Source organism: Phalacrocorax aristotelis, chromosome 6 (genome assembly GCF_949628215.1).
Source record: "Phalacrocorax aristotelis chromosome 6, bGulAri2.1, whole genome shotgun sequence".
Classification (NCBI taxonomy): Eukaryota; Metazoa; Chordata; class Aves; order Suliformes; family Phalacrocoracidae; genus Phalacrocorax; species Phalacrocorax aristotelis.
In genome coordinates, this window is record NC_134281.1 from 46,865,403 (window position 1) to 46,986,760 (window position 121,358).

Genomic DNA, 121,358 nt, shown 5'->3' on the forward strand with positions numbered 1-121,358 from the left:
TTATAAGTATATCTCACTGCAGCCTGGAAAGAATATCAGCATCTTGTGCATAAGAGAAATATTTTAACCAGCAGTCATGGAGAAGGGGAATGCCACAGCTGTGGTTGCAGAGTAGGCAGGGAACAAAGCTGGAAAAAGAATCCCAGTTCCTTGTGTCTCAATTATGAGAGGCCAATTGAAGCCAGTGGCTGATTTACACCAACTGGTGCTTTAGGGGGTAAATAAGGGCCCTGCACATCTGTGCCTTTTAAACATGTACCTACACATGTAGGAAACAATTACAGTATTACCAACTACAGTTGGGCAGCTACTTCTGGGTGAGAACTCTGAGTTGGCGACTAATTTACAGCACATGGTGGTCCCTGTGAAGCCTGGACATTGAAAGTAAGGATCTACCTAAAACTACAGTGTTTTGTAGACAAAGTTCCAATAACCAGATTGTGGTTCTGTTGTACAAAGGTGGTTTCTCACAGTCAATGTATATGGGAAAAAAGTACACTATGAAACTCTAAAAGCTTTGTTGATATAATATTGCCACTGGCTGATGTCTGCTGATGCCCTGAGATCTCTGCCAAAGGACTGGTTCAGTATGAACTAAGTATCTCCTGTATGAGTATGAACTGAACTCCTACCTCGCAAGTTCTCACTGATCCTACATCTGATCTTGATTCATTTGTGATGGGTCTGAATAAAAGTTCTACAAGTACGCGACATGATAGCTCCTTTCTGTTGCAGTAGATACTCCTGCCTGAAAGGCTGTTGTTATAACATTGAAAAGAACTGAAGCTCAGGTGATGCAAAGAACTTTGATGCATATGTAGGGCAAAGCTTACAAGGTCAGTCACTCTTCTGCTGATATGCATGGGGCAATGAGGCTGTGGGGCAGGACCCATCTGAGATCAGCGTGAAGGTATGCTGAATATATGCTGCATATGCTTAAGCACTATGGCGAAGACAGTGTATATGCTTTTGTTTATTTTGCTCTTCATTGCAATTTATACAGACTAGAAGAGACAGAGATAGTGGAGGTTAAATATTCAGGGTGGGAATTTAGCTGCGTTGATCCTATTAAGGTTAATGGAAGTTGTACCACTAAGTCCTTTCACGTCACTCAGTGAATAGTCAGTAACCCTTGTACTGTATGCCTTAACAAGAGTTTAGCCATAAACAGCAACAGCACTAGAAATAAAACTAATCTCATGAGCTAAATTAAATGATTATTTTAAGGACAGCAAGTTCTGTTGTAGTTGCTAATATGTTCAGAAGCTGAGACGAAGAGTTAAGGAAGAGATTAAGGTTTTGTAAGAAGTAACTTCTATTTTCCTATCTGAGATCCTTTTATAAGACTTATGATGCATCTGTTTTCAGTGTGACATGAAGATGTCATCAAATTCTCATCCTGCCCTGTTCCACATATCTCCTGAGAAATTTGAGCCACCTTATCTACACTGAGAGCTAAGCGTGTTGAGCTGTTGGCACAAACTGGGCTGTAGTCAAAGTGCAGCCAAGACACGGCATTAACCTTGGATGAGGTCCTAGACGTGAGATGCTGTTTCTGTAACATCTGGGTGCGAGGTATTCTGACACGTGTAGCATTGCTAGATTTCTTTCTGGTGCATCAGAATAGAAAACAGGAGGGCAGGGGAAACCTGTCTTTTATGCAATAAATCAAATCTCACTGGGATGTCATGACGTTGCAGACACCCTTGACTGGGCAGATTTGAATCGTCCAACACTGGAGCACCTGTAATTCTCCTGAAAATGCTTGACGTTATAAAAACCTTGCCACTTCAAAAGTGGCTTTTCAAGTCACTTTTTCCAGCAACTCTGTTCACCTGTGACAAGAAAAGGGTTAAAATGCCTTTCTACCCCTAGGAGAAAACAGTAGATTATTAGCCTTATCCTCGTCAGAAACATCCAGGATAGAGGTCAGCTGAACCTTTATGTGAGTCAGGACTCATTTTCTTTAATATAATCATTGTTTGGTGATGGATTCAAAGAAAATTGCCCAGTACTTGCAGGGTTAAATCACTAATAATGATGTTAGTAGTGATCTGTCTGGCAAAGTATAATTCCCCCGAGATCGCTTTCTCCAAGAAATGCAGCAGTGTGCTGTGGTGGTTTTTGAGCGGAAGGCGTTATACCCCAGTTTCCATGTGGATTAGGTGACCGCTTTCACATCTAACCATTTTTTGAGCTTATCAGTGAGGGGATAAAAGGGTGACATTCACTGTTGTCTGACCATCTTTTGTCTTTATTTGTCTTCATTACCAGTTTTTGGTAACCTTGGAGAAACAAGTTACAGCAACTATCAGCCCAGATGACAAATTTGCAAGCAGGCTAGGGTGAGAGCTGAAGGATCTGATCTGAGGTGAGTCCCTGTTCCTCTTGAGAAACGCACCTTCTCAGACTTCACTTTTTGGGATGATTTGGAGTAGAAAAAAGGTGTGAAACAGGGAAATCCAGAACCAGGTAATTCAGCTCACGTTTAAAAGGAGGTTTTGCTTGTTGATTAGGTAATCCTTCTTTAGGAAATGCACGGCACCAACTGCTTTTCATGCTAGATTAGTGCTCCTGTGGTCAATTTGCTTTTACTAATGTCAGGGCCCCACGGAGCAGGTTCATCTGTCGCATAGCAACTGCTTCAGCAGCAGTGGAGGTAGCCATGCATAAAAGATTACACATGATGGCAGGGCACAAGTGTGAAGATTTTCAAAATTAGATACAATCTCAGCATGAATATGAACTGCAGAATTGACATGGAAGGATTTTTTCAAGTCATCAAGTTTCCATATTTATCAGAAAAAAGTGGTTTAACTGCAGTGCATGTAAAATGAAGAAAATACAGAGGGCAGTAATTTAGAAAAAGCAGCAAATAAGCCAGTGTCTGTATACAAATAAATGTAAACAGAAAGCCCCACACAGTTTCTGCCAACTGTGAGGCTGCCTTCAGTTTCACGCTACAGATGCCCTCGGGAGAGGAGATGATCTACAGTATTTTATATACATTTCAAAAGGTCACACTCTAAAACATCCCACAATCACTAGTAAGAGCAGGTGAGATACCTTATGTGACTTCATTTACGGTGGACCTCTGAGCAACCTGTAAAGCTCCCCCACCCTGCTCTGGGACTCTGCCTCCCTTGCTGCCTTGTTCAGGGGAGCACGGACATTTTCAGCTTTCACAGTTTGCTTTAGATCTGGCTTCTGCTTTGTCACACAGTTATTGGACATTTCTTTTCAAACTACATTCAATCTTTTCTCTTAAAAGATGGACATCGGGAGAGAGAGACTGATCGATTAGTTATTTTAAAAGTGGTGTGGCAAGGACTGTTTTGTTGCTAAAGGAGGTTTTTCTTCTCTGTCTCTAAACCAGAGCAAAAGTGAGAATTTGAAGATCCTTGTATTTGAAGTGCCCTGCTAATTTGACAGAATACTTTTGCAGGGAAGGTTGGTTTTTGTTTTGTACTCTTCTGTATTCCCTTTTACTGGTAGGACAAAAGACTCAGCTCACTCTGCAGAGTACTGTGTCTGATCCTTTTGTACGCAAGACTAGCAGACTTGCCTGAAACAGGAACCTTGGAGGTAAATCAGGCTAATGAAGCAGCTCAGAGAGGCGATGTGCATTATTTTGTATCCCACAATGATTTTAATGTCAACACACATACAGTACCAAGTATTTTGTAGCCTAACATACCTGTAGGAGATCCAAGAGAAAGCTGTTAATCTAGTCTCCTCAGTGCTTTCGTTTAACTGATAAAAATTAACTCTCTTTTCATAGTGAGGAATGTAGGAACCATTTCACTCTCTGGATAAATTTTATCTAGGCAAGAAATTATATTATGACAGTTGCTATCCATGATGCTAAAATGCTTTTATTAGGACAATTACAGCTCTTTTTACTCTAGGCTGAAGGAGAAAGTGAAGAGCTAGCTTTGCTAGAGAGGAAGCAATTTGTTAGCAATGGCCTTTTGCTGCAAAGAGATCAGGGTCTTCTGGATTAATCTTTGGATTATATAGATTTTCCAAGGATAAGACAGCTAAGTCATCCTCCGTCTCTGAGGAAGACAGCATTGTAGCTTCTTTGGCTAATCTAAGACAACAGCTTTTCCCTTGGAGGGTGTCAGTAATCCAAAAGATTGGTAGATAAAATAATAGAAGTTCTCAGGGGTTAAGTTTAGAGACTGCAGCCATTTTTGCAAAAGCAGCAGCTTATTAAACTGACAAAGCCACACTTCAGTACCCACTGGCCCTCCCCCAGCTGCCATCACAGTATTATTTCCTCGGCACGTGTTTGGGGCATTCTGAGCAGAAGGGAAGGGAGGAGTAAAAGGTTAGGGCCTTGCAACAGCCAAAATTCTTCCTTGACACATGGAATGTTGATAATACTGTACAGTTCAGCTGTGCTTACCTACTTGAGATACCAAAGCATGCTCCAGGCTGTAATGATGAGGGTTATCCTACTCTACACAATAGGAATGCTTTACTATCCTTGTTTGTAAGTGGGAAACTGAGGCACAGACTGTTTAGCTGGCATGCCTCCCATTGTGCCATATATTAATGTCATAGGAGGGCGAAGAATCCCAAAACCTCATATCCCATATTATATTTTAACCAGCCACGGCAGGTTCTCTTGGACCCAATGCAGGACCTCTAAGTCCAGTAGCTGGTATCACATCATAGGAAAGGTGATGTCATAGATATGAATAGCTAAGTGTAATCTTGTGCTTGTAGCCTGACACACAACATAAAGCACACTCAGGCCATGGACACAAGGCACGTCCATCCCTCCCTGCATCACAGTCTTTGCAAACGAGCATGCACAACCTTGTAAGCCATAGCAGCGTTTCATGGGATGTCTCTGGTTCTTGGCCCTCCCCTTGCATGCTTCTCCAGAAGGCAAGGAGCAATTGGGCTGGGGAATAGAACACTATTACTAAATCAACACTTTATTCAGATTTGGTCCTGTGAAAGATGAAAGAGACACTCTCCCAGGGGCCACCCAACCATGAGCCTTTTTGTGTTTGAAGAGCCCCATCTTTAGTCTCCACTGTTTGCATATATCTAACATTCAGACAACATTTCTGAGAAAACATATAAAATAATTTTCAGCCTCTCCTTACATGATGTTGTCAAGGGCTCATTTTCTATCTTGCACTTGGACTGCCAGCTCTATAAGACCAACCCTCGTTTACTTAAAGCACATTTGGCAAACCCTCTTTTTTCAAGCAGTCAAGTCCTTCCCTGTAAAAGAGGGAGCAGAAACATGCTACCATTTTTTTGGAACTATTAATAGGAGACAGATCATCATCCTTCTTCTCTGATAGGTAGGCAAAAGTAAGGTTCAAGTCGTGTCTTTCTGTCTAGACGTATTCAAGTTCATAATAATTATGTTTCCACAGCAAAAATCCAGTGTTTCTTAAATGTATATACATTGTACAAACATACACATATGTGCAATTTTAGTACAGTATGGATGGATTTTTTCATTCTTCCTTAAATTGTCCTTTATTCTCTTCTAAAAACACACACACAAAGGAGAAGAATAGTAACTGTCCAGTTTGACTAATATATGGGTTTATGTTGTCCAATCCTACCTCTAACAGCAATCTGTGCCAGTTCCTGCAGGCGAAGGTGCAGTTATCCTGGAGCTATGGAATAACAGTGGCCAGTCATCCTTTCCTACCAGGTCTGCTAGGAGAAAGTTGGTGCAGGCTCCGAAGCAAGGAACTTCAAAATCATTTAAAAAAAATACTGCTGTCACCTTGTATATACTGTCTATTTACTGCAGTGCATCTTCAGAGCCTTGGTTAGTTAGCAGAACCAGAGAAAGCAAAATTATCAAGTTAACGTTTTTGAGTTTGCAACCGTTCAGTCTCATTGTGTCTGCGTTGTACTTGTGGAAGGACAAACATAACAGCAAAGAACTGAGTAGGGCTGTTAAGTTGCTTTTTTGACTTTTATCATAACCTCTCTTCATCTTCTTTTAATGTAAATAGTCCCAATGTCTGCAATTTCTCTTCACATTCAATTTACGTTTCCACCCAATAAAATCAAACCATTTTATGTTCCCTTAAAAAAAAAATCAATAGGTTGGGTATGGCGTAGACACTAATGTTAATGTTTTTTCTAGTATTTGTGGCTACTCCTGTTTATCTGTGATTTTATGCTTCAGCAGAACTGCATTCAGCTTCCAAACTCTTCAGCTGCAATCTGGTGGGCTCTGATGGAATTAATTTTGATTTTATCATCTTTATCTGTTCTTAAATATTTACTAGTACACCATAATCTCTTTTCTGTCAAATACTTTATTCAAGGCATTTTTAAAATTTGTTCTAGGTTCTTTAAAAGTCTGACTGTAATAAGAGTGCTATATGATACTACTACTTTTCCTTACAAATATTTCAGATCTAATGATATGATCACTGAATTCTAATTGTGCAGCAACTTGTATTTTATTAATCAGCCTGGTTAATTTTTATGAAACAAAGTCCAAGAGAATTATGTTCCTCTTGCATATCATACGGGTGGTATAAAAATCAATAGGTTCTGAAGGAGTGTCAGTTCATCAGAAAGTATGTTTTTACTCTTAATATTTTCCAATTAATGCCAAAGTAGTTTTAAAAGTATAAAACTTGATCATCCTGTTTGATACATTTTTTTTTTGTTATCTGCAGATCTATTTACATATTTATCTTCTGTTCTGGGCGTCTAGTTATACATATAGCTCTCTTTCTAGTTCTTTCCTGCCATGTTCCCCTTCCCCTTGTCCATCCTGTTTATGTCTCTGCTGTGGAATCCATCACTTTTCTACATTTTTTTCCCCCTTTACTGGGTTTCCATGATTTACTCAAGTCTATATTATTTTGAAAAATTAATATTGTTCATTTTTAGGCTTCTTAATGCAAAAAATATAATTCAAGCAGTATACATACTGTATAAAATTTGTTTTGGTACAGAAAAAATAAGCTCCACTTAATTGTTTTATTGATAATAACACTTCCTCGCTGGAAGGAACAATCAGCCTTTCCATTTTATCTTACTTTGTTTTCCTTATTATACCTTTTCAGATTAATAGTATTTTGCTATCACATACTTTCACCTGAGATTCAATGTTTCCATTCCACTGTATATCCAGTCCTACAATTAGCATTTGCTAATTAAAAACATCATATTTCACTGTTAATAGCCACTGTATCCTCTTCCTTTCTTTGTTCAGGTACAGTTTATTTTTCTCAGTCTGATTGTTTAAGCACCATGTCAGGACTGTCTCAATGCAGATTCAGAGACTTCATTCATCAGTGACAAACTGAACTGTTTGTTCATCAAGAATTTTTTCTTAACCCCCAGATTCCTGAATGACTGTTAGTGAGCTTGAACTCTACCTTTCTTCTCTCTTGCTTTACCCTGGGGGCTTAAGTCTTGTCCTCACTGCCATTTAAAATCTGGCCCCCACTTCTCTGTAGTTCCTGTTTTTCTTCTGTATGTTCATTGATTCTAGTATTAATTTCATAATTCAGAGGCATCATGGTAATGGTTGCCAAAAACGTACCTAGCACTGCAATTCAAGCCTAGTTAGATATGAGGCTGCTAGTAGAGACAATGGAAAGGGAAAGGCACCTCCAGAGAGCAATTAACTTTCTGTATCTTAGGTACATGCCTTAGGATGGACATGAGCCACTGCACTGGCAGTATCATAGAATCATAGATGTCCTGAACTGGAAGGGACCCACAGGGATCATCAAGTCCAACTCTTGTCCCTGCACAACACAACCCCAAATTCACACCATGTCTCTGGGGGTATCGTCCAAGGGCTTCTTGAATAGCGTCAGGCTTGGTGCTGTGACTGCCTCCCCAGGGAGCCTGTTCCAGTGCTCCACCAGCCTCTGGGTGAAGAACCTTCTCCTAATATCCAGCCTAAACCTCCCCTGGCACATCTTCCTGCCATTCCCTTGGGTCCTGTCATTGGTCACCAGAAAGAAAAGATCAGCACCTGCCCCTCCTCCTCCCCTCATGAGGAAGCTGCAGACCACAATGAGGTCTGCCCTCAGTCGCCTCTTCTCTAGGCTGAACAAACCAAGTGACTTGAGCTGCTCCTCGTATGGTTTCTATCTCTTCCTCTTCTCTCCACTATCTCTTCCTCTTTCCAGTGACTTGCAGTGGAAGTGAAGTGACTAGATTGATATTGGTGCCCTGCCTTGCCTTAGATGGCTAAAGCTAGGTGAGATGAATCCCACCCTCAGGTTCAGAGCATGACATCCAAAGATGATGCTGAAAATGTTAACTCATAAATCAGTCCTGTTGGCAGGGAACTTGCTGGGCCTTTTGGGAGCCAGTCATTTAGCCACTATGAAGGTATGAAAAGAAGCAGGCAGCCCCATCTCTGAGTGGATATGATCTGGGTAGAGCAGTCTCTACTCACCTAGACGACTTCTGCTACCGATGGAGTTTTCTGCTGATGCCGTAGATGATCAAGCCTTCAGCTCCCACCAGTTATGTCAGGTTATTCAAAGACTCTGTATACCTATGCGTTGTAGCACAAAGACTGTATTGCAGTTTCCAAATGCAGGCATCTCATGCAGCTAACTTGTGTACCACAGTGACCTGTGAGAATAGTGTATTTAATCCTGTAGCCCTTATTTCTGCTCTGTCAAGAAACTTCAAATTGATCTTCAAGCTTAATTTTATAATAACCCATAGGTAGTTTAAATATTTCAGTCAGTTCACCTCCTAATCACCTTTCCTTGAGGCTAAGTAATTCCCATTTCATCATTCTCTCAGGTACTGTGTTAGCCTTCTCCAGTACATTAATCATTTTGGTTGCCCTCTGCTGTACTTTCTCCATTTTATCTACATCTGTCTTCCACTCTTATGACCAAAATTGGACATTATATTCCAAATTTGGTCTACCACCACAGGGTCTTATAAAGTAAAAATGTAATTTTATTGGCTTTGTTACAGATATACCTCTTTCTTAATGTATACTAGCATCTCACTAACCTTCTTCACTGCTGCTCCCTCTTGAGCTGAAAGTGCATGAACTGGAGCAGTCAAATACACCCAGGGCTTCTTCCTCTCTCCTGTTAACTACTTCATTACCAAGTCATCTGTTTTTAGTTTTAGCGCATCTCTTTTTTAATATCATCATTATTTACTGTGTGCATACTTGTTCTCTGTGAAGAGGAAAGAAGAAGAGGACATTGCAATATGCAGTGAAGATACTGGCATTAATTGGTGAAATTTTTCTTGAAAACCTGGATGATTTCATTGGAATTTGTGTTTTTAGCTTCTGTTTTATATTTCATATTTCCTTTATGCCCTTCACGTTTCCATTAGTGCTACCAAAACTACTCTATATAACACCTATATCCTTCAGAGTTTCAATGATTGGCCCTATTTTAGTGTCATTTGTATTATTTAATAAATAGAGAGAAAAATCTTAAAAGGGAGAGTGGGATAATAGCACAGTAGGGATATAGTGAATGTTAAAAATCCTGACTAAATTGCTGCTCTGATATTCTCAGAGATCCAAACTCATCTTTTTCTTAAAAAACCCAAAAGAAGATACTCCCATACAGCCAAGCCTCCCCAAACCACCAAACCATGAGTAATCTGAAAGAAAATTCTGTTCAGGAAAATATGGATGATCCTATTTTCTGGACAAAGCTAAGAATTTTTTCCCCTCAAATATTTTGTCATATAATCTTCCTAGGATTTAATGCAACCTTATATTTGGCAGATTTAGAATTATGAACCTTATAATAAATCAAGGCACTTTGGATCAGTGTCTTGCACATTTTTAATAACAGAATAAAGAAACAGAATTAAATACCACACTAGATAAATACAGGGGAGGATGGGTATAGCATACAATTTTCTTCTAAATTTCTTATTGTTTTAGTGACAGATGATTCTAGTAGTTAGGGTGTCAGGTTGGGACTTAGGAAATTTGAGTTCAGTTTGAGTTCAATTGAGTTCAGTTCCAGGGCAAGTAATGTAATTTATCTTTTCCTCAGTTTCTCATTGATGACAGCTTCTCTGTAAATGCTGGACACACTGTTCACGGTCATAGAGACCATATATATGACCACGGTCATATATATCATATGACAAAATAAAGGTCTCAAATGACAAACCCATCTTAATCCCATTTTACCAGAAGCAAGAGCAACTCTTCTATGCAGGAACTAAACTTAAGATGCTAATCACTAAATCCTGGAATTTGGTCATTAACCCTAACTGGTTTTAAATATGCTGGAGGAAAGGACAGAGGTGGTCTCTGGAGCAGCCACACACCATTAAGATAGTTTACCTTTTGCAGTTATCAGCAAGACAAATGTGACATCCAGATTTCTCAGCCATCCTTGGAAATGAGTGCAGCCAGAATGGTACAAAGAGGATTTACAAGGGCTAAAAATGTGGGCCAGAATTCTAAGAAGACATATATTTTAGCTCGACACTGTATCCTGAAAAATATCCTGTCTTGTGAGAACAAAACTACTACTAAGATTTTTGAGAAAAAAATTACCTTTTGCCTTGAAATGTTCCAGGTTGTTTGGATAATTTGGTCATGTAGAAAAGCCAGAAAGATACATGTGTAAAGTTTTGTACTGTCCACCTAAGGTCTTCCCCTACTCCTTTATGCTGTTCAGACTGCACATACTGCTTTTGTTTCAACCTGGGTACCAACGTGGTGTAACTGAGAGCTATTTTTAATGCATATTTAATAGTTATAGATACTTAATAGTTGTGGACCAACTGATGCAATATGATGCTTAACCACATTCAGGTTAGAAAATACCTGAGAAGTCCTGAAATTCTCTCTCTGCCTAAAATATTAGCCAATGTTTCAATAGATGTAAACCCAAAAACCAGACGCAACTTACTATACATCTGAACAAACAACGTCCATTTACCCCAGATGAGGACTTGACTCCAGTGTTTAGACTGAATACATATGATGGTATTTATTTTTGCCCAGAAAGCAATCAGAGATAGGATTTCCAAAGACAAATTGTACTGGCGTAATCCATTTAGCTAGGATTTAAGGATTAAAAAAAGTGTAAGAGAATGACTTGGATGCCCATGATGTAAATAAGATTAGATAATGAATCATTTCCTAATGCGTTGAGAAAATAAGATTAGACTGTTGTTGGTCATGTGAACAGTTTTTCACTGACGACCAAATCCAAGCCTCTGAAAATAATCCTTCGCTTGTCCTCATCTCTTACATTGTATGAGGAACGTGTCTTTAATGATGATAATTTAAGCATCAAGTGTGAATGCTGCAGTTTTGTGTGACTCCAGGGTATAAGATGACAGAGGACTGGTGGTCCACAGTTTGCAGCAATTTCTGTTACTCAATTTTTGTCATTAAAGTTAGTTTATGAAGGTTAGAGGCAAGCTGAGACCATAGAAAATATTGGAGCTCTGCCACCAGTTTCGATGCGGCCAGAGTTTACATAGGAGTTTTCATGTAGTGGCTGTCCATCATGTGAGGAGCTGGACTTGAACAATTTGTTATGTGATAACAACTAATAGTCCCAGAAAACAGCACTCATGTTAGCCATCAGCTAAACCTGGAGAGCAGAAGCAGCAAATGCTTTATTCATTGAGCCTCCATCTTTTATACTTTTCAGGTTTCAGCTGTCATTAAACCTTTCTTTACCAGAGTAGTTTTAAATTACCACATTAATTTCAAAATCAAGCTAAGTTCTTTAGTAAGTGAACCATTTTCATCAGTATCTGAAAGAATTCATTATAAAGTTGATTCACTAAGAGCTCTCAACTTACTACATCAAAAGAACACCACAATTTTCACAATTCGTTATGTTCTTACAGTGGAGGTTCAAAATATTTATAGAGCTGCTGCTATTGGGGATTCATGTGAGACATTAGAAAAGTGTTGCTGAATTTTTTTGGTAGTATTTTTTCTTCCCAAATGTACATGGGGGGCCAGCATGCCATGGGAGATGCATATCCAGCTGTTGTAAATGAGTACAGCTCTATTGACCTCCTCCAAGCTATTGTAACTCATAGAGATCTGACCTATTAAAAATCTTTATTTCTGCTTTTGCATGTTTATATCCTAGTCAATCTTCAGTGATGGGAAAGATTGAGATGAAGGAGCAGATCAATGTGAGACCACTTGTTAAAATTTTAACTGTGTTCATTGGTAGAAATAATGCTGTGTTACTGCAAGGTTTATATAACACATAACACAGTGGGGTCCGTTTATGAGATGAGCTTTCATGTACTATCACAACACAAATAAAATACTTGTTTTTCTCATCTAGCAGTGGCAGAGAATAAAGGTGAAAGAATAGCTGTACACAGTAGAAGGGAAATAGAGAGTTTGGACAATTGTTTACCCAAACCCTGTGGGCTGGGGTGATGCGTTTACATCAGCCCTCTTTTGTTGATTACTTTGTATTATTCTTATTTGTAAGGGAGTTTTGATGCTGTTTGAATCTGTATTTGGCAAAACCAAAAGGATATTCTACTGACTAAATGGGGAAAATCTTAATATAGTCTTGGGTAATTTAAATGAAGCAATTCCCTTCAAGATGGTTGGTGTTTCCTACTGCATTGAGCCTCTTGTTAAAATAAACTAGAAGTTAGAAAATTGTGCTCAGATCTAGTGAGCAGTTTTCAGGGAAATCTGATTTTATGTTTGACATGACAAAGTGACTTCACCAAAATAACAAAATCACTACTGCCTGTCTCACCTGCACTCTAATAGAGCTTTGCTATCAGAGAGCAAATGGGAGATACCGGTCCCAGAGACAGCCTAGAGGCTCCAGGCTATAAAGATATTGTTTTAGACCTCTGAATATCCCTTTTCATAGGGTTTTATAGTGAGGAACTATTGCTTGTTCCAGTCTTTATTGGTAGCATGTTCCATATGAATCATTCCTTTGCTTCTGAAAAGCATAGCTTAGGGGAAGTTTCTCAGAGAAGTGTTTTGGAGCTTTTCATTCCTGCAGAAATTCCTCTCCTGGACTTTTTCATGGAAAGAGATGTTTGCTTCCAACAACACCAAAAGCAGATCAATATCTACAAAAGCAATAAAACACCTCAGCAGAAGAACAGCAATTGCAATTCAAGAGCAATTTGCCCCTGCCAGGGCAAATTGGTGAGAAGCAGTGGATCACAGTGGCACAGTATCACACACCCAACACTGACAGACCACAAAGGACCAGAGAAAAGGATGCAGTACAGAGTGAAAGGCCTGATTTGCAAAGAGGAGCCAGGTCTAGAGCTATAAATACCCGGCCAAGAGAGGTGTTAAAACAAGAGTTAATGAATCACATAAACTGTATGTTTTCTTCAGGGTACTTGTTGGTGATATACTCAAGAGCAGCATTGTATGCTGGCAAAGGGAAGGCCTGGAAGTCAAGTGCCCATGGAGACAGCAGACGTTACTTTACCTAGCCGGCCCATGGATCACCAGCATAACTACGAATTTATTTTACCTTCTAGAAGAACTGGTGGGCCTAACTGACCCAATTGTACAATATTGCAATGCTGTACAACAAAAACTCCTCAGAGTTAACCAGTTCTTCCTGACATCAGTGGTGTACAGGAGTCTGAATGTTGTCATCTTTTTTTCAGTAATGTAATAATGCACTTTCAGCTATGATATCTATATACAGGCAATGTATCAATGTGTTAATAATTTCTCTAAGACAAGACTTTGGGGTTTGTTTAACTACTTGATGTGTCTGGGTGCATCACGTATCAGTTGGGTACGTTGTGTTCTGGCAGTAGGATATAAACTTATGAAAACTTTCAGCTGTGAGGGCGGCTTTGGCTACTTTGCCTCTGTGATTAGCTGAAAGGAAACATGCAAAGGATGCTATGAGCAGGGGTGTCAGAGCCTGTTTTCAGAGAAATTATCGAAGACCGTTTGGGTTGTTCAGGCTACAGAGATGAGCTGTTCTGTCACAGCACTTTCTGTGTCGAAGTCACATTGTGCAGCAGGTACATTGCAATGGTAACAATATATATTTGCGATTATCCAGAGTTAGATTAGTATGGCTGATTTAGGGATTCGTTAAAATGAGCTTGTACCTTTCATAAAGGTTAACTTTGACTTGTACAAAATGCATTAAAGATGAACAGTCTTCAGTACTCTGCTCTTCAGAATTTTACAGTGAATGAGCTACATGTCATTGATTATTTACGGAGCACTCCACACCATAGTAATTCCAAAGTAATATCAAGATATATGTATCCTGAAGCTTGTTGGAATGGAAAAAATGTTACCAGTGATATTTTACAAAATAAGTACAGTATAAAGGTCATTGTGGGGAGGTATAAAATTACAGGATATCTTGGCCATGAAATTCAGTTGAAATAAGTTCAGAAATTATTAATCTGTCCTTAGAGTGAAATGATGCATTGGTAAATCTGCAGTGAACCGAATTTCACTTAGGTTTTTGTTTTAAGTGGAAAACTGAAGGGAAGAGAAACCCCAGCTGCACAAAGATTTTCGATTTCACCATGTTCCCACAGAAGAACTGCAGTTTTGACAGGGCTTCAGCTTCAACTGGCAGCACGTCCCATAAGAGATTTTTTCCTTTCCTTTCTTATACAAAGACAGTGTTTAGTGTTGTATCTCTGTGTGTTTGCCTGGAGCAATGTAAGGTACTATGGCTTTTCTAATAGCAATTCACATTTGATTTTCATATTATGGCTGTTCAAGGTTTCCAGTAGTGTTTTAGTTTTAATTTGACAGAAATTAATAAGTATAAGGAGAAAGATATCATACATCAGCACTGTACAGTGGTATTGTCACACTTCCTAATTCGTTAGACAATAAGAATAATCTACCACTTCCAATTTAAACTCAGTAAAATAAACACATGTATATTAATGATTTTAATATATTTCTGTTCAGTCAAGCATGTCTTCTTTATGCAGAATAGCATCAGATCAATAATTAGTTGCCATGCATTTTAATAACAAGAGTTTTTGCTTAAGATTGTTTCTCATAATTTTGCATTTATGTTTGACAAGTTCAGGAACTTGTCTTATTTGAAAGAAAAAATATTAATGCAGAAATTACTTCTCATTGTATTATTGCTTGCCAAATCTAATATGCAAATACCCAGTAGAGCTCCTGCTTATGTTAATGGGGAAAGGATCATAGAAATCTTGTAGACAGAGTCTATTTGTCCCACTTTGTTCCACACATTAGTATTCTCTATGGTACTTAATTATTCAGTGTTTTAATTTTAAATTAAAAGTAAATACTGTACATGAATGATAATTTGAGTGAAATGATAGGAAAACATTGTCACAATGAAATGCAAGATAAGTTCCTTTATGGTGTTCTGGCCAGAAAAAGTATCTTGAAGAACTACGCCTTATATAGTCCAAATTTAACTCCCTGCATCATTCTGGTTCTAAAGAATACGTATCAGGGACTTGTTATAATATGGAAAAGAAAGCCAGCAGAAATAGTTGTATAGCCAAAGGCATAGTGAACTTATTATTTAATACTGGATTTATTACTTCTGTGCACATTTGGTGGAGTATGAGGATCGTTACCTTTAGTTACAAAATTCATGCCTGGTATAAGAAGTAGTTTTTATATATGGATTTTCTTTTGTCCTAAAGGCTTTTCTCAAAATAATTCATTAACCACAATCTTATACATGACAATTTTGCCAAGATTTGGCTGACCTAGAAGGTTGCTTTGACTGTAGTCATTGGGCGTCATGGTGGACTGTAATACCAGTCTGAAACAAGAGGAAACTTTTATCTCCTGCATTGAAATGGCTGCAGAAGTGACCTTCCTCTAGAAAATGGCTTTTCCGTTTACACTAAACACAGTGGTTGACAACAGAAATAATTCTCTAGGGAAAACAAAATGCTATGGATATGTGAAAGACCTGAAAACTGACTGACTGCTTTCATTTGATACCAGGAGGGAGATGAAGCTTGATCGCAGGAATAAGGAGCCGGAAGCACCTGCTTTCTAATGCGCTTTTGACTTTTTGGCATGATCGACAGTGATAACTGATGCTGATCACTACCATGAGGTTGTTGCACCAATACAACCCTACTAATTATTCTGCTATTGCAATTACAATGGCCGAACTACAACATGATCTCGGTGACAAACTTTCTCATTTTCCATACCTATACAATGAGAGCAGCAGTGCCTGTTCCGTCTCTGTTTTGAACATCGTGTTTAGGTAGTTGTAGCCTTCCATGTCACACTGAAAAGAATATTGAGCTGGGTCACCTTTTGCTTAGAAACAGTATTTTTAAAGCTATTAATAAATTATTATTTAATATAATAAGTATGCTATAAGTGGAAATGTAGATAAATGCAACTAGGTGTTAAATTGTATCAAAATATCTTTAATTACTTGCTACTAGGTTTAAGAACATTTTAAAAGAATCTTGTCATAAAAGTAAGGCTAAAACTAGGAGGGTCACTCTCAGGGTTTCAGAATATTCAGCTGTAAATTTAGAAGACAAACACAGGTGCAGATTCCTTTTCAGAGTAACCACACGCTTATTCTACAAAGCCACACTTGTGTTTTGGTGACAGTACTGACACCCAAGACACATAGCCACCACACAGAGCTACAAATAATGATTTATATGTTAAACCTCTTGCTTCCATCCTCCCTCAGACTGCAAACCTACACTCATTTGCAGAAGCAAGCCTTATTTCACAGTTCCCTTACGTCACTTTCTCCCTCTCAGGTACCTGTCTTCACTAGTGGGCTCCACCTGCAAACAGGTGTTTTGTGACCAGGGACCTCCCTCTATCTCCTCCCCGGTTCTGTGACAGCTACATTGGAAGGCCCTCTGTCTTAATTCTGTACTATGTGTGAAGACAGTTTTCTTTGGTCTCTTTAAATTAGGAGCCACATCTGCATTTTGCTTTGCTGTGGTTGACACCTTTGCTTTCCCAGACAAGCCTGGACCTGCTGTAGCTTATACCTAGACTGAGCCGTGGTTCAATCACTTTCTACCTCATTCCTCTTTAACACATTCCACTTCAACCACATTTTGAAACTCACCAGCTTGTTAGCTGCTGTTGTACTCATTACATTTACTCCGGGGACTTTGGAAGAGGCCCTCAGCTCTAGCAATACACAAACCATGTAAAATTACACATTGTTATTGATAATATAGTTCAAGTAAAAGTCTGATTGTTGGTTGTTAATTCACAATAGAAACAAGCAGGAAGTCCAATCCCCTGTTGTTACTGGTGCTCAAGTCATACAATCCTGTACATTTATATTAAGCTCCATCTTAGAGGCGGTTGGATCTTTTTTTCTGCACTACTCTTACTGGAGGTCTGTTCTAGAACATCTTTGCTCTTATGGTTAGAAACCTTCTAATTTCTAGCCTAAATTTATCCTATTTATAGTTTTTACTTTAGTGCCAGCAATCACCTGTAGCACAGAAATTTTTTTTTTGTCTCTAAGGTGTTTCCCATGTTAAACTGTTCATTGACTGCAGTAATTTTCCCTCTTCAGTCTTGCTTTCGCCCCTCATCCCTCCTGTCTCTGTTGTCTTTCCTTGCACCTGTTTGAGGTTTTTGTTCTTGGATCTGAGGAGCAGAATTATTCAGACTATTTCAGAGGATGTGATGCAAGTTCCTTGTGCAGTGGTGTAAGTTCTTTGCATTTGCAAATACCTTCCTGGATACGTTCTAAAGCTGCATTTGTCTTTTTGACGAGTGCGTTACCCTGACACCTCACGGTATCCGCAGTCATGGGGGAGCATGGGCTGGTAAATTCAGCAGCTACTCTGAGTAGTGGGCAGATGCTGGCTACATGTGAAGGGTAGGGATGTGAATATTTTTTGTAATAAATCAAGACTTAACTCTTCGCTTTGAAAAAGTGTCTGTCAGTTCTAATTGGTAAATTTTAATAGTTCGCAGGCTATAATTTAATAATGAAGGGCTGGGAATTCTAAATGAAACAGAAGACAAGAATCAAAGCAAAACTCATGGTAGAAAAAAGTCACATTATCCAAGCATTATTTTGTATTTTAAAAATATTATCCATTTATTATATGCGACCTTGTGGTTATCTGAATAAAGATTCTTCTTTCTGTGCCAATGAACAAAACGGAAAGGTTTACTTGAAATGTCAAAACATGAGATAGTGTATTATTTTTTGCCATCTTGTTGATGGAAACAAGATAATTCTCAGTATAGGAGACTCACATTTCTTCACCTAGAGGACAATTCAATAGAGAAAGGAACAGAAATAAGTAACTTACCTTAATAACATATTCCAGTTAACTGAGGCAGCAAATCAATACCAGAGGAACAGGGATACAGGACATTAATAATATTTTCTAGATATTAAGACAAAAATAGCCTTTTCGGTGGTACCAAACCTGGGATATAGCTGTGTACTAATGGAAAGATACTTAAAATTAAGATTGGAGCTATGTTTAATAATGTAATTAATTCTTGTTGCACAGAGAAATTATCATCTGAATTACCAAGCAAGGTAGTACTTCAGTTAGTTTTAACATGAGTAACAGAAATATATCATTTTGGCCAGCAGGAGCAGGGTAGTGATCGTGCCCCTGTGCTCAGCACTGGTGAGGCTGCATCTTGAATGCTGTGTTCAGTTTTGGGCCCCTCAGTACAAGAGGGACATTTTGCTGCTGGATTGTGTCCAGAGAAGGGCAATAGAACTGGTGCAGGGTCTGGAGAACAAGTCTGATAAGGAGCGGCTGAGGGAGCTGGGGTTGTTCAGCCTGGAGAAGAGGAGGCTGAGGTTTCCCTTCTGCAGTTTCAATTAAAAGGCCTGATCATCAAATTAACTCACACTTTGGTCTTTGCAGTGGGTCTTGAATTGTCATTCACTTGCTAATTATGCAGTCTGTGGTGCTGGTGATTAGGGAGGAGGAAATAAAGGCAGAGTTTGACTGCAGATCTGAAAGTGAGCTTTCAGAGGTGACTATTAGAGAAACCTTCTTTTGACTTGCAAACTTGATAAAGAGTCAGAGTAAGATTAAATCCAGATCTAGGAGCTTTGTTTTGACTGAGGGGCATTTCCAGCTGCAGCCACACTTTGCATGGTTACAGTTTAGGCCAGTCAATATGCATAGAGGGTGGGCCATACAGAACCCGCAATATCAACTGCTTACAGGGTTTGAAGTTTGCTTTCTGATCAGACATGCATGTTAGGCTTCAGTAAATCCGCTGTACTAAACCTGTGAATCAATGCTTTTCAAATATAAGACACAGTGAAGTCAATAAATATAAGGAAATTGTATTATACCGTATAAAGGGTAACAACAAATTTTCTTCTTCTTCTGATATTGTTCCACTGTGGGTATTTTTGCTGAGAGGAAATTCTGAAATTTCAAAATGGTAAAGTCTTCCAGGAATGGAAACAGAGTGATGAAAGGAAAGCCTAAGGTCCAAAAGCATGGACATAAAATGAGAGTTCAAACCAACTTAGAACTTGCAAAAGAAGTTAAAACAAACAGTAGGGTTTTTTAGCCATCAAAATCAGATGACAGCAAGGAAAATAACAGTGAGGTTGGCTTGAGGGAGGATGGGTTTAAAGTTAGTATAGATGCTTTCTGAAAATGAGGTGATTTTGTGCTTCAGTGTTCAGTTTGGACAATGGCTCTGAACTTGGATGGGAGAAAAGTGGCTTTGTGTGAGGGAATTTGGAAGGATGGAAATGATGGCTTTTGAGGTAGAAATAAAATTAAAGGAGCACTGTTTCAGGGGATCTGTGTCACAGTAGTCTGAAGGAATTGGCATTTGAAACTACATTTCTACTTGAAGGCTATTTAGGAATATGTTAAAACAGGAGTGGTATGAGAAATTTCAGACGTGATTCCTGGATTTTAGATAGAAAACCCCACTGTGATCTAGTTATAATAGCATGACATCAGTAGTATGCAAGGCATTAGAGAGCTTTTGGAAAGAAGAGTAATAGAGAGCATAGCAAATGGAAGAAGTAGGATAACACACAGAATAGGTTTACCGAAAGCAGATTTACTAGATTAACTTGATAATCTTTCTTTAGATTATCCTAATCTTTTTAGACAAAGAAAATGGCAATAGATGTGATGTATATAGACTATGAGAGAAGCATCTGACACAGAGCTACATGGAGAATTGTTTGACTGGCAAAGATGAAGATTAAACCTAGAATCGTAAAATGAGTAGAAACTGGCTAAAGCAGATAATAACAGATGATGCTGAAAGAAGAAATACCAGGTTAGAGGGATCTAACAGTGGAGTTTCTGAAGGCACAGTCTGGGGACTAAAATCGCTTAATATTTTCATAATCAACTAGACACAAAAAGAATAAGAACCTGCTAGAGAAATGTGCTGATGGCTGAAGGTGGAAGGGATTGTCAATAGCAAGGAGGCTCGCAGCATACAGAAAAAACAGAATATGCTCAGGGACTGGGGAAATATAAATGGGATTACACTCAACAGTTTGAGTGGCAAGGTCAGGTAGCTGGGAACTAATGACAATTTCTAATATAAGGTAAGGCTTGTCAGCTGGACTGATACAGAATAATTGGGCATATATTTGGCACTATACTAAAAGAAGGAATTCCAGTCAAGATAGGAAAAATTAATGCCCTTTAGAAGGCTTTAGTGAGACTTTTTCAGGAATGTGGTGACGTATAGCAGGAGCAGAGAAAGATGAATAGTTTGATGGGGGAATAAGGGTTGTACCTTAGCATATGAAAGGCTGCAAAGAATCATCCATAAATATGATAGGAGTGAAGAGGATCTTTTCAAGCTTTGGCCATATTGTTAAATAAACAGATAACTGTAAACTAGTCATCAATAAGTTACCCTGTATTTTAGAACAGTGTTTCTAGTGAATGAGTTTCTGGAAAAGCCTTCCACAGCAGCAGTGGGGAGAACCACTGTAACTAATTCTGTGATGGAAATAGGTACGTGTCTGAGGGATTCAGCAGCACACCTGCATCTCCATGAACTGTGGACTCTGTCCCATCATCTTCTTATTCATCCTGGTCCCACATTCATATAAATCCATTTCATCTTTTAACCCTGAAGTCCCCTCAGGTGAGCCCCCAGCACCCCATATCCAGTGCAGGATTATGACACTTTGGCAGCTTTGGCAGACAGGGGTGCCAAGGAGGTTCTCCAGCCTTAGGAACCTGGGGGGGGGGGGGGGGAAGGGGGGGGGAGAGAAATGTTTTGCCTATACTCACACCTTAGGCACTGAGAAATGGCTGGGTGGAAGGGTGGGGGTGAGGGGAAGCAGTCCACTTTACTGCATAAAGATCTGAAATGGAACTGCTCATAAATAAGAGGTGGGTTTCCCCAGTTATTCTTTTGCTTAGTCAGACCATCATTATTTTAATCCAAAATGTTCAGCTGAAAGTATTGGCTTCTCATTGACAAAATGAATACTGTCCTCTCCTGCAGCCATTTGGGTTTCTGGGTTTCTGCTAATATCTTTCCATTTTTCATATTTAATTTGCCTAGCAGAATGAAATAAAAACATGCTGACATTTTCAAGGAAATCAAACACTTCCCATGAAAGTTTTGATGGAAAATTTTCAAAGAGCCCTGAGGCTCAGGAGCTGGTTGCATCAGGGTGTGGCCAGATAAATCTGCTGCCTGAATCAGTGGGGGCAATGCCTGAGCATCTCTCAAACCCTCTGGACTTCCAGGTGGTTACTTCTAAAAGGAAAACATCTTTTATAGCAAGCCACGTGCTCTGGGTGGCACTGACTTTGCTCTCGCAGCAGTTCTGGCTGACCTTGATGCGAGTGGTGCAGAACGCCGAGCCGCGCTGCCTCCACCCTCCCCTTCCTCCCCCTCGCACTGCAGAGGCACATGAAAACTGACCACAGCGTAGTCCTAAATGTTTTATTTTTAACTTTTGCCAGACAACACGTGTATCTAAGGCCAAACAAAAAGAGCGAGAGAATGGGGTGTAAGTCCTTGTCAATGTCAGACCCAATCATTGTCAAATAGGGGCTGGATTCTGCAGCTATGCTGCATGCAGAGCTCCTGTTTCCTTCAGTGGTGCTCTGAAGCCACAGTGATGAATGCCTAGAGAGATGGATAAAGGCAGACAGACATAGATACAGACTGACAGAATCAAACCTCAGATGGAAGTTGCTTGAATTTACCAGAAATTAAGATGCTGTACTGCTTAAGAAAGATGTCCATGATCTCATTAACTCTCTTTTATGCCTTGCTTTTTATTTTATCCTCCACCCTCCTACAAAAAAATACTTCATGTTTTTTGCAGATCGAATTAGAGGAAAATTATCTATGGACTAAATAAATTGTTTGCATTCTTTTCTACTAGCAAAGTCCTTCATTGAAGGCTTGTGTTTTTTAAAGGAGAAGAAAATGCAGTAGGACATAAAAATGCCATATATTCTAACTCACTCTTGCAAATCAGGACTTCTTAATATTTTCCTTTTAAATAAAAATGCCATTTATCATTATCAAATGAAGTATTAATGGAATCAACTCAAACACAAACTCATGCGCGTATATATATAAAAATATAATATATACAGAAAGAAATCCTTACTGCAGAGAATGATCAAGCACCTTGTCAGCAATCCATATTATATTCGTTAATTTGATTCCTGCCAAAAAATCACTTAAGTGAGACCTTCTGATTTCTTTCTTGAACGCTTGAGGCTCCTTTCATCTAAGCAGTGTTTATTAACCTATTTCTGAAAATCAGCATAAGCACAAGCTATACTTAATCTGTTCTTTTCATGTGCTTTGGGTGTTTTTAAGTGCTTTGTTTTGGTTTTAATTCCAATGTAAGAATTAGAAATTGAACATTGGTCAGCATTAAAAAAATCCCACAGGTTCAGATAGTGACAACTCAAATGATAAAGCCTAAGGTTTATTATATCCATTTATTTTCTTTAGGGGGAGACTGATTCTAGTTTAATTCCAGGACTAATGGTAATGACAGGAAGAAAAGTATATTCACCTGAAGAATAGTACTGTCACCTGATGACTGAGGTTTGGGGTACAGCTTCAAAACTGTGCTCTACCCCTAGTCTTACAAATGTTCCCTTCTGCTATCTTGAATAGCAAATCTCTTGCCTGCATGCGTCTGGGTCCCCATCAGAAAGGTGGATGCAAGCATACTGGACTCCTTAGTTCATTTAAAATCTGCAGATTAGAAGTGCTATATGACTAGATAGTCTTGTTAATACTTTCACACCAAAGATTGACTTAACACCCCAGCTGCTCATACTCTGTAGCTCCCAGAAACCAGATCCAGTTTTCAGACAAACAATTGGCCTAATTTTTACAGAGCTGGCAGATACGCCTAGAGCTAAGTGGAAGACATCCTGATCCCGTTCATATGAAAGGAGTTTTGCCACTGAGATGAATGTGTCCAGGATTTCACTCATACTTTTCAATACCCAGGCTAGAATAAGGCACACTGGAACAAGACACACTTGCTATTGCGTTCAGTGTAAAAGCAAGGTAGTGCAGGACTGCCTACGTGAATTGCTTTGTGCGTTCAGTCGCAGCGTGGAGATACCCTCATTCACCAAATGATCCACCTTTGACAATATCAGAGCTGAATTTTATCTGCTCCAAGGAGTTTTGACTAATGGATTATGTGGTGACAGGTTTTGTCCTTCTCCTAGCTCTACAGCCCAGGATGAAACACTTGCCAAAACTAAACTATATCTTGTAGAATTTGATGAGGCTCCTTTTACCTGAGGTAGGGTTGTGGCTACAGACTTATAGAGGAAGGAGCCTTCCTGGCTGGACACCTCCAGAATTCCTACCAGGAAGGGTGGAACTTATTTTCCAAGCTGCTGTAAGAAGATGATAATGGTAGTGAGGTAGTCCTTATGAAAATTATTGTAATCTGAGAGTTGAAGCAAAAAGAGACCAAAAAGGAGCAGGTAAGAAAAAGTTATGTTGCTTTTTTACCCTGTTTATTTAGAGAAGTGGGTGGCTTCATTCAGGAGATGACTTTGGGTCCCTTAGAGGAAGTCCTTTGCCTTCTCCATCAGACAGGCAGCGAAAGCAATGGGATAACTTGTTGAAAGTTAGAGACTGAATCAACCTCAAATTCTCTGAGAACCCAAAATAAGTAGGGTTTGCTCGAGCCACTCAGTTCAAACACATTCCTGAAAGATGTCTTACCTCACAAGTATCGCTTGCATTTGTATAAATTGGGAAATAGAGTGGGTAATACATTTTCATACTATTTATTGCTCTGCCAATATGTACCTTAGCAATATTGAAATATGTGCATGCATGCTTATGAATTTTATTTCTCTTCAAAGGAGCCAGCTCCTTGTACTAACAACCACAGCTATGACTTGATAGACTCCTCTTTACCTGGCATGCCTATAGAAATCTCTAGAGAATTAGAATTCTCATTAAGTGCACTGGAAAGCAGAATTTAATCAAACGTATGCCAAAGCTCACTGTTAAAAATATGCAACTATAAATTGCATTTCTGTAGAAGTTGTTGCAGTCCTACAGTGACCACTGAAGTCTTTTTTATTTATTGTACCATGAATACAGAATAGATAAAATTAAATCCTCTGTAATCAATGTCTCCAATTTACATGCGTTACTTGTCAAAGTGACTTTCTCTGGTCCCCACAAAATGCTATATAATGTGACATCTCACAAGTCTTCAGGAACGTCCAAAGATGAATCTGAAAGATAAATATTGCAGTTGTGAGTCTTTCCATCATGACTCAAATAATTTTAAAATTGCAGAGATCTATTCCTCTAACAATGTTAAAATTGTTCTAATGCAGGACAAAATGGTAGTTTTAGTCTCTGTAATTTTTACAGTAGCTTGTAATTTCCATGCACTTATTACAATTCTCAGATCAGGAAATATTACAGAAGAAAACGTTTTCACTGGAAAATCCTCTCTGCTCCTCATCTTCCCTGTGAAGAATATACCCAATATTTAGAATCTAGGAAGGTTTTTATGAGTTGTTTGCTGCTGTAAGTGTCAAAATTAGACCATCTGATCTGGATTAGTGTCATTTCTGGAGCCTGTTAAAGGGATAAGTATGAGCCCACCTCCTGATTTCTCCCCCAAACGTAATTTTATGAACATTGATGCACTCATTTTTATCTTTTCTGTTTGGGGCCACTCACCAGCAGGCTTGGAGATTTTTGAGAAACAGGAAATGTCAGGGGGAAAATTTGTGTCCTTTGGTTCTGCTTTGAATTGGTTTAAAGTCCCCAAATTAGAAGAGCTACGATTACCACAGAAGAGGTTTTGGAAGACGCACCTGAACAGTAAAAATCCTCAAAATACAGGTACCTTAAGTGTACTGAGGTCTGGCAGAGTGCTGTTGACATGTGATTATCATTAAAAACACCACACTGGAACTTTGGTCTTGTTTGTTGATATGTACCACAGTGATCCTTTCAGGCTGTCTTTGGGTTAGAGTGCTGTTGTGGCTTGCAGCTGTGGTGACATGACGGGGGAAGAGCAGATATTTTCTAGATAAACTGATAAAGGACAAGAAACAGGACCATCTGTTGGGCTCATGCACAGGTTGGAAAAGGAGGACAAAGTAGTTTACAGAGACAGGGGGTATATCAACACCACGTTTATACTTTGACTGAGCTGCCAAGGATACATTTTTGGAGAGGTACCAGGGAGCCCAGAGGAACTCCTGAACAGGGTTAGATACAGCATTTTAGCATATATGAAGGATTGTACAGTAATATTACTCCAGGAAAGAGTTTGGGCAGGTCAGGAAAGAAAGGTCCATCTGGAGACATGCCAACATGCAGGGGAAGATTTTGGCTTTATATCCAAAGGGACAAACAGGCAAGCCAGCTGCTTCACATGGGACTGGGCCGGCAGCCCTGTACCTCTCTCAGTACTTCTGGGAATAGCCTGTATTTCCTAGATGATGAAGGGGAAGTTATGCCTCATGTCAGTGGTTGGTAGAGAATTGCCTGCACACCCCTCCCCCCATCTTATGTATCACCATAACAGTTGGGAAAATAACACTGCGCTTAGAGAGGACAAGAAAGTTGTCCACAAAGCAAAGAAAGCAGACTCTAGAGGGTAGAATAAGGAATGAAAATGGCACATCCTCTCCTGCATCCTTCAGGCTCGAATTAAGGGGAAATGCAATATCACTGCCTGTATCTGGCTGGAGGGAACTGGAACTGGGAAGTGAGGATCTTTTTCTCATTGGTTAGGGGATGAATAATTAACACTAATTACTTACATTTGACATTGAGAAGTGTTTTGTAACTGTGAAGCAGATTTTGAGAGGCTTTTTTCTGAGGGATGGTAGAGAACACCCTGTGTGCTAAACCCTGTTCTGGTGTCTAAGCGAGGATGGTGGGAGATGGGATTAAGACCAGACTCTCCCTACAGTCTTTGGCCCTTTCTCATTCTCTGGCTGCCAGGACTGACTTTGAGACATAAGGAGGGCCCTAAATCACAAGCCTAGGGAGGAACAAATCTGGCCTAAAGCTGCCTGTGCCTTTGTACCCTTGACCCTGTTTGAAGCAGAGCCCAGATAAACACCTTAATTTTTTAAAGGCAAACTGCTGGAGCACCAGTGCTGTAGCACCCCAGATGCTAGCTGGACTGAGTGCTCAGTGCTAAACCCAGTCTTTCTGTATGAGATCACATCTTTTTAACTCATTCTCCTCATTCTTAATATCTGAAATTCTATAATTAAAAATTAAGACAAGTGGAGAACACAGACTTCTGAGCTAGAAACTGATAAGTCTCCCTCCACTCTTAAAATTGACGTATGTATTTTGTTCTCATAAAGAGCCGTTGGATACGCCATCACCTCAATTATAATGAAACAGCGAAGAAATTCCACATTGGGAAAGGTTTTCTGAGGGTATATTCTCAGTTAGTGCTGAAGATTAAAAATAACCTTCTCAAGCAATAAATTGGTTGAGACAGTAACAGGACCAAAATCATAGTGAAATCTAGTAATGAAATATTAATGCTACCATGTTAAGCTGGGAAAATCATAAAAATTCATTTTGCAGAGCTGCGTAGATCGTATTACTGGTGTCCTGAGCTAGCTAGCTAGATTTTAATGTGCAGTGCTTTCTACTTGTGTCCTGTTCCTATATACAATTCCTATTAGCAGAAAAGATGACCAAACTCTGAAGTAATGTAACTGCTTCAGGAAAGCAAAGAAACCCTGTTGGAGTACGTGGCAGTAGCTCTCTAGAATTAGAAGGCATGTTGCGAGTGACACAAAGAGAGCTGTCAAATACCTGGCGCTTTGCTTTACTGCTTCACTAAATGGCCATTGTAGAGCTGCAGCAGACATATGGGGAAATTTTATTTCTAGGGCAACATTATTTTGCGTGAAACTGAAATTAGATAAAAACTAAGTGTAAAGGTATTTTTGAATTTCAGTTAGTGCTTGATCTTTGTATGCCAAAAGGACCTCCCTTGGATACTCAGTCTAGCTGCAGGCTTTCTTTCAGGTTCTGGAACCTGCAGCTTTTAAAAGTCAGGCCTATTTAAATTGTGTAGATTTTGCTGCTTTACATAACCTATTTGAATTTGGTAGGTTTAAAAACCTGCAAGGTAAATAGGTACATTCTGCATACGCCTGTCCTACTGGCTTAGGTGGTAGCTTTAATGTCACACAATTAAACAAAGTGGTGAGAGGAAGCCTAGCAAGGTCTAGCCACGTGGCATTAACTGTGCGCAGTGCTTTCCAGAGCAGAAGGGGTGGCTGATTTGCTGTCCAACCATAGTAACTCCATTTTATCAGTGTCCCTCATCCTCCAGCTTGTGTCAGCTAGAGTACCTTTCTAACATACCACAGAGCAGCTCTGTGGCAATCGTTAGAAGCGGCCACAGCTCCTCTGGAGTTGCTTGCATTAAGCTCATAGATGTAACAAGGACTGTATATGTTATATTTTGTACAGCAGGTTGGAAGGAGGGTTATGACCCTTGCAGTCAGACTGGTGTCCTATGACCAAGAAAAATCACTCCCAGAGACACACTTGGGCACTCAACAGAAGGGCACATGTAGCCTCCCTTGGAAAGACATGGGCACCTCCGGGGGTGAAACGGCAGTCATAGGATTGGAGCAAAGGCAGCTGGCGCAGCAGGCCTCACCACAGTGTCCACACCTGGCGTAGCTGGTAGACAGACAGAGGCATGGTGCCTTCAGAAAGACAATGCTGGAAGCAAGGTTCTGAGCCTGAGGTGGGATCTTCAAAGTGGCAACCAAACCCACAGGGGCTGGCCTCACGCCCAAGGCAGACATGAAGGCCTGTAACAAAGCTGCTCTAAGGGAAAGGTATGTAAATACCAAAGGTTTATTCCAATGGCCTTCAGAAGTCCTGCTCCTTGCCCCAGCCCAGGGTCTTTCCTGATGCCAGGCAGCCACTGAGTTTCAAGGCTGAATTAACTTGAGGACATCACTACTATGCACTTTTTTATTGTCTTTAGAGCCTGAATACTGTAGGGGTTTTCTCCCCTTGAGGTCTTAGAGTAAGGCTCAGTCAAATCAAATATAGAACTGCTTTGCTGCCTGCATGCCAAGGATAAGAAAGCTGGGGGGGGAAAAAAATCACAGCAGCTTCCTGGACTAGCCTGCCTGTAAGCATCACCTCACAGCCGGGTCCCTCGGAGCACAGACCTCAGTGGCCTGAATTTTGCCTGGCCCTTTGCTGTACACATGAGCCTTGCAGACCTGCCGAGGGGACACTCCAGAGTGCCCTCGCAGCGTGCTGGGGGTGTGTGCCCTGGGGCAGTGCCTAGGCAGGCCCATCCCATAGGCTAAGTACCGAAATGGAGCAGAGAGCATAATCTGTTTTAATGGGTCCTTCTGCTGCTGCTGAATAACTCCCTAGTTTGGATTACTTTTGCTGCAGGCACGATTAGTCGGCAATTGACAGGGCAGGGGGTCTCAGTGGGGAGTCTGTAGTTAGCTAAGAATATGAGCCAAACAAACATTATTTTCCAGCTTATTGGGAGAAAAACCTGCAGAGAGCAGAAAGTTTGTCCCTCGCTGTTTTACTGGGTAGGGGTGCGGTCTTGAAGGGGATGAGACAAACACTTGAAGATGGCTGATAGCACTGGAGTGCAGAATAAACAAGAAAATGATACTGGATCCCAAGGCATAGGAAAAAAAAAAGAGACCTGCTAAAGACAGCTCAATATCAGAAAGAAGAAAAGCTTCCTGAAACCATGTGAAGTCACTAAAACAAGTGTCTGAAGCAATACACAAATGATTCTCACCTCATTCCACCTGAAAAAATTGGGCATGTTCACAAAATGCTTCTTCAGTGTTTGCCTTGGAATGATGAAGCAAAATATAATGGTCAGTAAAGTTAAGCCATTAAGAGTAAATCAGTAGTATTTCCATCAGAAAGCAGCCTGGATTACCTTGTAACACTGAAGCCATCTGCAGTTCCCACATTGATTTTCTTCTCCATGGCACTGAACATACAAAATCAGCAGGCGCCTTTGAGTGCTCTCTCAGCCACACGGAGAAAATAGATAAAAGCCCTCTGGGCCTCCTGTATGTCTATGTGCAACCTCACCTGTGTGACACCTGGCTGTGCCCAGCACAGAAATAAGCACAAGCAAGCTTGGCAGCCTGCTGAATCGGCATATTTGCTGTGGAGGAGAAAATACTGCCAGGAAGCAGTGACCTGCCTCTTTTCTGCAATGCACCGGTGTGCAGCATCCCAACAGGAGTAGCTTTGTTTTGTGCCAAGCACCTTTGAGACAGAGAAGACTGTGCCCAATTTGGCAGAAATAAAAAGCAAACTCCTCTTTTTGTTATTTGCTTTTCTTGTGAAAACTCTGCTTCCCCTGATCCACTGCAAAATACTGTTTTTGCTTTTCAGGCAGCTACAGTTTAGCCTTTTCAAGAGAAAATATCTGTTTAAGTGCCTCTGAAGGCATGGCAGCTTTTTCACTGTGCCTGATGTTTCATTGCACCTGACCCCGTCTTGACCAGGCAATGGCACAGTGCTGGCTCCATCCAAGGCCGTCCATGGCAGTTTTGGTGGCTGGAAAACCCACTGGCTCCATTTTCTCAGTCAAGAGAAGTGGCTGAGCAGCACATGGCAGTTCTTGTGTCCCTTCTTTAATTAGACACTCTAAAACGTGAGAACAGCATCAAATAAGGTGAGGTCCCACTATTAATAACTAGCAAGTGACTGCATATTTAGGTACTTAAAGCCAAATAAAAATCTGTGAGCTTAATATCAGAGGCAAAACGGGCCTTTTATATTTCTGAGGTCATCTGAACTCTCAAGTCAGGGATGAGTCTGCTTTGCAAGACCTCAGAGTCATGCCAAAGCTGTCTCTAGCTTTTGCATTCAGCATTGCTGCAACTGGTCACAGCATAAGCAGCAGAGACCTAGACAGTCATGATATGCCTGCCCCACAGTGCAATAATGTCCCATAGGAAAGCCAGGACTTTTGTCAGGCATAAAGGACATGGCAGTGAACCTGTGTGAGCACACCTTGCCTACAAAGCAGCCTGCAGAAGAGCAGGTGCCCCCTTCTTTCACAGAGCGTTTGCTGTGTTGGTTGGTGTGGGAAGAAAGGCAGCGCGGCTGCTGCCACAGAGCCCCTGAGACTGCCCAAGAGCTGCAGCCCCAGTGTCCTGCAGAAAGCCACAAATGTCAGCGGAAGACGATGAAGTATGAGTTCAAAGGTTAGTCTTTTTTTTCCCCCTAAGCTTTAAAGGAGGGCATCACTACCTTCTAAGATGAATAGTATCATTATCAGACACTAAGGGTTCAGTCCCTTGTACGGTGTCAAATCACCTGGACTTTTATCTTCCCAACCCTGCGGAGAAGACAAATCCAGGCCTGCTCGTGCTTGGGAAGGAGGTGGGGGTTGGGTTGCGGTGGGTGGGGAAGAAGTTATTAGGAGGAAATTTTTTGAAGCTTAAACAAAATTTTAGCAAAAGATTGTTCCTGCCATGACATCATTTTGAATGAGAAAATCAGCCACGAAGAACATTATTTGTTGTGGCTTTAGCAAAATGATGCTTCTGTTCTAACGGTTGAAGTAAAAAATTTACAGGAGAAGGAGAGGGTTCCTTTAAAAATTCCAGATATTTTAATTAATGCCAATAGCATTAAAATATTATGGCTTGAGATGCTTATGAAAAGTCTCTTTTATTCATTAAATTTCCCAGACCCAACATAATTAGAATTCTTAACATTCGTGATCTCTCAGCATTGGCTTCCAAAATTAATGGTCTGAGTAATTTCTTACAGCAGATGAACTGAGTTTCAAAATAAATGTATTGCAGTAGTAAACATCAGCTTTCTGTAAAGGCAGGATGCACCATTCAGAGACAACTTTCGAGAAGGAAAACACCCTCCATTTTCTCTCTCCTGATTTCTGTATTCAAAGGGCATAATGAAGGATTGTAAATTCCCATACTCAAAATCTGGAGAACCCCTGAACAGAAGCTGCCTGTACCACTTGTGCAGGCAAAAGATGCTGCAGTTTTAGTGTCACATGTTCTTTCTGCCACACTCGGTATAGGAGAGGCTGGCGCTCAGGCTGATTTAAGACAGGTTAGTAAGGGGTGCTGTTTTCTCCAGGTCCCTTCTTCATTCACTGTGGAAGTTGAGAGGGCTGTGATGAATGCAGCTGGGCATGGGACGCTGTCCTGGTTCAGCCATCTGAATGGTGCCCTGCAGATCTGGGTTCTGCCAAAAGCCTGCTCAGTGAGCCTGGGAAGGTCGTTTAACTCAGATGTTTTGCACAGGGTTGCTAAATATGTGCTGTTCATTTTGGCATCTGATTTCAAGAGTGCAGAGCACTTCCAGCTGCAACTCCTGCTGGTGGGCTGTGAACCCAGGAAGAGCCATGCCGAGCTAGGAGCTGTAAAACCTGCCATTTCCAACTGGGCATGGTGGGATCTCACAGCTCTTTCTGGCAGCCCTCTGATGGTGAGACTCAGTATCCTGGATCACATTCCCAGTCCTGGAAAGCCAGCAGCTCTGGTGGGTGCAAATCATTCTGCCCATTCCCCTGCATCTCATCCTTGTTCCAGCTCTGTCTATTCTTACCCCAACTCTTTGCCTGGCTGGTCCCAGTCCCCTCTGCGTTCATTTCCTGAGGTTCAGTCCCCTTCTTTGTTCAGCACCAGGCTTCCCACACCTGCAGTGCTGCTCACTCTCACTGTCTTGGCCCAGCCCATCAGCCTTGTCTAAATGTCCCTTCCTTTCCTTGTGGCTGCAGTTCCTCCAGAATCCTGGCCCAAGCCTCCTTTCTTCTGTGCCAGCATGGTTGAATTTGTTCCCCTTGTGATCTCAATGCCAGAACACAGGTGATGTTTCCACCCACAGTGTAGTGATTAGGAGCTGGGACTACAGGTGGTATCTTCCTCTGAAGCTGTAGTCAGGTGTTAACACGTATCCTATAACTTGTGGTGGCGAGTGTGTGAGCCTGCGCTGTGCTGAGTGCTGTAAAGGGAAGTAGCTGATCCGTGCTGATGGGTTGGTGGGATGGGGCTGCCCTGTTCTGGACAAGCTGAAGGGTAAGATGAGCCTAGCAGGACACAATCCTCAGAGTTTTTAGGATTTCCACTGGAAAAAAGCCTTTGCTAAGGAAGTTGGAATAGATGTTTTTTTCAAATGCTTTTACTTGGCCACACTTGCATAGATTTTCATGGCAGGAGTGAAACAACACATCCTAAATACAAAGGCCACAAGTCAACTAAATTTCTACTCCCCTATCCAAACTGTGAGGAGCCGTGGTGCATCTTAAAGAAGAGGATGTCAGTTCTTTTTCTCTTTTACCATTACAAAACAGCTCATTGTTCCCTGGCCTTGCCCTTGGGAATAGCTATATTGTTTTGGCTGAAGCTTTCCAAAAAAATTCAGCCTGAGGCAGACGCCCAGGATGGAAAATGACAAGTTACTGGTCAAAATATGACAGTTATAAGCAGTTGAAAGTAGAGTTTTGTAATTGGAAATGTCAGACAGTCTTGACAGTAGGCAGTGCTACCAGCCCACAACCTCAGGAAGTTTGCTCAGGATTTTATGTGTAGGTAGAGGCAGTGTGTGCACCTCCTAGTAGTCTCAGTAATTTTATACATGACACAAAAAGGAGTAGCAAAGTTTACTGGGTGTTAAAGCATGGCATGGACTGCACTTCTGCTGCTGGTAGCTCTGTCATCTATTTGGACACAAGCTGGAGAACTGCCATGCAGGCTTAGCACAACCCTGCCGCTGCCTCCCACCTCTGAGGCCAGGGGAAAAGCTCTGGGAACAGAGCAAGGACTGAACGTCCATCCACACCTGAGATTCCCTCTAGTTTGCTTTCAGGGTGAAGCTGGATTCCTCAGCACTTGAGCTGCTAAACTGAAGACTTCTGGGGTGATTTTGCAGGGAGGGATGGCAGGTCTTTGCCTCCCAGCCCCTGCGAGCACTGCTCATGCCCTCAGTGTCTGTCGTGTGGAGGTGTGGTAGGGGCGTGGGAAGTGCTCTGCATTTCTGTTTGTTTCTGGGTCTGATACATGAGCAGCGACTGGGTTTGATTCTTACAGATTTTGACTTTAGCCAGCCATTTGACTTTAGCTGAGAAAAACTTCAGAAGGCTCCAGCCACTGCTTGCACTTGAACCAGCCGGTCACTACCTGCCTTTCAGACACCTTCCCGGGAGAGAAATTCACCTTTCCCTGGTGCAGGGGCAACCATCCAACCCTGTAGTCAGTCACTGCAGTTTCATTAAGTTTTATATTTAACTTTTCCTCAGCACCTGGGACCAGAAGGAGCGTGTTAGTGTCTCAGAGCTGGAACACTACATTGAATTACCTTGTTGGTTTATCTGGTCATAATAGCAAGAGAGATCCCAGTGCTATAGTTAAGAGTCTGTCAGCATTTCCATTATAAACCTCTTATTCTCAAGAGGTTTTAACTTAGTTGTAAAAATCTGTTCCATTGCACAAACTTAGTTTATAACATGGCATAGAACAATATTTTATCTTTTAATATTGAAAATACACACAGAGTCAGTTCGTATTGAAATAGGTATGTGTGTAGCCAAAGATATACCGGTTTTAAGCAGTGAACAACCTGTTCAGCATCTTCTTTTCAATTTAGCTGACATAGTATTATTGCTCTGGCTATTTTAATAGATAAGATACTGTGGTTTGACAATCTCTTCCATTACTGGCGCAGGAACTCCTCTAATGTATGTTAATATGATCATTCACAAGTGCAGCAGAGTCACACTGTGGAGGAAACATAAGAGACTCAGAAAAAAAGGCTGCTTGCCCTCCTTTTCCTTTTATTCTAGACACTCATTCAAGGACACTTTGCTCACGTTCTGAAAAAGCAAAGCAAAAGCTTTGACCAGCTGCCTGGCAGGAAAGATTTGGCAAAAGTGTCATCATGGTTCTGTCTATTATGGTTTGCTGGGCAAGAAGGTACGAGCAACTGAGTAACAGTCTCCTCCAGGGACCCCTCTCCTGCCTGGACTGGTCCCCTAAGGCCTTTCCTCCCCACTGTAGCCCCAGTCTGCTGGGCAGTGTGGGCAGGTGGTAGAAAGGTGGTGGAGAAGGCAGCAGCTACAGGCTCTCAACAGGGCTTCCTCTTTTTTGTTTTTATTTGGGTTTTTTGTTGTTGTTGTTTGGTTGGTTGGTTTTGGTTTGTTTGTTTAACCAAACATTTCTTGATTTCCTAGCAGAAGCAACTGGGTCCATGTCCTTCAGAGGAGCAGTGGCTGTTTATCTCACCTAAAGATGCAACCAAAGGATAACATCTTCGGATGAGAGGATTTGAAGTCAATGACAAAAAGCACCATTCCCACGTGGCACACATGGCCAGAGAGCAGGGCTGCTGCAGAGGGGCCCTGCAGAGCACAGTGAGCTGTTTCTGAGGTTTTTCTTTTCTCCAGACACAGGCTGACATGGGAAGGAAGCTCTTTCTCCCAAATTCTCCCACCTGCCTGTGAAGAGGTGAGGCCTGCAGGACACTCAGCAGGATGAGCCGTGCAGAGAGCCTCCACAGTGAGTGTCAAATAAAACATCCCCTAGAAATTTATCTTTTTTTTTTTTTTTTTGGACAAATTGCTCTTTATATGTTAAAGCAAAGCATTTTCTTTCCAGCCAGTTCAGTGCTCCCATTTTCCTGGTATAGCTGCGCTGGTGCTACAGTGACTTTGCGAATGCAGTTTTCTGTCGGATAGACTGCCTGACTGCTTTTGCTTTCCATCCCCACACATACCACATGCTCCTAATTTTTTCCTGCTCTTTCCTTGGTGACGCTGCTGAATTTCAGACACGGTTTGCTCAAGTTGGGATCCACCTTCAGCTGCTCCTCAGTGTGGCCAGGCAGCCTGGGGCCTCTGGCTGTGTTTGTTGGAGGTGGCTTCCAAGTGGATTCAGGATTTTCTTGCTCACAGCTTACCTGTCCCTTCTTCTAAGATCCTCTTCACTTTTGACACTTACCTTTGGACTCCCTTCTCATACACAGACTTCACCCTTTGACAAGGCTCATTTTTCAGGACAGAGATTCTATTTCTCACAAAAATGCTGGCAAAGATAAGGGCCATATAGGTATGTGAACCAGCTGATAGAAATCCCATGCTGTCAGTTTCCTGGCAATAGCCAAGGCTATGCAGGCACGGCTGCAAGACCATGATTCAGCAACTTTAACTGATTAATCAAGTCACTTGATTTTTTATGCATGCAAGTGTGCCCAAGGCAGCTGTGTTAAGTCAGCTTCTAGTTAGAGTGTTAGCAGTGCTGAAGATGTCAAAGGGTTTTGTGATGTTGATATAAATATATATATATGCGTAGTTTTCTGATTAGGTTATGGTTTTAAATAGTCTTTAGCAGCAGTCGTTCAGCTGATAGAATCCTTTCTGCAAATTTACATGCACGTGGTACCTCTGATGCTGCATTTCTTAATTATGGATACACTTTATCTGAGTTAAACATGTAACAGGCCCCTTAGCATAAATTACATTCGGGGTGTGTGTACTGAGAGTACTTCCCAGGTGTGTGAGGGGATAAGTACACGTTAAAAAAGCGCATGCATCTCTGAAAAGGTTTAGGAAATCTTTTCACTTTCTAAAAAAACCCCTGCTAAAATCTGTAAGAACACCAACCCAGAGCAATTTTTGGCTGTGGCAGAGGAATGCCATATCTTGTATTTCCTATATACCCTCATGGTTTCGGGGACGTGCGTGTAGAATTCCAGATGCTGATGGGCTTCGTAGCATCTTAGGTGTGTGCTTTGAGACAGCAAGTTTATAGCTCTCTTACTGATAAAATGAAGTAGTAACCAGAGAAAAATGTCAGTGTGTTTTTCTGGCACCCTATTTAAAAGAAAAGAGAAGGGCATCTGTAGTTCAGGGATCACTGGGATGACTTCAGTCATCCTAATGTTGCAAAAGACAACTTTTTTGAGGTATACAGCTGGTGAGAGTGTGAGGAGCAGGTCCCAGGCTCATTTACAGCCCGTGGCTGTCAGCGAGCGCTCGGCAGTCTCGGCTGTCCTGGGGGTTAATGTGAAGCACTGAAAATGCAGGGGATACAACTGTACAAAGAGCTTTGCTTTCAGTCTGCTCCAGCCTTCTCATATGTAACCATGCATTTTACTGGCATGTATTAAGTCAAGAGACTTCATTGCCTTTCTTGGCTATCAAGAGTCATAGCTATCTCGTCAGTACATGAGATCAGGAGACAGCACTTAGTAACATGTGATTCTACTAGGTGTAAAATTAAGAGCACATTTCAAATGTTATTAAAAAATGAGGCAAAATTAGAAAATGAATGCTTGGCTTCAGGGGAGTCAAAGGGGTACAGATATTTGTGTTTGTTATTTTTCATGGCAGCAGTAGTTGTTGATGTTTATTTTTCCTCACTTCAGTAGAACAGTGTTTGTTAATAATTCTAATAATAAAACATCCACAACAATTGCCAGATTTGCCAATTTTTTTCCAAAACTGTGGCTAAATTTAATATTTATAAAAAAGAATTTTGTGTATTTTTTTTGTCCCCCCCCCGACATGGATGATCTGGTGCAACATGACAGAGCCCATTGGGAGCAACTCCATGAGTGACTTTGCTCTGGCCAGGAGAAGAGCTCAAATATACTTTACACAGTTTGCATTGCGAGCTGCAACAATTATTGCAAATACACCAATATAAAAAAACAAAACCGAAGCCTGCTAGAACTGACTCACAGATGGACAAATTTGTTATTGTTTTCATGATCTTTTGCAATGTGTTTGCAGGTTTCCACAGCCTTGTTTAAATTCAAGCAAGGACCTTTTTGCACCAACTTTGCAGGATTTCATTTGTGAGTTGTACATTTAATTCTCCACAGCAGATGGTGATGTGTGGGTGTACTGCTGTATATTTGCAACAGATTCCTTATCCTACAAAATTAATTAAGTGTCTCATGTGCTGATTTAAAATCAGAATTGTATTGTTCGTAAAAAGCTAATTCTTGCACATCATTTTGTTGGGACCTGGGCAATTTGAACAAAATGTAAGGGAAGAAAAGTCTAAGCGCTGCTTTAAAGCAAATGGATTGTGGCAGCTCTAGTCAGTCATGATGCGCAGACTGAAGAGCTAATGATCATGTGTGTTTAAAAGTCACTTAAATGAAATTAAGTATTTTTGGGCCTCAGAGTCACGTTCCCCAGATGTTGCTATGAAGAAGGTTGCTGGGCAGTTCAGCTGTGCTCAGTTGTACACAGCACAGACAAAGCTGCCGAATTAAGCCCCTTTTCCTTTCGTGAGTTTCATTCCTTAGTGGGGATTCGTTTTTAAACAATTGCTCTTTCAATGGCATTGCTTATGCTCTTTTCCGAACTTCAGGGGATTTTTATTTTTGTTTCCTCCTAATTTGATAAAGTCTTATGTCTTTATGAAAGCTGTCACTGGTGGCTTGTACCCATCCCTCAGCCATGTGGACATCGCAGGCTGCATGTCTGGGTCTCAGAGGAGAAAGAAAACGTGAGCCTGAGTGGAGAATTTCAGCGGCAGTCAGGCACTTCCAGACTCACCAGCCCCACATCACTGACCGCTCCGGCAGCCTCGTGTGGCACAGAAAAATGGGGCTTCATCTAGGATGGGGCCCACATCAGTGTCTGTGGAGGGGGGGGAACCCAGAGCCTTAATGGTTGTGGTCTTAAGTGGGTGGTCAGGACGGGTAAAACAAGGCCAAAGATGGTCATTTGCCTGCTCCTCCTGCCTGAGTGATGGCTACTGGGCCACTGTGAAACTGGCTGGTTAATCAGAAATAAAACTTAAGAAATTTGGTTCCATCAATTCAATGGGGTGCCGTGCACCACATGGGCCAGGTAAGACAATGGCCTGGACGGAGGGTCCCCAGTGTGCTGTCCCTGTGCCACTGGGGGTATTAACAAAGACCTAAATAAAAACTGTCCTCTTCCCCTTCAGACTCTGGAGCTAGGCTGGGTGAGCGGGAGCACCCCACGGCACCCAGCACTGGCCAGGGGCTGTCCGTGTAGCTGCTATGGCGAGCGTCGTGCCAGACGAGAGGCTGGGTGCGGGGGCTGCCACCTGCGGTGGGGGTGCATGGTAGTATGAGGGAACTTGAGGTGGTGGCCGATGTGTTTGGGGACAAGGCACTTGTTTTGGTGACAAAGGTCTCACGTCCACCCCAAAACAATCTGCGATATTAGGGGCTTCTGGACTTGACGGCGTACCAATGCTCCCTTTTGCTTTTTATCTGGGGGGAAGGGAACATGAACCAGCCTTGGGTTGTGTTTGCCTGTGAGTAAGTAGCCGTAGTTGGATCATGATTCCCGGCAGCTCCAAACCCCACTGATTTAAGACTGGAGGTTTATTTTGGAATGGATAGGAAAGAGGTTTGAGGATTTTATTTTTTTGCTACTGTGTGAGAAATAATTTGCAGATCCATAACATTTGAAATCCAAATTAAATAAAAGACTAAATATTTCAAGTCCTTTCAAATATGCTAGTCTGGTGTTCAAAAAGATCAGTAATACCTTAGGGGTGTGGTAGACAAAGCTTCAAACCGTGTGTGAAAAGCAGCTTTTAAAATTTCTTTTTGTGTGTATCCATGTCCCCGTCTTCCCAGTTATTTCTACTGAAAGAGTATTTCAGAAAATTGCTAATCTGATGGTCAGAAAGAAGCAGTCCGATTTCTCGTCTTCAACTGTGGGTGAGGTAAATTAATTTGCCTTTGTATGACCCGTCCTTTTGGTCACTTGCCTTCCTATAGCCCTTTCTAATGCTTATCCCTGGTAGATTTGCAGGGAACAGGCTTTTTTGAAAGACAGGTTTTGGTTCGTGAGAACAGAAGCGATTTAAGTTCAGCATCTCTTTGCAGAGAAAGTTTCCATTCTCCTGACCGTGCCGGTAGCCTTACTGCACTCAGCCCCATTTGAATTTCTTGAGCATGAGAGCAGCATACCGTGTTTCTGGGAAAGGCCTCAGAAGTGCCTGTCGCACCAGCGTATGTGCTCTCCTGGTTGTTGAAGGCACTACCCCAATGCAGCTGGGGTGAAAGCGATTTTCGTAGCAGGGGGCCAGGAGGCTGCGCGGCAGCAATGCCCAGGAGGAGCTCCCCACAGGGCGTGTATGCGTGCGGTTGCTGGGTTTTGCCTCCATCCTGCAGAAGTCCCTGTTTACTGAAGCTCAGCTGGATGGGTTCCATCACAGCTTCTGGGTTTAAGTAGTCAGTTATTTTTAGAAGAGAGACACCGGATTATTCTCAGATGTCAGAGCTTTCATAAAGTTATGCTGGATTTGATCTCCTTTCGTTTTGCCCTGTATGCACCATGAATTACTTCTGTGCAGTAAGCTCAGTCTGTAAGACCTCCAGGGCAGGGACCAAACCTCTCCTGTCATCACATGCAGACCTGGCTTTACCTCATCTATCTGTGGTCACCTAAACGAGGTTTGCCTGGCTTCTGCTACAGGTGATGGAGAAAGGGGTTCCCCGGGGCACCTTCTGGGTGTACCTCTCCCCATTAACTACCCTGAGGCTGATTCAGGTAGGGAGGCAGCAGCCTCTACTAGGTGTGATGCACCCAGGCACCCCTCCCCAACCATCCCAATGGAAACCATTAACAGCACCAGAGTATTTGTCTGCATCTGGATGCTACAAATTCCATGTCACTAGGTAGGCTGACTTCCCACAGCAAAAATGTGTGAGAGTAGCTCACTGTTATCTTGAATGTGCCAGCCATCACTTTCAACACACACTCCTCATTCAAAGCCCATTACTGTGCCCAAGGTAGTCTGAAGTGGAATATAAAGTGAACACACTTGAAACACCCTCCCCCAGGTGATTTTCCATTTATGCAGCAGGATTGCTAATTACAGAAAGAGTGATTACCCTTTCAGGAAAAAAAATATAAAACTTGATTACTTTGAATGAGTGTTAGAGAAATTTGGTTCTGATCCCAGCCGGGCAGAAATTGCATTTCAGTAAGGCACTGCAAAAACACTCGCATCGGGTCAGTGTAGGGAACCAAGGGCCCGTCTGTGACTGCTTTTATCCAGCGTACATTTGTTATACTCTCCAAAGGGGGACTGAACTTTACATACCAGATCCATAAAACTGGCAGAGACCTTCTTCTTGTGTTACATGTGTATGCGAGCCTTCCTACAGCTCACATCAGCTCACTAATGCGAGCTGTAGGGGATGGAGAAATGGGTACCTTACGTGAACAAGGTGTGGAAGATCAGTAGCCAACCTTTAAGTGGAAGTGGGGAAATAATCTGGATCAAAACTGGCCAAGTCAACAGCAAAATGCCCATGTATACAGCCACATTTCTGTCTTAAGAGCATCTAGAGTGTATGGTGATTTTCAACTCACTACTCTTCTGCCAGAAGAGAAAGGACAGGATAAAAGTAGGTGGTGAACCTAACAAATGCTACAGCGTAACAGGTGTTATTTTATAACAAACACTATTTACTAGGGTTCTTAAATGGAAAGTGCAGGTGGTTTTTTTTTAATGGGCTGGTGCATGTTACACTATGTTGTAAAGTGTATGCATATATGTATATCATCAAAAGTGTGTGCATATACATATATATAGGTAGATGGAAGGATGACATTTTTCAGAGCCAAGTCTTTAAACAGAGCAAACTTCTGTATTTTACTATGGAATGGTAAGGTTGATTTAAGGATGAATTAATTAAGAACAAACTCATTCTGTGGCCTGAAATTAATTATTATCACCAACATGGTAACTTAATCTCACAAAAACACGAGTTTATTAATAGGTGAAGGAGCTGAAGAACCACACAGTCCATCCAGCCCCTCTGATATAGTTTTCCTAATCTCAGTTACGAAATTCAATGCTGCAGTTTTACAAGGTACATATTCTCAATTAGTGAATGTTACAGAACATAAACATGAAGTGAATATTTGTATTAATGGGATTCAAACAAGTCAACTGAAAGAAGTATCAACTCTGGTTATAACACATGGTGAAAAGAATCAAGTTTGGAATGTGATCATATATACTGTTGTACAGCAGATAATATGTACACTGTTTCATACTGCATGACATTCAAAGCATATTCATAGAAAAGTCGAACTAAATGATGGCTTAAAAACGGTATTAACGCTGAAATTTGCTTGCTACTTTTGTTAAGTGTTGATATTGACTGAGTTAATATTTTCATTGTGTAAAAATACTGTATATAGTAAAAATCCTTCAGTATCTTCCACATTCAAATAAAGTTACAGTTACAGTTTGGTATTTGGTGTTCAACATCTGAAATGGCTGATCCTTTCTAACCTTCAGAAAGAAAAACAAATAATGAATATGCTCGATCTGGTTTGACTAGTACATTTCTCTCTTGAAGACCTTGCTTCTGAAATCCGACTCTAACATCGACCTCATCTGAGGTGCAGCTGGGACCACTAAAACATCTGAACACAGTTAAAAAGGTGGAAAGTCCATAGCCATTCTACACACTTTCATTTATTGTCTGGACAATTAAAGTACAAATAATTCAAACACAACAAGGTTATGAAAAAAACATTTACAATACTTTCCCTCAGAAATGATCTAAACTAGCAAGGTTAACATGAAGTCATTCATTATAACTAAAGTATACAACTGCCTGGTCCTAAGAAAGATTTTTTAAATTATTATTATTATTCAGATAGTAAAACACATCGTAGAGAAAAGATTCTGACATGCCTTCCCCACTAATGCTTAGCAAATGCATCAAAACTTTCCCAGCAAACTGCGCTCATTCATAGCAGATGATGTATAAAGGTTTCCCTGAACATTGAATGAGTGTTCCTTTAAACTAAAATCTAACATTGTTAAAGTAAAAAACTGATAAAATTATGATGCAGCCTTTGCTTTAGTTATTTGTCTACTACAAAAGTTTGCCTCTTCAGTGTGAAAAAACAATACTTAGTCTACATGCAGTTAGTGGGTATAGCATGGAAAAAATGCACAAAATAAGCACAAGTTATAAATAACCATAACGTTTTATTACCATTAAGACTAAACTTGTATTGAAAAGATTTTATATAACAAGACAAGAAAAGCAATAGCAAATTTAACTATCAACTAGATTATGCATAGCGAGTAACTGTTTCTAGTACTCAGGGAAGAGCATGACCCTTTTTTGTTTTAAATATATAACCGTACAAAGCACAAACATACTAAAATGATCAGTGCACTGGACATGGGAGAGCACCCCCTCAGTCATTTTGTTCCCTTAGCTCTGTTTTCCCCAATCTGAATTACATTAAAATAAAGACCCAGTTGTTTTCTTTTCTACTGTGCAGTAAGAAAAAATATTCACAACAAACATGACAATATATCAAACAATATTTCTACACAAGTTACCTTGATACCTCTGTCACTTAAGTATCATAAGAAAACATTTTAAGACATATACAAACAAAACTAGCAAAGTGTTACAACTTATAATAAATTAACCAAAAGAAAAAATAACTTTATATATATATATATTTATATTATATATACACATACACACACAACAAAATGACACAATAATATGCTTCTTCCCATAGTTTAAGTAAACAAATAAGTAGACTAGCCAAACTAGCTATATTTGATTTTGGCCATATGCATCACATCGGCAATTAAATAAATAAGTGTTTCAAGCAACATAAACAGTGTTCCAAATGTGCCAACACAGCCCAATTATATTAGCTTGGGCTATAAAGTGAATTTGAAAATTCTTAACAAATTTAAAGCAAATGTATTTTTTCTAAACACATTACATTTAACTATGATACTAAGATATGTAAATAATTTTGTAGCACCTACTGCTCAAACCAAGGAAGTTTTTGATCAAAAAAATTAATTTTTTTAACTTTTGTTCTGCTGATATCCCATACTGATGACTTAAAGAAAAACCGTCTTGCAACTCATCTCCTTGCTTTTGGGTTTTGACTGTGGGTAACTGCGTGCCTGGGAAGAACACTCTCCCGTACTGTATTTAATATTTTTATTACATGCTATGAAAAGATACGAAGATCATCTGTTTGTAGCCCATCCTTCAAAAAACAATCTACTAATCCAGTTTAAAACACACATCTTGATCTCTAAAAAGTTACCAGTGCAGTATGAACATGACAAAGTTGTCAATTTCCCCTAAATTAGCCAGTCAAAATATTTTTTTCTCAAATCCAGATTCTCTTGTAAAAATTCTTTATATTTTATAAAAATAGATTTTTCTTGAAACCCATTTTCAGCAAAGAGACCACCTCTTTGGCAACATTGTTAATGTTATTTAAATTGTTATGTCATCAGGTATCCCCCTTTACCCCATTCCCTAACAGAAGACTGTTTAGTTCACATGATACAAAAGAAAAAAGGAAAAATAAAAAAAGTTGCAAAATTATGTTCTTCTTTTTGCAATTTTTATTGTTCCTCTTTAATTTATGTGGGGGGTTTACCAATCTGATTCAATCGATGTTTTGAAAAAAAGAAAAGAAAACAAAAATCTTTTTTCTCGCCTTTAATCCCATTAGTTTGTAAAAATTGTTTTTGTTTTATTATTTTTTTCAAATGAGTGAATGGTCATCTTAAAAAGACCCACCTTCAAGGAAGGTAGTAAAACTAGCTGGCCGGGTAAAAATCCCTGCACATTGTTATCTATGTATATTATATTCAACAACGACAGCTATGAAAGAACATTCAATGCATCAAAGGTTTTTTTTTTTTCTCTAAGCATTATAAAATCCTTTCCTGTTCCTCACAGGATATCCAATGTTTTAATACTTAGGCAACACTGGCTTATAAAGTCCATGGTTGAATATAAGCCTTGAAGAGTTTTTTTTTTTGTTTTGTTTTGTTCGTATATATATTTATATATATATATTTTAGTAAGTAAGGATATGAAATTCAGGATTTGTGGGTTTTATTGGTTTTAAAGGAAACTTGCAATACTCTGTCTCCTAAACGGTATCCATTAAGGCTGGCAATTGCCATGGCAGCTTCGTCGTAGTTGGTCATGGTGACAAAGCCAAATCCCTTGCACTTGTTGGTGTTGAAATCACGGATCACCTTGACATTATTGACTGCTCCAAAGGGACCAAACAACTGCCACAGCACGCTCTCATCCGAGTCGGGAGACAAGTTGTAGACGAAGATGCACCATCCAGTCCCAGTGTGACCAGGGATATTCATTCCAACAAGGCTCGTCATACCATCAATTGTGATCGGAGAAAACCTACCAAGTAAAAAGAGGGGTCTATTCTAAATATATCTCTTGGCACAAGCTACATGGAACCAAGACTCGAAAATAAATAAGCCAATGTTAACGAAGGTTCTTGATCCTATCCCTGGAAGATGACTATGTAGCCACCCTTGGTTTCCAACTCCTGCTTAAGTGGAGGGGAGCTGTACTACAAAACTAGACCAAGTCTGGGCACAAATGCGTCTCCCTTCAAGGATAAGCCCTACTGAGATGTACAAAGATCTAATAAAAGAAATGCTTAAGGACAATCAAAGTCAAAAAGGGCCTGCACATGCTGCTATCAATGAGAGTTCATTTAAAGAGGCCTGTAGGAATTTGCTGCTTATTCCCATCACTAAAATTATGTTGTTTCAGGGCAATGGAAATCTAATGCTTTACTTTTTACTAGTTTGGAGTGAAAAAACCCCGAACTTCAAGACTTCTTTTAAGGAATTAATATGAAATGCCATTGTCAGGATTCAGCTATAACAGTAGCCTCTTTAGCTAAAAATACTATCAGATTTAAAGACACATCCATAAGTGCTAGATTTTAATTCTCCTCCTAACATAGTCCTTAACTGACATACGCCAGGAAAAATCCACTTAATAAAAAAGTCCTAACGCCAGCCACATATTAAAGAAGATTTATGCAGCAATTGTTGAGTAAGTAAACTAGTGCATAAACATAATTAACAAGCATATCAACTAATACCTTCAGAATGTGAGACTTCACGTCCACGACTGGCTCTTAGGTTCTTCGGATAGTCAACGTAGAGAGAGAGTCTCCTAGAAATCTAATATAGCACCCTAACTTTTCCCCCGTTGTCTTTTGGTACCTGTTTTCTTAACTTAAAGATCTGAATTGGGAAGCTAAAGCCAGGTAGTGTGTTTATGAACACAGAACCACCATAGAATAATATAGGCTGGACAGGCTCTATGGAGATCATCGGATCATCAAAACCTCCTGCTCGAAGCAAGGCTAACTTCTCAGATTAGATCTGCTGCTCGTGGCCTTGGAGGGGAAAGTTTTGAGACTCCAAGGATGGGAACTCCACTGCTGGAGTCCCTGCTCCAGGGTTCCACCAACCTCACTGTGAATGGTTTTCCCTTATATACAGTTGACTTTTCGCCTGCTGCAACCTGTTACTGTTGACCCATGTCCTTTGGCAGCCGACCGCTGAGAAGAGCTCAGCTTCATCTTCTTTCTAATGTCCCTTGTAGGTAGCTGAAGACAGCAGTTGGGCTAGACTCTGCATTTGCCTTTCCTGAATTTCACCATGTTCCTCCAGCTTCTCAGGGTGTCCCCAGAGGCAGCCGGGACCAACAGCACAGTGACTGCCCCTGCTCCCTCACCAATTTAGTGTCACCCATTAATGCAAGGAGGGCGCATTGCAGCCTGTGACTCAGGTTATTAATGAAGACGTTAAGCAGTATCAGCCCTCAGGATCAACATTAATTTTCCTTTCATCATTTTGGAGGAAAAAAAAAAAGAAATGACATGCTTTCTAAAGCTACACTTTGGGATATGTTTTAAAATAACAACTGCACAGAGGAAATGTCTTAAAAATCCAGTTTCACATGTACCTTCAATATGATGAGTTTTAATACAAGAATGGAATAATAATTCCTCAGGATTTTTTGAGCGATGACTGAGGGAGTGGAGGGGGGGACGACTCAGTGTTGCTAAGTGAGCTCTTGCGCTCTCCAAAACTTCTTCTTTTACACTTGTAATATTTCCACACACATTTAGCAATCTGCACAATATTACGCAGTGTATATTAAATAACAATAAAAGGAACGACACACTTGATGGCTGCTCACCGTTCTGTTGGCTCTTGATGGCACTTTATACGAATATTCAAGACACTTGGAATATACATCTTAAGCTGAGGCACATCACAGGTGCAGCTACGCTACGCGCAGTTCACAAACGCTCACAGCATTGTATCCTCAGACATACATACAGGTTTGCAGACAATTTACTGAAAATACCTGGCAATTTTCTGACTGAACCTCACTTTTGCAAATCCTCCTCTCAGCATCTTTTAAGTTTCTCTCCCGCATATTGAAACTAGTAAGATTATCATAATGGTTCAGCACGGCTCTAACCCATGGTATCTCCCCAGCTGCTCAAAACAAAGATGGCTGGGCAAGGCCAGTTTATACTGCTCCTTCCACCGTACGTGGAATTGTAAATAAGAGGCGAGGACTGTGAGCTTGCATAACAGAGCCAACAGCTTCAGCTTCTCTTGAAATTTTGAAGACAGGACTTTAGGCCCATTGATGACAAGTGCCAACTGTGCTAGTAACATATGTAAGCCAGCAAATGCTCCTTTGCTGCAATGTTTAAATTTAACACAAAGTACAACGCTAACATATACACTAACCTGTAAGTGGTTATTGTAAAATCTGTACAATGCGAAGCTGTGCACGTCACACAGCATGTTATAAATTTTTGCATTTTTAAGGAATGCTGCACTGATGTAAAGGGTTAAAGTTTCACACAATTCACTGGAGAGTGGCTTTTCCCTGGAAACCTTTAGGAGCTATACAGTTTTCAACTATTTGTGTACCTTGGGCACAGCAGCTGCTGTAAATCCAAGAAACTAGTGTAAGTATATTGACACAAATACAAGATAACCTATTGCATAAGTAGCTTTGCTACTAGCAAATGATCTGAAATTAGTGTCAATAAAACCATTTTTCCACATCAGCACACCTCATTTTCCATCAGTACCACTTAATTAACGTAAGGAAAGAATGAACCGACCTCCAAATCCAGGAACACTATACTATGGATGTTTCAGAGGCAGTTTCAGAAATTTTTATCAACACGGTATTTTTTGTGTGACCCTATGCCTGTAAATACAGGGTTTGCTAGTGCAAATACAAGTTTTCAAGATCTGCTGGAAGGAGAGAATGGATTTAAGATGCCTAGAAAATGACTTAAACTTTCGTGATTTAAGACTAACATTGCAGACCCTGAATATTAAGAAAGCAGATGCATAACCTAAAAAGACAAGTAACCCTCTTTTTCCCTCTGTAGGTCATAGGAAATCAGAATTCAAACCCTGACTAGTTGGGACTAAGCCCTGCTTGTCCACTTGCCAGTCCAATTCCAGGGAAAGCAGCAGCAATCCCAGGGAAAGCTCCCAGAAGCAACCCATCATTCTGACACTGACTTGCACCTGACAGGTTCTTAAGGCTGAGAGTTTTGCCATGTTTTTGGCACTGTATCAAAGCCAAATGGCACAGGAAAAAGCAGGAGAAGTGGTGTGTGACAAAATCAGGTGCTAAGTTCCGACTCATTGTATCACCATCACCACTAAGGATATTGCAAATATAAAAAAATGTACTAATAAGCACTGGAAAAAATTCTTTTGGGAAGATACACCACCTCTGTTTTGGCTGTTACTTTTGTAAGTAGTCTTAAGATTTGTATAATAGCTACTGTGGCAGTGCTTAAAACCTCTGTTACTGTCCGTTACTAGCTAGTGCAAAGATATACTTACCATACCATTTAACAGAGTGAGCTTTAAAAAAGGCTCAAATGATTTTCAAATGTGGTGAGCAGACCATTTCAGAAGATTTAGTATTTTCTCATCTTAATTGTGGGGGATGGCTGGACGGTAACATCAGGAATAACACTACACCTTTATTTTGCTGCAAGGTTTGCTTGCGTTGATGTGTGCCATTAGAAAAAACACTAACACGTCAACTCATTTTAGCTATCAGATTGAACATTGAACATACTCATGAAACAGCATAAATGTTTACAAATCATCTGAACTTTCACACATGCACACACATACACATGAACACACAGAGCTATTTTAAACAAAAAAAAGTCTCAAGCACCGAGAAAATGTCAAAGTATTAAACCTGTAACAAAAGAAACTTTGGGCTGATTAAGGTGCACACAGCTATATTTTCAAGTCAAACTTGTGAAGCCAGATGTAGTGGGAAGGTGGTCTTAACCGTGAGATTTAGCCATCAGCAGTGTTGTTCTGTTTTCAACTTAATTTTCCATTACCAGATCAGAGATTAGTTAAAATCTTAAATTAGTAAGTCTGATTCTGGAAAAGGGCCATTTAACAGGACAACTGCAGTTTGAATGCTTGTAGCTGTTGCACCTAAACCATTTGAGAAGCCCACCTGTAAATTAAAAAAAAAGGTTGAAAAAACCCACAGAATTCGCATGTGTGGCCTTTAAAGTAACAAAACCAACTGAAGTCCAAACTTAAAAAGAATTTGACATGCTGGTGGAAGAAAAGAAGGAATTAAAAAAAAAAGTTAGTGAATTAAAAAAAGGAAATTGTAGCACCAATCTGTGCCAACACGGACATCTGGCAATCTGTGGAATTCTAATTACCTCTTTACGCCATAGGCCATATTAAGCAAATTGTCCAGCCTGAAAAGAGAAGGAGGGTCTTTGGGTTAATGTCTCACAGATGGCAAGATCGCTCAATGGAACTATTATTAATAGCGTTCCATTTTCAAAGAAGAAACGTTCAACAAGTTTCCCACACATCTAAGGAGCCTAACAACTCCCAGCCTGCTTTGTTAAGTCTGAGGTTGTGCTTAAATTTCCACCACAGCATTTAAAGTAATTTTTAACTTATCTACAGTCTTAGAGAAAACATTCATTTCTAGGGTTTGGTTTTAAAAAATCCACTTCTGCCTTTTTTTAGACAACATTAGTATGAAATTTTTGCAAATCATTCAACTGTTTACCTTATATTTACAGTTAACCTGGAAATAAAGTATTACACAGTCCAAAATTGCTGGGACTGGAAAAAAATTTGATTCTAACTGCTTTAACAAAATACGTTCTCCCCACTATATTACATATACTTAGTGTTGATCCTCCACAATATGTCAATCTAACCGACCAACAAATTTTGCAGAATATAATCATCTGCATTCCATGGGAGCACACTAAAAATTTTTCTATCCAGGGAATGATTCAGTGATAACCTCAATGGACACAGCTGCGTGCCAAAGACAAACGGGGAAATTTAATGTACCCGATGACTGACTTTTTAAACGATCTTTAATTCATTAGCACTTTTCATCATTGAAAAGCTAAAATTACTTTTGAATAATTCTCTAAAGGCAGCATGCAACTCAGGTATGCGAATATGTCCAAGTTTTCTTTTTTTTGAAGGCAGACTTTTTATTTGAATGCTAGGTTGCCTGAAAATTATTATCAGATATAAAAGGTGAACATCATGTATTGCTCTGGCTTATATATCAGGTGGAACCCATTTATTCAGAACATAAAGCATAAAACATCCCCAAAAGTATCTGAAGAATCACACCAAAGACTAATACAAGGTCTCTTTATACTAAGAGCAGATATCTCATGCTAATAAATTTAATGATACTGCTGCTGACTGGAACAGACTCAGCTTTTTTCCTGCTACCAATCCACTATCATTAACATCAAAGTCTAAGCTGCATCTACACTGTAATAATATAGCAGAAAATAAAAGCATTATCAAAAAAATGAGGAAAGAACAGGACAGTCACTGCTCATTTGATTACCAGCGTAACTCTATTTTGTCCTCCCTTTTTCTATGAGACTTCATGAGATCTGATTGTACAGTACTTCAGCTGTTTTAGTAAATACAACATGACTACTGCTGTCAGCAGATTTTCCTCCTCATTCTCCAGGAAAGAATATTTAATTTTACAAAGAAAATCAGGTCAGCCTACGCAACTAAAGCGTATTTTCCTGCGCACCACCTGCCCCACATTGCCACTGCTGGTGGAACTTCAGTTCTTTTCCAGGTAATTACCTGAATCTCTGAGCCTGATGGTGAAGTGGTCCAGGGTAGCGTCTGTTGGGAGACTGATACAGCTGTGAAAGGAGTGCCTGGCTTGTTTTCTGGCTGGGGTTATTGGCAAACTTCACAGTAATTGGTTCTGTAGCACCACTAGGCTTCTGGCCATTTAGTCCCTTTATGGCTTCTTCTGCCTCTATTCTCTTATCAAAACGGATAAATCCCACACCTCGAGAAACGCCTGGGAAGTAAAAAACGTGAACAGATGAATATTTGTAGGAACAGCCTCATCAATGAAGTGAGCAAACTGAATGCTGGTTTTGACTTCACAGAATACACAGCTTACAAACTGAGGCAAGCCCTATAAAGAAAAATGCCCTTCCCCAACTGCGTTCTCCAAAACTAGCCCCTACCATATTTAATATAGTGAGTTTAAGTAAACAACATTCTGCATTTTGAGATCCCTCATTAAAGAGGCAGCAGTTATGCCTCTGAACAGTTATGCCCATAAAGAACTGCATTTTACACTAAAAGTCATATAGTCTTAAAACTCAACTGCCAAAAGTTTACAATTTTGCCAATTCCAGAAAAACATGCGTGTATCAAAAGAAGTTTTCTTTTAACCTGTGACTTGATCAACCAGAATCCGTGAGGTGATGATGCGCCCATATTGTGAGAATAACTGCTCTAACTCTTTCTGGGTCATTGTTTTCGGAAGGCCGCTGACATATAAGTTCGCATCTCTGATCGATGCTGAACTTGGACGGGCATACGATACCTATGGATTGAAGAAAAGGAAAGATGTATTAGTAAGCTAGAGCCACCCTTTGCATTTTAAGCAGACAGATTATTTTCTGTTCTTTCACAAGGAATAATCCTTGAGCTCAGATGCTACCTGTTCTGCAAAACCAACAAAGCAAGGAAAGGCTGGAAGAACAAAGAAAGAGCTAGAGACACTGTAAAAACAAACACAAGGGTTCTTTAAGTGCATGCATAAAATAACTATTGTTCAGAGGTAGATTCATATGCAACTTCCTACGCATGGCTTTGTAAGTTTACCCCTATGGGTTGTGGGTGTATGGATGATTTACTGTATCCAACATGTAATAACCTTAGCACATACATAGCACTCAAGATCCCGTATGTTTTATTCCCCCCCACAACCGTCTGAAACAGGTCAGGCTATTTGCAGAGTGATCTTTTGTGCTCTCTCCCTCTTTGTTGTTTTCATCCTGAGCTGGCAAGATCTGTTCTGGATGAACAGTAAAGTACTGGTGAAATTAGACTAAATGAACATCTGCTCAGGGAACTGTACACTGACACTCATTGTCATATCTGCAATTTATCACAAGTTCCCTTGCACTATAAGCACAGAACCAGACAATAATATATTATGACCAAGCAAACAAGAAAAACTAGCTGAGGCATTGCATGTATGCTGTGGAAAATTATTAAATCAAGCCTCTCTGAACTGCTCTTCTACCTATGAATCAGATCTGTAATTATCATATGTGCATAAAAAGCCTTCTGCACTTTTAAAATAATATATACAATTAGAGTACACGCATTTAACAATAAAAATACTTCCTGGATAAAGTCTTAATGGCAAGTATTCTGCATAGATCACGAAGAATTACTTTCCAGCACATCTGAAATAGCATTGGATCCAAACCTGAATATTTTGCACTTCATCTTGTCTTATTTAAATATAAACAGATCAGTGCATTCCTACATTATGTCTTAAAATGTGTCTCAGAAGGAAATGGAGGGGAGGTGTCCCCCCATCACGAATACAATGCTTTCAGCAATTGTCTTTCCCTGTTCCTGAGCCTTAGCCCAAACACAAATGATGTCAAAAGTCTTTATGTGTTTTATGTGTCAAAGAGTGTCTATGTGCTCCACACCTAAAAATAGATGTTGACTCAACACAGAAAAATGATGTGAATGACTAATATTTGCTTCCACAATCTTCTCTGCATAATAGCTGACAAACTCTAAAGAGTCTAGATTTTAAGGTTTCTGGCAACTTCTTTGTAACTTACATGTTTGTACATAACCTTTTAAATCTAACATTTACGGAGAAGGCTAGAGAGAGGAGGTGGAAAAATTTAGGGAAAGAAATGTGAAATAGAGGTTAGATAAAACATTTGCATCAACTGAGGCAAGCTCAGGCACAGCACAAAGGCACAAGCAGACATAACAAGCAGAGAAACCTTCAGGTGCTGAGATCAGTACTGAAAGGGAGAAGCATAGTGGGGTGGAAACTATTTTGTACCTCAGCAATTTAGGATCTCACAGCCCATGAGCTCCTGATGAGGTGCTGCATGCATTTAAGTCACTTAATCGCTGGTCCCAAACACCCCTCTGATGCTCCAAGACCAGAACACACAGAGCACCACTTGGCTTTTATGTAACTAAGATCAAGCCAGGTGCTTGGGGAAACCAGGGATAACTACATTGTGCTTTCACCTACAGACACCACGGCAAAAATATGGGGTTTGGCCATGCTTGGTTTGCCAGTCACGTATCAGTGGCTTCTCATTTATGCCCTGTGCTGGGGCATTCGGAAAAGCAGACTCTTTCTCCACGCTCTACAAATGCCTTACCTTGAGAGGGTACTGTAAGGGTTCAGACACCTACAGTTTAACCTACTTTAGGGATAACAGTTTAAAGAGGCTTTTGAGTGTTTTTTAGAGTGGGGGTAGGGACCTTACCTATTCCTCAAAAAACTGAGAGCTGCAAAATTAATAAAGTTCCTGGGAAAACAGCCAGGGGTTTCCTATGGGTTTTCTCACTCTGGCACATTCATATTAACCAAATGCCACATTACAGAGAAGGTGAAAAGTATTGGGATATGCAAAAAAAACACTACCTCCCAGAGAACAAGTGCCTGACATTTTACATAAATACTTCTACGTACAGAAAATACTTTGCTCTTGCGGTCCATGCAGACATTCAGTGGAAGGAGAGACTGCACATACTCACAAATCCACCTACTCACAGCACATGTAACGACCTATTGCTGCTCAGGTCTAATTTGTATTTCTGCCTGCAATCAAACATTCAGGTTGCAGGGGAGCCTGGGCCACAGAAAGGAGCTGCCAAAAGCAAACTCAGGCGTCTACTATCAAGGAGAAAAGGTTGCAAACTGAATGGACTCAAGGCTACTAATATGAGCTATTTATCTGCTTTTGAATCTTTTTCATCTTCCCTCTCAGGTCAGCCAATGACAAATCGATTAGTTACACCATGCCATCGTGCTTTCAAGCTATTATTCAGTTAGTACTGAGGACAGGTTGTCTTCCCATGTATTAGCTGTCTAAGGAAGAAAATGTCCATCCTGACCTTCTACCAGACTAGAAGTTCCTTGTGGTGTGAAAGTTAAAATGGGAGCCAAAACCAGCTCCCATTTTATCACTGAAAACTGCAAAGCACTAGGTGAGGATGCTGCATTAATTCTTTATATTCACACGTAAGAATGATTTTTTTTAGCTTATGGCACTGTAGCACCCTATATGAAATCATGTGTTGAAAAAGAAGAGTATGGAATTCCTAGCTACCACAAAAAATTCAAATAAATGGAGTACACCAAGCTACTGTTTGACCCAAGCATTTCTCAGCATTAAAATGTTGGTCCATTTGTATGACAGTCTGAGGTTAAACCATGGTGTTATATTTCACTGCATAAGATCATTTAAGAGTTCTTTGGTCAAACTTACAAGGAAGATAATAAAATATTGTACAGTTTGTTTTATGGCTTGCTGGCCTCCAATGTTAGTTTCTATAAATATATATAGTAACTGTGAAAAACACTTGCTAGGATATTTCTCATCTGACATTGAATATTAGCCTGCGTAAGGGCTTCTCTTCAGTATAAACAGCCAGCTCTTAAGTCTGTACCAGTGTCTCCAAACACTATTGCACAGTCATAAGGTCCAGCATTTCACATCTTCCATGGTAATGCACATTTCTGTTCAGGAGCACAAAAAATGTCTCCAAGTTTAAGTAATTATCTTCCCTACTGATTTCCTACCCATTTTCCCACGTAGAAAACTTTTTGAAAAATTTCTAACCTCAAGACTCTTCAGAACATAAATTGAAGCAGTCTGCTCTTTCCAAGTCAGAGCCCACAGCAAAGGCACCCGAGGCATGAACGCATCCCATTTGTCTTACAGAGGCAAGGCACTGGACATGTAACAGCAAACGTTTAAACACTGACACTTAACCACTTCACTGCTGCTCATCGTACAAGATGCCTTTGGCTCATATGCTAATCCTGGACTTCCCAAACATTAGTCCATTTCTAGAAGCCTCCTCCCAAAATTAATTTTTTTGTGGAGTGAGTCAGAACAATCTCTCAGCTCCCATCTGCTCTGAAGAGCAACAGCATCATCCTTCCCTGAAACAATGTGCTCTGGCAGCAGAGCCACCCTGCCCCAGTCAAAACATTTGCTGACAAGCAACCCAGGAGCTTGTGTCTTCCAAAACCAAAACTATTCCAAGGAGATGTGCATCTTGCTCTGCATCTAGTGTTACTCAACGGGGGAACATGAGACTAGTCAGGAGCCTTTAATCAGAGTGCTGCATGGCAGCACAGGCATCCACAGGCCAGCAAACCACCCCTCGATGGCACCTGCAATCCCTATGACATCTCTCCAGCCATGACTAGGTAAGGTGCAGTCAGTGTTGATTCCCTGGGCAGTTTCAAAAAAAAAGTTTATGTAACATTCAAAAATACCAAACTTCTTGGTAACCTTAATTCTGAATGACTCTGTCCCTCTGCATGAAACGCTCTGACATGCAGGGTTTCTTGCATGACTTTTGGGGTGGGTCACTTTGGTTTTTTCTGCCTGAGGTTGAAACATGTAAAATGGGGATGACCCTTCCTTCACTTGCTGCCTCTTATTCCACTGGTATGCACTGTAAGTGCTTTAACATGACCGCTTAAAGAGCTTCACATCTGTAAATAAGCACAATCTCATTTGTTTCATACACACACAAAACCAAAAGTAAAATAGGCTTAACAGCAGAGGATGGGCCATGGCCAGAAGAGATGTTTCCCCAGAGCCACTTCCAGGCCCTCATCCATGCCCTATTTTTGTGCAAAAACAGAGATTTGATACACCTGTGAAAGCTATATGCTTTGTCAGAACAATCACATAAAATCCCTCTGGTCTGGGAGCTGAACACCAAAATCTGCAATATTTTCACATCCACTGCTTGCACTGCTTTGTCCTTTCTCTTCTCCAAGCCCTTGGCTGGAGAATGGAAGAGAGTGACGATCCACTTTACTGTTGAGCCATTCAATGCCATTTTACTGGGATTAATTATGATTGCAGGTAAGATACAATGGTCTATCCCATCATTTCAGGAAAGACATCCATAGATAATAACCTAGAAGCACTCTGGCTGTATCAAGAGCAGGTCTAAGAGAAATAATTGCTCTGTTTCTGTGGAATGAAAAGGATTCATTGGCAAAACTGAAGGAGAGAAATCTCGATTAAGAGAAGATGCACAAAACAGGTAAAGACTCTCTGGTGCCTGCTGAAAGCAGCAGAGCCAAATCTGAACCTCCAAACTCAGCACTAAAAGGTCCTTTGAGCTGCAGCATCACTATGGGGCATAAAGAGTAGACAAGGATTTGCTAATAAACGCTACAAAGTCCAAAAGGTCACACAGACAGAAGCTCCTAGAGAGCAAAACCAAAGTAAACTTAGTTGAGAGGTCTGTGGCATCTTTAAAGTTTGTCCAAGGCTTTGTCCCAGGGTGCAGCACTCACAGCTGATGACGCCTCTTAAGACTAACTCTGAGCTACCACAAAACAGAACAAGCAATTGCCTTAATTGTAAAAGAACTATAGAACAGCTATATCACAAATCTGCAGCTTGCAAACGCCTGTAATCTGAATTTTCAGGAAAGCAGAGGACCGCTGGAGCTTGGGGGGTGGAAACGCAGCCGAGCACATCTGAAGGCAGCTGGCAGAGCATGCAGGTGCAGCACACGCTGTGTCCTTGTACACACGGGGAGCCTAATGCAACTGCATACATGGGAAGCTTAAAAATGCAAACCCCTCTGCATCACAGTCCAACAGGCTCAGACCCTTCCAGTATTTTCCACCCCCACCCCCACCCCCCCCAAGACCCTCCATCTCTTCTCCCTCACAGAACACCTAAGCCCTCTCTGTGCCTTCTTCTCTATGTTTTGCTTTCCCCAGCTTACCCACAAATCAGAGTATATCCCCAGCTCCCTCTCTACACCCTCCCCTTACTGCCCAGCCTTGCACAACATCCCATTTCTTCACTGGGAGAAGCAGCTGCAGGTGGTGGCTGTGCCAGCTCAGTGGCACAGAGAATACGAATGGAAAATGCAGGTTTTTCAGGAGGGTCTTGCACAAAGGGCACCCAACACCAGAGCTCTGCTACTGCTACTACCAGCAAGCCAGCACTTTCTAGCTGCAACTCAAGTTGTTGGGTTTAACTCCCCCCCACACCTCCCAAGCATTTTGGGACAATGTACAGGGGAAGCAGCTCTCTTCCCCATCGCTCCCTGCCACAGCCGTCCTCCTCCTCCCCTGCCTTGTGCTTCCTGCACCTCCTTCACCCGCTGAGCACCACTCGAAGGCAATCTTTTTGACAAATGACTTTGTAGGACAGGGAAGTCTGAGGCTGCTGTTATTTGGTTACCCTACAGTGACAGGATGGTTTGTAGTTTTGCAGACAATTGCAAGAATTAACATGGACAGATTTAGAGCCTGAACTTTGTAGAAATATCTGGCATTTAAAAAAAAAAACCAGAAAACAAAGATAAATAGCAATATCTTTGAGCAGTAATGTTACCACTTTATTTCCAGAAAACACAGGAGTACTTTCCCACAGCTGTATTCACTGTATTTTAAGCTAGGACCATCCAGTCCTATCAAAACAGGAGAGAGTAAAGCAGAAATAAACATTTTGAACTGACAATAGTAAGTGTCAAAATAGCAGTAGCTATATTCCATGTTACTTCTTAATTTTACTCAAAATTTAAATAATAAGAGAAAGCCTCTGACCACAGAGGAATGAACCTATCTGTTTGGTATTTCATAATCTGATTTGATGGATTTAAAAGCCAGAAAGCATCAAGGGCTCAGAGAACCCAGATTCCTTCTCTCCTTGCTGGAGGCTTCTCCCTTTGCTCCAGCAGTGTCACAGCATGCTACCTACTCCTGTGCGGGAAGAAACAAACAGACCTATTTCTGAGGTGACAGAGGAAGAGGAGGAGAGGGGGACGCAAGACCACGCTTCAGGGGGTCATTGGCTCTTTTAAGATTTCAAACTTCCTTTCAGAACTCTGTTCCATCCTTGTTCCAGCATCCAACCAACATGAAGCCAGGTCACCTGAACCCTCATGTAAATTGTAAGATGCTTCCTTTGCATCCTTTCAGACACTGTCCTTTTTTCAGGGCAAAGCAGTAAAATTTAAACAATCTGTATCCCACGCACCACACATTTTCTTTCTGATATTTGATGCAACTGAATTGCCATGCAATCTTCAACAGCAGCAGGGACCATTCATATGCTTTTATGGATGGACAAATTTAATTTCTAAAAATAGATTCAATTTCTGGAATATATACTTATTTCAACACACACTGTATCTTCCCTCATTCTAAGGCATTTTGTAGAATTATGTCAACCTTTAGCTGTAAAAATAAAGTGAAGTCCTTCTCCCTCACATGATGATGCTATGAAATGGTGTAAATAAAATATGCACTATGATCAGCTGAGGAAGAACATAACATGCGTAACCTATTACCAAGCACATAACACTTCCTTCAATGCTTTCCCCAAACAGATACTCTGTAGTCACCTCTCGACTTTGACTTTAAAGGGCATCATTGACTTAAATAAAATGCACATAAATATTTTAGCTGCTACAGTGAAAACGGATTAATTATTGTAACAATGAAATAATAAAAAACATTTCTTCAGTTATTTTAGCCCGCACATCCGAGAGCATCCTGTGCCTAGCTGTTTTGCTGATCCTGCTGTAAAACCAGTTCCCTCCTGTGACTGCACGGCTGTTTTGCAAGGCATCAGGAGAGAGAGATCATTAAGCTGCCACAAAAATGTTACAGAAGTGAAAAGGACAGGATCTGGGGACGCATCCAAAAAAAAAGTATTTTTTTAATAAACAGGAATTAAGCCTTGTGGGGTCAAAAAATGAGTGCAAGTATGACCCCTCAGAGCCAGCTCATGTTCAGTCTAGGTGCAAGGGACAGCAGAGCCCATGACTGAGCAGGGAGACGGACACAGCCAGCAGGACCAAGGTGACTGTGGCAAGCAGAAGTAATTTGCCCCTCTAAAAGGGCTTTCACAGATTATTCATTTCAACTTTCCATCAAAACAGCTTCCAAACAAAAGGCGGCCAGAGAAGTGCTACCTGCAGGGCTGCAGCTACCCAGGGTACAGAGGTAGAGGCCAAGGTTCAGCCTATCCATCAACAGGACATTACAGATTCATTCTGGGGCATAAAACCCAACCACACTTGTGTGAAGAAAAAAGAATAAACTAATGCTCAGTACTTTTCCAGCTCAATGTTATTCTAGTAGTTAATATTTTTTACCCTACAAAACTATGCGCCATCAAATCCCTTTCTATATGTTCTTTTGAGACAGAATTTTTTAATGCACCAAAAATACATTTTTAATAACTGTAAAGGGCATCTAGGTAGACTAAAGTAGTCAGCTCTGATAATTAAATATAGTAATTCCATGAATTAAAATACTTCAACCTTATAATGAATCACAGTGAGATGCTGGAAAGGGGCATGTGGGGGCAACAGGCAAGCCAGGAGACTTCAGTGGCACCGAGGAATATTTCTCACCACTTTGCAACCGTTTAGAAACACGGGGGACATCTCCGGCAACATGGGTGCTGCCGGGAGCAGTAAAAACATTATCTACCACTCAACTAGCACGAACATTGGGAAACCTCCATCCTCATCACACACTACCAGGGAAGCAGACTGCATTTATTAAGATTTCTAAGAGCAAAACATAATTAAAAAAACAAGGGAGTAAGGTGAGGTAATTGCATGCAATTCTGCAATTAAAAATTGGGTTGAAAACAGCCAATTAGAAATCCATGCATCCAAAGCGTGGCTATTTGAATAGAAGGCTCCCTTGGGTTGGTTTTTGGCAAATGCATAAACCCTTGAAAACAATTCTATTAAAAAAAGCCTACACATCTTCCCAAACACTGAAGAAATTATGCAGCTCCTGTACATGTAGCTTAGGTCAATCTCTGGGCTTATTATTAAATTTTAACAGCTTTCAAGAGCCCAAATGTCATGTATTCTATAAAAGTCTACTAGCTATTAATAAGCATGAAAAACCCAAACCTAATAAACCACTTGTATTCATAAAGTTTATACTGAGTTGAAAAAAGGGAAGGGAAAAAAACATTCTGCAAAGATGTTTTAGTGGGTTGGATTTTTTGGAGGCCTTTTTGTAGCCTGTATGTTCCCTGTAATCTTGGAATATTATTAATACAGTAACATTGCTCTGGCTCACAAAAATAAAAAAAGAGGCAAAGAAACATAGGTACTTGGGACAAGAAATATAGCACTTTTGCTAATGTTGAATAATGTTCAAAATATATAAGTGCTGCATTAAAAGCTTATCTAGATTTTTCAAGTTCTACTGAGTTTTAAAGTATTTAGAAGCTAGGCTAGTACTTTAAAAATATTATATTCTTCCGGAAAATACGCCTTTAAAAGCAATTTGGAGAGCAACTTACTGCTCAACTTTTCACTGTAAGCAGAAACTGCTGAGTCCAAGCACGTATTTCCACCTGCAGCAGTAGATAAGACGGTAGATTTTGCTGCTTTACCTTATGTATTCCTGTAAGTTTTTCTGTTAGCTCTACAAAACCATGCTGTGAGCACTTTGATATATGGCCCACATATCTATCTATGGGATGAAACCTGGTTGGTCTAAGGGAGGTTTGGAAGTAGCTTTCCCTATGTCATCTACGCAGCTACTCTACCACTTTCATAACCCTCAGCTCAGGACTTTGGCTCTTCACTGATCAAACAGACCAAGGAAAAATTTGTTTGAAATAATCCTTAGAGATGAACAGGAATCTTTAGGGAAGATTTATGCTTTAGGGAATATCGTTGTCCAAACCAAAACCTTTAGTGAGAAAGGCTTAGTACAACTAAAGTATTGACCATACAGTATCCTTTTGCTACATATGAAATCACTTACATTATTTGTACCAGTATTTTCAAAAGTAAAAATTCTATTTTATATTCTTTAAAATTCTTGGCTTTGAAATACAAATTAAGTACAGAAAAAAAATTAAGAAAATGGTACAAATCAAAAGCCAGTATTCAAATACGATCAAAGTAGTTTCAGATAATTTGAATCGGATCTGCTGTTTGTTCCCCTTCAATTTTTGATTCACATTCCTTAAGCTGTATTATTTGTCAGAATTTGGGATGTGGAAATCTTCCGTAAGCTGTTTCAAAAAAGCTTTATCAGCCATGCAGCAAAAAATGTAACAGTGTAGAAACTTGCTTTTCTTGTGAGACCACTAAAGAAGGTCGTTGAATAACTAATGGTCTATTACAACAATGAAATGAGAGTCTTCAGCGGGATCTCTAATCCCTCCAGCTTTCCAAAGAATAAATCAAACTAAGGATGGGGAAATTGAGAAAAAAATGTGGGTTTTTTTGAGAATGACATATTCTAACTTGAGAGAAACCTAACTTCAACATCTGATAACAACATGAGTGTCACTACAAGTGAGCTCCGTGTCAAGGCATCTTCCATTAAAACACAAGAAAATGTGTAACTTATGAATACACTGTCACATACTTCACCTCTGTTTATGGATAAGAGTACCACTACGGCTGTTTTATTCTACATTTAAGCCTCACTGCAATGCTTAAGGAGCTTCCATAACAATAACAACAATTTCAAAGAAGAGAGATTTAATCTTCTGCCAGTCCTCCCATTGTTCCAAGGAGGAGCTCGTTAGTCGAGTACCCCTTACAATGGAGATTAAAATAGTGATGAAATTGTGAAATTGCCAGAAACCATTTCAACTACTTCTTCCACTTCCTGAACTGAGCAAAAGGTGGTTTATTTTGCCTTACCTTTATGGTTTTGGTCTGGAGTCTGAGTCCATTTAAAGTGTTAATGGCTTTCTCTGCATCCTTTGGATCAATATAGTTAACGAATCCATACCCTAAACTCTGCCCTGTTGAAACACAAAAAAACAAAGGAAAAAGGACTCAGTATTTTTTTGTAAGCACAAAAACAACTTCCAAGAGTGGGATCATAATTTTCTAACACACTTCGTTTCATCCATGCTCTCCCCTATGGTCTCTATGACATTCTTTACCACTTCATTATCTCATTAATACAGTGGAAGCCAACCTAAGTATTTTAAAATGCTGTTCTGAAGACCCTGCTTTAAAAACAAGAAGCAGCAAGCCCCCACCCTGCCCTACCCAGGAGTTTACTGAACAGCATGTATGAGGCTTGACAGCAGCAGAATTGTGTAATAGTTTTGTGCAGAGTTCCTAATAAATATAACTGCCTGACCTGCCAGAGCAGTAACAAGGCCACCTCTTAAAAATGATTTAAGAAAAAGCAGACACATTATTTTGCTACTGTTTATAAACAAGTTTATAAGTGCTTAAAATGCAAAAATTAGGAAACAGTGTTTTAACACTAACCTTAACACAGCTGACCGAGAAACAGACAACAACCTTTACGTTCCATTTTATTGCTCAGTGAGCAGCCAGTAAATAGGAAGAGAAAGGAGAGACCAAATTGCAGTAGGATAAGAGACCACGTTAAAGCTTTCCTCTATGTATTAGAGATGATGTCAAAACCAAAACAGTACAACAACTGCTGCTGCACACAGGATGGCACAAGCCTACTTTAGCAGCTAAAATTCATTTCAACAGCTTCTGTTTTACTAGTAAGGTCTGTGTTTGCGTTTGCAATAGGAAGGGGAGACCTGGTTAACAGCTGGGCTAAATAACATGGAGCTGGAGAGGCCATGCTATTAGCACTACAGATATTCATTCACACAGCACAGGGACAGAGCTGTGGGTCTGCAATGGGCTGTGAGAACCTGTACCAGAGCAGTACCTTTTCCCAATATCCAAAACCAGTTTCGCAGCATCAATTCTGTTAATGCAATGTGACAGACAGCCGCTTCCAGATCCCTTCCTCCTCGAGCCTCCTACTGAAGTTATTTTGCACATTTGGAAAACACAGTAATTTTTTTTTTTTTTATTAAGGCACATCCACTTAAATATAGACACAGATAATGTAATTTCAAGAATAAGCAAGCCCAAGCAGGCAGACAAGAAGCCCTGCATTTCAGCCATGCTCCTCATACACCCTTTGGTGTATCTGGAGAACAGTAAGCCAAAAGATGACCTGCCTCTGAACGCTGAAGTGGAGGGGATCTAAGTGCTCCTGCTCACAGGCAGTGAGGAAGGAAACATGAAAAATCCCTCCCATGGAGAAGGAGACAGCACTTGTGGAAGATTTCTGTCCATGGGAGAAATGAACAGAGACCCAGCTCCTGCTCACCAGGACAAAGTGGAGGTTGGGAAGCAGCTGCACACCAAGTGCCTTGATGTACCCTGGAGGCACGGATCCTGCCTCCCAAGCACAAAGCTTTGTTTCTTTGTCTCCCGGACTACAAAAAAACATCTATGTGTTTCTCAAAGTCAGACGCCAAAGATACAGCATTTGCTGTAATGCAAATACAGGGAGCGCTTCTGTCTTATGAAATCCCATCAAAGCACTAGAAGCTACTAACTATGCGATGGAAGACCATGGAAACACTGCAGTTCACACCTAAAATGCCCACATGCAGGCATAAGGGTTAAGAAATGGCTGTTTTAAACTACAGTATATCCAGGGAGTAATTCCATCCAATCAATTTAACTTCAGAAAAAAGTATAAGGACGTACCCAGTCTTCCTGGACAGCTGAATTAATCTCAACAAAAAAATTTTCTTACCCAATTTACATGACTAAGACTAAGCTGAAGTCCTGACTGAGCAAGAAGCCTGGAGCAGAAAGAAATAGTGTGAAGATACTTTTCATGCCACGCCTTCCTCTTCTGGAAGTATCTCTACTGGAGATACTTTATGCAGCCCCAATCCCTGTGCCTTTGAACACATCACATCCTTAATACATTTAATCCTGAACAGTGCTAGGCAAAAGGAAGCCATTCTCTAGGAAATGAACCTCTTTTACAGAGGAAGGGAGACACAAGGATCAGGGCCTGAGTTCAGGTCCCTACTTTTCCTTTAACCATCTACTGACCTTCAGAGGTACGTAGATAACAGGAGTAGCTGACGCAGGCCCTGGGATTTATCTCAGTCTGTCTGAACACGGGCTGCTTTAGCCAGCCACTGTTACTCTCAAGGCACGTGGACTGACCAGTTTCTACAATATATGCACTGAATTTTAATAATCTCTCACAGGCACATTGACTTTTGTAAATACTTCTGCAAGGGAGAGACCATGAGCTGTAGGGAAGGGAAATAATGGCAATACAAGAAAAAGTATTTTCTCCAAGGTGAAGGATAAGGAGTACCAACACGAACAAAGCTTATCTGCATGCATGCCTGCAGAACCTTGCCTAAAGAAAACAATTATGTTGTCAAAATTTTGCTTAGAATAATAGGTACACAGAAACATGATTTCCTTTTGTTAGCATATACTCCAGAACATCATGAAGTATATGAAACTTTTAATAGAATTTAAGGCCTCTTACTGATAAGCTATTGGTTGTGATTTTATAGCAAGTATATTAATTGCGATGTTGGCTGGATTACATTCTCACAAAAAAGATAGGGTGAGCCTACTCAGCATTCTGAGCACTGACATACTGTTAACTAAAAAAACCAAAACACCTTTAATATTAAAAAAAACCCTCAAACCCCACACCCTTTGAAGCCTACTAAAACTTGGTACAGTTCTTTCAATTAGCAAATTCCTGTTGCTAATTGAAAAACCTTTTGTTAAGAGATTGCCACTTCAGAGGTATATTTTGTTTGGTTTATTTTGTATTTTCAAGCATCTCCCCTAAACACCATCAGTTAATGAAGACAGATGCTCCACCCATCTCAAAAAACTGAAAAGAAAATAAACCCAGAAAAATATAATTTGTGAAAAAGCTTTATAGCTGCTGGCAGACATAATAAAGTTGTAGTGCTAAACATTTACAGTTAAGAAACCAAAAGAATTATATATCCAACTAAAAATATTATTTTCAAAGTACTCTCAAGAGCAATATACCTTATGTGAGCCAAAACACAGACTCCAGATATGAAAGAACTAAAAATTGCTACTGGTAGAGAAAGAGGAGAAGGATTTGTTCCAGAATATGGTAAAGCAATATGAGCTTTCAGTTTTTTTCATCATGTACTCTTATTGCATGCTCTCGAAAAGGGTAACATTTCTTTGGACGCAATCTGGCAGCACGAAGCAAGCAGCTGGACCTCTCAGTAGGATCCCACACAGACACTGAAGTTCATTCCCATGCTACACTTCCCAGGAACAGCACCGTAAATAGTAAATATTTTCTGTGATTTGGAATGCGATAGTTCATCACATGCTGTGATTCAGTAGGGCAGGCAAGAGTATTTCTAGATGATCCTGAAACACCACCTTGTTATATCACTATTACCATGGCTCTTTCTGAATGTTTTATCTAGCTTGCAGAAAACGCATAGCAGAACTCCTATGATCTGGTAAAGAACATGTCTAAAAGTTAGTGATAACAGGGTGAAAAACGATCAAGCACTTGAAAGTCTAAAAGAACCACCAAACAAACTACACCACATGCAAAGCCAAGCCCACGCCGGCAATGTACATGTTTCATATTTTAGAAGGCTCCATTTCACAAAGCTGAAAAATCACTGTATTAAAACACCAATATTAAAACAAACCATGAGAAAGAATATAAAAAAAATCAGTGTACCCTGATTTTAACATTTATCCATACACCCAAAAACCTGCAACTATGAAAAACGCTGTGCCAGTTAAAGACCGTCTGTACCTGCCTTTACTTCCTTTGTAAGCCAGTATGCCTAGGCCTATTCCATGTTTAAATTACAAGATAAAGGGAAAACAGATGGAAACTAATGTATGTTAGAACAGAAAAATCATAGGAAAGAGAAATGAAAAACCCCAGAAAAAAATCTCTGGCTAGTCAAGGTTGGAAAAATAAAAGCTTTTTTTAAGATTACAGAAAAAAGATCCCTTAACACTCATGCTGACTCATCAGCAGACAGTAACAGTACAGAGAAAACAGATGTGTTATGTACACCTGAAAAAGCTATATGAAGTACTAACTAGCAACCCAGGTGGACATTAAACAGGAGCTACTAAAATGATACATGTTTAAATGAGATGGTCTGGATTACTTGCACAGAATAGACTCAAATAAGGGGCAAATGGCTCTCTTGCCATTTTCAGTAATTCTTAGAGCACTGAACAAACTCCAGGAGCCTGGAGGAAAGACAATTTTGCACTGAAATTCAGAAAGGAAGGACTGGATGACCCAAGGAATTACAGGTCCACCAGCCTAATGCTGAGCAAGGCAAAATTACAGAACATTCGATACTGGACTCTAATAATAAAGAATTAGAGAGGGGTAATAAAATCAATGTCAATCAAATTAGGTCTATGGAAAATGGATTCTGTCAAACTAAACTGACATCCTTCTTGATGAGATTACAAGTTTGACTTATAAATTTTAAGAATGTCGATTTAATAGCATTGATATACTTGGTCTTCTATAAAGCACTTGATTTGGTACTGCAATTTAATTGACTAAAACAGAATTAGCATGGTACGCATTAAATGGATTAAAAAAAAATCATCAGCCAACAGATGTCTAACTGGGAATTGTGAATAGGAAATCACCAGAAAGATGTTTTCCTACAGGTCTCTTTCAGGAAACAGATCTTAGCCCTAAACTGTTTATTTCCATTGATGAGTGGAAAAAACCAAACTCCTTGCTCCTGAAGATCGACTGCAGAAAGACAGGATGAGAGGACAAGAGCAAAGAGGACAAAGTGAGGGTGCAAAGCAATTTAAGCTCCTCAGTAAACTACAGATACATAAATGTAGATAGCACAAACCCAAGATTACATCCCAACAAACCAAAAACCATGACATACTTTCCAGATGGGAACTGAAGGACTTGGATACAGGGTGACAGATAATCACCTACATCTCAAGCTTGCAATGCTGCCAGAAGGGTTAAAATGATTCTTTGTAGCATAAAAGCCACATAATTGAAAAGGCAAAGAAAAATTACTGCTTCTCACCTGGCTGCATGCTTCGCTGCTGAAGTGCTGTGCCCAGTCCTGTTGTACATGCTTCAAGAAAGATATGGTGCCTTGGCAATGATACCGTAAGAACAGACTACAGGACTGAAAAATGCTTTCACTTCTATGATAGGGGTCAATCTGTCTACTTGATCAAAAAAGGTTAAGTTTAACCTTAACAGTACTACATTAGTACTCATCTAAAGTACAGACTGATTTTTTTTTTTTTAAATCAGGTCTATCCAGCAGATAAAACCACTGAGTTTTGTATCTCAATTCCTATCACTTGGCAGTTGAAACAAGAGAAACTAAACTAGAAATGACAAAGCAAATGCTGTTTTCCTGGGGAAGGCATTTGTTTTGTTTTTGACACTGACAGTAACAGATTATTTTAACAACCTACAAACCATTTTGTCAGCACTACCACCACTGGAAACTCTGGAAGTTCAGATTTTTTTTTTTCCTGAAAGCTATGCTCTAGCTCAAGCAGGAATTAATCCAGGGAAGGTTTTGGCGAGATGTGTGAAGTGCTCAATAATCTCTTCTACTCTGAAGCTCTAGAAAAATCCTGTTCCTGCTGGTGGTTCTCTGTACAGCTCCTGCAATAATTCCCACAAGGAAAGAAGAAGTAAAGTACTTTCTCAGATAAGTCTGAAGCCTTCCTACTGCTAGAAACTATTCTGCAGGCAACATATAGAAGAGTGCAACTTTGAATTGCTCACCTATGATCAGATAAGTTAAAACAAGTTTAAAGAATATTCTTTTTTTCTTGAAAATAAATTCAAATCACATTGATTTGAATCAATGGGATGCAAATCACATCAAAGGACTACGGTCCGCCCTATAAACAGTTACTCATGAAAACAAGTACAGAATGGGACAGCAACAATGCAAGCTGCCTTAAATCGTGGTTTTGTTGTCCCCTGCCCAAATGTAAAACCTAATTAAAGCTGCCCGCCTGGCAGCCATAACACAGACACCACCCAGTGCTGATGTTTTTCTTTGACACAATCCCTTCCTTCAGAAGTAGGCCACATCTGACAGCTCATCTTGTATTAGCCAGGCAAAAGCTGTCAGACAGTAACCGCCTTCAGTCACTCTGGGTTTGGGACCAAAAGACAAAATAATGCTCACCATGAATTCTCCCAGCCTTCCATCTCCAAGTTTTGACTGTTCCAACCCCAAACATTTAGGGAAGAAACTGATGCCAGGGTGAGCTTCTCTATTGAAGCAGCTGAGCTCAACTTGCTGTCCACCTGTGACTCTTCCAAGCAGACCTACACATGCTCTTCAATCTTCCCCAGCAATTCTCATAAATTGGGGACATTCCTGATAAATACTACCTACAGCTGGCTAGCAAGGAAAGCAGCAAGCAAGACTGACTCATTGTGCTTTCCATCTTCTAAACAGTAACAGAAGAGACTTACTGACATTCAAGGTAAGCCCTGCTCCTGCTGGTAGTCCATTTCAGAGCACAACCCTGTGAGCCTCCAAACCATTTTGCAACTGTTTTGAACACATTCCTGGAAGGACAAAGAATGACTACAACTCTTATGAAAAGCTGTATGTTGTAAGGGCTTTCGGAGAAGGTTACATAAATACCCTTGAGAAAATACATTCAAAATGTACGAAGAGGGTCAAGTGAATTGCCTGCCCTTTTTTTTGCGTTGTTTCTATGGCAGTTACCAAATAAAGCTGTTTACCTAAAAAAGGAGGTAAACTATGTAGAGAAGATTCAGATCAAGGGAAAAAACAAGATCTGATCACAAGACCAGTTCAAACCCTGCTCCTTTTCTGATGCTTTTTTATGCCAGTAACATCAGTCTCATTCATCCTCCATCCCTTTATCAAGGAAAAGCACCTGCTGTCACCACAGCAATGCAAACTGCAGTCACAGGAGAAGCAAACCAGGACGCAAGCAGCTTCTGCACACAGTGCTCATAGGACGAAACAATTAAGCTAAGGCTGTCACTGTCACAATTCACTGTAATCTAACTACGAAGGTTAACTTGTTCTGTGCGTAGTGTAGTTTTTTTCCACAGCATCCGTTTAGTCTACAGCTTATTTAGAATACAGACTCCTTATATCTGTACAGACTAGGATTTATTTAACACATGTTGTCCACAAATAGCAAGAAAGCATTCTTCTCCTACTACAATGTAACTCACTTCTACAAGAATTTAGGGAAAAATGCGCAGCCTTTCTCAAAGCAAAACCGAGACAAGAATGAGTAGTAAATAACTCTGGTTTTGTCTTTTGCAGGAAGGTGACCGCGTACAAGTTGTGTTTGGGAACCTTCTATCAAATTACTGTATTTTGGATGCCCTTGTTACTTCTTTTGAAAATATTCCCCTTCTAGAACAGGAAAAGTCAGCTGTAATTAAATGCAATCCAATCAAGAGCCCTAGGTATGCTTTGATGCTACAGTGCACCTACAATTAAGGAGCATGACTTATTCTTGTCATCAGCAAAATTTGAGTATCAGTAGAAGATCCCTCTTACGATCTTACCAGAGAGGAAAGCCAGGTTCGAGACTCGCACTGGGATCCCCTCCTAAAAAACATGTTTGTAGTTTCATAACAAGTAAATAAGCAAATCTAAACCCAAACCTCAGGGAAAATCCCTGTGTTCCACAGGCTGACACCTAGCTCTAGCTAAAGCACCTGTAAAGGCATACATGCTGGCACAAACTTGCTCGGATGGGAAAAGATCCCTCGGCAAACTCTTCCCCTATGGCACCAGAGCTGTGATCCCCCCAAATACCAAAGGCTCCCCCCCCCTCCACCCCAAACATGCGGGGAGAAAATTCCTATCACTGCATTAATCCTGCCAATGCCAGACTCAGATAAAAGCTCATTTGTGCAGGAGACAGGCCTTTTTGGGGGGCTTAGGGGAGTCACGAGTTGCATGATGGGTTCCCATGGGAGCTTCACATATGCAGGATTTAATATACCCCAGTCCAAGTGGAAGGGGATTCTTTGCACCAGGCCTTCTCCAACAGACTCTGCTACGTGATTAAAAAAAAACCCCCAAAGGAAGCCCTTGCAAACAGCGTGCTACATCCCACGTAAAGCTCTCCCTCGGGGAGAGGATAAGAGAGGGAAAATGAACCAGACATACAGACACCACTCACTCAATTTTAATATCTGAATGGGAAGTGCCAGATACCATGACAACAAGCCCAGAAAAATAAAAGGGGAATAAAAAAAGCATTGCCCAAAATGTGAAACAAATTCTACAAATGTAGCTAAAGTGATCAAACGATTAGTGCTAGTGCAACGCCTGGACCTCCACACCTTTGTTTGGAAGAGAACTACTGGGACCTGAACACAGTGACCTCAAAAAACAAAGACCCCAGAAAACCAACTCTAAGCTCCCCACATGAGAATTTGACCAGCACCTTGCTTGCTTAGGAAGCTTGACTCCACCAGGCAGTGCCACAGGAGATGGCATGAGCTTTGTCATCCTCTCTAGTTTTGACAAATCCCTTAATAGAAGATGGTGTAATTTAATGTCTTGAGTTTCAGAGATGCTGAAGCAGTAGCAGTTCTCATGTAAATTAAATACCAATTGACAGTAGCTGCTATCCCTCAAAATTAGACACAGTAATGCTTCTCATTCTGTACTAGCCCTGCACATCCATCTCGAAAACGGAACAAGATGGAGCATGCTTCGACAGAGCCTGCTGCTGTCCAGCACCACTAGATCCTTCCGAAAGTCCTATTCCCACAGAAATTTCAAGAGGACTTTCAAAAACATGCAATTACTCAATTTTAAACTTAACCATACCAGCAACATAAAATGCTCCCGCTCTTGCAAATAGCGCCTTACAGTCTCTCAAAGACTTCTAGCATTTCAGATGTTCCGCATCTCACCTGAAACAAGACTTTACTCTTACCTGCATACTACAGAGCTTTAACAAAGTCAACTGTATAATTACTGTACTTGAGGCCATGGACTAATCTGCATGCAAAGCTTAAGTGGCAGTTTGAGACAGATGCTGCTGACTTGGCTGGAGTCTTCTGCGGTTCCCATTACCATAGCATGGAAGCATTTTATCTCTGTAACACACCTTTCCTCACAAACACCACTGAGGAAAGCACTTTTATTTCTATTTTGGAGAAGAGAAGCTGAAAGGCATCAAGAATTCTGGGGTGAACTTGGATGGAGTAACACAGTCACTAGAACAGGCATCTAAAACTGCATCTCCCTCACTGTAAGACAGTAACCTTTTTATTGGGCCACTGTGAGTTGTGCTTGGCTAGACATATCTTGTAAACATGCACATTTCATGCTACAGAACATAACCTCCTTTTTCTTTTTTCTTCTCCTGTCTGTATCAAGTTTCTTTAAATATAAAACTGGATTTTAAGCATGCGTGTGTTCATACTACTGCGAGCAACTGATTAAGTGTATTTTCAGAAGCTATTCCTCCTGACATACGTAAGACAACTGAGTTCCATTTCTGAACAAATATTTAGACACTCCCCCCCCCTTAATAGCTCTTGCTTCCCTTCTTTTCATCTTCTCCTCCCCCTTCCTTCAAGGAGCACACAGCCTCTGAATTAGCAGCTGTTCTGAGAAGAGCAAGGCTGCACTCCTCCCTGCTTTGTCCCAGAACAGAACAGGGACTGTACTATAGAAATCCAGTGTTCTGGGCACAGGCATGAATGGACAAGAAGCAGCCATGACTTGTCTATCCCAAACAGTAAATTCAATGCTGAAGAAGAGACAAATTAAACACAAGAATGCAGACATTAGAAACAAACAGGCTACGTTAAAACAATATTCAGTAAGAAAAGTGAAAACAAATAGACACAGGAAAAAATGAAAGATGTACCAGGACATAAAAAATGGTAAGCAGCAGTGTGGAAAGAAATCTGCAACAGCAATTAAAGAAGTCACTGCATTACATGAAGCATACAATATATGGTAGGAAGCCTTTCACATCCCAAATAGGCCATGTCACATGATGGAGCAGGGATACAGCATCACTGGGCCAGCAGTACATTAAGAATGCTAAAGACTGCGCTCAACTGTAACAAGAAATTTATATACTGGAGATAAGGAAAGAAACAAACTGAAGGCAAATTTCATCAGCCACCAGGTTTTTAAAATCAAGAATGATTTAAGGCTTGAGGGTGGCTTAAGATGCAAGAGTACAAGCGTCCGGTGCTAGAACATCAAAATACGTTATCTCTTGGTTAAATTGTGACTAAAAGGAGACGCAAAAATCTATAGGTAGTTCAAATGTGTAAAGACTATGACTGGAGATGAAATATTTTAGAAGTGTGCTACTTAACACTGTTACTCATAATAGAAGATGAAATTAAAAAAGGATAAACACTTATATGGTCTGAAACCAAAGAGAAAAGGTGCTCCTGCAATGCAAACCAGTAGGTCGTGGAAGAGGCACACGCTTCATCACAGCAGACTTATCTTCCTTTCCTGCATCCCATCCCAAACACTGGCATTTCTGAAGTTTAGGTGAAAGTGGAGGGCAACTGAAAAAAATTAGTACTGAACAATGGGGCAGAAACTGAAAGCAAACCAAAACAGACAGTTATTTTTCACTGGTCAGGCTTCAATGAAAGGGATGGTAAGTTCAAATCCCAGTGACCCTACATGCACAGTTTTGGTGCAAATATACCAAACTTTGCACAAAAACAGTGATGCCATGCACCTGGAGTTGAAGTTTATGAGAAAACCCACTATTCTGAAAGACAGTATTAGTGCATGGTGGAGTGATGGGAAGAAAGGCAGGACAGAACCACGATAAAGCCTGTGTACTGACCAAGGTTCCCACTCTCACGATGGGTCAGAGAACTCCATGGGCAGACTGAAAAGTCAGTTGTGGCTTAAAGTAACATGCAACTCGGTTTATAGGAGAGACATTTTTGTTAAAAGACCAAGAATGTGCTTTCTCACTGAGAAGAACAATGCAAGCAGAGGAATCAGGAAAGGAAAGGCACAGCTAAGAAAAATTCAGTGCATCCTCAAAGCTGAAAGCATTTCATGTGGAACTAGTGGCAGTAACACTTCCAGTCTAAAGCAAGTGGCAGAGGCACATAAACCTGGAAAAAACCATGGGTTTGTTTTGCAAAAAAAGAATATTAAATAGGACGTAACAATACGCTGCAGCAGCAATATCTGAAACCTGGTTGACTGCAAATTCAAAAAGCCCTGGTAATTTTGTCATTAAATGATTTAATTCAGCAACATTTAGGGTTTTGTACCTCAGCCTCTGTCAAACAAAAAACAAAAGCCACAACAACACTAAGAAATTTCACAGTAATTCTGAACAATGACTCAGAATACCTATTCTGTCTCACAAACAGCCTACTAATTAAACTCTCTGAGCTCTACTAACCAGTTTTTCTAATGCACGGAGGAAAGTAATTTATTACAGACCGGAATACAAAATTTAATATTAACAACACAACCTGTGTCTGCAGCATTTTTAATCTGATCAGCAAAAACATAAATAAAAGCTGCAACCTGACAGCTAAGAAGGTTAATCTGTAAGTTAGATTTACGTAGATTACTTCACACAGCATCTGGAAAGATGCTGAGAAAAGTAAAGCCACTTTATCGTATTCCAAGATGTGCGACCTATAAAGATGTTGCTATCCATCAATACTTAAGATTGCAGTGAGCCTACTTAACCAATTTATTTCAGCTTTAAGACAGAAATTTCAAAAACTTTAAAACATGCGCAGGAATTTTTAAAAGGTATTCCAAATATTTAGAATTCTCCTTTTAGGTACTTGCAGGTAATAGAAGTAATGAAAACTGCTTAAAGGAGAAAACATTATGACTTTGTTGTGTGCATGTACTACCTAGTTCTATCATTTAAATTTCTTGATAATATTGTTGAAAAGAATATTAGCATGAATAGAGTCCTCAATGAATTTTCTCTAGACTGAAAAGCAAGTATTTTCCTTTTAAAGGTGGTATATTTCATCTGTACAGGCCAAATCCTCTTCCTATGACAATATCCACATAGACAGCACTGGATGTACCATGTGTGGATATTGTGACTACAAGCCATTCTTGCTGGCTGACCACCATGGAAAACAGTGCAGGTTTTATGATACAGTACTCTTGTAAAAAGGCTTTTCACAATATTAAACATATGGGTGGTATACAGAGGACAGGGAAATACATATATTATTTTGGTTTTGTTTCCAGTTTGGCAAAGTACCTAAACATACCTGACCTGGAGCAAGTTAAGTACCACAATCCTACTGATCAACAAAATGAAGGTAACATAGCAGCTATTCCAACATAGCAAAAAAGCATAAGGGCAAAAATTATCAGTCAAGCTCCCAAGCTGTTCATGTTTCAGACTGATTTTTTTAATTTAAGACAAAGGGGCTTCCAGAGCAGGAAAATATTTAAAGAAAAATCAGAGAAAAGGGAGAAAGAGATGCACTGGTAAATAGAAATGACGCAGATACAGCACATAGGAAAACAGAGGAGTCTAAAAAAAGGAACTGCTGGAGAATACTTCTTCCTTGCTACGTGTCCTATCTTATCATGTCCTACCTACCATCCTCAGAACAGGGAAAATCAAAACACCCCCTACATCTAACCAACAGCATCCTAAGAAAGAGGAAGGTGGCCTCATTTTGTGGGTCCTAGAATGCTGTAGTAAGAAAAAGCCTGTTGATATCTAGTTTAAGGTGATTTAAAATGCATGTGAGCAGAGACAATTATCCATATAGGGCAGCAGACTTATTAGACCTTCTACCACAGAAACAGCAACCCCTCTAGTACAGCAACAATTAATCATACTGGCAAGGCTGCCGTTTGTTTGCTTGCAGGTGAGTATGACACAGCTTTTTGTCCATCTGCTTTTGCAACACCCCTTAAAAAAGTCATCTAACTGGAAAAAAAAACTCTGGGCTGTTCATAAAAACACTCCAGGTTTTTTTCCCCTCAAGCTGATATATACCACTGATTAAACAGATGCTGTGAGAGTCATAAGAGCAGCCATACTGGGTCAGAGCAGAGGTCTGCCTAGTCCAATAGCCTATCTCCAGAGCACCTGCAAGTCAGTACCTTGTGCTGAAATTCCTAGAGGGGACAAGTAAGAACATCTGCAAAGTCAGTGGTGGATCCTGCTCAAGGAGAACAGAGAAGAGCAGCTACGTCCAAACCCCAGCAGCGAGTCAGCCAAATCACAGCCAGCAAGCAAAGTCAAAGAAATAGGCTTGGACTTCGGTGACATGATGCTTTCTTCCCCTCTCTTCCCCTATGCTTTTCAGAATCAGCATCTCACGATGGGATGGGAGGGACCACAAGACTGTGGCATCACAGAAATGTGAAACATGGCACCTGGGCAAAACCTGTTTAAACAGGCAGAGATGCAGAAGGGCCTGAACAAAACTCAGGCTGTACCATAAATGGTGTAAAAAGTTGGAGGGTGCAATACCCTATCAATGACAACTCCAGGAATGAAGTGTAGGACATGAAGTAGGATGCTGCTGAAACCCAAAGACATATGCTTGTCTGTTGGCAAACGCTGAGCATCAGAACAACTTCCAACAGCCAATGAATTACTGAGGTTATCAGCGCTGATTGTAACCATGTAATTGCCAGCGAGCTTGCATACAAAGGTTGGTAGACTCCCAATTCAGGCAGCAAGAGAAACTATCCTTTAAGCAGGAGAAAAGATTAGATGGTGAGCAGCATTAAGAATGTGCAGTTGTAGAAAACAGTAGTAAATCCTCCCCTCCATAGATTCTTGTGTACAATGACATAACATAACTAGAGATTAACCCCTCTTAACAGGAAGTCAAATTAAGATGATACTCCAAGTTTCAAAGCATTGGCATTGAACCTCTGAAGTTTTCTGCAAGCAAAGGAAAAGGAAAGGATTTAAGGCCAGGCAAGACCTCCATGCATTAGATATCCCAAAAAGGAACTCTGTCCTCTACAGATGGCTTCTCACTTGACAAATAAATAGAAAACAGCGTGGCTTAATTATATAAATAGGTCCTCGCTCAAGTCAGACTTAGAATAACTTCAAAAGCAAAGAAGAACTGAAGGATGGGGTCCAAGTGGATGGAACGTGAAGAGGTACTTTGTTTCATCAGTATAGGGACTGCACATAAACTGAGCTAGCAGAAATCAAAGAGAGAAAAAAAGGTAAGAGTGCTGAGGATGTACACTCCCATGAGCAGCAGATCCCATTACTGATCTGAAGATCTCAGGTTGACCATTCCCAGAAGTCAAGGTGAAAAAGATCTTGCAGGGCTCTCTTCTGGCTGTAGAGAAAAGCACCTGCATGCTAGGAAGTCAAGTGATGATGGATCAGCTCTGCAACAGAGAAGGGACAAGAACTTCCTGGTTCAGAGTCTGAGAAACAGCTACTGCAGGCAGGTCAAATAATCCTCGTCGCCATCTTAAAGCCAAGAAGAAACTCCTAATGCAGCACTGGTAAAAAGCAAAGCCTTGTGAAAAGGGAGAGCAGGAACCAGGCCAATTTTAAAACCTTTCAGACTGGTTTTGCACAGGTCACTTTTGTTCTTGGACAAGTTGTCTAGCAGGAACGCTGGGGAGACAGGCAGGTGTGACAGCTGCAGCACAACCACGCTACTCATTGGTATGGCTGAAGGGCAGATCTTGAGTAGTGGAGAACAGATCAATGCTGGGAAAGTCAACCTCAGAGCCAGACAGGTATGCCTTGGTGTGCTGTCTAATACTGCCCTAAAGACCCCGCCTCAGCTGGAAATCAGTGCATCATTAGTGGACACTGCTGCCAATCTCCCAGAGCTTTCCTGGAACTCTTGTTCCTTTCCTCCCCTTTTCTCCTTGTCCTCCTTGGGCTAAAAGGAAAGAAAGAAAGGGTTAGGGACGGCGGAAGTTGTGCATGAGTGCTGAAGCATGGGGTCTGTGCTTCTAGAGGGAAGGGCAGAACAAGGGAAAAAAGACAGATAACACTGTAGGTAAGGGTGGACTGTCATCGTATAGCGGGTTCCACCAACAGAGCAGTTTCACCTGGCTGTTTCCTGGTAGACAGTTGTCTTCACCACAGATGATATGAAGGATAGAAAGAAAGTCTCAGACTAGAAGGTCAGCAGACATACTGAGAAGCCTCATAAATAACCTTATACCTGGAAGTCACAATTTTGGAGATGTGGGTGTGCCTGTGCTGTCGAGGAAAACCATACTGCTAATCCCTCCTCACTAGACTTCCTGGGAAGGTGATATTATTTACTCAAACCAAGCGGTTAAAACTGAAGAATAAACTAAACATGCATTAAAGGCATTTAATACACTTCAGAACAAGCTCAGGAGTGAAACCGCTGAAGTTAATTAGAAAGCCTTTCACAGCACAAGGGTCATGCCTACTTGCTTTCTGCCTATTTGCCCCAACACTCATTTCAATTGCTTTTTTCCAATAACCAAGAAATCTAAATTCTTTTGTTCGCCAGCGCAGAGTATGCACCAGACAACTGCAGAGAGGCGATAAAGAAAATGATGGATGCAAATTTGACCGTTTTCCTCCGCATTTAGAATAGACATCAAACCATACGAAACACATTTTAGAAATCCAGCACTAAAGACACTCGCTACTATTCTGTGTTCCCTCCCCCACAGTGTTAATGAGTTTAGTTCACATACTTAATGCAAATGTTCATTTAGATCACCAATATTTGGGGATTGTCTTGAATCTGCAGCCCTTAGAATAGGATATGCAACACTAAAATTAGGTTTATCTCTGCTCAAGAACAGAATACACTTCAGGAAATAAGCAGCTATAAAAATAAAATAACTAGGCCACCAAATTAAGATCAACTTATCAAAGGCCTTTAATGACATTCGGAACCATATATTTAGTCTTTTAAAAAATACTTCTAGATTTTAGCTTTGAAAGAATCTGAAACATGTCTGCTTTCATGTCTTAATATTTTATTCTCTGAATGTAACTGAAGGTACTAGACAATTGAAGCATGCTCCGTATTCCGTCTGATTCACAGAAAGAATTTTCTTTTTTCCCCAGCTCTAAAACACATTATTTTAGACTTCTGCTTTTCTGGGCACTTGAATTTCAGCTGCAGTTACATTACCCTATTTGACCACTCTTTCCTCACTGCATTTTGAGCATGAACTCAACACAAAGAAATAACTGCCATACAAATCTCCTGTACCTACTAAAACACAGTGAGGCCAATCTACAAGTCACTTCCTGAAAAAAAACCACGGTAATTCACTTAATTGGTATTATTTTTCAGACAAAAGAACTCTAGCAGGATACTCTGCTGCATAAATATTTTTCCTATTTCAGCAAATGCCAAGTGTTTTGCTTTCAAGGAAGTCAAATGCAGAAAGCTGCGCTGCTTCTTACAAAGATTCCCTATACAGCCAATTTGAGGGGCACTACTAAATATGGCATTTAAAGGCAATCAAACTAAATGCTGGAATTATATTCACTTTGTAAATGGTAAACACCACAGTACCTAAGCATTCCCCCCCCAGCCCTGTTCTGAAGGATTGTGTTAATTCTCATCTGCTACTGGAGCAAAGCAACAGCTGCTAACGCTCAGCTTAGTCTAACAAGATCTGTACCAAATAAGTGATCAGAGATCAGTGACTAGTTACCACTGCTTTACAGAGAATTACTAAAAAGCCCTTCCAACTCAACAGGGGAATAAACTACCTCTACAAGGTATTTTTCTTCTAAACCCTGTTATTAGGTTGGGCTTATGCCATGAGGCATGAGTGTTTACATACTTTCTAAACAGTTTGTAAGTCTTATCTAACATAATCCCTACATTCTATAATCCTATCTGTTTAATGTATTTTAAGTGGGGAAAACCGCTGGAACCAGTAATATATCAAAATGGAATGCACTTTCAAAGCACTATCAGTGAACTGGACATCAAATGTAAAAGTAGTTTATGCTCCGATTATATTTTCAGATATTTAGGAATATGTAACTTAATGCTGGGTTCACAGTAAGCTATATTTATCTACATATGGGTTATTTTTTTCTTCTAATAGGGAACACTTTTGTAATGCCCTTTTACAAAATTCCTAGAGAAAACATACAAAAAGCACTGGTAGTCTTTGCATGGGAAATTTTTAGTGAATACACATTCTGCCTGCAGCTTCTCAACATAAATAGCTGAACTATTTCCCTTGAATAAAAATATTTCCCCCCCATAGCAGAGCAGCACAATTTTACTAATATCTCTGCAATTTCCAGGCTGAGTCCTCAAAATGCAGACTTAACCATGCAATGGTTATTGTCATGAACTGAATTACCAAATGGTCTCTTTCCTATGATTAATTTTAACCATTAATCCTGTTTTTGCTTTGTGTCTTTCCATTACAAGGGGCTTTCAGAGACTCCCTTTGATCCCAAGAGGGGACACCATGACCTCTTGCTCATCTACTCTGTCGGGCACCAAAACCTCCCATAAAAATATGTAAAGCTTAGCTGTTGCCTGCTGCAAACACGGGGCCAATACTAGAAGATGCCTGCTTACTAAAGAAAACCTAAGCAGGGTTTTCCTGCTACTGCACAATTGCTGTGAGATTCAAGAGCTTCCCACCTGGAGAGCCATACTGTTGGGGAACATGATTGTACCTGGCTTCCTTCCCTCCTGCCTCCTATGGTCACTGCCACAGTGCGCAACTAATGGCTTCTGCTCGTGAGGATACAGACCTTCTCCAGCCATGGCTCTCAAAACAGTTACCGAATCCAGATGCTGAAATTATGGCTGCTTAATTAGGCCCCAAATTTCAGGAAACTCCAAGCATGCAATCTCTAAACAGCATGTTCCAGACAGAAACACCAGTTCAGTGCCATCATTCACTGAACACACTTGGTTAAATAAAATCTGGGTCTTCACTTTTTATAGCAGTGCCTTTTCTGTATGTGCTGGTAAGATGCTTGTTATACAGGGATATAGGAAAAAATAATTTTTAGAGGGCAGATGATACCAACTTAACGTAGCATGGACATACTTCTGGCCCAGAAGCGGTTCACAGTGGCTTGCTTGGAGTACATGCAGGGTATCCTCCCTGGGTTAGGAATTTACTGGTTTCGACAGAGAAATGAGCATTGAGCACTGCTCAGATGGAAGATATTTTCTGTTCTCTCATAACGCTGTATTATTTCCGACTCTGCCATTTTGCTAGCTTTTGGTTCTTGGATCATAGGGTGATCATCCAAATGATGAATGGACAGTCAAAAACTTCTAGAGAGGACTATAGGTGAAACAGTCAATATTTCTTTCTCTCCTAACATGTGACAACACACATAAGGTACTGCTTTGAGTCAATAGCTTGCCGGTCCTGGATTTACACTGGGATCATCAATATTTATATTACACTTACAATGCCATGATTATTTCTGAACTGCAATTTTAATCTAAGACCCTATCAGGCCTATTATAAATACCTGAAATTAAAATGAATGATGTAAATCTTTGTGCATAATCTTAAAGGAATTGCAAATTCAAAAGGAATGATTTAAAAACAGTTGCATTTTGGGCAGAGAAGCAACGAAGTTCTTGATTATGCATGCAAAGAACATCAAATTGTACCACACAGCAGGAATATGCAAACTCTGTCATAAGTTAAGGGATGCACAGAAATCCTGTATCAATAAATATTCTGCTTTACAGTGCGCCTGGTTGTTGCAAGATATGAAAGTCTATTCAAGATCCAAAGATTTTAGATACTGATCATTTGAAGATTCAGAGATGTAAATTCTCATGTAGATTCCAGAGAAACAAAAATATAATTCCTAAGAGCTCAGCTAAGGCCATCAAATCAATTAAAAAATTAAGAATAAATATCCCCTTCTCCCACACACAAACTATGTCAACAAGGACAACTCACTTGGCCAGCAGCAATTACAGTGTCTCTGACGGACACTAATACTGACTGGATCTTTTGTTTTCAAACATGGGACAAAACAAGTTCAGCATTTCTTCTTTCAAATTTTTCTGATGAATTCAAGCCCTATCCTTCCCCAAGTCAGGAAGATATTTATCACTGGCTTTCTTTGGACAAAGTAAGAAATAAATAGCATCTGCAACACTATTAGCTTAGCGTTGCTTGTAAGTGCCAACCTCACACCCATCTGAAGCTGTAGTCTTCTGCTGTGAAGTTGCCTCCCTTCATCTAACACTGCTCTAAAATGTTTATGCCGTTTAGGTTTTTTTTAACTCAAGTTCCTTCCCCTTTTTTTGAGAGCAGCTGATTAAACCTGAACAACTGGGTTGTTGGACGAAATATGCTGTAGCTATGAAATGGTACAGCAGGGACCAGTTTCACTGTTAATTTAAAATGCTAGAATTAATTAGGTAGTATAAATGAAGAATTTAATAAGCACACTTTACAACCACAAGTTCTGCTTTTATTAAACACCCCTGCCAAATGAAGGCAACTATCTTCAGTCTGTTTTTCCTTGTCTCATTCCCTTAAAATCTCTGCAGTGAAAGAAATTTTTTCTGCTGCAACCCCTCCCCCATAATTAAAATGTATGCCTGACTTCCATCTCCTCTTTCAAGTCATTAGCATCTTTTAAAAATGCTACTGTATATCCTGCCTGTTCTGAGAAGCTACCAAACAAAACCGAAGTTTACAATTTTGGTTTTGAATACCAAATTAAAGGCTGTCTTAGAAGCTGTCATTCCTATTCAACTCAGTACGGTGTACTACCAAATTAGCATATTTTTTTTAGTAAAGGAATATGCTCGTTTAAACATGTGTCTTTCCAAAGCGAGGGGTAACATCACGAATCATTTTCGTAAAAAACCTTACTACTGTTCCAAGGCTGCAAAATTACTTGAGCAGATGATTATTCCTAACATACTGTTTAACCCATTTTAAAATTAATAAGAGTTTTGATCAGAAATTGTCTCAGAGGGATCCTGCATTTTTAACACACTTTGTTTAGCTTTGAACTCCTTGAAAAAAAGGTATTTTGGGAGCCTAAACTTTGTTTCACAAGATCTGTGCAATTCCTTAACAGGACAGGCGAAACTGGACCTTCTACACAAACGGATTCAATCCTGTCTAGCCTCAGAAGTACATTTGAGGTTTTCTAATATGGTTTTGCCAGGGTAACTGTTTAATGACGATTATTTGGTTTACGACCTTTTCTGTTTTTCTTGAAGTACCCTCTCTCTGCAGCTTACTTTTTATTCCGGCTTTCCTTAATTTACCCAATATGTTAACTTAGCAAAGAGACGAACTTACTATATATGAAGACAACCCATATTTTTAATGGGAAGAACTCCAATGTTTGTTTAGAGGCATACTACAACAGCACACACTTAACTGAGATTTATTAAAATCACAAAGTTTTGTACAGAATGAATGAAAAATCCAAAAGCAGACAAAACCTGATTTTTTCAGAAGAATAACTTAAGAATTTATTGTTTCTTCTGCAATACAGCTTTTACTGTCAAAAAAATAATCTACATTGATTTTAACTATGAAAAAAGCAGAGAACCCCTGAAAAGCCATTCACTCCTACAACAGCCTATTGGCATACTTCCACCCGTCCCCAGAAAGCCTAATGGAAGAACACACTTACATGACGATCCAGAAAGATGAGCTGGGTATGACCTCAGTGCATTTCCATTTTGTTGCTCTCAGTGTTCTAAGAACCTTTAAAAACATAGACTGCTCCTGGCAGAGGACGCCTTCGATTTACTAACTCGGAATTCAATGTGAGGAATGAACACGCATCTTATAATTTAGTAATGTTGCACAATGCCTTGATAACCGGCCTGAAAACCTTGGCAGATTAAATTCTGTTTTCAAAAATGGCACAGAGACTTTGGTGGACAATTCTTCCTTTGCAAATTTAGTTCTTTTGTACTTGTATCACTTCTTAGAACAACATGTAGACTCCTCAATCACTTAGGGGTGATGCCCTCCAAGCACCTGTGTAAGTTTTTTCTTAAAGCATGGTTCTGTTAAAGTATTTTACTGATCATAAAGACTTATGCACTTTTTACGGAAAGAAAAAGCATAGAAAAAAAACTACCCAAGACTGTCAGAATATCATACAGCAAATTTCTCACATCTTCAAACACAGAGAACAAAAGCCTGGAGATGGAATGAAACAAAAAGAATTTTGTTACTAGCCGATGAAGTAATGGCTGTCCGTCCAAAGACGGCCAATTGTCCATGAAAACAACACTGAATATCTAAAAGTCTTGAAATGATATTGTAAGGAAATCACCATGAATTTGAGAGATATGGGAAGCCAAAGAGCTCACAAAACACAGGACTTGCCACGATCAAAAGTCAAGCTAGGCACACCAGACTCCTACAGATGAGGGTTAGGTATTCACTTCTGTCTGAAATAACTGAAGTAACCTCTATTTCTCAGCTTATTTTCAGACTGTAAGAAAAACAACTGTCTGGAGCTAAACTGGTATGATGGCAGATATCAAGGGTGGTATGTCACATAGGGATGCTGGGCCAGCTATGCTTATAAAAGAAGAGGACTTCAGTTATTTGCAAGAGGACTTGAGCTGCCCTGCAGCTACTGCCATTTGTTATGTGCCTTGTGTTCAACCAGAACACTGCTATATGTCAGGAAGTAAATAGAAAAGAAGCATTGCATGTTTAAAAGCACTAAGCAGATCATCCTAATGCTGCCAATACAATGGCTGCCAGGCTGTTATGGAAGTATGAAGATTTGTATTTTAATTCCACATCTTTACACGGTACCTCCTTCCACAGAGCACACGCCCAAGTTGCCAGGAGTGCATCCGAGACAGGAGACGGCTCTTTTCTGGAACCCTTTCCTTCCCAAGGCTGCTGCTCTGCGCTAAACATAACGGCACTGGTGATGTACTGAACAGCAGTGAAATTTCAGCTGTTTCCCACCTAAGGTGCGAGTAGACACACAACCTATAAAACTAACCTATAAAGCAAGCTATAAAAGCTGATTGTTCATCCCACTGTCTTCTTGTGCATCAGTGAATTCCTGGCTGCAGCAGCAAGGATTCAGAGTGGGCTAGGTGCAGCTGCACCCATCCACACCACCTCTAGCAACAGTGCAGACACCTCTCCCCTCTTCGAGGTAATATCTGTAATGGGAGGCTTTTCTTATTCTGAAGGCACCTACCAATGGGTGTTGTTTCATGCAGAAAAGGATCATGGCAAATTAAAATGTTTTCAGGGAAGAGAGTTCATTAACCAATATCCACAAACATCCAACTGAAATGCAGGGCAGTGGCTCCCAACTCCAGACTACTGCTGTTCCGGAACACCATAGTAAATAAGCTGTGATGGACACGCACAACCATCTTGATTTTACAGTGCTGTTAACAGGCAAGAATTTGATGAAGGTATAGCGAGGTTCAAAAGAAATAGTCAGAATTAGGAACGGTCAGCTGTCTCAGACCATTTAGTCTACCCTCCTACAACTTAAGTCAACGTTATATAAAACCAGAACGATCAGGAAAGTAATGCTATCATCTGAGCTCTGCCGCAAGAAGCTGTACAGTGTGTTACACACATGCAGACCGGCCACGTTCTTACTTCCCCTCAGACCTGAGCAGAGAAGAAGGGCTTCTCCTACAGTTCTTCAGTGATGCACACTGGATGTAGAAAACTAAAGGCTTACCACCTGAAGAAATTTACCACAGTATTTGCAGTATTCCCCGTGCTAAGCACCTACAATGTAAGCACTGAGGTTTTGCTGACCCCAAATGTAAACTAACCCTGATGCAAGTAAAGCCAACAATATGAAGCACTTACCTGTAATTTTGTCTCTCACGAGCTTGCAGGATTCGATTTCACCAATGCTCCCAAAGAGACTCCTGAACTCCTCCTGGGTCATGTTCTGGGGTAAATAGTTGACTATGAGGTTGGTTTTGCTGTCATCTGTAGCAGCCCCTGTCTGCATGGGTGAAGGGCAGTTTCTACTGTTGCTGGAGGGTCCATTGGTTGTATTGGAAGTAGGGCCATTCGACACCTGAGGCTCCATGGTGCTAATTATCTACATGAAAATAAGAGAAGGGAAAAAAACCCTTAAGTTTCATAGACACAATAGCTATTTTTAAAGATACTTACAAACGAATGAGTAGGTAGCATTCATGGCCAATTTAGATACTTCAACAAAAAAACCCGGCTTGATTCCTCTGTTATTGTTGCAAAGTAGGTCATGCTAGTCTTTGGCTGTGAGCATATACTAAGATGCAGTTAAAAAAACCTTTTTTTGTTAATGCGAAGCTGATTTCTGCTTTCATCACGCAGCCATTTTCACAAATGTAAATTTAAACCACATAAATTTAATTATAATTTAAGGTAATAATCGTAATTAAAATTATAGTTCCATTAAATCAGATGAAGTAAGTGTATGGCTCTATATGAAAAGGTAAAATATTTTACCTATTTAATAACTGTATCACAGAGTGCAATGACAACAACATTAACCAGGCAGAGTCAATCTGCAAAGCGTTGTCATTCGGATTGCCTTCAATTAATAAACTCAGTGTCCCAAGACATACCATTTACTGGTTCCTGTGATGACCTATATTCTCCAGTTATATTTCACTAACAAACTGACACCTCTTTAAATAATAAAACCCCGGATTTGCAATCTTCAGAGGTACAAAGGTCTTCAGATATTTACTGGAATCAAAAAGGTTTAATCAGAGAAAGGCTTATCAGGCACAGGTGCAGGCTGGAATTTTAACAAGCGCTTCAATCTTGAAATGTGAAACTCCTATTTTCGCAGAAGAAACTCAAATAGACCTTTCCCAAAAATGACAAATACAAATCCAGCCGAGCAAAGCGTGTGCAGGACAGTAGCCCCATTGTCATCAGTGCCACCGGTCACATGAGTAAAGCTGCCTGCATGTTTATTTGCAGGCCGAGGACTGGAGAATACAAGTTTTCATTGGAAAACTGTACAGGCAGACAAAGGAAGCAGAAAAAACCTGGGTACTTCAGGCTTTTCTATATAGGTATTTGCCTTCACTGCAGCTTTCAGCCCATCTTCGCTGTCACCAGTGCTGACAAGGGAAGGACATCATCCTAGTCTCAAATCTGGATAAATTAAAGCAATGCAAATGGTGGCTTTTGCTGTGTCTGACGTTTGTGACATGCAGCTTTCACTGGTATCTCTTATCAAAGAGCATTCCTCAGATGGGCTCAGCCTCCCTCCATCAAAGACTCAGAGAGTCAATGATGCAAACTGCTGCCCGGGGCAAGAGACTTCCCTGCCCAGGGACAGAGACAAGCCTGGGGAGAACTGAGGACTAAGACACCACACACTGAACCCTGTTTGCATCCGATCTTGTAATTAGAGTTACAAGTCTTGTAGGCTTAATTTGCTTTCTTTTTTAAATCCAGGGAGGTAGACGTTGTGACAAATTAGGCCTGTAATTCAGGAGGAGGAGGGGGACGACACGCCAAAAAAATGGGTGTCTATTCAAAAATTAACTGCATGAGGGTGGTTAAGACTCTAAATAGGCTATATTCTGGTCTTTTTTTTTTTTTAATTGAAATGCTTCGGTGTTAGTTTAATGCCTCATTTAGGAAACAACCCGCTTTTGTATCAATGGAATAAGTTTTGAATTACTGTTATTTTTATTATCAAGTCAAGGAACAGATACTTGGTTTAACAATTTTTAAATAAAAAGAAGCCGTGTCACGTTGTGCCTAACAGAAAGGCCTTAAACCACACAGCAGATAAATATGAAAATAAGCCCCATAAAACCAATAACTTCTTGAAATTAATCGGCACATCCAAACCAGAATCCCTCTGCCAATTTTACCAGACGTGGCACCAAGCACTGCTCACATCCCCTGCGAAGCTGTACCAGCCGCGTACACTCTTCCTTCAAGACTTCCCATTTTACCCCGTATCAGCCATAATTCCTTTCTTCAATCTGATTTCATACATGTATTTACTCACACATACTAGTAAATGCTTCAGATGCTGCTAAATCTGTTTAGCTCGGGATTCCAGCTGGAAGATCATCCTTTGCTCTCTGTGGCTCCGTGACTCCACAGCAGACACCAACACCAACTCTAAGCTTTGGTAACAGCCTGCTGCAGGGTCAGGGTTTTGTACCCCAAGGCTAACGTTCTTCAGCTGAGCACAGTGTGCTCATATATGTTGTATCTTCATCAGCTTGATTAAAACCGGGGGGGGGGAGAAATTCCCATTCTGACAGTAAGACTCAGTCAGAAGATGAGTGAAGCAGCTGATACAGTTAACTGCGGCTTCCTGTGTGCATGTAAGTCATCTGACCATATCCCCTCCCACATAAAAAATCCACAAGGTAAACTGCAGTTTTAGAGACCGATCCTGCCCTCTAAAGCCGACAGGAATACCACATCACTGGTTTCAGTTACACCAGAAGCGGGACTTCAGCACAATGCACTGAGGAAGGTACAGCATCTATTATTAGCAACAGACACAAAAGCTATCTATAGTTCCCCATGACAAACAGTAACCCTGGATCTTCTAAAATCTGTGAAAGAAAACAAAATTCAAAACTGGCTGGTGTCCTACTTATGCATTTTGAAACCTCTTTTCTAGTTACATTTTCAGCATGCTTACCTTCCACACCAGCAAATAAGCAGAATTCAACTCAGATTTTTAACACGTTCAGAACATTAAGAGTAAGCTGCTCCGTAAAAATCTGTTCTTGAGCAAGTAGATTTCCTCATATAATACTTCAAAATATCTTGGCATAAACTAATGTTGCACCAGATGCCAGGTTTTCTTCCTAGTTATTCTCACTCAACTCCAGTTAGGTTTTCCTGATTTTTCAACAGCAGAAAGAAAAAAATCAAGGCACTTATTTGCCCTTCAAATGATTGCTAAGTTATAGGTTACCAAAAATCAATTCACTATATAAAAAATGAGATAATGGGTAAAGATAAATGCAGAAGAATTATTAAAAATGTTTCTGATGAAGTGTTTCAGATGTATTTTTTTTACTGCATAGTTTTAAGTCTGAATTTATTGAGTGATTTCTTTGCAAAAGTACTTATGTACCAGAGCTTGCATTCGAAGTTCTTACGGGCACAAAGGAAAAATGCTTATTTTAGATGTATGAACTGATTCACATCATTAGTTAAGACTTAAATTATTAATGGTAAAAAAATGTAAGTCCTAGCTCTCCTTTCCAAACGCTCTGTCCTCTCCTCTACATGTCTGATGCTTAAAACCGCTGTTGAGTTCAGTGTGCATGCACTGGGACATTTGTTGTCAATGACTGTTTTTAAGTAGTTGTTGATCCCACATCAGTCAGCACAGAAAAGTAACATTATTTATTCAAAGAATAGATTTCAACATGCCATTTGCTGTTTTTTCTATCCACAACATGAAGATTTAGATTTTGAATTCAATATTATGAACATTTTTGAAATAAATACTCTAGTTTCCTGGGCACAGAGTTAGCTTTCATTATGTTTTAATTACTAGTAATAACTTTTTTTTAAACACAAGGAAGTATTGGGCTGTAATTCAATTCTACAAACATATTAAAGGAGGCTTAAGTCTAACTCAAGGGCTTATATGGATACAGGCAAAATAAATGTGGAAAAGCCAACAGTGACTTAACTGCAATGAATTTTTTTCAAACAAAATGCATTCTTACCCCTCCAAGATTAGTATTGCGCCTCTATACACGCCACTTAAAATTAGCAACATCTCTGTGCTTTTGTAGACCTTCTCTGACCCAGTTTAGGCAGCTACTCCTGGTCTTGAAATATTACAGTGCAGATGTCATGTGTGATGACATTCACATGCTACTGGTATAAAGAGGCATTTTGTTTTGGGTTTGGGTTTTCTTTTTTTTTGGCAACAACCTGCCAGACTCCCAATACTGCAACACCATGTTGTTACAGAATAACAGTATCTTTGAAGAATAACAAATTGCCGTTACTGTTGATAGGCACTGATAATTTAACCACCAATAATTTGAATATTCTATCTTTATAAAACTGGAAAAATACTATCTGTGCAGAATTTAAAGACTGCAATTTCCTAAGATAAAGGCAACCCATATTTCAAATTCTGGATGTATTTCATCAGACTGCTGCTTTTAAAAATGACTTCTTGGTGTACTACTTTTCTCAGTATGGTAATGTATCAGCAAAGTACAAAGTATTTTAGTTTGACAGATTTTAAAGAAATGCTTTGCTGCTTGGGAAGACAGCATAAGCTTTGCCAGTGTTTTGCAAAACACTGCTTACGAAAAGGCTTGGTATAACCCCTCCTACAAAATGTCAGTAACAAATATCCACTATAGCAACTCCTACATTAGAAATGTTTCAGAAATACTTCTGTTGTATCTTCCTTTTTTTTTTTTTTACAATTATTTCAATTAATTTTCATTTATCCCTGCTGAAATATTATCTCCAGCAATAATACAGAGAATACCTGTATGTATAAACACAACTATTACAATGCTTAAACAAGCTAGAGTAACTGACATTAATCTTCAGTTATTACAGTAAATGTGACATCCATCTACCATTACAAAAGCATAGTTAATGAATCATTTAGAAAACTACCCACAGACTGATTAAGACAGTCTTATCTCCCTATCTCGCATGCATAAGCAATAGCCAATGGCTAGATAAATGTAAATATACGTGCTTTATATTTACAAAATTTATTCTCAGCAGTCTAAAAGAAGGTCTGCATGTTGAACTGAAAGACTGTCACATACGTACACTAAAAGGAGCTTGTATTCAGCAAATAATTAGCACCCATTCCGGTTATCTGAATTATGTATATTCTACTGCCCATAATCCACAATAAGAAATTAATTTGATATGTATGGAAAAAAACAATTAAGAATCTTAAAAATAAGCATTATTTATAGGCACTAAAAAGAGTGTTTTTGAACATACCACAAGCGATCTTTTCCTAAAAATCAAACTCTGGAAAAAAAAGTCTAAAACCTGGAGAATTCATGTAGACATATCCATTTTGAGGACCCCAAAGTCAAAAAAGTTATCTGTGAATAATGAACTCTTCACAGCACCTAAATGCCAAGAAAAATGATCATGGTAAATTAGACCTCATGAATTCTTCATGAGGTCTAATTTTATATTATTTCTAAGTGTTCATTAATGAACAAACTCAGAACATTCTCTCATAAAAAAGAATTTAGATAAATAATGCAAAGCTCTTACTTTATCTGCAAAAGCTCTTTAATTAGCATTGCAAGTTGTTTGCTTTTACAAGTGAAAACAAATGGTGCCATGGCAGAGGTCCCATAGCCATCTCTTGAACAACGATGACAAAAGGAGAAACAAACAAAACCTCCCAGAGAAAATAAACGTAGATTCACAAAGCTTTTCCTTCTGTAATGAGAAACAGGCTTTAACTCCCAGCATATCTGCTCTTCTGAATGGAAGTCAGCACAGCACGGGTCTCTGTCCCACAAGAACTTTTCTGCAGGTGAGAAAAACCCAATTTACAGGAGCTGCCCGACTGATCCATCCACACCCCTCCCCATCTGCTATCTGTATGTGAACAGTCACGCCAAAGCCAGAAGGTCAGTGCATAGGTATGGAGCGGAACATACATATACATCCAAGACCAGGTCCCTCAGCCATGGATCCGCAGCTGCATGTCCCCACGCCACTTTCAGATGCAGCCACTGCAGGGATTAAGCACATCTCTGCATTTTTGCAGAATGAGGCACTGGATCATAAAATCTTCAGGACCGATCATGTCTTTCTACAGGAGCATTAAAAAAACCTGATTTTAAGTATTCATTGGTTCAAAAAAAGCACAACTCCAGCCAGAATGAGAAGTAGGTGCACCTGAACCTCACATACACAGTATGTGGGCTCCTTTCTAAAGTGACCTTAGGAGAGGCAAATGATGCAGTATGTGCAGCTCCAGCACAGACTTCCTCTTGTAACACAGCTGTCAAATTTCACTGTCAATTACATTTTTATTAAAGCTGGTGTACTGCACAACTAGACCTTGCTATTATTTACCTAATAAATACATCATGAACATGAAATAAAGGAAGAGAATGAAGCTTTTGAGTAAATCTGCCTGGAGGCAAATCCAATATCCCAGAAACAAATCGTTATCTAACCCTCCATATTTTGACATGCTCCCCCGTCATATGCACTTTTACATGCTCCATCTTTTCCTTCCGTTCAAGTCAAAGTCATATTTAATATTTTAAATATAGCCAAAAGTCTCAGCTCAGAAAACTGGCAGGCTCTGGCTCTTGTGGCAGGGATACAGTCTTGTTACAAAAATCTTGGTTTCAGTGTGCACTCCATTCAGGTTGAAATGGCATTCAAACATTTTCAGGAAGTTCACATTTATGGATGCCACAATAATTGTACAGAGCACACAAGTGATCCAAATGGAGAAGACAACAAATGCATTCATTTCAAGAAGCAAGCTTCAGTTCAAATAAAGGAGAAAATTATTTTCTTTAATAGCTAAATTTATCCTGTTCTAGTCCATTATAGGCTTTTGCGTGAATATGCTAAAACAAAATAGTCTGTCCCCAATCTGCAGCGAAATGAATGCAAAGTTTATTGACAATATTACTTTTTATCACAGCAGTGCCTGAAGGATATTACTGATACCAGCACCAAGCTGCACTAGATGCTGTACAAATGGGTAGTAAGGGCAGGGACAAGAAAAGTATCTAGGCAAACTGCTGAAGTTGCGCAGCAAGCTGTGACGGCTCTGTAAAACAACACCATATCCTCAAACCCGGCCCAATGATAAGGTCAGCACTCCGACCAACTTTTTCAAAAAGCAAACAAGCATAATGATGCACCAAACTGCCTTTTTTTTTTTTTTTTTAAAGAATTTCAGATACAGGTCCTCTGTTCCCATGAAGTATGAGCTCTATAGTTTTGCATTTGATCTCAAGGACAAAAGGGAATAAGTAGGGGGAAAAAACCAAGACACCAAAATAAGTCACGCCTATTTCAACATCAATAACTACTAAGTTATCAGTAGGAGAAACCACCCTCAGAACTACATGTCCAATAACCACGCAAAAGATAGGAACAAAGGCATCATATCACACACTTCACATGGTCTCTCACTCTTCCTGCAGGGACTCTGGTGGTCGGAAATTAGAGGAGAGCTACTATTACCATATAGCTCAGCACAACTCAAAGCCCAGAAAACACACACAAGACTGGGGAGTAGACGGATGGACAAGCACCCTATGCACAGTGATTTCTGGGAAGCATGATAGAAGTGTTGCACTGCTCATTTTAAAGGACAAAACTCCCCATGCTTCCAGAACAAGAATATAGTTATAGCTCTATCATATGTACTATCTCAACTCACAGTTTTTGAGGTTCTTTATGAACTTCTACCTGGCTTCGTTTTTGCTCATTTTTTCCAGCCTCACCTCTTGCAGACTATGGAGAAACTATGCATGTTTGCAACCTCAGAGATGTTTGGCTCTGTTCTTTGGTGTTCTCCAAACACCTTATGAAAGTCTACAGCAAACGTGCTCTGCAGCACTCACAAAATGGTAACTGAGGAAAACTAGTATAATAGGTGGTGGTCACAGAAGTTTCTACTATCTCTGTATCAGGGTCATCATTTTCACTAAGACTAACTGACTTCTAGAAAGCCAGGCAGCTATCCCCTTGACACTGGTTTCACCAGAGTTTATTTGTAATAATTTCTGCCATTAAGTGTAATTTACATATGAAGACAGGGGAGAACAGAGGCGTGATTTCACAGCATTCAACCACCACTCTAGAACACAGCTTTGGAGAAAGCCATCCTCAAAAACACACAGAGGAAAATGGATGCATCCCCAGTCTATTAGATAGGTAACAGAATTAGCTCAAGTTAAAAACCCTTACAACCTCGTGCCCCATATGCCACAGACCTTAACAAAGGCCGGTGGTAGGAAGGTGCCCTACTTCGGTGCTGGGACGCAGCCATCAATGGCTCCTGCCCACCCGTGTCCCCAGGGGTCAGCAGCCACCACCACTCAAAGGTCTGTAAGGTCTCCAGACCCAAAGGCAACACGGTCAGGCTCTGCTTTCTGAAGGAAAAAAAATCTATTTCCTCTTCAATCACCCTTCTACTTCTGCCAAATTCACACCAGGCAACTCTGTACCTACAATTTTACAAGGGCTGTATTTTGTTTATTTTGTCATTATGGATTGCTCCTTATTCCCTCCTGGCTTTTCATCTGGATCTACTTGTTCTTTCAAGATGCATATGAAGGCTAAATGAGTCTGAAAAAAACAATCTCAAAAATAAGATGAGATCTTTCTTTGATTGATGCTCCAAGCCAAAATTTGATGAAAACATCCTCTTTCTCCATGGATTGCATTTTATTTGGCAGATACCACAAAGGCAAGAGGTCTCCTAGTCACTGCCTCACCCCTCTTGAAAAAGAGGCAGTGACTAACAGAAACCATATTTAAAATTTGTGCTAGCAGGGTGATAAAAAAAGAAACACCACTGAAAACATTAAGTATATGAAGCAAACCCTGAAAGATTGAAGAAGGTGTCTCAAAAGCCTGGATACTAGATAATAATAATACAAGAGCACAGCAGAGACCAACATCTAACATAGAGCCTCAGTCTAAAGGACACACAGCCTAAAATTATACTGAAATAAAAACAAAGGAAATTGAAAGTCTTTTTTGTATTTTTGGTTATTTACTAAATTTTATTTTTAGCTCAGAGTTTTGTTTCCTAATCACTACCTACTTGTTTAGATTACTATGTTATGAGTTATATATTACTAATACATAACTCAATTATATTACTGACTTGGGAATACGTTTGTTGCACTGGGTACTGACACACAGATTCCCACAGATACGTACATGTTCATAGAAGCAGACAGCTGCAAGTCTTCAGCTGCTGTAGACCTGTCACAACTCCACTTCATTTTTCCCTTTAAGAAAATAATCTAGAATCATTTGCAACCTGAGAGTTTAGACAGCAAAAGCTGTATTACAAGCCATACCGAAACCTAAAAACATCTACTTACTAGAAGGCAAAGCAAAGCAAGGACAGAGCAGGCTCTCTATGAAGCCTGGGAACATCCAGCTCCCCACTGCTTTTATTTCTGCTGAAGTTCTAGAAACAAAAGCTACAATTTTCAGAAGCCCATAAGTGATTTAAGATTCATTAATGTTCACTGCAATAAGATTTCAGCTCCTAAGACATAAGTAGTTCTTCTGAAAATGTTGCCCATACATTTTTCATGCAAAGACAGGCTTATATTAGGCAGGAATGGATGGCTTAGCAAAATGCATGCCACAACCAAGACATTTTAAGGCTCTGCCCTCAACAGGACCTTAATGAAGACACACTGGTAAGTGCAATTAGGAAATACTAATCAACATGTGTTCATCTTGACTGCTGGCAACATCACCTCTATGGATACTGCTGCTTGCAGGTTTAAGAGAGATAGTCCCCAAAATAGGACATAGATGAACATAGAAATTACTATCTCCATCATTAGAAATGTTACTTTACTGTAAAGTAACAGCATATTTCTTCTAAAACTGAACTGGATTAGTAATAGGAAATTTACAGCTTTTCTACAATTCACTTGTAAGCATACAGCCCTGTACCACACTAATATTCCTTACAGAAATAATCTTTTCATGAAATACAGGCGTTCTTCCTTCTATAACATACCTCTGGTAGACAAAGTTACAATTAATTACTCCAAAGTAATATGGCCATCACCACCTTAAAGGTCATGAACAGATCAAGTTGAAGACTTGTGAAATTTCTGGTGGAAAAGTGATCAGAAATGATCTAATATGCAGAGGTAGCTGTTTACTCTCACAGTCTCACAAAAGAAATACCTGCACAATGGCTTAAATGAGAGTACGTTTTAATGTCATGTATGGGATATACATCTCAGCAATATTTAAATTCAAACCACCTCATGCATAAGAGCATCTATGCTAAACTCAAAGACCCATTACCATAGATTAATAATATATTATTAATCAATAAAAGACAAAATATCAAGTACATATGAATCTATCTGTCACAAGTCAGGCTAACAGATCTTAACAGTTTATCCTGGACAAACTATTAATCTCTGTACTAAGGAAGGGAAACATGCCACAGGCCAAATCAAACACCCTCTTTATTCCAACTACTAAGATGCTTCCTAAAATTTCCAGATGAAATCATATTCAAATTCACTACATTCTTATCCAATTAGATGAACATACCCTGAACACCAAGAAATCAAAAATCTGTCGAAACTCCTCTTACAAAAAGTGACCAGACCTCATGGATAACATACTCCTGGTTAAAACACAATTCTGCTAATGCACCCCAGCAGGAGCCCTGCTGACCTCAGCCCCTGCTCAGATACAGGCACTTGTGGACAGCGTGGGACCCAGGCCACCCCAGCAGTCCCACGTATTACATTTTGCTGAGATGTCAATAGGCAACAGGGAAAACAGCAGTATTATTAGAGGTTACCAGGCAGAAGTGTCTTACTTAACAGCCTAAACATGTAAGAACAGCTTACTTGAGCTTTGAAACAGTCAAAATAACCAACTCACTGCCCTTCCTCTTGGCTAGCTTTCTCTTATAATACCAAGCAGTCACAGGGAGACCCTTCAAGCTGGATCTACTCCATCCATGTGTTTCACCTCAAAGAAGGAGAACTCTTGACAGAAGTGACACTGTGTCGTTATTAAAACTAATATACCACCTAAGCATCCCTGACCACTGGGGCATTCAGCCTAGGTGTCCTAGTCCAGACTGGTGTCAAAACGCTAGAGGAGAACATGGCTCCTGCAGCGGCCATAATGGCTATGTACAGCTGCAAATCTTCTCGATAACCACAAAGAACATCACACAAATTCATTTTTGCATATAGCAAAGACTAACAATGGAAATTAAACTCAACAATTTCTACCCCAGTGAGCATCTACATTTGTGAACACTTCTTTCTGTAGTTGGGTCATGACAAGTACAGACAATAAAAAAAGGATTCTAAAAATATACTACTCTTTTCCCCTGGATTAGTGTGTCTACAGTTAAATATAAACTGTGCTCTATAAATTATCAAACACGATGTCAAACTCTGAGGTGCACGCCGGAATCTCTCACAGAGCACACGAAATGCAGAATGGTAATTTTGTCCTGGCCCAGTCAGTCTAAAGAACAATATGCTACTGTGCTAGATCATTGAGTTAGTTCCCATCAACAGTCACACTAAAAATGGCTGCAGCCACCACTGTAGCTGCGCACTGAATTTTTCAGGACCCTCTGCATCAAGCAAAGAGATTAATTCCTTGAACAGCTGCTCTCACAGGAAGGGAATCGACAGCAACATTGCCACAGTATAGCTGGCACACGCTTTCTGCTAAAAATCAACTTCCCCCTACTCATCTACTGCCAGTAACTTCATTTGGAACAAAGATATACAGGGAACAGTATTAGAACTATTTTTATTTAAGGAGCATTTGTTTACATGCATTATTACTGCTATGGTGTCGTGACTATGCCTTCTGCTCTACAGAAATAACAGGATGAGCCTTTGCCCACAAGCTCTTCTGCACATAGTAAAACAAAACAAAACAAAAAATCACTGACGACCATTCAAAGATCAAGAATGACCAGTAGAAAATGAATACAAGTACAGCAATTAACAGGCACATTTATAAAACCCTTCCATCAAGTAACCCCCCCCCAATATCCCCAAATATCTCTGATCCCAAATGCAGAACATGTTAAGACTTCACAACAGTGTAGCGACTTAAGCATGGGTTTTTTCATGCTGTTGAGTCATGAATTTTATATTATCTAACATCAAGTTGCTGATGGCTATGGGAGTCTACATGTCAGCTTAGAAAGACTGAGAAAAGGCATGGCCTCTTCCCCACATTAGCATTCAAATCAAAAAGGTTCATTAGTATTTTGCACGTGTGGTTTACTACAACCCTCTCAAACCAGAACTAGTATGAACAGGATGACTTCCACACACTGTAAGCACATCATAGAAACCAAGATTTTAAATTAATCCACTTACAAAACAAAGAAATCTCCAATGTGAAATCTTCTGAGGAAGTTTAGCAATAATAATTCTCAAAGTTACAAGTATCAATATTGCTTTTAATAGCAGTAGAGAAACAGGGACTTCTGGCAACTGCCTCGATCTGTACCAAGAGAGACAAGGGGACAGAGTCGCTTCCTGGAATTCAACGTCCTTGCTGGGAAATTCGACATAATACTACAAGAGGAGTCAGATCTACCTTAAATTATAAATTGTGAGTATTGTTGTCTTTTCTAGTTTTCCAGCATGCAATAACAGAAAATAAATAAGGGGAGAAAGATTAAGAAGGACAAGCTTCCTTCAACCTTCATGTCCCTACAAAAACTTTTCAACAGCACTCAACCTGCAAGTAAATACTTCCCAGTGCTCGGAAGAACAATCGGCTACCACAGACACATACAGTTATAGGCCAACACACAGGGCCCACGCACACTGCAGTTACCTGCTCCAGCAGCAATCTTTTGGTCTCTACATAGAGGGTCAGATGGGACGTTCTCACCAACCATCCCTCAGGAAGCGAAAACCAGAGGAAGCTGTTTGGTTTCCCTTCCACAGCTTGGTGAACGCACCCGGGTAACACAGCGGAGTGGCTGGATCTGAAGGACTTATGCTACTGGAAAGGCTCCAGTGGCGTTGCTGCCCTCTGCCAACACCAAAAATCACTTACGTGGACAGAGACGCATTACGCATGGAACCTTCTTGAAGCACTGCGAATGACAGAACCACCTCCCATAGTCATCTGCGTCTGTTTTGAAACAAACACACATTATCATATCGCCTTTACCTCCAAGAGTTCTGAATGCTCAAAAGCCATCAGATATGCTACCACCCTGACTCTGAAACACTGGGGCACAGTTCCAGACTGGGGAAAATACCAACCAAAACATATAAGAGCTTTTACAGCAACAAGAAGTTTTAATATTAAGAGAACAAAATAAATGAAACTAAGTATTCCCCCCCCCCCGCCCAGAATTCAAGGACATATAATTTCCCATCACAACAGCATCGCTGACGCAACTGCATGTGCCTTAGCAACAAAGGCATACTACAGAATTTTATATACATCATGACTTTAAATATTGTCAAAGCCAGGCTTGTATTTTACTGTGCAACTAAACCATTTCCAGAGAGGACACATAAAGGTTTACCTATCTTTTTTTTCTCATTATTTTTTTCTTAATATTCTGTCTTTTTGTCCCATTTAATTAACAATTCCTAACTGGTTCGCATTACCTTCCTGACTTTTACAGATTTTTTTATTCACTGAGATTGAAGTCCTCACATAAGACACAATCAAAGGTAGAAAAATTGTAAGACAGACTCTTAGCTTCCTCCCTACTTTTTGGGGCCCTAAAGAAGCGATAACGCCTTAGGAGCTCCGAAACAGTTAGGGAAAACAGATTATAGTCACAGAAAATAAAGATCAACCTAACAACGGTTGTATTGAGCTAATTCTTAATGAATTTATGCAAGCAATGTAAATGCTACAAATAAGACAATAGTAGATAGTTGCAAAAAGTAACCACATTCTTATTGCAAGCTCATCTGAAAGTATTTAATTTATAACACTGATGTTCCAATGCTATTGCAAACTCTGTCTGAATACTTAAATAAGTAAACAACAAACAAAAGGTCTCATCTTCAGTGCCCCAAGCTATCATCCAAACCTGGTTATAATTAAAGGTGTGAACAACAGAGTAACAAACCTGCAAAGTCAAGGTCCTGAGAAATTAATGGGCATCACACCACTGCACCAGTTCAGATTTGTCACTCATTATCTCCCCGACTAGCACAGTGCTGTTTCACATATTTGTGCCTCCTTCTCTTTCCTCCAAGCCTTTCCTGCCTTTTCTAGATGGCTAATTTTAGACAATTACTGCCTCTGACACATTGAGACCTTTTCTCCCTCCCTCCTTCTTCTTGCTGTAAAGCTAGTGACCTACAAAAGCCCCCTGCACGTAAAATATTCCAGTATTTTAAAAGTAAAGATTGACCATTTGAAGGGAAAAAGCAAGCAAACAGCCTTTGAATATCTGTTTCTCCAACATTTTCACTTCACATTATCTCAAATGGTTAAACGTACTTAAGTGCAGAGGCTAAGGCGAGGTGCAGGTCCCCACTAAACACTATTTTTATTAGGATTAAATCTCTTGTACTTGTTGAATTGAAACGATTCAATTCCTTCTCTTCACAAAATTCTTCAGAAAATGAAAAGTGTGCATTGCTTTTAGAGTTCTTGGAAGTCCTACGCTGCTGGTAACTGGACATTTACACAAGCAATTGGAAAGTATTATATTGGACGAACACCCTTTGCCTTCTCATACAAATGCCAGCATTTTCCTTAGCATCCATTCAAATGAGAAGGGAAGATACACATGCATGAACACACACACAGAAATACATGCATACCCATCTCTTCCTCTATCCTACTCAAAGAAAAAAGAAAAAGAGCAAGAGAGGGAGAGGAGTGCAATGGGGGAGGGGTGACTTTCCATCAGATTAGCAAATTTTTGCTAAATCTGGCCTATCCTTTACAGAGGTACCATGCTTTTTAACATCGCCTCACTTGCAAAAAGACTGTTTGCGCCCACTTCTCCCCAAAAACCCCAATGACATTGAAAAAATACTGCATTGCAGTATTTGCCAGTGCATCGGACTGTATCCAGTCAGCTGTCCCACAGACAAACAAATGTACATTTTAATGTGTCCAGGCATGTAAATGAGTTGTCTAGTGGACACAGATTGCCAAAACAGACAAGTGGATTTGTCAAGTTATCTGCATCTCTCTCCCTCTTGCTATAATATTCTCTGCCACTGCCCATTTCTTGCCTGGGGTGTTTGCTGAAATTATTTTGAAAGTGCAAGTTCCCAAAGAAAACAAAAAATTCCCCTGCCAGAACACGGGAGGCAATCATACTTTATTTCTTTTGAAAAACCTCGGGGTGTGAAGTGGCTCTAGGTTATATACCAACAGTATGACAATTACACACAGAAAATAACCTGCATTTAATTAGTACACTCCCAGCATACCAAGTAGGAAGGTTGAGGAAAAAATTCATTGTAACCCAGAAGATATTTCAGAAAAATTAATACATTAAATATATGTAAGATTAACACAACCAGATTTTCTTTCAATAGAGTCAAAATATTTAACAGGGCCAAATAAAGATGATGAAGACTATTCCAAACGGGATTTTTAAGTATACCCCTTCTAGCTCATTGTAACCATCCTTTGTCACAACAGCTCGGGCTCACTTTGAGAGAGCTCAAAAAGGTAAAATTAATACAGAGGAAGAAAGCAAAGGAGGCAACCAAGCCAGTCAACAGTGGAGAGGCATCCCTGTATCTAACATGGGAACTTGATTAGTAGAGTACATGGGGATAGGATTTTAAAGTGATGGCTGGTATTCACCTTGCATCAATACCCAATTGTAAAATTGCATCCTTTCTGACTAGTAGTTCACCAAGTCAGTAATTTTTTTAAAAAAATAATTGTCATGTCTAAAGACAACTACATTTTCTCTATCTTTTTGTCTGAACAAAAAGAGGTTTTAATCTTTTTTTATTATCCGTAGCAGTCTGAATTAAATTTCACTAACTTAATAGCTGTTTTTCTATATGAAGATCTACAATGCATTCTTTTATAGGCAAAAAGAAAATGTCACTATGTACATGCAGGCTGTATTCATTAATATAATCTTAAAACAAAGAAAAGAGGAAGATCAGGGCAGGAACACGTGCACCATAAAACAAGGATTACATTCTTTTTAAATCTTTGTAGAAACACCAAATTGAACAGAAAATGAAAATGTAACTACTAGCTGATGACTCTTAAAACAAACAATGCAGCTGTGTATAATAAAAGGCACCCTTATTTATTGTCATGACTAAGTTAGATTTAGAACACAGTATCTCTGTTTTGGATAGAAGAAAAATTATTTTACTCTCACGTACAACTACAATGCATGTCAGAATACGTCTCTGCACACTCAAGACTATAAAATACAGAATTTTACACATGCACACACACACACCCTCAAGATTCCCCCCCTCACTGTAAAGCAGTGCAGTTTTCAGAGGGCCATTCAATTACTTCTTCACAGAAAGGATTGCAGCAGAAGCAATACTTAAAACAAAGCAAATTAAAAGGGGGATTTAATGTCTTTTTATTCATATTTAAACTAAGCACTACCATTCCTGCTTGAATTTGCATTCAAAGTAATCCTGCACCAGAGAGAAGAGAGTAAAAATATCTGAAAATCTGAAGACAGAAAGAAAGGCGTGTTCTATATTCTTGCTTTGCTTCTCTTGTGCCTCCTGATGTGTGATAGATGAGCATTTTCTGGGCAACCACATTTTTATATCTTTTACGCTACCGTCTATCACTTACTAGTCTACTACGCTTTTTTAACACTTCTAGCACCAATAGCCTTGTTTAAAGATGCACTTCTGCTAATTCCCATTATTGTTTGCCACTACAATAACAGACCGTCACAATTAGCAAAATATTCAGCTGCAGTTTAAAAAGTAAAGTTGCCACAAGGAACCTGACATTGGAAGTGGATATTGCTCCAGCAGATACAGAATAGGCTGTGGCTAAAGGTGGGGCTGGAGACGAAGAGAAGAATAATCTAATTATTTTTGTAAATTCTGTTCAGTGCATAAACCCTAGGATAATGTGAACTCCCCTGAACTGATTATTCTGCCATATAACCATCTGATTTTGTAAAAATACCAATATCACTTAACACAAAATCACTGCTTAGGGTAAATTCATTCTACCTACTGTTCTCATAGGGACATTTGCTGGAAAATTCTAAGAAATGATTTGCAGAAGCTATCAGCTGTGGGAGTTCACTATTATACCTCTGTCAACTTCATTCAATATAATTTACATTTTTTTTTTTTATACTGCCTCACAGGATTCCTTGCAATTTTTTTGCACGTACAATTTCACAGCAGGGAGGGGGAAGGAGAAAAAAAGATAACCCTCTTTTGCAGAAGAGAAAGAACAGATGCTTAAAACCAGATTTCTAGAAATCACTGTAAGCCTGAGCCAGAAATGTAATTAACACCTATTTATAAAGAATAATTAAAGTTGTGACTGCCACAAAGAACAGCAGAGATAATCGAGATAGCCCCTGGTTTTTTTTTTTTTAGAATTTTTTTTTTTTTTTTTTACACTGTTTGCAGTATTCCCACATGATTGCCACCTGCTCCCCCACTCAGCTTCCCCTATGCTCGTTTCCCCGGCAACCTTTCATTGGCTTTTCCTCCCAGCTATCGCTTTCAGTTCGGCTGCTCAGTCTAATCTTATTTGTTTTACACCCATCAAAACAAGCAGCTAGACAAAGACAATCCTGTAAGAATGGGAAAAGACCGTCGCTTTGTTTCCCCGGTTATAATAAATATCCGCGGCAAAAGTCTGCAAAACGTTAAATTAAGGGGAAAGGGGGGGTGTCACCCCCACCCCCGCCCCCCAGCATCCCGTGGGGCTGGCAGGAGGGATGGGTATTGTGCGGGTTCGGTCCCAGCCCCCACCCCGGGTCGCCCCGCTCGGCGCAGCCCAGAGTCCCCGGCAGTTGTATTTGATCATGCCATTTTGCACAATCTGTAAGGAAAGCACAAAAGAGGGGACGAGACGAGCACGTCCGGGCTCCTCTGCCAGGAGAATATGGTCTAAAAATAGAAATACTATTTTTCACATAAATGGCTTTGACTTCTCCCAGCATTTAAAAAAGCACAAAACAACGAGGCTCCCCCCCCAGCCCCCACCCCGACACAAAACCCACACACCCTTCCATCCATCCATCCATCCATCCACCCATCCATCCATCTTCTACAGCACCGGCTCCATAGGAAACGCAATACCTGAATTTTAGAAGCGATTATTAGGTTTGTATTTAAGGCTGGTGTAATGCAAACGGAGATTAAAAGGCATCATCGGCTGCCTGATGCGCCAGGCACACGCGGTACAACGACACCGTGACTGTCAGCAGAGACCATCCTCGCTCGACTGAAATGCAACGTTCAATGGAAACGCCGTGAAGTGCCATCACAGTTAGATACATTAAACAGATATATAGATAGATATACACAGGCACACAGGCAGACATATCCCACAAAAGAATAAACAAGGCTCTCTAATTTTATTTTATGACTCACAATCCACCACCCCAAACAAAAGAAATTCGCGAGGCACACGAGAAGCGAGACAAAACCCCACGAGCAGGCTCTCCCCGTTCACTTACCATTTTCAAGCCATTCCACTCCATCTGTGATCACAAAGATGGACCCTTACAGCCCCTCACAGAGTCAAAAGCAAAAAGAACGTTATGTAAAAGCTGACATTCCTTCTTACAGCGCTGCTGCCCAACGATGCAACAAAATCGACATATACTAGGCACTGCAACACATACAAGCCTCCTCCTCTTTTTATGAGGTCATGACAGGAAACTCTTTGAAATACAATATGCAGCATTTACTGAAGCTCATATAAATCACCCTCTTTTAAAATTACCATACCTATTGCGCAGTCCACCAAAAGAAAATTACCAATCTCGAGGCTTTTTTTTTTTTTTACCACCCTCCCCCCCTCCCCCCCCCAGGATTTTGCTCTGCATTTGTACCTCCAAAATGTCAATGTGGAAATTAACTCCCCCCCTTCACCACTTAAAAAAAAAAAGCCTCTTCTTCCTTTTGCATTTCAGTTAGCCACATACCAGCCTCGCATTAGAAATGAGCTTTTTTTTCTTTATTCTCAGAGAACCGCAATTACCTTAAAATGACAAAGTACATCCTTTATTAAAGGATACGCGCACATTAAATATGAAAGGGGGGGGGGGGGAAGAGAAAGGGGGGGAAGGGAGAGATCATGTACAAACAAATCAGTAGCAGAAAACTAAATTCATGTGAAAACACAGACTGAGAATGATGCAGATTCGGGGAAAATCTGTATGTTAGCTTCTATATCTACCTCTATATAAACCCGCTACAATCAGATTTTAAATCTACTAATACCTACCATAACCATTCTTAATGGCAAATATTGGGTCTTGAAAGGCTTCAACTCTTCTACAGATTTGCTAAGGTTTCAGGGAATTATTTTTATTATTATTTTTTTTAAAGATCCACAAAGCACAGTGCTAGACGTTTGTGCAGCGAGAATAATAATTAATAGTAATAGTAATAATACTGGCTATTCTGTCTCTGCTGTCAGAGTCCGCGAGGCGGGTCCGGCCGTCCCCGAGCGGCAGCCCCCGGCGGCGGCGGCGGCGGCGGCGGCGGCGGCGGGCGGAGCGGCGCGGCGCGGCGCGGGGCCCTGCTGGAACTGCCTGCCGGCGGCGCCCCTTTACATCCATTTATGGGACCATCTGTCAGCGGCGGGCGCGCGCTGATTGGCCGCCGCCGCGCGGGGAGGCGTTGCGACATCAGGTGCTATTGAAATTAGCCGCTGCCAGATTGACAATGTTAATGATTCGGTGACCTCTACAACAACAGAGACCAGATTTCTGAACTGCTGCTTGTATCTAGTAATTAAGGCCCGGTTGAAGAAACAACACGCATCCCCGTATTTTTTTATTACTTTTTTTTTTTTTTTTCTTCTCCCCACCCCCTACCTCTTCCCACCCCACCGGCGCAGGAGCCCTGGGCCGCGGCGATGTCATACCTCGGCCATGCTTCAGTGCCTACATCTTCTTACCTCCTGCACGCCCGGCTCCCAGGTCCGGCGTATTTTAACTACCTTATCTTTTTCGACAGTTGCTTTCCGGAGAAATGCATATTTAATGATCTGCCTCTAGGCTTAAAGGCACAACAAAAGCACTTTGACATGCATTTAAAGCTGCATTTATTTTCAGGTACTATTGATTTTAATAACCAACCCATCTCTCCTTCCTTTGGCTCTGTAAAGTTTTGGTTTTTTAAATACATATTTTTAGAAGTGGATTTGATATTGCTGCCACTCGACGCTGTCTAAGGCACAGCAGACACCTATTTATCAGAGCGCTCCCCCCAAACAACAGTAGTATTTCAGAATTATTTCACCACCTTGCTTCAATATTCTTCAGCTCTACAGGAAATAAACCAGCAAACTTCGGGCATTTAAAAGAAATTCCCCCCCCCCCCGCCCCCCCCCCAGCCTTAGAGAGGAATGTGCTTAACTTAACAATGCACATTCATTAATCCTCTGCTCGCTGCCACCGTCAAACTAACAAAACTTCACTTCCAAACAGCAATATTTTACCCTCTCCCAACCATGGCAAGTTATTAAAAATTCTCACAAGTTAGGAAGCATTCATTTCTTTCTCTTCCTTGGAGTTCTTTTCCTAAAGCCCGTTTTGGCCAAAGTAACAAGGCATGGCATCCTGTAATTGCAACTAACCTTGAATTTATGTTCGTCTCAACTAAAGCTACTGAGTGTTACTCTATTAACATACGTAGGAATCACTTCATTTTACCATTCACACATTCATTTCAACAGCCAAATGTATGTTTTAAAAATTCAGTGGCATTGCAAGCATTCTTAAATGTAAGAGCTAGAAACAGAGAAAGCTAGAATGGGCCATGTTATAAGCGCACTTAGCTCGTCCTAGAGAAAGAAAATCTGGCTACAAACGACCAAATCCGTCTTCAAAAAAGCATAATCAGATAATCATGGTTCTAGAAGTTTTATTTCTTTAAGTACAGGTACGCCCTCCAAATTGCTAAGCTCTGAACTGATATTCTGTACATTTTAAATTTCTTTAAGCCATAGACACGCTCAAACACACAGAGACTAAACACACCAATAAAACATGAAATACAGTAAGCTTCTAAAATCTAGCTACAAACAGACCAAGCAAGGAGAAAAATTGCATTTAAAAGACATAATACAATCTATTTGTGGAGTGAGCCCTGAATTCAATTAAAATATGAACAATGTAAAGGCTGCAGAAGATTTCTTTCACCGTGCATTTTTTGAGCACATTTGTAGCTTGGTAAAAACTAGTAAAGATTAAACTAGCTTGTAAGGTAAGATTTCCTAACACAAACATTTAAGTGACGTATTAGGCTGAACACATAGGCATCAAAATGCTACAGAGCTAGTATATTATCATACATTCTTGTGCAAATATAAATCGAATATTAAAGTTAGATTTGTAATGCAAATTTTTACTTAAGGTCTCTTCAGGGGTTAATAACACCGAAGAAGGCATCCAGAAATTATTTTTAAGTCTTTTCAACTTCAGCCTACTTCGTTACTATAAATTCGTTATGCATATCAAAAGATTCAGCCATTTTTCTGAAACAATAATTGCACGCTGCTCGTCTACAAAAATTAGCTATCTTATCCGTCTATAAATCCAGGTACTCTGCACACTGACCGCTTTCCCAAAAAGCACCCCACACACACAGTCTTTCTGAGGAACACTAAAACAAATGCTCAAACATCCTCAGAGGCCTCTCTCTGTAAAGACAAAGGCAGAATCCTATTGTTGAAAAAGTCAACCTTATTCTCGTGTTTCCAATAGTACCATTATCTTTCAGGGTAAGGGACTGACCACCGCATCACGGTTGTGACATTCGTAAAGCATCAGATTCTCAATACAGTCTCTCCAGCATCAGCCCAGCAAGCCCCTGAGCAAAGCATATTTTTAATGCAATCTTCCATCCCCACAAAAAGAAACTTGTCTTAAACAGCTAATCCAATATCAAAATGAAATCACAGGGTTGTTTCCCAGCCCCCCCCCTCCCTCTCCTTACCATAAATGAGCAGTTTCTTGACTCATTAATGACAGTTTCCCTTAAAAGAAGTGATCTCATATCACTGAGCCCCTCTCCACCACGCATACATCCCAAAGGTTGCGGGTATCTTAGCATCAGTAGCCGCTAGCAAGCTCTCTCATACAGAGCCCAGATGGACTATACCAGAAGCCAATTCAGCGTTAATAACTACCTACTCTGTGCAGTTTAGAAGCCTTACGTGGCATAATGTCCTAGGCAACAGCAGCCGATTGAAACCGCAAATAAAAGACAACCCAATTCTCCAAAAGCATCAAAAGGAAAAAATAATAATTGAAGAATGATTTTTTTTAAAATCTCTGACTTTCATAAAATTAAACTCAATCCTTCACAAGCATATGAAAAAGGAGAAAAAAAACAGATGCTGCCCAGAAAAAGTGACAAAATATTACCTCATTATTTAACAAAGCAGCATTAAGCGTCCTGCTGATTTCAAACATCTTGCCACAGATTTTGGTTAAGAGAAACAGAAAGAATCCTTTGCAAGCCCTCTGTCTGCAAAGGGTTCTTCAATTTTCTTGCGCACAACAGAATAGTCAATATGTTATTTCCCTAGAGTTCGCACATTAAAACATCTAGTCAGTGAGCTGAATTTTCCCCTTATCACACTGTAGACTCCTGTTATATGTACTGCTCTCTTTGCAAGATTAGCCTGCCCCAAACATGGCTGTTGTTTAAACTATTCTTTAAAGTAACAGTTCACTCCATAACCACCAGGTGGTCAGTGTACACAGATTCAAGTAACCATCTTAAAGATTTTTCTTGGAATAGCTGCTGGTTGTGATATACAGCAAAAATCCCCCCGACACGTATCAGGCAGGAGGAAAAAAAAAAAATATTTTGCGCCGTTTTCCTCCCCAGAACCAAGCCCCCCCACAAAAACCCTAAAAATCACTTAACTTTAACCATTGATTTTTTTTTCAAAGGGACCTTAAAATTGATTCAGGAGGACTCCATTCAGCAAAAATTAACTAATGATAAAATCAAATCAGTTCTGAGAACAAAGTGTAGTTAAAAGGAAAAGCATACCCACAGAAATGGTCTGCACTGCAAAGAAACAAAATTAGCATTAAGTTCGGCACAACAGTGTTCTTTCATGAAAACACAAAATTCAGCACGTAATTCACATGTGGGTACAGTGTTAGAAAATATGAACTATACCTTCAAGCAATTTTGAAGTCAACTTGGTAAGATACAGCTATGATGTATTTTGGCTTAAATTAATTTATGAAGCCACTGTTGCACACATCAGAGCACAAGACTTAAATACACAGAAAGGATCCAGTTTTCAACAGCACCCAAGTCACCAAACTGTCCCCATTCCTACATCTGCAAGTCATTCAAGTTCTTTTTTTTCTTCACTTTAAGGTCAAATACCTCAAGGAGTACTTCCATTACTATAAAAAAATACTATTTCACTGAATGCTCTACAGCAACACCCAGAGGCTTGAATGATATTGGGATCTCTGTGTTAGGTGCTGTACAAACACATTTGAAAAGTCATTTCATACCAAAGGACTTGCAAACAACGTTTACAAGACTGAAGCACAAAACAGAGGTGAGAAAGAACAATAAACAAATAGCATCACAAAATGTCTTTACCAGCTGGGATGAATCGCTGGAGAATTAAGGCATCTCTAGCAACTACCTGTGCTAGGGCAGAACCCAAAAGGTTACTTGCTGAGGTTAAAGAATAAATGCATTATATGGACAAGGGCTTCTCCAGATTTATCACCTACAAAGTACCATCACCTAATTCTTTCATTTATAGCAATCCTTGCTGACTAAGTATATGCAGAGTAGTGATTTTCTTTGTTGGCCTTTAACTAATATTAAAGTGATGCAGTAACGACTTAACCTTCTTGAATATGTATTGAGTTTCAAGTCATCCCTTTTTATATGAGGAGAAAGGTTATTTGCATTGATTTCTGTTTGCATGAAATAAGCTTATTTTCTCATTCACCATATGCCTTGAACACTAATTAAAAGTGTCACTTTCTTCTAATGTAAAAACATAATCATTTAGTAAATAAGTATTCTTCATTTTTTGGTCTTTGCGATAATCTATTTAAGGACTTTTTATTTACAGGTAACTTCAGTGCTTTGATTACGACACACTCCTCCAATTTAAAGAGATTTGTTTTATAAATATACTACTTTTTTTTCCAAATAAAAGGAAAAAATCTAGAAGTGCATCTTTAAGGACCCACACTCCTCTTACCCTGAGGCAAATCCATCCAATCAATATGAAACCATTCACATGCCACCATCTGCCAAGCTGTAGAGCAATGTGGCTGGAACAGACCTCTTATAAAGCAGCAGTGGTCTCATTTTCAGTCTATTAGGGAAGCACCAGAGCTCTCATGTGCAAGGATATAAAACTCCAACTCAGACCCTCTCACACCAGTTTCTCTGTGTACCACTACAGAACTCCTGTAATTCTTGCTGCTTGAGTTTTCACGCTAATCATCAAAGCAAGAGGGAGGAGAAAATGGTCAGTAACAGCCTTATTTCACTGCAGCACAAAATAAAGAACTCAGTTTAATTCTATCCTAACATGATTATAGCAAACCATTTAAATGCTGCTGCCTGTGAACTACAACCTGGCATTTTCCATCACCTCATTTTCCACTCTTCCAGAGGACTAAATGCTTATGCCTAGAACTGTGTTGCTCTTTTCCAAGACGTTCCTATCAAAGTTAGTATTTAATTCTGATCAGAGTATTTTGTTGTTTGACAGATGGGAGGGTGCAGGTGGATGAGGAACAAAGGAGATACAAGTGAGAGTAAGAGATGGATTTGAACTACAAAATGATTTAATAGGAGACAAGGGGGCTGGGACAGGACATTACACAACGCAAGCGCTAGGGTTTGCCCTATGCAGTAATTCAAGAACCTCTGTGGAAACCGTCTCCAGTTCAAGGTATCACATCAACACAATCTTTAACAACACTGAGCTCATACATAGCCTTTTCATCAGCATATCTCAAAATAATATAAAATACCCTCCACCACCTGTACCACTGGCAAATTCACTGCATGACTAACTAAAAAAGAGCAATAGGAGAAAAAGGGAACTTGAAGGGGTGCAAACCCCTCACAAATGTACACGGATAGAAGAAACGAACTATTTTTAAACCATCCATGAAATGACAAGATGTGAAAAGCTAAACATACAATTGAGTGATGCTGAGAAAAGCTAAGGCCAAACTGTTCATGGCACCTAACCCAAAGCCAGACTTTGCGAGAGAGGACAAAAAAAAATAATCAGACCAATTAAGCACACTGCCCTTTTCTGTACATGTGTACAGGAGATGGGACAGACCAGGGTAGAGGGAAAAATGATGGCTAAACAGGTTATTTACCCATACAGTAGGGTTTTTCTCCCCCACTTTTTTTTAAAAGCTTACTATCAAGTGTATATAAAAATAACAACAAAAGGGTTTTTTTAAGCTACTATTAGTAGCTAAATAGTTTAAAAATAATCAGCTAAATAGCAGCTGAATAGTTTAAAAAAAAAAAAACCACCAGCAAAATAGAACATCCTACCAACTGCCCTGTTGAAATCAAGCAGGAGCGGGTGGCTGAGGCTGTAACATTGTGTGACACCTAAAACGTTCTTCACGCAAATGCTCTTTCGGGTTAGTGAATTCATACATTTGAGAAACAGAGTAAAATTTAAGGTTTCACTACAAAATATGTAACAGTCATGATAATTGAACACTACCCACAAAAAGAAGGCTGAAATACCACACAGTTTTTGAGGAAATAGTAGGTGAAAGATGACTGACATGGTTTGGAGCTTTTACTAGTTTCTTTGATTTGATGGATCCTCTTGGAAACACAGGAACCTGCCCCTGCCTCCTCTTCAGCCCCTGCTGAGGACCCCACCAGCAAGCTGTACAAACTCTGCTGCTGATGCAATGTACTCTCTGGCTCACTGAGATTCCTCCTGATGCTGGGGAGCTTAAATATGCCATGGATCTATATGGAAAAGTTATCACCTTTTTGATCTGTGCCCAGAAAGAAGAAGAAAAAAAACCAAACGAGTAGAGATCTAGCTCCTTAAAGAGGTCTGGAATGAAGAGACACTAGATGCAACTAGATAAAACCCCTTCCTATATACTTACAACCCTAAATGAGGAATTTAGATACATGAAGCTTAAGTAGTCACAGTTCCCACATAAATCACACTTCAGCTGCTTTTGCACAAATATACTATTTAATGTTGCTTGCCCACTTTCTTTTTCATGCCTTATGAGATGTGTAATTTGGATGCTGCATAGCTGCTCTAAGTATCACACACCAATTTTCGAAAGATGTGTATTTGCAAATCCCACTGTGGATACTTATGTTTGAACACTGGGAGACTGGAACAAAACTCTCCAGGGCGCACCAGAGCACAGAGGTAACAAAATGAATACATGTAAATAGCTCTGATAGCATGAGAAGTCTTAGTGACAGTAACCACATCCTCATTTTCAAAACTGAAAGCTGGGCATCCACGCAGATTTAGGCATGCATGTATATCACTGAATAACCTCAAAGCTTCCCTGTGAATGTCAGGGTACAGGCCAACCAGGGAGGTGGGCTAGCATCTCTGCTGCAACGCAAGAAGGGATTGGAGAAGATGATTCAGCACTTTCCCAGCGCGTCCGAAGGCCACCAATGTCCTTGGCACCTTGGCTCCACACTTCTCTTCCCTGCTCCTAACTAATGCTTTGCAAAACACAGCATCCACTCGGTCACACAGTACATCTTGCCTGGCAATTTTCAATATATTTTAAAGAACCCACAATCACTGCTGCAAGACTGAAAGCAAAAGGCATGTATGCTAGGTAAACATGTTAGTACAGCAATAAGAGATACCAACAATTCTTTTTCTCTTTCCCAGTTTTTATTTTTGGCTCACGAATATATGTTTCAATGTTTTCAGTCCCCTGATTTTGTTTTCTTCCTTTTAAATTTAGAGATATTAAAAGTTCTATTCAACGTCAGACATCCTAAATTCTACAGTTTGCTTTCCTATCGCTACAACCAGGATTCAACCCTACCTACAGAGAGAGTTAAAACATTTCTACATTGCTGTCAATTTTGTATAATACAGTTAGCAAAGTTTCAATCTGAGCACAAATGAAGATGTTTTCAAAGATTTATGACTGCATTTTTAAAATGTATTTACTTGTAAATAATGAAAGGACCTAGACACTGAAGAAGTCTAGACTTTCCAGGGAGATTTACATGAGTTCAGCCATTTTTAATGTGCCTATGTATGAGCACAAAAAACCCTCATAAAAAATGTGAATAGGGTCTTTCAACCAGCATTGCCTAATTTTAGAGGAGTTGATGGATTTGCTTTAAACCAATCTGTAATAAGGTGTGCTATACGCCTTGCACTCAGGCCAAATAATATCAATAACAAGAACAAAGATAAAAACCTGAAAGGGCGATTAATGCGCTGATGTTTCCAAGCTTTGAGACAGCAATCAGAAAAAGATCTGGGGGAGAGTGTGAGGTGGCTGGATCAGAAGAGAGGTATAGCAGGAATCAAAGGAAACCAACGAGCAGCCTGCAGAAGGGTTATATCTCCTGCAACTTGCAATTACACAAGAAGGATGCAGAACCAGGGAAGATACAAAAGAGAATAAAGACAATAAAAAGTGTCAAGAGCTATTAATTGTCCCAATTACTTCTCGTTAGATAACAGCTGGCACTTACATAGAGTATTTTAGTAACAGTAGGCAGAATGTAAATAAGTACTACAATTTCAGATATATATATATCTAAAAAAACAACTCAAAATCACCTCAGGGTCAACCCTACCATGCAACTATCCACAAACCCAGGGCGCTTAAAGGGAGAGAAGAGAGCTTAAAATGGCTTAACTAAATAAATAAAGCTTGACTCATGCTCCAAAGCTTATGCTTGCATTTGCAAGTCTCAGGACTTGAAAAGCTTCCTGCGTACATCTATTTTATTCTACTCCTTGAGAAATAATGGTTAAATATGGTATCCCAAAACTCAGGGATAAACAGCTCCCTCAGGAACATGGCTCATACCACTCTTCAGTGTACAATTTAGAGTACAGAAATGACAATTTCATAACAATAAGGAGAACAAAGAAGGTAGAATAGAGAGATGGTAAAAGGCAGAAAAAACAGATGTAATATTTAAGAAAGGACCGATGCTAACTCTGAACCCTCCGTACCGACACAAGTAGAAAGGAGCTAAAGAAATGCAACTATAAAAATTATCTGTGGCTCCTTTTCTTGCTCTCTACAGTTTATGGAACTAGTGTCTTGGGACCTGGACAACTCTGTTCATGAAACCCTAATGTTTTCCTACCCAATTCTTACAGATTTCCATGTGCATTTATGGCTTTCTTTAAACTCCTCTTTACAAAGTGTCAGATATATGTTAAGAGACGATTCTTAGCTTCCTTTAGAGTAGGGCAGATGAAGAACAACAGGTGTTTTTAGCACTTTTAAAAGAAAAAAAAAGCCCTTCAAAATATGTTAGTAGCTATAAAAATTGTTTGAAGGCTAAACTTCCTAACACATGACTTCAGTTACAAGTACTAAACAATACATATTTCAGTGCTTGGGTTTCAAGGCATCTGTACAGCTGAGCTGGAGAAGTTTACTTCTGCTCTGAACTGCCTCTTCCACAGCCACAGGTTATATGTCTTCTTTACTAATTCACACTGACTTTTAACTCAATAGGCAGGTAAAAGAGAGGTGAAGCAGTAGCCAGGCTGCTTCCCCCCCGCCCCCATCTATGGACAAAACTGTATGTGACAGGATGAGCTCTACTGGTCCTGGGGCAGCATGGATGAATCTACCTCACACATCTGTAGGGGATTTAGTCTCTCCAAACCCCTCTGTACAGTTAGTTATGGGAAATGGTCACTTCCAATGCACAATTCATCTATCATAATCTAGGAATCTCTTTCAAAGCAACATAAATCATGCTTTTGACTTCGCTATGTGTTAAGCAGATCTCCAGTGACCACCAAACAGAGCCTAGCTCATGTGAAAAGTCCATCTTTTGTCAGATCAATCCCACCCTGGGTTGACCAGGTGACCAAGGCAGATGGTCTTTAGTTGATGCTCACCTAGATGCAAGTCCACCTAAACTTCAGTCACCCTGGGGGCTCTTACCACCATGGTGTAACCCAGAGTTGTTACGTGTGGGTAGCTATTCAAGGCAGGCAAGCTTCAGACAGTCCAGGGAAGCAGATCACAGACCAACACACAACGCCAACATGAAATGCACCTGTAACAGCTACACAAAGCAAACCTTGCGAGACTATGTTGGTCTATAAATGGGAAAAGCCTAACACCTCTGGAAGCACGTAAGCCATGTATGCATCTTATCAAAAGAAAAATCCCACCAAGGTTTATTTCATGAACTCTAAGCTAGATGCTCTCTCTTTAACAACAGAAGCTTTGATTCTGGACCATAACTCGGAACAGCAGAAGCCTCATGAAAAAAAGGGTTCCAGTACATCCAATTTATGACTGTTGGGAAAAGCAACAATCACATCAAAACAGCTACTCTGAAAACCTATCCAGCTACAGGCCATCACCCTGCAGTTTAAGAGTATTTCACTCCATTGCTTGAACACATTTATATTCTTCCAGGCAGTTTTCCTGATGTTTTATAAGGATTCCCCAATGCAACAACAAACGATCTTTCTTTTAATAGTATCACTGGATGCGCTGTAACCTGCATCTAGGGACACCCTGCTCTGCTCAGATAAAACTTAATTGTTCTTCTGACATCGAACAATGAAGGAACTTTAAACTCACCTAATAAATGAAACAGGCCTCTATTTTTAACATTTTCCATAGCCCCAATGCCTACAGGAGCATGTATCAAGTAAAAAAAAAAAATCACTTCAAAAATGTTTCAAGAGAGCACAGATAACCAACATACATCTAGTGAGCAAATAACGTATTTACTTTTTTAAATGGTGTCAAATAAGAGTCTAGATTTTATTCTGCTATGGTTGAGGTCCCACTTCTGTGGGTAAATGAAAACCAGAGATCTGTGATGCTGCGGAACACTTTACAAAGAAAATTTCAACTGCTGGCAACAACTGGAAAAATCCCTACAGCACGCCTGTACTATCTCTTCCCCCAGGTTATTTCCTTCAGTCTCTATTGCTTGGATTATATTTTTCCTTCTGTCAAAATACCGGATAGTATAGGTGAGCCCCACATAATGATGTGGTTTAGTACTGGAAATTTCAGTTCATGACCTTTTAGGTTAATGGCACTATTTACATTTAAGACACAAAGAAACTCTTAGCTATTCATTCCCACTGCCCACACTGGTTAACTGGAAGATGCTCAACATTATTTAGGTGGCATCATCTGTTCAGAGCCACCCTCTTCAGCTGGTTCAGAGATTATCCCAGGCTAGTGAACGATAACATGGCTTTATCTATTCCTGCGTTTGTGAATTCTCAACTGCTATACGCTAGGGCATGAAGACTTTGAAGCTCAGGAAACTCCTACTGGCACAGAATGCTCCTCAGCAACCCAGATTACTTTATAAACAACAAACATTTTCTTTTGCTCTTTCCACTGGCATCAGGACTTAGTAAGTTCAAGGCTCCATTAAGAGCCTCCATACACATGGCTTGCGCCCACACCACCACAGACTACAAAAACTTCCAGGATAAAGACTGCAGTTCTGCACATGTTGCTGACAGATGCAAAATTTCCTCAAGTAATGAACATCCTGAATCTCATCACTTGCTGTTCCATGTGGAAAGCAGGGCCAACCTTTCCTTCTGAATCATAAGATCATAACAGTAATTTATTAAAAAAAAATCTGTCAAAACTTGACACTATTGCACATGTTTCATAAGCTTTTAAGTAATGAATGAAGAAAAAAACATCTCACACATACAGCCACATTAACTATGCAAACCAAAATAAGACCAGATATTAAAAATGAATGTTGGGAAAAAACAACCTCTAAGTGTACACAGCAATATCTTGCTCCAAATGCTTCCAACAAGGCCCTGCTAGAAATAATTTTAAAAACACTGCAATCAAGATTAATAAAGGCTTTACTTTATTCTGCTATTTAAAAAAACAGAAAAAAAACCCTTCACAACTGCCACACAAGAGACTGCTTGTAAGGTTCAGATTAAGATGGACAGGCCAGATGCTCCCGTGTACCCAATTTGCTCATCAGCACTTTCCTATCCTGTCCACAAACTCAGCCTAACCATTCTGTTAAAGCATGACTGCTGAGCATCAGAGCTGACAGGTTAACAGAAAGTAGAAAAAAAGCACATCAGCCGATGACAGTCCCATACCACAAGAGGATCCCAAATGCATTGTTCAGTGCTACATAAGCAACATAACCTGGCAAAATTTCAAACAGATTTCCAGTAGAGTGATCTGCAGAGAGCAGCATTAGATTCAGGGAGTCAAGCAAGGAGGAAGACCTAGGGCCGTGCCACTGCCAGGTGTGTTCCTGGGTCTCAAATACCCTGACCAGTCCCACCTGCAGCCACCTCCACCACCTCTGGCCCAGGTGCTCCATTTAAGCTCACTCAGGACTAGGGCATAGAGCGGGGGAAAAAAAACAGCCTTTCACTTTTTAAGGAGATCACTTCACCCTTGAGAAAGTGGATGGAAAAAACAGACAACAGGTTGCATACCTCCAGCTGTAATCTCGAATAGTACACCTCTCAAGTATAGGGTTGGGATTTTTGACAGTCAAACTTCTGTAGGGTAAGAGCGATCAGACACACTGACATGCACACAGATTCAAGAAGTGGGTGTCTGTACTACATGCAGCATCCTAGTATTACAGATTACTTTTAACTACATGGTTCCATAAAAGGTAGTTAGTTCTGGGCGTTAATAACCCTGATTCAGAACTCTGTTCAGCAATGTGCTCTCATTAGCTAGACCATCTGTGTAAAGGGAACAACCTACGCTGTCACAGCACACGGAGCCTGGGGCTGACCTTAATATCTTCCCCCACATAGCGGCAGAGGACAAGAGGAGAGAAGTCTGGCATCGGTTTCTCTCCTTTCTGCTGCCAGAGGAAGATATCTGGGCTGGAAAGCAAGTTTCTCGCCCCTCCAGTCACATTGCCAGCTGCGGCAAACGTGGAGTGGCAACTTCTCTTCCTCCTAAGGTCTGACTGGTGAAGTGGGAAATTTGGCTGTCCTGTTAGTGTTAAGATATCACAGGACTCTGACTTACTGGGAAGAAGAGAGGCTTCACAGATCATGGGAAAGAATAAAGCCTCCTGACATTACTCACAGTCAAGGTAAAGTACTTGATGGACTGGAAAGTGCCCAGCATGACATGGAGTTGCACTGCAAATACACAGTATTTGTTGCTTTTGATCTTTGGATCCTTCCTCTGTATCACACAGCTGCTAAGACAAGCTACTATACACTGCCTTGTGGACATACCTGCAGGTTCCTCCTACCTACACATAAGTCTTACTCAGGACTCTGAGATCCCTTAGCTGACTACTGCAGGAGCAACCTACAGGTTGCAGGTCAGAGGGACTACAAGACATTAAGGGTACATCCCAGCACTGTCATGTCCTAGACATCTTTCTGCAAGTTCAGGTTTAGTCTTTTTTTTCTAGGCTCACCATTCTTCCAGAATCTGCCTTTCTGGTCAAATACCATGCTCCCTCCTGAGAATGGGAAAAGCAAAACAAACCACCTAAACACATCTGCTCCATGTGCTACTAGCTTCGGAACTGCCATTTTTTCCTTCTCTACCAATCTCTTTCCATCTTTGATTCCTTGACCACTTTCATCTATTGTATTTATTTCATCTGGCTGCCACCATGTCAAAGTACAGATGCAGAGAGCAGTCCTGGCGCTGCCACAAGCTCTCTGCTTACACGACAGCCTGAGAAGAGCTCCTGTGAGCCAAGTACAAACCGTCGTACAGAGCACTGAGCGAGAGAAAAGTCACAAGGAGAGATATTTGAATGACTCTTCCAAGACATAATTAAAGCTGATGTTTTCCTTAAAGCAGTTAAATTCAACAATGAGTACATTAACAGAAAGGCTAGCACTGCAAACACCAACAAACACCACGCATCTTGACTGAACTGAAAAGTAAATTGCCTGGATTATGAGATGCTACCTAGGATGTCAATAAGTGTATACAAAGCGCTTTATCTCTTACCATAGCATGGGAGAAAATCTCCCACATATCAAGGCAGCTAGCAGGAACCTTGTCCTGTGGAAACAATGCTTCTCTAAGGTTTCAACATTCAGTTTTGCTGCTGTGCAATTCCCTTCTAAGGGATGAGCTCACATTAAGGCTTTTCTTGGATGTTTGGTTTTGCTAAGCTTGTAGTAGTTTAGCGTCTTTGAAGCTTCCACCTTTGTCACCCATTCAAGGCTTGCCAGTGGGTTAGAAAGCTATTAAGCAGGGAATACATGACCAACAGACAAGCAGGATAGGATAAGGACTTTTCTGACAAAACTAGGAATAAAACCAAAAGCTATTAAAAAAAGCCCCAACAACACAGCTACTTGAATGAGGGGCGATGATTAAAAACTGTTGGCAGGTGACAGGCCTGGCCAGAAACAGGAATCTGAGTATCAGACCAGCTTTGTATCACATCAGCTTTATATCAAAACTTCTGCAAATGAAGCTTGCTAATCTGAGATCTAGAAACAGTAATAACCTCTCCAGCAAAGGCATGGGTGCTTAATACAGCTCTACAGCACAACCTGAACTGGAGCAACCAAATCCTGTTTGCACATCCCCCTGAGCAACATCGCAGCCACGCGGCTGCAAACCCAGAGGAAATCGCAGGCAACCAATCATATCCCTTAACAAGCTGAAGCCGATTAACTGGGGTATTATTACTCCCATAAATTGGCATGCATGAGGAGGTAAAGTAAATCTTCTGTAACCTACCACTAGGTCTACAGCCAAGGGCTTTAGGATCCTGTATCTGGTAGGAGAATCCTTCCAGGAAGATGAGGTTTTGAAATTTTAGTGGGCAATGCACACAGGAGATGGGCAAGTTTTCTTTGCCCCAAGGGTGCCAGGCCTTCTCTTTTGACTTAGAAAGTTTCTCCAATAAAAGTACTTCTATTAAACAATAACTATTTTTATATACCTTAGAGAATTTGGGGTTCTGCATAAGCAATGAGGAACAGCTTACCCAAAGGTAGCTTCACGCAGATTACTGCAACTGAGAAACTGGCAAGGATGTCAATGAACTGGGGTGTAAAAAACACTTACTAAAAGAAACTTGGAATTATGCAAAGTAAACAGAAAAGGATATAGAGTGAACATGCTTGTTGGCAAGGTCAGGAAATCCACTGTTTATGTATTACCCATAAGAAAGCATCAGAGCTTAGATATTTGTTTAATCGCAAGCCTGTGTGCCTAACAGAGAGACCTAAAAAACAAAGGGCAGACAAACTTGAACAACAAGATGCAAAGACTCTTCAGTTATACACTGCATGGAAGTACAGAGGACAATGGTTCAAATAAAGTCAACTGTGTTGGAAATAGTGCATGAAATCCCAGAAGTGACAAAACTACTAGTCAGTGAAGAAATAAAAGGAGCCAAGTGGAAGAAATCAATCAAGAAGAAAAAGTATGCTTTTTTTATAAAGGCAGGCAAGGGGCCAGATAACATAGATGGACACACATAAAAAAAAAAACCACAACACACCACCCACAGAAAAGTGTAGCTTTATCTAGAAGTACAGCAAGTGATAAATTTGATAATGAACTAGGAAGCAGGAACAGATTTGCTCCAAACTAAGGAATGACAGCAAGCAGTGAGGGCTGCAAACAATTTTTCTTGCGCTGGAAAAAACCTTCTAATGCAAATGGATGAGCTGATTAACAAAGCTTGCAGAGACTGTTGTGAAAGACGGGTGAATGGAGAGAACCCGAGGGAGACACTAAGAGCATGTAAACCAAATCAGGGAGCAGCTGACTGCATTCAGAAGGAAGAGGCTATAGGAGCACTTAGAAACACAAAAACAAGAATATGACCTAGGCTGTATGAAGCACCAGTAAACATACTGAAGTGGATGGCAATAGGAGGCATCTGTTCAATGTATTCTTAACGTAGAGAAGTATCAGCAGTTTTACAAATAATACCATTTATTATTATTACTTTTTATAATTAGGGGGGAAGCACCAGAATGCTTATTTTTACTGAAGTCATACAAAACCCACTTAGAAGCTACACTTGTTTTTCAGTACTAAAACCCAACTGTTGAAAGGTGGGAAAAATCCTTAATTTATGGAAGTCCCAAACCCAGTCTCCCATGCATTAACTTTAAATCATTATGGTAACAAAGGCTGCGTATTTTTTCTATTGTGATGATAGAGAAGTACATTACTTCTTTAAAAAATAGTTTACTATGTCAATGAAATTGCAGATGCTTCTGTGCACTTCAGGGACTTCAAACATTGCATCAATTATCTGAATAAGTAATGAAAAGACATTGTGAATAAAATGGTTCACCAAGCCTGGTTCACAAGTCAATTGCTCTTTGAATCCAGCAATATACTGTAATATTTGACATGTTATTTCTTTTTGCAAGAGGTTAAGAGTTTTCTGTGCTTCTATGCTATACGTGCTGCATACAGCTTGGGGAGAAAAAAACAGACTGACAAAATATAAAAGGCTACAAGAAGTACAACGCACATTTAGATCCTCTGCTATAATCCCCTTTCCACACCAAAAACACCCACTGAAACCATAACTCTGAAGTCCAACCAAAGGGGAAACATGAAAATCTCACCAGCAGTTTGGGCCAGTGATAAGCAACTTAATGCTTTAAATTTCAATCTTTGACAAACTGGACTAGGTCACAGTAGAACACGAAATGTCTGTTTGTTGAGCTATCATTTCCAAAGAGTCTCTCTCACTGGCACCTGGAAACAGAGCAAGCATAAGGCTGATTATCATTTCCGTAACCCCCAAGGAAAACTATCATGCAAGATGTTTGAGTAAGAGCAATGCTGTTCCAAGGCAGCATTCATAAACAGAACAAAGACTAAACAAAAGGCTAAACAAGTACATCATAATTAACAACTACAACCAAACTTTTAATTAAGATATGTAAGAAAAATCAAGGAGAGCTAATTAAAAAAAACACCAGCGTATATACTTTCTTAGAAAAATCTGAACTGGTACCGTGAAGTAAACAGGCTAATTGGAAGAGACCACAATTATTTTGTCACTGTTACTGAGTTTAGTAATGATTTTTCAGCTTACTCTTTATTCCTACATCTTGTTTGCACTCCTTTGTTGTTTGAATGCAGGATTCTTCCACCCAAATTCTTCAAAAATTGAGTGAGCGCGAAGCAAATACCACAGAGATTTAACTTTGTATGACGAGCATATTTTGTCATTAGTTTTGAGACACCCCCTTTTCTGCCTAGGACATTATTAGTCTTACAGGACCAGAATTATAATTATTATACACATCCCCATTCATCCTGAACAAATCCACAGTTACTACAAATGGATCCTGATACATTGCTACATCAATAGTGCTATACTCTGCATGTTTTTCTTTTATCCAGGCACCTAGCCCAGTATAAAAATATGATGCAATTTCACACAGATTTTACTGTTAGGTATGAACTTCCCTTAAGGCCAGAAAGCAGTTACAGGTAATAGGAATCTAACTGGCAATATTAAGGTTTTACTTCTTTCTTCTTATATACTACCCTTCCATGAAAATACATCT

At 40.1% G+C, this 121,358-nt stretch overlaps 1 protein-coding gene across 5 annotated transcripts; it reads right to left on the reverse strand.

Moving 5' to 3' along the window:
- Positions 1-41,180: 41,180 nt before the first annotated feature.
- ELAVL4 (ELAV like RNA binding protein 4) lies at positions 41,181-106,711 on the reverse strand. Of its 5 annotated transcripts, none has more exons than XM_075097663.1 (7): positions 106,580-106,711; positions 84,558-84,798; positions 61,594-61,697; positions 51,076-51,229; positions 50,467-50,692; positions 49,038-49,076; positions 41,181-44,659 (listed from the first exon to the last, which is right to left on the reverse strand). In XM_075097663.1, the coding sequence occupies exons 1-7, from the start codon at positions 106,694-106,696 to the stop codon at positions 44,332-44,334; spliced, it is 1,209 nt and encodes a 402-aa protein (XP_074953764.1). In that variant the 5' UTR covers positions 106,697-106,711; the 3' UTR covers positions 41,181-44,331. The 5 variants fall into 5 exon arrangements, with proteins under 5 accessions (XP_074953764.1, XP_074953761.1, XP_074953760.1 ...); XM_075097660.1 differs by lacking the exon at positions 106,580-106,711 and adding an exon at positions 103,860-104,140; XM_075097659.1 differs by lacking the exon at positions 106,580-106,711 and adding an exon at positions 103,087-103,347.
- Between the last annotated feature and the right edge of the window lie 14,647 nt (positions 106,712-121,358).

Excerpts from the sequence above, each read along its gene's own strand:
- ELAVL4 (XM_075097663.1), bottom strand. The coding sequence starts at position 106,696 with ATGCTAAGATACCCGCAACCTTTGGGATGTATGCGTGGTGGAGAGGGG. Across the intron at positions 50,693-51,075 it reads TCTGGTTGATCAAGTCACAG|GCGTTTCTCGAGGTGTGGGA; the intron begins GTTAAAAGAAAA and ends TTTACTTCCCAG. Across the intron at positions 49,077-50,466 it reads CATCAGGCTCAGAGATTCAG|GCTGGACAATTTGCTTAATA; the intron begins GTAATTACCTGG and ends TTCTCTTTTCAG.